Source organism: Carassius auratus, chromosome 28, assembly GCF_003368295.1.
Source record: "Carassius auratus strain Wakin chromosome 28, ASM336829v1, whole genome shotgun sequence".
NCBI classification, from domain to species: domain Eukaryota; kingdom Metazoa; phylum Chordata; class Actinopteri; order Cypriniformes; family Cyprinidae; genus Carassius; species Carassius auratus.
This window is the reverse complement of record NC_039270.1, coordinates 20,696,207-20,840,385: the sequence shown is the minus strand read 5'-3', so window position 1 is coordinate 20,840,385 and position 144,179 is coordinate 20,696,207. Positions and strand designations below refer to the sequence as shown.

Genomic DNA, 144,179 nt, shown 5'->3' with positions numbered 1-144,179 from the left:
TGTGTACATATATGTGTAAATATATGTGTGCATATATGTACATATATGTACAAATAATATAGGAAAACGGCCAATTTTATATATGTCACATTTATTAAAAACCTATATCAAAACCTATATTGAAACATATATGTTTATATAGGTTTTTTCCATGTGGGTATGTGTGTGTGAGAAAGAGAGAGAGAGTACCGTCAGTATGCACTCCCACAATGAGATAGTCCCCCATAGCCTTGGCTTGTCGAAGTTGGTTGGAATGACCATAATGGACCATGTCATAGCTAAAACAGAAGAAAGGTAGATAAAGACAGTTGATAAATTGAGAAAAATATCATAGCATTCAAAAGCAAATAAAAGCAAACAATCAAAGTTTTACCTACAAACAAATTAATTCAAGATATATGCTCAGGTTGCTATGTTATTTATTCAATATATCAATTTACCTTATTATTATTATCTTCACAATTAACATCTCACATACTGTGAGTTTAGCATATAAAAGCAATGTGGTTGACATCACGCATTGTAAATATAGCAGAATTATAAAACTAGCTCATTATATTACAACAGGCCCAGAACAATTGTGTTCCCTGAGAAAGCTACAGTTGATGCTGCACTGCTCAGCGCATTGGGAAACATCTTATTCGTGACCAGCTGTGAATAATGTGTGTAACACGACGATAGAATTGACCCGGAGGTAATATAGCCTCGGTTGATAATGTCATCAGAGCGTGCCCGCAACACAGGGCTATAAATAGATAAGCCACAGGTGCATCAACAGGTCTTTTGTCATCAGATCATTCTGTGCATGTGTGCGGCAGGAAAATTCTTTCATCAGCTAAAGATCTTCATAGGATGAGTCAACGAAACAGTAAGTGTTGTGTTCCTCCATGCTCTCATCATATGTATGAGCTGGATACACATGATTACTGTTTTGTTTGTTTGGGGGAAGAGCACACGGTTCTGGCTTTAGAGACAGACGAGTGCGAGCATTGTGCCCTCAGTGAAGATGCTTCGCTCTCGTCTGAACTATTTCCAGACCGCACCCACCTTTTCATTGAGGGGCTCTCATGGGAATCTGCGTGACGAGTGAGCAACGGGCTCGCAGGGGTTTTCGGAGATGCCTCAGGTTGAAGAGACGCTCACGAGCTATCTTTCGCCCGAATCTGCATCCTCGATTAAGAAACCTACTCTCCCCACTAAACCTTGTAGAATAGCATCATCGCTAGTGGGTAAAGCTTACCAAGCTGCAGGTCAGGCTGGCGCTGCACTGCACACTATGGCATTGTTACAGGCATACCAGGCTGACCTGTTGAAGGACTTTAGTGTGGGTAGTACAATCTACAAGGAAGCGTTCGCTTAGCTTCGTCAAGCCACAGATTTGTCTCTCCGTGGAACCAAGCAGACGGCTCGTGCCATCCGCCATTCTATGTCAACTTTAGTCAGCACGGAGAGGCACCTGTGGCTTAATTTGACGGGCATTAAGGAGAAAGAACGTTTGTTTCTTTTAGACATTCCTATCTCTCCATCTGGCCTGTTTGGCGATTCGATTAATATGTTTGTCAACAGGTTTAAGGAAGCAAAGAAACATGAAGCATTCGTTCAGTTACTTCCTCGCCGCACTCAAGGGGAGGGGCCATCAGCCACTCAGCCTCGCCCCAGTCCTTCAAAAACCAGGGAGTTTAAAAAGCAGAGCGTGGCTGACTGTGCTCCCCCTCGTAGGGATTGGGGACAGGTTCGCCGTGCTCAGCAACCTCCCAAGCCAGAGATCAGGAATATCATTAACAAGAAGAGAAAGTCCTGATGCTCTGACGCTCTGGTGCTCATGCTGGTGGGGGTAGTCCCTCACGGGGTGGGGCGTGCTTGAGAGCCTTTCGCCCCACCCCGTTACCCTCACAAAACCCCTCCATCCCCGCCACTTCTTGTGCTTCGGGGGGGCAGTCGTTTCCATCAAGATACTAGATGTTCCAGTGTTTCCTGCCATCATTCAAGACACGGAACATCTAACATCCCCTCAAAAGGAAGTGTTAAAATTGGTACCACTTTCAGAGAGTCTGGCAGCGTGGAAACTTCTGCCAGGCATTTCTGCGTGGGTATTAAGCACAGTACGGATAGGATACAGTTTATCCTATTATCCTTTAGATCCAATTTATTCGTTATCCTCCACGTTTCAACGGCGTGGTCTCTACTTCCGTGAAACTGGCACTGGCTCCATTACGACTCCAGGGCATTTGCATTTTGAATTACATCGACGATTGGCTGATACTAGCACAATCGCAAGAGATGGCACTACATAACAGAGAAATCGTGTTAGCTCATCTAGTTTCTCTGGGGTTGAGACTCAACACAGAGAAAATTGTTCTTCATCCGGCCCAGACAACGACTTATCTCGGGATCGTTTGGGATTCGATCACGATGCGGGCACAACTGTCTCCCACTCGAATCGACACCATTCGGCAGACCATGAGCAAGGTTAGGCTAGGCCAAGATCGCACTGTTCGTCAGTATTAAAAGATGTTAGGTTTCATGGCTTCAGCATCCACGGTTATTCCTTTGGGGCTGTTGCACATGAGACCGTTTCAGTTGTGGCTAAAAGCCAGAGAATTTCATCCAAGAGCCAATCCTCAAAAATGAATAAAAGTGGCTATGGCTCAGACTCATATCTCTATGGCTCAGAGTCCAGTTCCTTGCCTTGGGTCTGACTCTAGGGGCACCATGTCGTCGCAGACGGATGCCTCCCTGATGGGCTGGGGAGTGGTCTTGGATAGCCATCCAGCTCAAGAGGAATGGGAGGGTCATCAGCTAGATTGGCACATCAATTGTCTCGAGCTGATGGCCGTATTTCTGGCTCTGAAATATTTCCTCCATCAATTGAGGGGCTGTCATGTCCTAGTAGGGGTGGACAGCACGGCAACAGTTTCTTATATAAATCACCAGGGGGGTCTGCACTCACACAATCTGAACAAAATAGCGAGGCAGATTTTTCTTTGGGCCCAGGACAAGCTCCTGTCACTCGGGGCAGTTTACATTCCCGGGCGTTTGAATGTGGGAGCAGATTTACTGTCCAGACAGACACTACCAACAGGGGAATGGAAACTCCACCCAGAGGTAGTGAAATGGATTTGGAAAGAATTTTACGAAGTAGACCTCTTCACCTCCCATCAGACAGCGCAATGTTCCTCTACTTCTCTCTGAGTCACCCAGCCCCCCTGGGTCTGGATGCGAAGGCGCACAATTGGGCCAAAAGGCGCCTGTATGCGTTTCCTCTGTTTCTCTGCTCCCGGGAGTCCTAGCCAGAGTTCGCCAACAAAGGTCTTGCCTCTTGATGATAGCGCCATGTTTGCCGAACAGAGCCATTTATGCCTCAACGGCTCACCATGGGTGATTCTGGAGAGGAGGGAGCTTCTGTCTCAGGCAGGGGGCACGATATTCCATCCCACGCCCAACCTGTGGAATCTTCATGTTTGGCCCCTGATGGGTACCAACTGAGGAACATAGGGCTTTTGTTGGATGTTATTGATACCATTCTTAGCGCTAGGGCTTCCTCCACCAGACAGAGTTATGCCGGTAAATGGGGTCTTTGAGAGGGTGTGTGGTACACAATGTAGATCCAGTCAACTCCCATATTGCTTCAGTTCTGGACTTCATGCAAGAGAAATTATCAACAGGCACATGCCCCGCCACTCTTTAGGTTTATGTGGCTGCTCTTTCGGTTTGCCAATCTTATAGACTATGTCCAGTCTACTCTCTTCAAACTTACATCCACCGCACTATCCAGTGGAGTAAGTCGGAGCAACTGTTCGTCTGCTATGGTGGTGGTAACAGAGGAGCAGCTGCCACCAGGCAGACCATGTCTCATTGGGTCAGGGATGCTATTGCTTTAGTTTATGAGGCACGTGGTCAAGCTTCACCTATAGGTCTTAGAGCTCACTCCACAAGGGGGGATCGACTCCTCTAGTGCTTTAGCAAGGGGTGCCCCCTTACAACAGGTTTGTGATGCGGCAGGTTGGTCCTCTCCGCACACATTCATAAGATTTTATAGTTTGGATGTTCATGCTACTCCGGGCTCTCATGTCAACATCACAAGCTAATGTCTGAGGCCTTCTTGTGGTTTGGTAGCACACCTGCACAACCTTAGGTCCAGACTGTAGCTTTCGAAAGGGAATATTTCCGGTTACTTAACTGTAACATTGTTCCCTGAGAAAGTGGAACGAGATTCTGCACTGCATTGCCGTACTCAAGATGTCCCTGGACTGCTCTTCAGACAAAATATCCTGTTGATGCACCTGTGGCTTATCTATTTATAGCCCCGTGTTGCGGGTGCGCTCTGATGATGTCATCAACCGAGGCTATATTACCTCCGGGTCAATTCTATCGACGTGTTACACACATTATTCATAGCTGGTCACAAATAAGACGTTTCCCAATGCGCTGAGCAGCGCAGCATCTTGTTCCGCTTTCTCAGGGAACAAGGTTACAGTTAAGTAACCGGAAACGTTCTTTTTCACAGTAAGACCAGAATAGAGACCACTGTCCATTTGTCTATGTCAATTCCATAACTATACTTCTTCCATACAAACTTCTTTTGTGCTTGTTTTTATTTTTGAGTATTTTCAAATTTTGATCAAGGGTGATTTTCATTGCTGAAATACATAATTTAAAAAAACATTACAACACTTTAAATATGAGAAATTTTCCACTTATTCATCATAATCTGAATTCAAAGTGAGGTACAGTACGACCCGAACACGTTAGACAGGTTCCTTGAGATTAATATATGATGAATAAATCAATCCTTTTTTTTTTTTATAGTTACTGAAACATTGTTTCATACTCGCTGTTAATATAATTTTACATGTAATAGTAATATATTAATAAAATGAGATTACAATTCAGATTGTTATGCTCACCATTTATATTAATGTGCTTCCCTCTAAGAAACTTTCCATACCATGCAGAGTGACATTGAATGGACTTTTCATTTTTTTTTACTTATTTATACTCTGTCCTTCCCTTAAAATTTACTAATAGCTCTGGTTTGGCACTATTTTTAATCTTTGATGTAATTTAGGTATAGGTTGTCCCATAGTGAAAAAAGTATACACTAAAATATATTTTAAATACATTTATTTTGTGCTAAGTATACTACAAATATATGTAAATATTTATGTACTTAATAAAAATACCCTGCAACTGTGCTTTTGGTAGTTAACTGGTGTACTTAAGGTCTTAAACAACTCATTTTGTACTTTATGCATTTTAATTGTGCGGAAGTACAACTCAAGATATACTTAAGTATATTTGATTGTGCTAAAGTGGATTTATTCCAAGTATACTTCAGGTACACTTTAAATATTTTGCATTTAAAGATTATTCAAGGATAATACAATCCTCATTAATAGTAACATTAAAACACATTTTAGGCTTAATATTTAGAAATGTGCATTGTGTACAAGTAATACTACAAATAAAGTTGATCATTTTCATATTAGTAAGTCTCAAGCGATATGTAAGTAAATATATTAAATTTTTGAATTATATATGTTTTATATATTGATATGATGAAGCCGACAACTACCCAATGGCTTGACTCTGCTGTATCTTAAGTAGACAGGATTACAGCAACACTAGCCATGAGCATAAAATATTTATTACTGAAACCAGTTAGTACTTTGCAGGCACCCAAACAGCAACTGAGATGGGAGAATGATATCACATGCAGAAGACAATGGTGTTTGAAAGCCCTAGAAATTTGATAACCCTGTGCATATATGGGGTAAATGTGACAAAGCATGTTCTGTTATATTTCACACCAAAATCAAGGGAAATAATGTAATATAATCTAATATATATATTTTTGCTTTTCCTGTAATAGAAACAGTATTCCATCATTTATATATCATGACATTATTTGTTGTGCTGCCTGGAATGTACGGTGATGTAGATTAAAGTAATATATTTCTGAATTTTTTGTACAACATATCTTTATTGAGTTTTTACAACAACAACAACAACACCATTCCCCATAACATACCCCAGGCATTCAATAATTTCACACATCTAAAACTTCAGTATCTTCATTTTTATCAAAGTCTAAAAACTGAGAGCAACTGGTATGTCTCCAGTACAGGACAATAGAACGTCTTGCTTGTAATAGACACAAATCCATCAGCTTTCTTTCTTTAGTGGACAAAGAGCAGTTGTCTTCATACATACAGTACTCAATAAACACATTACAGGACATAGAGGAAATGGAGAGGAAGTAAATTGAGAAACATATCGAGTTACCCTAACCCAAAACTTCTGCACCTCCTCACATTCCCACAATATTTCAGTATTTTGCAGTATTATAGTAACGAGAATCACATGCTAATACACATGAAAGATTTAGTGACTGATTGACTCACTTTGACCCCAAAGAACTAGTTAATTATAGACCAATCTCAAATCTTCCTTTTCTGTCCAAGATACAAGAAAAGGTTGTATCCTCACAATTATATTCGTTTGTAGAGAAAAATTGTATATGTGAGGATTTCCAGTCAGGATTTAGACCATATCAAATTACTGAGACTGCTCTCCTTAGAGTTACAAATGACCTGCTCTTATCATCTGATCGTGGTTGTATCTCTCTATTAGTTTTATTGGATCTTAGTGCTGCGTTTGACACAACTGACCACAACATTCTTTTGCATAGACTTGAACACTTTGTTGGCATTAATGGAAGTGCATTAGCATGGTTTAAATTGTACTTATATGACCGCCATCAGTTCGTAGCAGTGAATGAAGATGTATCATATCGATCACAAGTATGCAGTATGGAGTACCTCAAGGTTCAGTACTAGGGCCGCTACTCTTCACACTTTATATGTTACCCTTGGGAGATTTCATCAGGAAACATGGTGTTAGTTTTCACTGTTATGCTGATGATACTCAGCTCTATATTTCTTCACGGCCTGGTGAAACACACCATTTTGAAAAAAATATGGAATGCATAGTCGATATAAAAAACTAGATGACCAGTAATTTCCTACTGCAAAATTCTGAAAAAACAGAGGTGTTAATTATAGGACCTAAAAACTCTGCATGTAATAACCTAGAACACTGTCTAAGACTTGATGGCTGCTATGTCAATTCTTCGTCATCAGTTAGGAGCCTAGGTGTGCTATTTGAACGCAATCTTTCCTTAGAAAGACACGTTTCTAGCATTTGTAAAACTGCATTGCCTATGCTCTCAATGTCAAATGCAGGAATGTGTCATACTGTCTAGTCTCTGTTTCCCTGGGTGTCCACTAGTGGGCTTCCCCTTAGGCACTTCACCGTAGGCACTAGTATTCCACTAGTCTTGCCTTTCATCACAGTAATTGCACTACTGCTAATTGCACCAGGTGCCTTCACTTAATTGTCATTAGCCTCCCTATATTTACCAGTCTTTTCATGTTGTCTAGATTGAGTCCTTACCCTTCGTGATCCCAGTCTTCTCGTCCTCCGAGATTCCTCATCTTCCTATTCCCTTCCTGTCCCTTTCCTGTTTATTTTATTTTGGATTGTTCTATGGTTTTGACCCTGGCTTGTTTGACTTCGTTTTTGGATTATCCCATTAAAATCATACCTGCAATTGGATCTCTCCCTCTCCTGTGTCTTACTGGGTCGCGAACTGGCCCCCCAACTGAGTCTGGTTTCTCCCAAGGTTTTTCCTCCATTCTGTCACCGATGGAGTTTCGGTTCCTTGCCGCTGTCGCCTCTGGGTTGCTTAGTTGGGGACACTTCATCTACAGCGATATCGTTGACTTGATTGCAAATAAATGCACGGACACTATTTATACTGAACAGAGATGACATCACTGAATTCAATGATGAACTGCCTTTAACTATCATTTTGCATTAAAAAATGCATTGCTGCAAGGGTCATTTATTATTCTAGGTCACTCAAACCGTGTTAAATCACTTGGTTCTCTGTATGGCTGCATTAACACAGCTGTCATGAGACACACAAAACTGCCCGTCATTTGACTTTAATCACAAAACATCCTTTTTTATTTTCTTCATAAAGGCTTTCACTGTCTGTCACGAAGTGTAATCCACACTCTTTATGCTGACTAAGTGCTTACCATTGCTCAACATGGACTTAATGCATTCTTGTTGTGCTGCAAACTTCACGTTCTCCTGCCCTATGCCCTGGTCAGAACATGTCAGGGAGGGATTACATGACATTTTATTGTGAATGAACTTTAGCATTCTGACAATTCAGATTTAGTGATGCACTTACACTTTCACCTAGAAACTTCACAACAATATTCACCTAGATTTTCAATTGAGGTAAAATGGTTATTATAAACATTTACATTCATTTGGCCAGTAGTGATCTGGTTACTGAAATATAAATAATACATTTTCAGAAGTAATTGGTAAATCTCTGTAACATTGATTAATTGTACAATTCGTTTTTTTAGAAGACAATGATGTAATACATTTTTTTGTATTACTCTAAAACAATAAAACAGTAAGGGCCAGGTTTCCTAACAGCTTGTGCAAACATAACCCCCCTTTTGCTTATAAATAACTACTGCCTAAATTTTCAAGCAGTGAAAATTTAGCAAAAGTTATTTTTTTGCAGCTTTGTATTCTAAATTTGCAGGAGTTTTATTTAGAGACACAAAATATATGGGAGAACCATTTTTAAATTGCAACACTATTTCCTAAGGTTTGCAGTAGACAATTTAGTGGTATTTGCAACATGATTTAACACCCAAAAAAGCATGACACAAGAGAGATGTGAAGTAAAAGAAAAATATATTTCTCCACTCATGTTTATTTATTTGGAGTGGTAATACAACATTAGTAGGCCATCAGACTGCCATCTTTGTGTTGACCTTTCTTCATCTCTGATTTCTCTTCTAACCTAGTTTCTAGTTTGGACAGTCTCATTATTAGCAACTCTGGTTTGCCACTGACTTTGGTCCAAATTTGCACTTCAGGGTTTTAACTGCATCACTCTTTCTGACCCAAGTTTTTGCATTCTTCTTCTGAATTGGCTCGGTTGCTGTCTGGACTGCTTCCCTGGACTAGGACCTTTGCCTGGCTTTTAAGTCCCCTTTGATTTTTCCTTGCTGTTGGACTTCTGCTCAGAACTCAGTCTTTTCAGTTAATATTTGTCAGTAAAGCCTTGGTTCAGCATGTATCTGCTCTTGGGTCCCCCCCCCCCCCACCCCTGAAATCCTGGCATTGGTATGCAGGTGGGTAAGTGGCTGCTTTCTGGACCAAGCCAATAAACCAAACTTCATTGTGGTCTTTGTGATATTGTGGTCTCTGAATATGATTTGTGTTCTTACTTTAATGTAACACTTTGTGTTTCTCCCTTTTTATTGTCAATCAAGAATATATTCTAAGTCCAATCACTTATAAAATTCTGTCAGAGTGCCAATATTGCCAACACCCAAGCTTAAAGAAAGCTTAAAACAACAAGCATGTTGCCAATAACATCCCAAAAAAGTTTAAAGAAGCATGTTACCGGTAGTAACCAAAAAAACCTAAACAATGAACATGTTGCTTATACCCATATAATTAGTATTGCTGGGTCTCATATTAGTAATATTAGTCTACATAGAAAATTCCCATAGTACCATAATATCCCAAGGGCACAATTATTACATACTATGATAGGTGTAGTATTCCTATAGGAAGACATGGATCAGCTGAGCCACAGCTGGTGCAAGCTTGAGCATGACCTGTCAGAACTAACTCTATGCTTGACATATAATTCTCCTCAGCATGATTCTGTAGATGCCTCCTGAAGATGCCAAAGACTCTAAAGCCCATCTGGGAATCATTTGCCAAAATGCACCACTGAAAAGCCTTGACCTAGAATGAGTACCGTCTAACAGGAAGACCTTCTTTTTCTCTGGGAGACTGTACACCATGTAACACAAAGAAGAAACAGAACAGGGACTATATATACACATGGATAACAAGGGATCTTGATGATGAACAAGTGAACATAAGTAACTAAAGAGACGAATAAGGACACATTAAGATTAAAATGAAAGAGTAAGCATGAATTAAGACACAAAAACAGAAATAAACAAGACATAATCCTGTCATTACACCTGTTCTCCCACAAGGTACATCTTCACACCATTAACAACAGTCCAACTGTGGTGGTGGGAGGGGGCTTTGGAGATAGACAGACATGAGACATCAGACGAAGACATAAGGTAGATGAAAGACCAGGAACAGGAGGAGCCAGGAAAGGGAACACTATGTCGATTTGTGCTACCCTGTCAGATATTGTTACCTCCAATTAAATCAGTAGATTTCGTAGAATTCGAAAAAAAAAAAAAACATGCTACCTGTCAAATTATAGTGTATTAACATCTACACCTCTACTCCAACCCTAAACCTACCCTTACAGTAATCCAAAAACAGTAATTATGTGTTATTCACGGTTTTTGCTGGAAGGGATACAGCTACAACAGGAAACCAACAATAAATACATTTTTGAATGAATGAATGAATGATGCATTTATATAGTGCTTTATTGTGTATAGCTGTACACTCAACGCGTTTTACAATCATGTGGAGGTCTCTCCTCAACCACCACCAGTGTGCCTGGATAATGCGATTGCATCCACAGTACAATGACACCAGTGTGTTCACCACACACTAGCTACAGGTTGCAGCTGGAGGGTGACAAAGGTCCAAGGTGTAGTCAGAGGGGTGAGGGAATGCAGTGGAGCCTGAGTGATAGAAAGACCATAGCAGAGTAGACAGAGTGCAGAGCCAAGTTGGAGCCGATAGGCCGAGGTGAAGGAACAACAGTGGGAGCTGGTTCCAGAAGAGCTCTCTCAGGGTCTAATCATCCAAGTGTGCCTCACTGTAAAGTTGTAGATAGCCCTCCACATATTCCTCCAGTAACCGGCCGTTCTGGAGAAAGCAATCTTCTTCATCAATTTTGGATAGTTATTCTGTCACATATATTGTGGATTCAAGGAGATGCTCGATGAAAAATGATAAGCAGGTGAAGGAATAAACTAAGGAGGATTGTACAGACACTAAGACTAAAATTAAATTTGCATTTACATTTATTCATTAAGCAGATGCTTTTATCCAAAGTGATTTAAAAATGAGGACAATAGAAGCAATAAAAACTAACAAAAGAACAACATGTAAATGCAAATGACAAGTCTTGGTTAGCTTAATGCAGTACATGTAGCAAGGTATTAGTGACTAAAAAAGTCAGTGAAAGTGATTTTGTGCCTCTTTGAGATGGACAGAACGCAAGCTTCTAGAGGGCACGTAACTGTGAAGTAATGAAAGGTAAAAGGTTACAGAGCCAGTGGTGGTTTTGTAGTAAACCATTAATACCTTGAATATTTTGTGAGCAGCTACTGGCAGCCAGTGCAAATAGATAAACAAAGGTGTGACATGCATTCTTTTCAGCTCTTTAATTAATAAAGATTAATCTTGCAGCAGCATTTTTGAATTGTAGAGGTTTGATAGAATTGTCTGGAAGACCTGCCAAGAGAGCATTGCAATAGTCTAGCCTTGATAGAACAAGAGCTTGAACAAGGAGTTGTGTCGCATGTTCTGAAAGAAAGAGCCTGATCTTCCTAATGTTGTATAAAGTGAAGCTGCAGGAAGTTTTAGCAATGTGGTCTGAGAAATTCATCTTATCATCAATCAAAACTCCAAGGTTTATAGCTCTTTTTGAAGGAGTTATGGTTGATGAGCCATACTGAATTGTACATTTTTTATAAAGGGATGTGTTTGTCACAAGCAGTTCTGTCTTAGCCAGGTTGAGTTAAAGATGATGAACTGTCACCCAACATGAAATGTCTGTTAGACATGCTGAGATGCGAGCAGCTACAATAGGATTACAAGGATGGAATGAGAGGTAGAGTTTAGTGTCATCAGCATTGCAATGATATAAAAGCCATGTTTCTGAATGACAGAACATATGTGATGCCATTTAGACTGAGAAGAGAAGTGGTCTAAGAACTGAGCCCTGAGGCATCCCAGTAGCTAGATGTTGTGACTTGAAAACCTCACCTTTCCAAGATACCTTGAAGGACCTACCTGGGAGGTAAGACTCAAGCGACTGTGCAGTTTTAGGGCTTCAACAACTGAGAGCAAGGCAGTCTCGGTAGAATGTCCACTTCTGAAACCAGATTGTTTGCTGTCCAGGAGGTTGTTCTGTGTGAGAAAGGCAGAGACTTGTTTGAACACACCTAGCTCAAGAGTTTTTGCAATGAAAGGAAGAAGGGAAACTGGAGGAAAAACACCAGTGTGAAGGGATGTGCTAACGATGTGAGTGATTGCAGGTACAATGGCAGGATAAATTACTTGAAGGAGATTAGATGGAATAGGATCAAGCTGGATATTGTCAGGAATCGTATATTCCGATCCAGAGCATGCCAAACATGCTCAATCGGTGACATATCTGGTAAGTATGCTGGCCATGCAAGAACTGGGATGTTTTCAGATTCCAGGAATTTTGTAGAGATCCTAGCAAGATTGGGTCATACATTATCATGCTGCAACAGGTGATGGTCGTGACAGAATGGCAAAGGGCCTCAGGATCTCGTCTCCGTGCACATGTGTTCATTTTCCATAATATAAGCCTGCCCATACTATAACCCCACAGCGACCAAGGGTCACTCGATCAACAATGTTGACATCAGAAAGCAGATGGGTTTCCCTGAGATGGTTTCTGACAGTTTGCGCAAAAATTCTGTGGTTATGCAAACCGATTAGTGCAGCAGCTGTCTGGGTTGCTGGTCTCAGACGATCTTGGAGGTGAAGATGCTGGATGTGGAGGTCCTGGGCTGGTGTGGTTAAATGTGGTATGCGGTTGTGAGGCCAGTTGGATGTACTGCCAAATTCTCAACAGCTCTAGTGGATATTCCTGCAGTCATCATGCCAATTGCGCACTCGCTCAAAACTTGCAACATCTGTGGCATTGTGCTGTGTAATAAAACTGCACATTTTAGAGTAGCCTTTTTTGTGGCCAGCCTAAGGCACACCTGTGCAATAATCATGCTGTCTAATCAGCGTCTTGATATGCCACAACTCTGAGGTGGATGGTTTATCTCGGCAAAGTGCTCACTGAAGGGCTCACTAACAAAGATTTAGACACATATGTGAACAATATTTGAGAGAAATATGTCTTTTGTGTACATAGAAAAAGTCTTAGATCTTTGAGTTCAGCTCATGAAAAATGGGGGCAAAAACGAAAGTTTTGCATTTATATTATATTTTGTTCAGTGTACAGCAGGATTTTGTGATTTGCTCTTTCTGCAGCTCTGAGCTTACAATGCTTATGGAGATCATTAGATAGCCAAGGGGCAGAAGAGGTGGAACAGGCTGACCTGGAAGACAATCGGCAGACAGTGTCTAAACAAAACAAGAGTGGAGCAGAAAGTATCAGTAGCACTGTTAGCATCAAGAGATGATAAATATTCAGAGGAAGGAAGCCAAGATGAAACCCTAACAGATAGCCAGGAGGGTGAAAGCGAGCATAGGTTACTATGTAAAGTGACATGTGGAAGGGTATATGCTGTTTCGGGAACGATGTAGAGGTTTAAGGGTGAAAATGAAAAGAGTTCAAATGAAAGAGTAATAATGAAAAGAAGACATACAAACAGAACTGCAACAAACCAAGACATAATCATGACAGCAATACTGATTCCATATTATTCCTGTATATTCAAAGATAGTGTATGTATCAAATGTTTTAAATGATAATTTCATGTTTTTACAATTTAACAATTCTTCAGTTTACAATTCAATGTTATATTGAACATATGTTAAGTATTGGAGGGAATGCATCTTGAAATCATCTATTGACCAAATTAAAATAAATGTGAAAAAAAAAAATCACACCCAGAGCAGTTTGTGTTCACGACACACATTCATAGCAAACCATATCAATATCTGAAAATGAACTATACTCAGACCACCTCCCAACCACTTTAAAGCAAACTTCGGCCACATACACACCAAAAATCTAGCGAACCATGCTCAGCCCCCTGAAAAGGACCAAGTGTGAAAAACACAAACAGGTCACAGTCCAGTCCAGACACGTGTGGTGCCTCAGCAACCACAGACCCCGGCGGCTAGGGACAGATGATCTTCCTTCTTTTTTTCTAAAAGAAGGTAAGTTTCAAGTGATGCACTTTCAATTTAAACTTACCATATTGTGTGCAGTTTAATGAGCCATTTAGTGCAGCTTGAGCATAACCAAGGCCCAAATACTCAATGCATTTACTATGAGTGTCATCAGCCAATGAATCAACTGCTGTGATTCTATACATGCATCAGACAATTGTCACACCTGGAGGGGGCTCCCACAGCATTAGTTACTGACCCAGCATCAAGTGAACCAATGAAAGAAACACAGTAGCGAAGCTAGTGTAGCATCTTGATCTGAGGCACTGGCTGACTGTGACATTCTTTTGTTACGCAATAGAGGGTTTTTTGTGAAGAACGGGAACGTTTGGGCTGGCGGGGTCGAGGGCAATCACTGAGCACACTGTTGACACTGCCTCTCTTTGGTAGTTCAATCCACTGTCTAATATTCTGGCATCCCAAACATTCTGCAACATTTGAAAAAAACAACATCACACAGGCGGACAGAAATGGCTGGAATTCTGAAAGAGAAAGGCTCTATAATCCTGTTCATCATGCACATGAATCACCAAACATTTTTTTTCAGTCAAATGAACTCACAAACTCTGATACTTAATCAGACAAAGCCTGCTTTTAGAGAGAAATGTCTATTGACTCATATCGCAACGCTGATAAATCATACTCATAAAGTAGATAAAATGACAAGCTTGTTAGCACTCCATACTTTTTTTTTAAAACATTAAGTCATCCCTGCTTAGTGAATCACATTCTAGAGTGAAATAACAGACAGGATTCTGAATGTGGACAGAGTTTTTTTTTTTTTTTTCAGTGTGCAGCTTTTAGTTACATTAGAATTTGTGAACTCTGTATGTGTTGTATTTTTAAAAAATGTAAGCACAGCAAATAATATAAGCATAATAATTATTATTGTTTTTGTGTTATTTACCACAAATATAAAATGTAGACATGCTATTTATATTCATATAATACAATATAGCCTAGTATGATTAAATATTCATAATTGTTATTTTTAGTAACAGTGGTAGTAATATTAATGGAAGCCATCAAAACTGCTTGAGCATTCGATGATATAAAGACTTTACATTAGATGTGGTGCATTGCTGTGGCTGTCAAGTCTATAGCCCGTCATATTATCTCATTTAAATGTAAGCAGAACTGTAGTCGTTGGATATTTTTATTTTTGTTTTATTTTTTATGCCAATGCAGTGAAAATGCTTTCCAGAGTGCACTCACCATCCATCGCACCAGACGCGGACAGTACGCCTCCTCTTTTCCGGACTGCAGTCTGCGGAGGCCGGAGCGCTGCTCACATGATGCCCGTTCTTCATCATTTTATACAGCCCTATTTACAAGCACTTTCAGCACAAACAGCAAAGTCAAATCTCTGATATTAACTGGTTTTCAGTAAGTGTTACAGGACTGGGAAACCTTTGTCCTTTTCCAGGATAGCCGGCTTCTGCATTAAATGAAGGTGACGTTTAGTGTGGGACAACGCCTCCTCTGCCGGCCAGCAAAATTACGAATCATACTACTGTGAAGGCTTACTCATGAATATTAGTGATGTAAGATTACGTTTGGTCCGTGGGATTAATTCATTTGCTGAACGGGTAACGGGTGTTAGGCAATGAACGAATCATACAAGTCATGGCGTGGCTCATGAATATTAGTTCGCGTGCTTTACGCTTCACGAAGGTTTTCAAACAACGTTAGCATAATGTTTTTGGGAAACGCAGCCCAGGTTAACCTCCATAGCCCGCCCCTTTGCAATAGTAAGATCTGTAAATTCGTTTCCCGGGAAGTGGCGTCACATGGTACGGAATCGTACGATGTGCGGTGACAGGCAGCAGACATTACTGTTACATAATCACAACTTTGTCATGTGACAAGTATGCATAAATGTTATATTAAGTGGTATATATAAATAAATGCTTGGAACCAGGCTAGCTTTGATGCACTGACGATATAGATTTATATAATTAGTTTACAAAGAAATCTGTAAAATATAGATTATTAAACTATGTTCAGTTCACTTTTATACCCCAATAATACTAAAAACAATTTCTGAAATTGCCAGTCAAGATCTATTATAGTCTATTGGTCTCCTTTTAAAATGGAGAGGCAACTTTAGTTATCTCTTTTGAAATTATATACATATTAAGTGCTGAGGCGTGAAAAATAAAACACATTTGGGCTTAACTGTGGGGATGTAACCATACAGACAGCACATTTTCTTACAACCCAACACCAAGTCAGAAATACCCACAACCCAAAAATATATAGAATTTTAAGAACTATTAAATTATTCAGTCTCAGTATTACTATTTAATTATTAAAAGTATTATAATTATTTTTGCAGGCTAATATAAAGTCAAAGTCACCTTTATTTATATAGCGCTTTAAACAAAATACATTGCGTCAAAGCAACTGAACAACATTCATTTGGAAAACAGTGTCTTGATAATGCAAAATGATAGTTAAAGGCAGTTCATCATTGAATTCAGTTATGTCATCTCTGTTCAGTTTAAATACTGTCTGTGCATTCATTTGCAATCAAGTCAATGATATCGCTGTAGATGAAGTGACCCCAACTAAGCAATCCAGAGGCGACAGCGGCAAGGAACCGAAACTCCATCGGTGACAGAATGGAGGAAAAACCTTGGGAGAAACCAGGCTCAGTTGGGGGGCCAGTTCTCCTCTGACCAGACGAAACCAGTAGTTCAATTCCAGGCTGCAGCAAAGTCAGATTGTGTAGAAGAATCATCTGTTTCCTGTGGTCTAGTCCTGGTGGTCCTCTGAGACAAGGTCTTTACAGGGGATCTGTATCTGGGGCTCATCTAGTTGTCCTGGTTTCTGCTGTCTTTCAGGGCAGTAGAGGTCCTTTCTAGGTGCTGATCCACCATCTGATGAAAAATATTAATTTTAAATGTATCACCTAGTTGTCCACGTGTGGACCCCAGTGATTATATATTTTTGTTGTTGTTGTTATTTCAGTTTGTTTTATTATTTATTTATTTTTTGCGTTTACTTAATACAAATAAGTTAATCAGTGAAAACACAACAACAAAAATTATGATGATGATGACTTTGATAATATTGATGGCTGCAGCACATAGCAAAAAAGTTGAGACAAGGCACATGTACGATTAAGTTACATCACCTTTCCTTGTAATTAGACCTTTTTAATAGTTTCTGAACTGAGACTAATTGCTGCAGTTTTACAAGTGGAATTTTTGCCCAGTTTTGCTTGAAATAAGCCTGCTCAACATTCCTTGATCATTGTTGTCTTATTGTCCTCTTCATGACTCGCCACACATTTTCAATAGGAATCCACTCTGTGTCTAGGAAATCATAATGGCATAGCACATGCAGAATGAGACCCGGCAGTTCTCATTCTAATAATCATGGACTTGATCGCAGTATGTCTCTGTACAATCCCACTATACCATGCCGTGGGCTCTGATGTACTTCATACCATGACAGATGAAGTGGGTTTGCACCTGCCACTGATAAAAGTTTGGATGGTCCCTTTTGTCTTTGGTATGAACAACTTGATGTTTATTTTTCCCAAAAACAAGCAAATAAACAGAATGACACTTTCACTATAATAATGACATAATTACAAAATTGTTTGGATGAACTACCCCTTTATTAGCTAAGTCAAACCATATAAGAAGATTTTAGCGCCCCTCTGGAGATTTATGATGTGGCAGCACATAGTTCTTATCCAGCAGATGGCGCTCCATTACTGTACCAGGAGAGCATATGTCCTCCTTTCCAAAAAAAAACTTCTGAAAAACTAACTACTTATTTGAGTTTCTGTAGTAAAGACCATAAGAACAGTCTTATGGTATAAATAAGTAAATTAAACAGTGAACATTTCACCCCTTATGGACAGCAAGAATAGAACAGGGAATATGGCATGCAGATAAATTATGGACATTTATGGCTGTTGTTCTATTATTATCACTATATCTGTAATAGGCTATTTAACGTGTGTATGCCAATTTCAGTATTTTAAGTTTTCTTCTAAGACCAACATTTCTCAAATTAATGCAGCTTATAGGCTAAAGCATTCAACATATAACCATTCAACTTTTCTGTAGTGTATGTTTCATTTCATCATAATTCATAAGCACATCATGTAAGCTGTATAAAGTGGCATGTAGTAACTTTTACTTTTGAGGCCATTAACCATAATGTGAGCTTTAGTGACTTAGGTACCTGCTACTTCATAACATAAGAGTAGTAACAACTGCACATCCTTTCCTTTAAAAACATAAACAATGGTCCTTTGACAACCATAAAAATTGCAACAAAAAGTATCTGTTTGTTACAAAACAGAAATATTAAAAAAAAATTTAAGCACAGACATTCATAAAGTTTTTTCTTATGGTTCACAATGATCTTCTTGGTATAAGTGGCTCATTTGTCTTGAATGACAAATTAATGACCATGTCTGATGAAATGGAAGAAGAAGCAGAAGAAGAAGAAGACTGAATGCTCAGATGCACTGGTCTTCAGGTTAAACTTGGTAGGCAACCCATGTAGTCATGAAATCTCTCAAATCCAAAACCCAAGCCCATATGTTCGATCAGAGCAAATCTGCACTCAGATTTTGTCCTTTCCTGGAGGTATAGGCTGTAAGTTACCATCCATTAGCATTTGCTTGGAGTAAAACTCAGCCTAACTTATTTTGACAAATCCAAGGAGATTTTGTTTTATGTTCTGGTTGAATCAAGGAAGGGTAATGACTGGTTCTGTTGGCAATGTTTACTTGAGCAGTTTCTATTCTTGCTCATGTTTTCTATTTGAACGCCAGATTCAACAGTTCCCTGAGGTTTGCGGTTTTTGTGGAGAAGTTTGAATGAATTTACAAATAAATGCAATGAAAGAATATAAAAAATAAAAAAATACCAGTGATCGCTTCATGTATTTGAATCTGGTAATGGTCTCATTTTTATTCTTGCATTTATCCATGAATACTTTAATATCGCCCGATTTATTTATTATTATTATTTTCTTTTTTTTTTTGACAGACCATTGATATTGAGTGTATCCAGTCTGCAGGTTTAGATTAGATTAGATTAATCTTGTCATTGTGCAGAGTACAGAAGTGCAAATGTTTAAATATATACCTGTATGAATATAAAAGTATATTTTTGTCATTCATAACCAGAGTGTGATAGCCACTCCTCCTTCACCATGTAGCTGTGACAGTTCAACATTTTATTTTTATTTATTTATTTATTGTTAATTAAGTGCATTATCTGGGTATTTAAAGTACACCTTTGGTTTTTCCTTTCTTTTGTGTGTGTGATTGAGCACACTACTTCCACTATTTATGATAAAAATGGCAAATAATAGTGCATAAGTACATGAACTAGGATGCACTATTTAACTTTTTTTATTTATTATTTTGACCACTCACTTCAAAAAGAAGACACTCCAGAAATTTTAATTTAATGGAGATAAGGGCAAATAAATAATTATAATCAGTGGACATGAAATGTACCCTAATTTACAGAATGACACAAAAAGTTAAAAGGTCTGTTGGCAACGAAATAGTCAAATATGGTCTGACTTTTAAAGGGCATTTTAAATTTTCAGACAAGGCTTTGTCAATCCAACAGCAAATACATGAGAGTAAATACAAATAATAAACATCTCCTTTATTATTTGGACAGACTGCTAAATTTTCACATAAAATTTATAACAAAATAATAATTTTCCCTCTAAGATGATAACTGGACTGAACATCATGTGACAATGTAGCACACTGTTATTTGCAACAGTTATTGTTGCATTAAATGATCACTTTTACAGTACATACTATTTGTAAAGACTCTCACGTAAATAGTGAGCTAATATTCTATTCCTAACACACCCATGCTATATTTCTCCCTCAGGATGCTATGTTGTTAGATAAAAAAGATGTGGAAGAGTGTATGTCTCGATGATGATGGTGCATGGGCCCCATTAATTGTGCCACTGGCTCCAGGCTGAGAGATCTAGGGCAAGCACCTGCTGCAGAAGTGGGTAAGAATGATGAATGCTGTCCTACAACACCCATCCACTCACCTCTCCCCTCCATGTGCCAAATCACTCTTGGCTTCCCTCTGGGAGCATGTCTCTGAGGAACTCTTGGTGTCCCATGGACTGGTCAACTACTAGATAATATATATTTTATAATAATTACAAATATATTGGCTAAAATAATTGCCAATGAAGAGGCCACTATTTTAGTGGTCTCTCAATGTTTAATGATTACTCTGTTGATAAATCACTAATTTGAATAATGGGAGTGACAAGATGCACCTTGATATCTATTACAGTAATGGCATGGTAATAATAAGGTAATACAGTTTTAGTTATTCTGAATTTAAAAATTATTTAAATTACAAATAATAATACATTTTAAGCATTGTTATGTAGCTGCTTTGACATGCATATGTAATCAAACTAAATTAATTTGGACAATTGTATGAGCCTATTTTATTGAAATTATGTTTTTAGGCCCACAGTTTAAAAGCTGAGAGAAATGTCTTGATAAAAGAAGCATTTAGGCCGGCAAACATGTCTGAACAGAGGAAAAAATTGCCTTGTATTCTACAAACCCAAATTTAGGACAGACACACCTCAACATCGCTCATGACTCCAGTGTTTTACTCACGTCAGGCCAAAAATATGTTCTCAGAGGTTGCTTAAACTAGGTCGACTGACATCTTTTTTTGGATCACAGAGGGAGAAATTGTGCCATCTAAATGATAGCAGTCTCCTAAAACCAAATTGGACAGCAATAAGCCTTCCCCACTGGTTTATTTTTACACAAATCGAACTGGGTCAATAACCATGCCATGGAACATAACCAATTATATAATCATCATATCTCTCAAACTTGGTAACAAATAATACTATGATTATACTGCATTTATAAAAAAGAAAAAAAAAAAAGAAAAAAAAAAAGTATTTGAGTCCCTCATGTTCTGGATCTTTCTCAAAACATTTTTATTAGTCAAATACAAAATAAAAGAAGCTGTACAACAGTAAATCAATAACTTAGCCACATCTCAAAAATGGTTAACTGCATGGTTCAAATCCACAGTCATTAAATATGAATACAGTGTTGTATCTAGATTGCAAAAAAGTACAACAATTTAATCAATAAATAGTTACAATTCACCCATTTTGTTACTGTGTTTTATACAAAGCACTGCAATATATCTTATTACAACCCATTGATAAAAATAACCATAACATATTCTATCAATGTTAACCAATCCTAAACTCATATTTCATATCTTTATTTTATTGACCCACGAATCTGATACAAAGAACTACTCTTAGTGCCAAATATAAAACCCTTTACAGTCACTTGCACACCAAAGAAAGAAAATTATGAATTAAGCCTAAAGCTTGATAACATTGCCATTAATGTGCTGACTGGAAAAAAAACAACTGCTTTTTGATAGGATTCATTAATGATTCAAAACCAATAAAAACATCGAAAGGCCTGTTGCATAGCCTACCATTAAATGAATATAGCCACAATACAGTTAATTTAGCAATGACAATAGCTCTGTCCCAAAACTTAGTGAGCTACATAGACATGTTAACTGAAATGGAACTGAAATGACATATTGTGAGACAGATAGTGTTTCTCACAGTAGTTGTAAAAGAGTTACCACTAATTCTGAAATAAGAATGTCGCCAAACATCCACGTTTTTCAATTAACGGAATTATTTTTATCTATTCTTTCATTTTATTTATAATTTCTATACTGAATGAAATAAATGTATGAAGGATGTTTTACATTTTGGAGGAATTCTTTGAAAGAAGATCATTTTGGAATTGGATTTACTGCATGCCACAAAGGCTTAGAATTGGGCCAAAACAGGTTTTCTTAGAAAGCATTGCAAGATTGCTGGAGCCTTCGAGTCAGGAATGTGCCTATGATGCACTCGGATGCTAACTTGGATTGGAACAGAGCTAATAAACACACATTTAGCTTTGCAGCAGTGACTGTATCTCACTAAAATATCTTCCTACTCAGCAGTCCTTTCACAATAGTCCTAAATACAAACTACCACAAACATCATTGGTCAAGAATATCAACAATTTATGTGCACATAAGGGTACAGTGTGGCACTTATCCAAGAACTACATTAAACACCACAGAGTGCACAAAGTGCTGTGTGAAACAAGTATGATGAAAAAAAAAATGCTCCAAAAAGCTGCTTTTCAAAAGTAGAAAATAAGATATTTGGATGTGTTGAGTGCATTATACGAGCAATAAGCGCTAAAAACATACCAGTCTTTGAAAGAATATAACCTACATATGAAAACATGGGATGCATATTTTACTGTTGCAAAACCTCTTTCTGATGGCGGGTTGAAAGGTTTTCAGAATCTGGTCTTGAATCTATAATGTGAGACAGAGTTGAGGTAAAAGGGCAGTGCATTCTTGTCACAGTGAATCAGTTTCAATGTGTTAATTTCTCCTTAAATTAATAGTTCATCCATAAATGAAAGCGGTCTTCATTATTTAGCCACGTATTACTGCTCATTGCTGTAAAATAAGCTCCACTATGTAATCAGGATTAGAACTTTTATCAACTGAAGGGGTTCATTTTGCTTCTGTACGTTATCCTCCTTATTACATATTTAATTTGATAATGATAGACATAATATGATGCATAATATTGGGTATAAGAGTGAAAATCTTTTATTAGAACTGATGTTTAAGGGGCTGATTTGCAGAGAATAAATCAAATTTTTTTGTTCAGCCATATACAACTTGGTATATAGAGCGAACAAGTCATATATATTATGTATATTCTGTTCACTTCACTGATTCAGCTGATTTTCAGTCAGGGCGAGAAGACAAAGTACTTCTGGTGCTTTTTATTTTTATATTACACTAAACATACTGTATGTCCTGAGATAACAACTGGGAATAGCATATCAAAATAAGCCCATTTCATTTGTGCATTTCACTTACCCTGATCATCTCTCACAGAGGAGTCTCATGAAGCTTATTTCAAATATCTTTGCACTGTATGTAGTTCTAAAGAGCAAGATGACAGGGTTGACAGTCAATTAACTTTTTAAATATTATAGCTCTGTTCCAAACCCTAGTCTGTAGACATACGGTAGGCAGCATCGTCAGCATAGTTAAATGTAATATCTTTATCCACCTTTCCTGTTTAGCGGACACTGATTTTCAATCCTTCAACTTGACATGACAATCAAATCAAGTCACATTCTATTGTATTCTTTACTTGTACATTTTGCTCATAAAGAATTGGCTGTTTATTATATAGTGGTTTGGAGAATAGATAGATGCATTTCTTTTTCAGTGAGTTTGTCACTCATTCATGCCATGCCTCCTTATTTAGTGTGTCTTACAACAGTCTATATGTTGGGAGAGCATATACTGTATGATGCCTTAAAATTGACAATTCACTAGGTTTTGGAACAGAACCTCAACTTTAAATTCAGGTCTTGCTATTTTTCTTGCCCTCAAACATTAAGGATAAATTGTGTTTTGCCCAACCACCTGTGCTGGAAGAGAACTGCAGACTGGCTATGCACCATTATGAAGCTACACATTGGGTTTATTATAGTTATAGCTGCAGTTAAGCTGGAAATTATATCGTTCAACAAAAGTCAGGTGTTCTGAGTGCAAGACATCTTCATTACAGAGATATGGAAAAAGCCAATATGAACAACTGGCTTCTGTACACCATCTATAGTTCTTTATAATATCCATTTAAAGAATACAGCTGGACACTTACACAGTGAACAACACTGCCACCTGACCACATACACAGCACGCCACGCGCTACCCCACTGCACGTGCCTACTTACTAGAAAAGCAATCAGACTTCAATAATAAGCCACTTTTGGTACAATTGCAAAATTGATATCAAACTATTTTTTGTTCATATAAATAACTTTTTTTTTCTGTTTTCTTATTCAGGAAAGAAAACAACAAAGTAGCTGGAATAAGACATCAGAGAGCATTTGCTAACAATTCAACAATAAAGCTTGTGCTGGGTTGATTTGAGACCAGCCCATCCACACAAATCACAGAACAACAAAACCACAGCTCTACGACTCTGAACAAAGCTCTAGAATGATCAGTTTTACCAACACAGTTTTCTAAAAACAAGTAAATGCCTCCTCTCTCTGCGATATCTTTTTTTTAGAAAAGGGTTTCTCATATCTGCAAAAGAAGAACGTCACCTGCCAGACAGCTCAACAGGTCCTCGGCTCTCCCATGCATAAATACAGTAGTTTATTGCCTCTCCTGGTCATATTCCTCTGAATATAACTTGTAAACATCATTCCACTAATGGAATTGAACTTAACAGGAAAGAAAACTGAAGATAGCTGAAAAATAATTTTTGCTCACTTTGTGAATTACAAGATCAGTATGTATTGAGGGAACACCGCCATTTCTGATAGAATAGTGAATATATTTACTGTATTTTCTGTATATCACTCAGTGGACAATATCAAGCACATGTAACTCAAGTTGGAGCTAAATGGAAGAGTTAACCCTGAACACAAAAAGGAGATTTAGCAGAATGTACATGCTCTTTTCCATACAGTGAATCCATACAGTGGCCATGTCTGTCCAGCCCCAAAAAGAACAAAATATTTCTATAAGTAACACACTCCAATTTATTCATTAACAATCTTTCCCTCTCTTCTATTAGCACAAATATTTTGTGTCATAAGATGCACTGCTTCAGGTTTGATGTCCATGACAACAGTGCTGTGGAAAATTACTTTAAATGTAATGCAATATAGTGTTACACCATATTTAAGGCAACTAATTGTGTTACTTTTTATGGGAATAAATGCATTACTTGCATTAATAAATGCATGTTACATTTTTTTTTCTAACAAAAAATAAAAAGTTATATTTTTGGCAACTGTAAAGGCCCTTTCACTCAACATTGGGATAGGAGAGGTAATAATGAATGAAGTAACTTGCGTTAATTTAGATATTTTTTTTGTAAATTTAAAAGAAATGTGTCACTTTACTAGTTAGTAAACCCCAACTGATGACAAATGGTATCAACTCTTTTGTCTTTAATCACAGGAGGTATAAATGTTACAATGTGAATTTTTTGTGACTGTTTTTATTATACTTTTATGGTGTATTTTAAAAACTTTTGTTGAGATTGCCAGTTAGTGCATACTTTCTACTGTGTTGGAAAGAGCAGCACATAAACAAATTTTGTGTTCCATGGACAGAATTTTTTTTAGGTAAGTGGTTGCATATCTTAGCTATATTTAAATAAAAAAATTAGTTGACAAATTTTCAACATAATCTTTTAAAAATATAGCCAAAATAAATGGTTAGCAACCACTTACCTTTAAAAAAAATGTGTATATTTTTTTCAGTGTACATGGCGTGTTTTTCTAATAATGAATTTGTGAACCTAAAGTGTGAAATATTCTGATTAATGATACTTTGATCAGAATTGTTGTTCATTAACAACAAGGGTTGTAAATGACAACAGAGAAACTTTAGTGTACTTTAGCTTAGATATTCTATGGTCACCAAGCAGATCATCTTGCTGAATTTTATCACATTATATAACATAAGTTACCCTGTGCCTGATGAAAACACTGACCAATATACTTACAGATGTTCCTAGTTTGTGCATTATGACCGTGCTTCTGTTTTGGACTTGACAATGGTGATGACACTGGTGGCAGCCACTTTGCCTGGTATGAGGGGCCCTATGACAGATGTGATAGGGCCCCTGGCAGTGGCAACAGGGCTGCGGGCCACAGTTCTGGCAAAACTCTGGAGAGCCTCATATTTGGAGCGCAGCACATCAAGCTCCACCCTCATGCTAGCATTTTCTGAGGCGAGTTTCTCCACCTCCCGCTGAAGCTCCGCCTTCTGTTTCTCCAGCTCCTCCTTTTGTGTGACACGTTTGACGCGGCAGCTGGCGGCATAGCCACGGTTTTTGAGTGTGCGCCGCCGCTGTTTCAACTGCAGGATCTCATCTTTCGACAGACCACGCAAGTGCTGATTCAGCTCCCGCACAGACATAGACACCAGCTCGTCATCCGTAAGACTTGTGCCATTTTCACCTGGCTCTCGCTTCACCTGCAGGGAAACACATTGGACAAGATCAAGAGAGAAGAGAGGGAAAGGAGTCCAGGGAAGACTTGAGAGCAACTGGAATTATCTTTAATATCAAACAAGCTGCAGTGATGAGTCTTATCCAGCACATGTTCAGCAAAGTGAGAAAAAGAAGGGTAAGAATAATAGTAATCTTAAGGTTAAAAAGCATATCAGTATGTTGGCTTTCTCAGTGCTGTAAAAATATATTGCTCATTTTAGTTCATGGTAGCTAATGAATTTGCGGTTACCATAAAATGTGCTTGTTTCCACCACTGAATAAAAATAAACTAAAAACGGACATTTATCTCACAATTCGGATGTTTTTCCTCACAATTGTGCGTTTACGTCTCACAACTCTTAACCACTTTATAACTTGCAACTGTGCATATATATCATGCAATTCCAAGAAAAAAAAGAATTGTGAGATAAAGTCGCGATTACCTTTTTACATTTTTTATTCAGTTGCAGAAACGGGCTACGAAAAGTATAATTGCAGTGTGATTTATTGTGTGGTTTAATACTCTACTTTTCCTGATTTGAATTAAGAAGTATTTTTGTGGAAATATCACCTGAACATACCTTCAGTGCTTTGTTGCCCTTGTTTGTAGTAGTCATACCACGAGAGCCACTCTCCACTGCCCCACTCGACAGGTCTGTGAATACAAAAGGGAATTCACAAAGATCAGAAATTAATTCCAAAATTAAATTAAATTCATGCAATACATTTCTAAGACAGAAAATATGTGTTAACCTCTCTTTGTTGAAACCATTATAGAATTTCCTGGTTGAAAATTTTCAATGCTACAGATTGCAAAATAGATTCATAGCAAAAACAAACAAGTGTTTTTTTACATTTGTTACTATGCAGTATAGGGTGAACTGGGTGGTTACTCAGAGATTCTCTTCTGCTATCTACATATGACTAAGGTCCCTCTCTCAATGCAAGTGGTCCTCAATGGGTTTTTTAAATCTATTTTATCATTCACCAAGTGATAAAAATTGATCTTAGAAAGCACATATACAACACATCATCTTTTTGGAATTATAAGGTTTTATTTGACATTTTTGTCAAAATTGAGTTACACTTATTCTGTGGCAACTTATTTACATTATAAGCTTTTTTTTAAGTGGTGTACATTTTGGGGCTTTTTATTAGAGATGTTCCGATACCCTTTTTCTCTTCCCGATACCGATTCCGATACCTGGGCTCAGGGTATCGGCCGATACCGAGTACTGATCCGATACCTGGGTGTGTATCTGTATATACAGCTGTATATACTACTAGCCCTGTGTAAATTGCTAGAATTCTTTTTATGGTGTGCTTCAGACAGATCCCTCAATAAAACATGAACAAATACATGGTGAACTACTGTATTTATTACAGTATTTTTATTATCTAACATGAATTTGACAGTATTATTTATTTTCATATGCAAAAAAGAACTTCAAATGCAGCCAAAAATCTAACACCGCAAACTAAAAAAGGTATTTAAGTTTTACAATATAACTGTATAAAAAAACTGCAACAAATAAGTCTAGGAATATAAAAAAAGATCTATTAATCAGATAATCTCTTTACAACAAAACAAGTAAAAAACAAGCAACCATCTAGGCATAATTATTATTATTATAGAGACGTATTATTATTACTGTAGGCTACAACAGTAGCTTTATATATTGTCAATTTACTCATGTAAACCAAACATTTATTTTAATGGGCTGCCATGAAGATCTTTGAGTGTCTGTGTTTATGATATGACAGTATTCTCAAATGAAACGGTAAATTCTCATGAAGTGACGGTTTATGCGTTCGTGTCCTCATGACACACAGCAGAGACTACAAAACAGCGAGCTCTCGCGCATCTGTGCCAGTCACCCACAGAGATGTAGATTTTGCGGGAGTAATATTTAAATAGTATTTTGCAGTTTAATATTCACAGACACTAGTATATATTCGGCTACTGTCTGGAGCCCTGCGCTTTGACTTACATGGAAGCGACTGAACGCAGCTGCCGGTACTGAATATACTTGAGAGTCTGTAACTACCGGTACTACAGAGACATACTGCTAACCACTGATCTATAATATAGAAGCGGCTTCACTGTCTTTTGGCAGTTTAGAATGTGATGAGTGATCCAGTCATATATAGATCAGGGCTGCTAACGCGTTTTCATTTCTTCTTCGCTGCTCTAAACAGGGGTTGCTTGTGGCAACACAGCACAACTTCCTGTGTTTTCAATGCATTTTGAGCAGCGAAGAAGAACCGTGCAGCGGTTAGGCAAAGCTTGCGGTCATAACTAGGTCTTTTTTAAGAAAATGGTATCGGATCGGTATATGGGTTCATGTACTCGCCGATGCCGATGCCAGAATTTGTTGTGGTATCGGAGATATTTCCGATACTAGTATCGGAATCGGAACAACTCTACTTTTTATCTATAAAACAAAAAGGTTTTATCTATAAAGTATATGGAATGCAAAAGCTTTGCCAAAGAATCCAAAGGAACAATCTGCATTTACAGAAAGGAAAAAGAAAGAAAGTTGTGACATTTGCCAAGTATGGTGACCCATACTTGGAATTGGTGCTCTGCATTTACTGTAACCCATCCAAGTGCACACACACAGCAGTGCGAAGTGAACACACACACACAGTGAACACACACCCGGAGCAGTAGGCAGCTATAGATCCAGCGCCCGAGAGCAACTGGGGGTTCAGTGCCTTACTCAAGGGCACTTCAGCCATGGGTACTGAGGGGGAAAAGAGGGCTGTTCATTCACTCCCTCCCACGTACAACTCCTGCCAGCACAGAGACTCGAACCAGCAACCTTCAGGTAAGCAAGTCTCTTTACACACAAACTTTGCTGTACTACACAGTCAAACTCTCTTTGCTAACATTTTGCACAGAAAACATCAATTACTTTTTTTTTAAGAACCACTTGGATGTGGACGCACCAATCAGTACACAGCAAAAAAAGGCACAGAGATAGAACAAAACATAAAACGACAGGGTTGTAACAACCAAGTTATAACTATGAAAAGTGATGCAAACAACTAACCAGGGTTATTCACAACATACTGTATGTCATTAGGGGAAGTCGTGGCCTAATGGTTAGAGGGTTGGACTCCCAATCGAAGGGTTGTGAGTTCTAGTCTCGGGCCGGATGGAATTGTGGGTGGGGGTAGTGCATGAACAGCTCTCTCTCCACCTTCAATACCACGACTTAGGTGCCCTTGAGCAAGGCATCGAACCCCCAACTGCTCTCCGGGCTGCATAAATGGCTGCCCACTGCTCCGGGTGTGTGCTCACAGTGTGTGTGTGTGCGTTCACTGCTCTGTGTGTGTGCATTTCGGATGGGTTAAATGCAGAGCACAAATTCTGAGTATGGGTCACCATACTTGGCTGAATGTCACTTCACTTTTCATTAAGCTCATGTAACAAAAAAGAGGCAGACGATTAGCAGTGCTGCATAAATATGGAAAAAAAAAAATCTTACCTGGCCAAAACCACTATTATCATGACAGAAAACAGAGATAATGCCCTTAAAAGAGCATGCAGGGATAGAATTGAAGCAGATGTGTCACAGTGGGGATGTTAACACATGGGCAGAGACAGCAGCAGCTATCAGACATGCTTCTCTCTTTCTCTCTCTCTCAAAACACACTCACACACACACACACAAACACACCTTTTGGGTCAGTGGCTTTCTGCCACCCCAGTGGCTGCCAAACACACAGGCTCCGCCATATATGCTGAAATAATCTGCTTGTGTGTGTGGACTTAACATGTATATATTTTAACATTAAATACTACAATAAGCATTTTCTATTGTATTTCCCATACCCATCCCCCCAAATTATGTATTTTACAACAGAATATAAATGCTAAATGCATACAAAGCCATGTTTCTAGCATTTGTGAAACTGCATTTTTCCACCTCAAAAATATATCTATATTATGTCATATGTAGAAATATTAATCCATGCTTTTATGACTTCAAGGTTAGATTATTGTAATGCTTTATTGGGTGGTTGTTCTGCCCACTTAATAAACAAATTCCAGCTAGTCCAAAATGCAACAGCTAAAGCTTTTACTAGAACCAAGAAGTATGAGCATATTAGCCCGGTCCTGTCAATACTGCACTGGCTTCCTATTAAACATCATATATAATTTAAAATATTGTTTATTACTTATAAAGTCAAATATTCAAATACTTTTTTAGCACCTCAGTTTTTGAACAAGCTCTTATTACATTATAGTCACATCCGCTGTTTTCTCAAAACTCTGGCAATTTGATAATACCTAGAATATCTAAATCAACTGCAGGCGGCAGATCTTTTTCCTTTTTAGTGCCTAAATTCAGGAAAACCTAACTAACATTGTTCCGGAGGCAGACACACTCTTGCAGTTTAAATTTAGTTTAAATACCCATCTCTTTAACCTGGATTACACATAACTCACTAATACGCTTTTAATATTCAAATACGTTAAAGTACTTAAAAGCTGTATTAATTAGGTCAACCGGAACCGTGAACACTTCCCATAACACCCGATGTACTTGGTACAACGTTAGAAGAATGGCATCTACGCTAATATTATTCTGTTCCTCTCTTATTCTGAGGTCACTGTAGCCACCAGATCCAGTCTGTATCCAGATCAGAGGGTCACTGCAGTCAGCGGACTAAAACTAGATGACCCCAGAAAAGACCTGTAAAGACCTTGTCTCAGAGGACCACCAGGACAAGACCACAGGAACCAGTTGAGTCCTCTGCACAGTGGTGCAAGTGGTGCCCACAGAATAACATAGGTTTCATAGATAATTGCATGAGCTTTTGGGGCAGACCTGACCTGTTGAAAAGAGATGGTCTTCATCACTCCTGGGGTGACGCCACTCTTCTCTCTAGAAATATGGCAAATAGTCTTAGAGTTTATACTTGACTAACTGGGGCCCAGGTCAGAAAGCAGACAGACTGGCTAAACCGACCGTCTGCTAGCTGCCTCACGTCACACAATATGATCACAACTGTTAATGATAAATCCCCTGTTATGTTTGAACTGGCTTGTTTGAAGTTAGTTCTGGCTGCAGAAAAAGTTTTAATAGTTGGTGATTTTAATATCAATGTTGATAATGAAAAAGATGCAATGGGATCAGCATTTATAGACATTTTGAACTCTATTGGGGTTAGACAACACGTTTCAGGACCTACTCATTGTCAAAATAATACTCTAGATTTAATACTGTCACATGGAATTGATGTTGATAGTGTTGAAATTATGCAGCCAAGAGATGATATCTCAGATCATTATTTAGTTTTGTGCAAACTTCATATAGCCAAAATTGTAAATTCTACTTCTTGTTACAAGTATCGAAGAACCATCACTACCACAAAAGACTGCTTTATAAGTTATCTTCCTGATGTATCCAAATTCCTTAGCATATCCACAACCTCAGAACAACTTGATGATGTAACAGAAACTATGGACTCACTCTTTTCTAGCACTTTAAATAAAGTTGCTCCTTTACGCTTAAGGAAGGTTAAGGAAAACAGTCTGACACCATGGTATAATGAGCATACTCGCACCCTAAAGAGAGCAGCCCGAAAAATGGAGCGCAGCTGGAGGAAAACAAAACTAGAGGTATTTTGTATTGCTTGGCGGGAAAGTAACCTAAGCTACAGAAAAGCATTCAAAACTGCTAGATCCGATTACTTTTCTTCTCTTTTAGAAGAAAACAAACATAACCCCAGGTATTTATTCAATACAGTGGCGAAATTAACGAAAAATAAAGCCTCAACAAGTGTTGACATTTCCCAACACCACAGCAGTAATATTAGAGATAAAATTGCAACCATTCAGCCGTCAGCTACAGTATTGCATCAGATGCACTATAGACCCCCTGAGGAATAGTTTGACTCATTCTCTACTATAGGAGAGGAAGAATTGTATAAACTTCATCTAAACCAACAACATGTATGTTAGACCTTATACCACCTAAGCTCCTAAAAGAGGTGCTTCCAGAAGTCATAGATCCTCTTCTGACTATTATTAATTCCTCATTGCCATTAGGATATGTCCCCAAAACCTTCAAACTGGCTGTTATTAAGCCTCTCATAAAAAAACCACAACTTGACCCCAAAGAACTAGTTAATTATAGACCAATCTTGAATCTCCCTTTTCTGTCCAAGATACTAGAAAAGGTGGTATCTTTACAATTACATTTACATTACATTACATTACATTTATTCATTTAGCAGACGCTTTTATCCAAAGCGCCTTACAGATGAAGACAGTGGAAGCAATCAAAAACAACAAAAAGAGCAATGATATATAAGTGTTATAACAAGTCTCAGTTAGGTTAACATAGTGCACGTAGCATGGGATTTTAAATAATATAATAAATAAAAAGAAAACAGATAGAATAAAGAAATAAAAAATAAAAGAATAGAGCAAGCTAGTTAGAGGTCTTTACACATACACACACACATACATATACAATTGCATAATAAATAAAAAGAAAATAGAACACAAAAAGATTAGAAAGGTAGTTAGATTTTTTAAAGAATAGAATTAGAATATTGAGTGTTAAAGTTAGAGGGTCAAATAAAGATGGAAGAGATGGGTTTTAAGCCAATTCTTGAAGATGGCTAAGGACTCAGCTGCTCGGATTGAGTTGGGGAGTTCATTCCACCAGAAGGGAACATTTAATTTAAAGGGGGGGTGAAATGCTATTTCATGCATACTGAGTTTTTTACACTGTTAAAGAGTTGGATTCCCATGATAAACATGGACAAAGTTTCAAAAATTAAGTTGTACGTTTGAAGGAGTATTTTTGTTCCAAAAAAAACTCTTCCGGTTTGTCACAAGTTTCGGAAAGTTTTTTCGAGTATGGCTCTGTGTGACGTTAGATGGAGCGGAATTTCCTTATATGGGTCCTAAGGCACTTCTGCCGGAAGAGCGCGCGCTCCCGTATAGCAGAGCACTGAGAGGCTGAGCACAGCCTGATCAGAGCGAGAGCGTCGCGAAAAGTCACAAAAGAAGTGTGTTTTTGGTTGCCAGGGCAAGACAACCCTGCACAGATTACCAAAAGAAAAACAGCATTAAGGGACCAGTGGATGGAGTTTATTTTTACAGAGCATCAACGGAGTTGTGCAAGTGTTTTTGTTTGTTCCCTGCATTTCGGATTGCACATCGTTTATTTCTTAAGGATAATGCAGTCCCAACGAAAAAGGGTCACGATCGTGTGTTGGAACCACATGCGGTGAGTAAAACTCCTTCAAATATCTCTGTGTTGTTAACTTAGCTATTAGCACGTAAGCACATCAAGTAAACAACATGCAATGTTGTCATCAAACTGCACTTTCCACATGTACAGCTTAAAAAAAAAAAAAAAGACGACATAAAGTGGAACTTAGTCATTTTCCAAAACCGCTAAGCAAATATATACAGTTTCAGTACATACCACATAGAGACGCCTTTGCTGATGCTGCTCTTGTTAAATTTCAGCCTCTGGATCTGTGTCACAGCTTCCAAACGCTCTCAACGCAAAAGCCTACTGGCGCTCGTGATTCTTTAGCTCCGCCCACACGTCACGCCTCTAGGCGCTCGTGTTTTTCCGGGGAAAATCGGTACAGACTATCTTTCTCTTATAAATATAATAAAAATAAAGACTTTTTGGAGTTATGAAGGATGCAGTACTACTCTATAGGTACTCAAGATTAACAGGATATTGAGTGAAAACGAGCATTTCACCCCCCCCTTTAAAAGTCCGTAAAAGTGACTTTGTGCTTCTTTGGGATGGCACAATCAAGTGACGTTCACTTGCAGGATGCAAGCTTCTAGAGGGCACATAAGTCTGAAGTAACAAATTTAGGTAAATGGATGCAGAGCCAGTGGTAGTTTTGTAGGCAAACATCAATGCCTTGAATTTTATGCGAGCAGCTATTGGAAGCTAGTGCAAATTGATAAACAAAGGTGTGACGTGTATTCTTTTTGGCTCATTAAAAATTAATCTTGCTGCCGTGTTCTGAATTAATTGTAAAGGTTTGATAGAATTGGCTGGAAGACCTGCCAAGAGGGCATTGCAATAGTCCAGCCTGGACAGAACAAGAGCTTGAACAAGGAGTTGTGCAGCATGTTCCGAAAGAAAGGGCTTGATCTTCTTGATGTTGAATAAAGCAAATCTGCAGGATTGGACAGTTTTAGCAATGTGGTCTGAGAAAGTCAGCTGATCATCAGTCATAACTCCAAGGCTTCTAGCTGTTTTTGAAGGAGTTATGGTTGATGTGCCTAACTTGATGGTGAAATTGTGATGGTACGATGGGTTTGCTGGAATCACAAGCAGTTCTGTCTTGGCAAGGTTGAGTTGAAGGTGATGGTCCATCATCCAGGAAGAAATGTCTGTTAGACAAGCTGAGATGCGATGAGATGAAAAGCCATGTTTCTGAATGACAGAACCTAATGATGCCATGTAGACAGAGAAGAGAAGTGGTCCAAGAACTGAGCCCTGAGGCACCCCAGTAGTTAGATGTGGAGACTTGGACACCTCACCTCTCCAAGATACTTTGAAGGACCTATCTGATAGGTAAGACTCAAACCATTGAAGTGTGGTTCCTGATATGCCATTTTGCCAGTAGGGTTGACAGGAGGATCTGGTGATTAACCGTGTCAAAAGCAGCGGATAGATCAAGCAGGATAAGTACTGAAGATTTGGATTCTGCTCTTGCCAGTTTTAGAGCTTCAACAAGTGAGTGCAAGGCCGTCTCAGTTGAATGTCCACTTCTGAAGCCAGATTGGTTGCTGTCAAGGAGATTGTTGTGTGTGAGAAATGTAGAGACTTGTTTGAACACAGCTTGTTCAAGTGTTTTTGCAATAAAAGGAAGAAGGGAAACTGGTCTGTAGTTCTCTAGAAGAGATGGGTTGAGGTCGGGTTTCTTAAGTAGTGGAGTTATACGTGCCTGTCTAAATGATGAGGGAAAAACACCAGTGTGGAGGGAAGTGTTGATGATGTGAGTGAGTGCAGGTACAACTTCAGGAGAAATGGCTATTATTATTATTATTGTAATTATATTCCTTCTTAGAGAAAAATGGTATATGTGAGGATTTCCAGTCAGGATTTGGACCGTATCATAGTACTGAGACTGCTCTCCTTAGAGTTACAAATTATCTGCTCTTATCATCTGATAGTGGGTGTATCTCTCTATTAGTTTTATTGGATCTTAGTGCTGCATCTGACACAATTGACCACAACATTCTTTTGCATAGACTTGAACCCTTTGTTGGCATTAATGGAAGTGCGTTAGCATGGTTTAAATCGTACTTATATGACCGCCATCAGTTCGTAGCAGTGAATGAAGAAGTATCATATCGATCACAAGTGCAGCATGGAGTACCTCAAGGCTCAGTACTAGGGCCGCTACTCTTCACGCTTTATATGTTACCCTTGGGAGATATCATAAGGAAACATGGTGTTAGCTTTCACTGTTATGCTGATGATACTCAGCTCTATATTTCTTCGCGGCCCGGTGAAACACACCAATTTGAAAAACTAATGGAATGCATAGTCGATATAAAAAACTGGATTGACGAGTAATTTCTTACTGCTAAGTTCTGAAAAAAACACAGGTGTTAATTATAGGACCTAAAAACTCTGCTTGTAATAACCTAGAACACGGTCTAAGACTTGATGTTTGCTCTGTCAATTCTTCGTCATCAGTTAGGAACCTAGGTGTGCTATTTGATCGCAATTTTTACTTAGAAAGCCACGTTTCTAGCATTTGTAAAATTGCATTTTTCTATCTCAAAAATATATCTAAATTACGGCCTATGCGCTCAATGTCAAATGCAGAAATGTTAATCCATGCATTTATGACCTCAAGGTTAGATTATAGTAATGCTTTATTGGGTGGTTGTTCTGCACGCTTAGTAAACAAACTACAGCTAGTCCAAAATGCAGCAGCAAGAGTTCTTACTAGAACCAGGAAGTATTACCATATTAGCCCGGTCCTGTCAACACTGCATTGGCTCCCTATCAAACATTGTATGGATTTTAAAATATTGCTTATTACTTATAAAGCCCTGAATGGATTAGCACCTCAGTATTTGAATGAGCTCCTTTTACATTATAATCCTCTACGTCCGCTATGTTCTCAAAACTCTGGCAATTTGATGATACCTAGAATATCAAAATCAACTGCGGGCAGCAGATCCTTTTCCTATTTGGCGTCTAAACTCTGGAATAACCTACCTAACATTGTTCGGGAGGCAGACACTCTTGCAGTTTATATCTACGTAGATTAAAGACCCATCTCTTTAACCTGGCTTACACATAACATACTAATATACTTTAAATATCCAAATCCGGGTTTTTAGGCTGCATTAATTAGGTAAAACGGAACCGGGAACACTTCCCATAACACCCAATGTACTTGCTACATCATTAGAAGAATGGCATATACGCTAATATTTGTCTGGTTCTCTCTTATTCCGAGGTCACCGTAGCCACCAGATAAAGTCTGTATCCAAGTCAGAGGGTCACTGCAGTCACCCGGATCCAGTACGTATCCAGACCAGATGGTGGATCAGCACCTAGAAAGGACCTCTACAGCCCTGAAAGACAGCAGAGACCAGGACAACTAGAGCCCCAGATACAGATCCCCTGTAAAGACCTTGTCTAAGAGGACCACCAGGACAAGACCACAGGAAACAGATGATTCTTCTGCACAATCAGACTTTGCTGCAGCCTGGAATTGAACTGCTGGTTTCGTCTGGTCAGAGGAGAACTGGCCCCCCAACTGAGCCTGGTTTCTCCCAAGGTTTTTTTTCTCTATTCAGTCACCGATGGAGTTTCGGTTCCTTGCCGCTGTTGCCTCTGGCTTGCTTAGTTGGGGTCACTTCATCTACAGCGATATCATTGACTTGATTGCAAATAAATGCACAGACACTATTTAATTGAACAGAGATGACATCACTGAATTCAATGATGAACTGCCTTTAACTATAATTTTGCATTATTGACACATTGTTTTCCTAATGAATGTTGTTCAGTTGCTTAGATGCAATGCATTTTGTTTAAAACGCTATATAAAATAAAGGTGACTTGATTGCAAATGATTGCAAAGATACTATTTAAACTGTACTGAGCTGGATGATGACACCATTGAATTCAATGAAGAACTGCCTTTAACTCTAAAATTAGTGTTTACTATTGTCATTTAGCATTACTGGACCACTATTTTTTCTAATTAATGTTGTTCAGTTGCTTTGACACAATCTGTTTTGTTAAAGGGGTGGGGTGAAATGCTATTTCATGCATACTGAGTTTTTTACACTGTAAAAGAGTTGGATTCCCATGCTAAACATGGACAAAGTTTCAAAAATTAAGTTGTACGTTTGAAGGAGTATTTTTGTTCCAAAAAAACCTCTTCCGGTTTGTCACAAGTTTCGGAAAGTTTTTTTTGAGTATGGCTCTGTGTGACGTTAGATGGAGCGGAATTTCCTTATATGGGTCCTAAGTGCGCGCTCTTCTGCCGGAAGAGCGCGCGCTCCATTATAGCAGAGCACTGAGAGGCTGAGCACAGCCTGACCAGAGCGAGAGCGTCGCGAAAAGTCACAAAAGAAGTGTGTTTTTGGTTGCCAGGGCAAGACAACCCTGCACAGATTACCAAAAGAGAAACAGCATTAAGGGACCAGTGGATGGAGTTTATTTTTACAGAGCATCAACGGAGTTGTGCAAGTGTTTTTGTTTGTTCCCTGCATTTCGGATTGCACATCGTTTATTTCTTAAGGATAATGCAGTCCCAACGGAAAAGGGTCACGATCGTGTGTTGGAACCGCATGCGGTGAGTAAAACTGCTTCAAATATCTCTGTGTTGTTAACTTAGCTATCAGCCCGTAAGCACATCAAGTAAACAACATGCGATGTTGTCATCAAACTGCACTTTCCACATGTACAGCTTAAAAAAAAAAAAAAAAAAAAAAAAGACGACATAAAGTGGAACTTAGTCATTTTCCAAAACCGCTAAGCAAATATATACAGTTTCAGTACATACCACATAGAGACGCCTTTGCTGATGCTGCTCTTGTTAAATTTCAGCCTCTGGATCTGTGTCACAGCTTCCAAACGCTCTCAACGCAAAAGCCTACTGGCGCTCGTGATTCTTTAGCTCCGCCCACACGTCACGCCTCTAGGCGCTCGTGTTTTTCCGGGAAAAATCGGTACAGACTATCTTTCTCTTATAAATATAATAAAAATAAAGACTTTTTGGAGTTATGAAGGATGCAGTACTACTCTATAGGTACTCAAGATTAACAGGATATTGAGTGAAAACGAGCATTTCACCCCCCCCTTTAGGCACTATGCAAATAATAGTGACTTGAGTTAAATAATCTGCTTCACCATTTTAATATTTTAAATGTACTGTATGTTTTAATAATAAATAAATAAATACTTTTGATGGTCAAAATTGATTAAAATGTACACCAGAAGATTAGAGATTGTTGCTACAGGTTTTGCAAGACTAGAAGAAGCTGGAATTGTTTCCAGCAGTAGATATTTATATGTACCACAAAACTACTTGCCAATACTGATTGTTTATTGTTATTATTGTTATATTGTTTATCATTAATAGTGAAGAACTGCAAACCGCTAGCAGTTTGATAAATTGTCCACAAATTAACAAGTTTGCCACAAAAAAAGAAAAAAAAGTGAGGAGGTATCTCTAGAGCTGTTTATGAGCACTATTTATTCATAGCGCATAAGCTAAGCTTTTAAAGCTCAAAGTATACACTACAGTCTCCAGGCTGGAATCACTGTCTGTTCATCTGAGATTTAGCTATGAGGATAAAGTTTAGGATGATTTTTCTGTAGTATTACTGTATATTAGAACTGTTTGTTGTTTACTTTAGGATAGTGACAGATGCAAACAAATGTACCAAAACCACTGAGAAAACCTCAGAGCAAAACAAATCAGAGCAGATTATGTGTGGAGAGTAGACATTTGATCCACAGGAAAACAGAAAACGCTGAGTGAAGCCACTTACAAGAAAGCAGGTGAATTAATAGAGAGAGACAGAGAGAGGGGGGATAAAGAACAAATAGAGCGAGGGAACATGGAGGGTGCTGGAGCCAGGAAACAGCCTTGTGAAAAATGTGTCATCAGCACATTTGGGCTAGCTTGCAAAACGAAGGGTAAAAACCCCTGATCTCAGCAAGGACCCCAACCAAGGCACCAATTAGAAGGCTGTGTAGCTGAACTCAAATGACCACAGCGATCATTTCCAACCTTCAAACCCTGCCAGCAATTTATAAATTTAGAGGGTGTTTAGGACCTGCAAGGTCTACAGATACATGCAAATGATACATAAATTTCAGTACATATACATATGATAAATGCTGAGCCAACAAAAGCGCTGTGGCCTTGTGTCCCAGTGTCATGTGTTAATGATTGCCTTCCTTTATTGAGGCCTCAGGGACTAGTACACAGATGGATGCCACTGGGCTGGGCTATGTTTAAGAAACACCAGCCTGCCCCATTTACCCGTCCTCTACAAGTACAATGTGACCCACCAATAAAAGAAAACAAACTAATTTCAATGCTCCATAAGTTTTAACACTGATCTCTGTAATATGTGATTGGTCAATGGCAATATTTTGTAGTTAAGTTTTTCTTATTTCCTTATTTTAAGTAGTTTTATAAAAATAAAAATAAAAATTAAACTGGCATGTAATAAGCAAGTAAGTTAGTAATTCTATTTACAACTTCATAGCTTTGACAGTTTGAATGATTAATTTCTTGTTTTTGAAAATTAAAACAAGATTTGAACATCCACGGCAAAAAATTAATAAATACATAAATACTAAAGGTAATACTTTAGTTTAGGGATCAATTCTCACTATTAACTAGTTGCTTTTTAGCATACACATTACTGGCATACTGGCTGCTTATTAATACTTATAAAGCACATATTAATGCCTTATTCTGCATGACCATATTTAGATCCCTTAAGCCGACCCACACCTAAACTAACTGTAACAACTACCTTACTAAGTATTAATAATCAGGAAATGAAGAGTAAAAGTGGTAGTTAATAGAGAAACTTAGTTCCAAACTAAAATGTGTCCAAATTAAAATGAAATTGCACAAAAACGGCCGAAAAATATCGTCCGACGATTAATGCACATCTCGTCAGCAGAGATGTATAAAGTACTAGAGACCCATACTTAAAAGTACAAGTGCTCTATCAAAAAAGTGACTTGAGTAGAAGTTGAAGTGCTCTTTAAGCACCACACTTAAGTAGAAGTACTAAAGTATTCAAAATTTTTTGTACTTAAGTATTGCAAGTAGTCTATTTTAAAATGTACTACTCAAGTACTGAAAGTAAAAGTAGAAGTATTGTGTTATGTAGCTATTAAATAAAGTAGTCAAAAGTTTGAACATATTGTTTTTACTATTTCAAATTATTAACCTAAATGACAATCACAATTCCTTTGACTGTAACTTCTTGTAAACAAAAAAGGGTTACTAGGGTTATTTAGCCCAATTTGCAAAATGATGTCATTAATAACTTACCCTCATGTTGTTTCAAACCCATAAGACATCAGATGGTCATTTAGAATTTTTTGAAGCAATGAAAATACATTTTGGTCCAAAAATAGCAAAAACTACGACTTTATTCAGCATTGTCTTCTCTTCCGTGTCTGTTGTAAGACAGTTAAAAACAAAGCAGTTTGTGATATCTAGTTCGCGAACGAATCATTCGATGTAACCGGATCTTTTTGAAACAGTCCATCAAATCGAACTGAATCGTTTTAAACAGTTCGCGTCTCCAATACGCATTAATCCACAGATGAATTAAGCTGTTAACTTGTTTAATGTGTCTGACACTCCCTCGGAGTTAAAACAAACCAATATCCCGGAGTAATTCATTGACTCAAACAGTACACTGACTGAACTGCTGTGAAGAGAGAACTGAGCCGAGCCGAGCCAGATAATGACTCGTTCACGAGTCAGGAACCGTTTCTGTCAGACACGTCCGATTCGTGAACGATTCGAATGCCATTGCATCGAGCGCAAAAGAATCGGTGAACTTTTTTCTTCAACTGGTTTATTGAATCGAACTGTCAGAAATAACTAACGTTACTGGTCATCCGAGAACCGATGCAACCGGTTCTTGACTCGTGAACGAGTCATTATCTGGCTCGGCTCGGTGTTCATCTCTCTCTTCACAGCAGTTCAGTCAGCATGCGCAGTCTTCTTAATCGCTTGTTTCGCTCAATGATGTGGCAGCTTCATCAAATCTGCCATCTACAGTTCTGGCAGTGGTTTGTAATGGAATGATTCGTAACATTATTATAATTGTAACGAGTAACGATGCAGCACATAAAAAAAATATCGGAGTAAAAGTATTAAACTCATCGAAAATATGTACCGAAGTAAAAGTGGAAGTAGGAGAAAAAAATAATACTCTAGTAAAGTACAGATACCGCCTTTTAGTACTTAAGTACAGTAGTGAAGTAGTTCTACTTCGTTACTATACATCTCTGCTCGTCAGTAAAGCCGGTAATGTAATCAGCTGTTACTACACAGAGCCGTTGTTAACTGATAAGCTCTGCAAATCCAAGCTGATAATGAACATGGATTTGCGCAGCTTGTCAGTTAACAACGGCTCTGTGTAGTAACAGCCACTCTATGTGAAATCATACACCTGAATATACCGCTGATTAGATAACCGGCTTATATCATGCACCCCTACCAAAAACACACTGTTTTCAGTTCTCCTTAACAAGATGATGCAGCCATAGTAGCACACAAAGCAATGTACCAACTTCTAGGGTCTAAATCACAGCTACACAGTTCCTGAATGCTAAATACCAAGGCATTGAAAAGCAAAGCATTGTTTTAAAACCTATTAGTTTCTGTGTTGTCTAAGCCAGAAAAGAAACAACCAGCCATTTAACACTTAGGGCATTAAAACTAAAGGCCCTAGTTCACCCAATATGAAAATCCTGTCATCTCACTCTCATCACTGTTCCAAAACCTTTGTGAATTGCATTTACATTTATATTACATTTAGTAATTTAGCTGACGCTTTTAACCTAAGTGACTATTACTTGACAAATGACATTCTTCAAGGGACACAAAAGAAGAAATTTTGAAGAATGTTTGGTGGTGACCATTGACTTACACTGTTAAGACACACACACACACACACACACATTCAAAAGCACAAGCATACAGAGACTTAGAAAGTAAGTCAGTTTTGGAATGATATATATTTTTATGTATCCCTATAAGCCCACCACTAGTACCCCTCATGACACAGAGCACAGCTAGTGAGAAGAACAATTAAATGATACATTGGAAAAAGTCTTGCATATTTTAATGAAAGCCATGAGGTTTCAGCACACTAATGTACATTCAAGATATTGTCCAACCTGCTGACCTCTCGGAAGCCATACTGCCCCTTAATTAAGACTGTCACTGGCTTAGAAACCCTATATTTAATTGCAAGCATGATCAGCACCTCTTTTTTTTATATGCCTCATCGAGCATAACCAAAAAAAAAAAAAAAAAAAAAAAAGAAGAGAAAACAAGTAGTGGTGTGCAGATCTAATCAGCTCTCCTTTCAAAAGTGTCAAGTCAATTATCAAACAAGCTGCATGTGTCGAGCACCATTTAACTGCAAATTAAAAATCAGACCCGGCTGATTGTTGAGGTTGTGTTTCTTCAAGACATGCATCAATTTATGTGCAGAGGGCAGGGAAGCCATAAACTAGAGGCTATTCAGAGCGTGAAGAGATGCAAATTATTCTGATGCTTTCAGCAGTGAAGAAGCGATGAGACACCATTAACAGTCAATAACCCAAGAGTAGCACTATTGATAGGGGAAAAACTGCAGCGATAGATGAGTGGCTGGCCAAGAAGATCTTGAGAAGTATTCTCTCAAATCAAAATCAGTCAGCTGTGATAACAATGGAGTCCAACTTCGGCAAAGAGATGAACTCAATGAAGGTAGATTCATGACTGACATTTGGAGTCACCCTTAAACATTGCAAAAATATTATAAAAAGTATTTTTTAATGCTGTATTGATTTTGGAGCTAAATACACACATGGGTAAGTCTTCAAATGCAAAACTAGAATGAGAAAATTAAGCTTTCATAAACTCATTTAATGCCAGACTTAAATGACAGGGGGACGTTTGGACAGAGTAAAGCTGCCAAAAATTAAGGGCTACCCCACAAACTGTATACTAGAACAGCGTTAGAATAAAGAGGAGAAAATGTACTTGAAGGAGAGATGTGTTGGGAGAATGGGAAAAAGACCTGCATGTAGAAAAATAGACAAGCTAAAGCAATCTATATAATATATATATATATATATATATATATATATATATATATATATATATATATATATATATATATAAATATATAGTGTCTGTGTGTATATACATATACATACACACACACACACACACACATAGGCATAAATTCCGGAGGAGACAGGACCCCCCGCAATCTGAGTGCTGTCCCCCCTAAAATTATGATTAAAGACCACAGTGTGTATTGTAAATAATAATGTTTAATACATAAAAAAAATGTGTAAGTAGTTAAAAAACACTTTAAGTTCAGAATTTTTTTATTCTCCCCTTCCCTTGCCTTCCGGTGCTTTGGTCCAAATGCCTGCTTTGCTCGTCTACATCACCTAAACACACACAGACTAGTCCAGTGAGAGAGACGTCAATAGTTGAGGAACTCCAGTAAGTAAGGCTGTCAATGGCTATTTCGTTCACTTAAAAATCAGATGTCCGCTATGTTAGTAATAATAACGTTTTCTGATTATATACATATATAAATGTTAGTTCTTGTTCTTGAACATCTGCATTTTTCTTTAGTGAAAGGGCAATGTACGTGGGAGAAAGAAAAATAAAACCAACATCAGAATGTGTCAAATTAAATAGTATTTCCATTCTTACTCCAGACTAGTCGAAATTAGAATGCACTATAATGTGGTATGAATAATAAAACTATTCTCTGATATCCATTGACAGTTGTTTGTTAATTTTTAAGCTCTCTGATGGCTTACTCATTGTTAATGCTACTCTACATTAACGTCTTTGAATAAAACTTAAAACATTCTTGTACAGTGTTACATCTCAAAGAAAGAAAGAAAGAAAGAAAGAAAACGCCTAGCAACAGCAGGCAAAAGACAACTGCAGTAAAAAAAAAAAAAAAAGACATCCTCACTTACACTGAATTTCATCATCGACAAACCCCTCCCAACACCCCCCAAAACCCTATTGATCGTTTCTGGAACCCTGTGCTGTTAGAGCTCTGCATCCAGATAACACTGTACTTAAGGACTCTTTCAGGGACTGTAATTTCTGCAGAGATGGCATACGAATTGGAAGATACGAGGAGCACCTCCTCCACTCATTACAGACTTTCTTTAGGTTGCATCAACTCCTGTCCTAGCACAGTTTCAGCCAATGAGTGGCTCATGAGCGAGCTCATGTTGAATAGAAACACCAGTCAAAGCCTATTTCACAGGCAAAAGGGAGGCTGGATTTACAGAAGGCATGCAACCATACATCTTTCAAAAGAAAGCCGCCATCTAAACCCCTGCTGCTCGAGGAAGGTGCTCATCTGTTCTTGTTACCTGCTCTGGCAGGTGCAATTACACATAAGTAGATGGGGTTTATGACACAAAAGGGCATCCTTATATATACACAAGGCAGATTTAGGTCTGCCCAAGCTATTGTTAATTAAGTAAAAATATATTTTACACAAACTCCAAATACATAAATGTGTACCATATAAAAAAGCAAAGGTCCTGTACAGCACTTCTTTGAAAATACTCTTAAACTGCGGAAAATGTCAATATTATAAAGGAAAACTAAACAAAAGGAAAACAAATGGACACAATAAAACACAATAAAAACAATAAATGGACACAATAAAACCATATCGCCAGCACATCAGGTCAGGGCAAGTTAAATTTAAAAAAGCTCTTGATGCTTGAAATTGTGATCAACAAAAACCTGATCCTGTTTTATGCGTATTGTAACATATAAACAAGCAAATTCAGAAAAGGAACCTTAGATCAATCTTAAGACAGTGATCAAAGTTTATCAGAAATTTACATTTGGCAGAATTAAAACTGACAAATACTCAAGCATTCTAACAGGTCAATGCACATTAACAAACAGCGTTTATTATAATTAATAGTTTATAATACACACGTTTATGAATAAACATATCGCAAATGAGATCACAGTAAACGTAATATGCTTCTGAATGTCATACTATAAAACAGACACTAATCACACAGACAAATACTCAGACCCGGGAACTGATTCCTCAGCTAGAGGCATACACGAACCGAGCAGCATTATGATGAATCAGCAGCATCCACGATCCGATTCAAACGAACAAAGCGATACACTTTTCCCATGCATACAGGAAAGACATCTGAATATCGTTCTAACAAATGAAACCCTTTTTCATTCCGATTTTACCTGTTATAGATCTGTGAAGGAAAGACTGGATAATAAAGGTCTCCATTCGCCCATTTAGATATGAATATATGAATACAGCGTCATTTGATACTGACACGCACACGCGCCCTACCTGGTGCTGAAGCGCACAGCGCCCTTGTGATGAAACAGCAGCTTTGTGCTGAAGTATATGTGTGTGTGTGTGTGTGTGTGTGTGTGTGTGCGAGCGCGCACACATTTCTGCACATCCCCCTAGCTGTCACTATAATGCTTCTAATTCACACAGGGAATCCCCATAGGTTGTACGTCTCTAACTCCGGTAACGCTTATTAAATCTGTTTATGATACACAGCAGCTTGTTTGCATTTTAATAATAAATGCACGTGCGTTTTTACAGCTGCTTCAGGTATATGTATCTGAAGAGAGTGAGTGGAGGCGTGCATGCACACTCAGCACAACAACAACAACACTGCCATACACAATTGGTGTAACAATTAATCGAGTCGACTCACCTGTTATAACAGAAGCCTTTCTGTGTGAGCGTGTATATGTGTGTAGAGGAAGTGTGCTTGAGCGAAATCCGATGTGTAGATGTGTTATTGTTGCTCGGATTCGCTTTCTCCTGTACTGAAATCATCAGACGTCATATGATGTTTGATCACGTGGCTTCATTCATGAAGGATCTACGACACCGCTTATTTAAAGGAGCCGCCTGGAATGCAATTTTTATTCATTATTTTTTTAAATGATATATTTTAGTTTTCTAGTTAATTCCTCTTTTATGCTATATGGATTGTTCTAAGTAACATATCAACGTGCCAAAACCCTTAATATAGGGAAACAAATAACTTTAATTAAGAATATACATATAACCTACATTATAATGTATCCCCTATAAAATGATGTTCCTCACCAGTACGTACGAGTACGTTAGAGGGTAACATTTAGCATTAAGTAGCAAATGTACACCCTTTTAAAAGATTTTTCCGTTTACAAACAGGTCTTTGTCCAACATCATATTTTGTTGTTAATTATTATTTTGTTATAATTTCTCCTTTATGCTAGTTACAGTATATAGATGATTTTAAGTAACATCTCGGCATAGCAAAACATTTATTTTATTTGATATAGGCAAAGCAATCTTTGTAAATTAAGAGTTTAATTATAAAATATGATGTATAAATAAATGTTGAACACCAATACGAATTACATATAAAATTTTACATTAGGTGGAAATGGGCCTTTTTAAATTTTATAAGTTTATTAATTATTTGTTTTTACTGAAAAAGGAGGTTGTTTCGCAAGAATCTATGTTCTGTGTCAAATTGTGTGTCTCCCCCCCCCCCCCCCCCCCCCCATTTCATAGAGGTTTTATTTATTTTAAAGTGCCACGCCACTTAAATGAAAAAAAAAAGAAAAGAAATACAATCAATGTTTATCAAAAATGACATGTTAAATTAGCTTGATCATTGTAAAAGACATTGTTTCAATTGGGAAGCAGAACAAATATTTTATCAAAGGTGTTGTTGGCATAGCTCCCTTTTGTGTTCTTAATGAATCTCAAACCCTGTGGACTGTTTGTATAATTACAGACGTACACACAATCTGTTGTCTTCACATCAAGTGGGACTCTTAAATTGAAATTAACATTTATCCTGGTAGTTTGCCAGTGGCTTCAGGACATCAACATCCTATCCAATCCACTCCTCTCTCTGAGAAAAAGGTGCCTCAAGCAATTGCTTGATGTTTGCTCATATATATATATATATATATATATATATATATATATATATATATATATATATATATATATATTATTTTTTTTAATTATTATTATTTTTTTATAAAGCATAGACTTGCATTACTATGTGCAAATGTTGTACCAATGTAAACACATTCATATTTTTTTTTTTTTTTATTTCCAGAACATGATGCATGATGGGACAGCTTCAAATACTGCTAGTAGTTTGGATTTTGTGTGCATTAAGGGCTTTTATGAATACTGAACTGAAGAAGGCTAAACTCGCTCATATATTACAGGCAGTCATCTAACTATAGGAGTAGCCATAGATTAAATTTCATATACACAAAAATTTTATTCATAAATTATAAAATTCAAAATACCTCATCTTAGAGACGGACAATTTCGAAATACTATTTCATGAAGCTTTGAAACCTTTACAAATCATTTGTTTCAAACCATAGACTGGAAAAAAAAGATGGATAATGCTTTTCCACTTCCTTCCACTATATAAAAATAAGGCCAAAACTATAGTTGTAGTCAAGACCCCCTAAACCAAGACCCAGCTGAGATCAAGAACAAAATGATGAGAGAGAGTCAAGACCAATACCACATTTACTGCATGAAAATGGCCTTATATTGAATCAATAAATACTTTAAAAATAATACCATTGTCCATATGACCATAAATTGACCAGTCTTGAAAAAACACCCAGAGTCCTCTAATTCTGAGAGTTAAGACCGAGAACAAATGTGGTTGAGACAAAATCAAAACCAAGTCCTTCAAAAAAATCGTCTTAAGACCGGTCTTGAGTACTACAACACCAGTCAAAACATATAAGTATTGCCTCTGTCATCTTGCACCACTGATGTCATTTGGAGCCTAATTCTGTAGTGGTCATAGGGCCGTAGCTGGGGTTTGTAGGGCCTCAGTGCAGGTTATACCAGTGGGCCCTGTTTGAAATTGTTTAATTTGCATATTCATTCTATTTATTTATTTTTGCTATTTACAAAATGTTTAAGCTTAAGTTTGTAGGTGTAAGTGTAAGTACAGAAACCAAATAATTAAATATAAGATAGCACTGCACAGTCCTCAGTGTAAAATAAAATATACATTAAGATATCTTCAACATTTGCTGTAGATTAGAACATCGTAATAAAATAGAATTAGAACGCAGAGTTAGACTGTCAGAACAAATTTATCTTGATAATCCCAGAAAACTTTGATAAAAAGGTGTGTAATGGATTCTTGGTAAAATGGAATGGAAAAACTTCAGACAACTGTTATTATGCCAATATTTACACAACTATCTATACTTTGTTGACCAATTACCAAGCAATGCTTAATTTTTTTCTCTCTGAGGTTAATTAACAATTAAGAAGAAACACTTAAGCAAAACACGGTCAGGGCAAAGTGTTTGAACAATTTTTGGTCCCAAATATAGTTTATCAATTTCACTTGTAGTCCAAAGTATGAATAATTTTTGGGTATAATATTTCACAGTTCACTTTATTTAGCTGTAGCCTACTTATTTACATAAATTAAATATAGTGTCCTGCACCCACTAATAAAAAATGTCAAAAGATTATATCTGGTGCCTGAATAATTTTCAGTCTGGCTGTGGATTAAATCTTGTTAAAACTACAAAGTAATTCAGTCAAGAGCAGTAAGTAATTTTCTGTCTTTCATATTCTTGGATTAACGTTCAAATTAAAATTAGGCACGGCCACTTTAAGAGACAATGCATGATTATAAGGATACAGATCTGATCTCTTTCTCCACTGTTTACTTTCACTTAAGACATAACTGACAGTTTTTTCGAACAAGCTTTCCAAGACAAGGTATTTTGACATAATTTTGTATGTATTTATCGTTACGAGCAAGAAGAGGCAAATTCAGTGTTCAATGGCTTTGAGATGGTGCTGAACTGGGCTCCTTCACATGATAGCTATCATGACGCAGCAGTGGCCCATCAACTGTCTTAAACATCTTTTAGTTGGTTGAGATCGTTGGGGGCCCCCCTTTAGCCGTGGGCCCCTATAATCGTCATCACCTTTCACCCCACTAGCGACGGCCCTGATTTGTCCTGAGGTGGAGCTGCAATATCAAGTCCCGCATAAAACCCACAGAACCCAGTCGCAAGCACACAATCATGACAGCCGTCAGCTACAAAATCGCATCAGACAGTGCACTACAGATCCCCTGAGGAACAGTTTCACTCATTCTCTACTAAAAGGAGAGGAAGAATTGAATAAACATGTTAAATCATCTAAACCAATGTAGCTTATCAGACCCGAACCAGACAAATTAAAGATTCGATCAGGAGAATGGTTGAAAACATGAGGAGCCGAATTCCTCAGAAAGGCAACAGGATGTTGTAAATCAATTCCTAATGCCACAATTCAGAAGCAAGTCCAATAACCAACCGACTCTTTCACAGAACAGCTTTCAACATTAACAGCATAAGAACAATTATTGACAATTCGTAAAAGAGATTGTCAAATTTGGGGCAGGTAATCAAGATTGATGGTCAAAGAGATGCACAGCCTGACCATCACATGTAAACCCATGTCCTAAGGGGACCTCTTAATCTCCACTAATGGTCTCCACAGAATGTCCTTATGTCAAGGAATGGCAGATAGAAATTTTTTAAAAACATTTTACAGATGTAGATGCACCAAAATGAACTCAAAAATGAACTCAAAACGACCATATTAGCCCGATCCTGTCAACACTGCACTGGCTCCCTATCAAACATTGTATAGATTTTAATATCTTCCTTATTACTTATAAAGCCCTGAATGTTTTAGTACCTGAATGAACTCTTGTTACATTATAATCCTCCACATCCGCTACGTTCTCAAAACTCAGGCAATTTGATAATACCTAGAATATCAAAATCAACTGCAGGTGGCAGATCCTTTTCCTATTTGACGCCTAAACTCTGGAATAACCTAACATTGTTTGGGAGGCAGACACACTCTTGCAGTTTAAATCTAGATTAAAGACCCATCTCTTTAACTTGGTTTACACATAACACACTAATATGCTTCTAATATCCAAATCCATTAAAGGATTTTTAGGCTGCATTAATTAGGTAAACCAGAACCGGGAACACTTCCCATAACACCCTACTTGCTACATTATTAAAACGTCATCTACTAATCTAATATTAGTCTGTTTCTCTCTTATTCCGAGGTCACCGTAGCCACCAGATCCAGTCTGTATCCAGATCAGAGGGTCACTGCAGTCACCCGGATCCAGTATTTATCAGCGCCTAGAAAGGACCTCTACAGCCCTGAAAGACAGCGGAGACCAGGACAACTAGATGAGCCCCAAATACAGATCCCCTGTAAAGACCTTGTCTCAGACGACCACCAGGACAAGACCACAGGAAACAGATGATTCTTCTGCACAATCTGACTTTGCTGCAGCCTGGAATTGAACTACTGGTTTCATCTGGTCAGAGGAGAACTGGCCCCCCAACTGAACCAGGTTTCTCCCAAGGTTTTATCTCCATTCTGTCACTAATGGAGTTTTGGTTCCTTGCCGCTGTCGCCTCTGGCTTGCTTAGTTGGGGTCACTTCACTTACAGCGATATTGTTGACTTGATTGCAAGTGATTGCACAGATACTATTTAAACTGAATTCATTAATGAACTGCCTTTAACTGTCATTTTGCATTATTGACACACTGTTTTCCTAATTAATGTTGTTCAGTTGCTTTCACGCAATCTTTTTTGTTTAAAGCACTATATAAATAAAGGTGACTTGACCACACCCAATTTTTATTGCATCAAATATCTATTGAAAACCAAACTTATTAGCACTTGAACTTAACATACATCAGCATGATAAGAACTATTTAAAATGCTGGAGTTTATGACCTATACTTCACAATGTTTTTGCCCTCCCTTTTCAGGACTTTTGAAGTACACTTGTTTTAAACCAGTGAGTAGAGTTTGTATGAAAGAAAGATAGGGACAAAAGTCTGTAAACTTGTGACCATGACAACTCACACTGTTTGTCCGTGTTATACGGCACTTTTGAGTGGCCTTTGAATCTTAAGAACATGTAAAGAAACAGTTTTACCATGCTAAGACAATGAATTTAAACTTGTCTCTCAACATTGTGCACTTTCTGGCCATGTTTAGATGTCATACTTTTTAAATATATAGTATAAATAAAGCAATTTCATTGGCTGCTGTGCATGTTGTCACATTAATGTGGACAAACAGTGCATGGTTGAATTTCACACATTCCATTTAAAGACTTTTGGCCCCATCTGCCTTCCATTAACTGACAAAGTCCAATCAGTAAACAAGGCTTGATCATGTCATAATTGAAACCCAAATTTCAATTGGTTGCCGCTAAGAGGCATTGACCTCTGTGAACCAGTGAACCCGTGTTCATGTTTTTTTACCTAAACAAAAATTATGCAGCACAACAAACAATTTAAAAGAAGTCATTTTTATATTAAATACATTTATTATTCTAAATAATGTATTGGTGGAAAAATTGTGCATAAACACCAGAATTCAGGACAATCATGCTTCTTAGCGAAATTTAGCTAATTTCAACAGTCAGTTTAATGATTTTAAAATCACATCTCAACAGAAGATTCAGAAAATTCATCATGAAGAACATGTTTTGGAAATGTTTACCACATGCTGTCATTTTCTTTCATGAATTTAATTAACCAATTAGCTTTGAATGTGTTATTTAAAGATTCAAAACTTAGCACACATAATTCACCTTTGGTTTTTTGACATAAAATGTCCTTTCTCAAATAATGTCTATTCCTCTTAAAAAAAAATTAAAAAAAATTAAAAAAAAAAAAAAAAAAAAAAATTTATTTCCAGTTGTGGCCTGTGTGTGTTCAACGTGCAAAGAAATATGGATAAGACCAAGGAAGGACTTTTAGACGGAAAGTTTCAGTATAAAACTCTGCCGGATTACTCTTCAGTCTGCCACAAGAAACATTACTCTTCATTTAGTCTGCCACAAGAAACAGCAACATTAAAATCATGAACTCAAATGTCATTGTTTAAAAAAAACAAAAAAAAAACAATGACTGTAACAAAATAACGAAATAATTGTGTAGCGGAGTATTTTTTGTACACAGTGCCGCGAACTGTCAATCACTCCTGTGCGCGTGCATCACTGTCCTCCTCAGCTGCAGCAACTTGCGCTCTCTCTCTTCATCAAGCTTTAAAACAAAAAGGGGACAAAAAGATCATATTGTCTTTGTGCATAGGCTATAGATTAATTAGATAAATTAATATCTAAATTTGTGCCTCCGCAGACAGTTTTTAATGTTTATCAGACAATGAATACTCAAGATTTTGCTTTAGTATAACTCACAACGAGTTTCACACACCTTCTCCGGCCACGTTGAGTTGTTGACACTTAACAGTGGGAAAAGCGACACATGCGCTATTCACTTGTATAACTTAAGGGTGAATGGGTAATGTAGTTTCTGCTCTGGGTGGGATGAATTAGGAAGCTTGCATTGTGAAGGGCGCTCTGAAAATCGGCAGTGCAGGTAAAAGATTAAAACCTCTATTAAAACAGATGTCCAAATGAGCGTACCGGTACGCTACAAGCACGTTCTGGGCGCACGGAGAAGTGGGGGTACGCTCAAGAGCTATATTTGGAAGTGGGGGTACTGAGTACCCGTGCATACTGGCCCACTTAAAGCACTGGCAATGACTATACTTTGGAATTTTTTTGCAGTCCACTTAGAATTCAACATTGAAATCATTTTTGTTTTTTATTGGCTTTGATTGTTTAGAAATTCAAATGGTACTTACATGCCTGTGTTTTTATTTCTGTAATAAATATGGCTTTCAAGCCAACAGTTAATTTGGAGGATATTGATGGTTTATTGCAGGTATGTTGTTTACATGAGAAAATCTGTGTTACAAGTTAAACAAAAATTCCAATAAACAATCATATTTTGAATTTAAATAGTTTCTTTGTCTTGAGTTGACATTAATTATTTACATTTTACATTTACATATCCAAAAAGTTTCAGTCTTTTAATTGCGATTAATCGCGATTAATTTTAAAAAAATTGTGCGATTAATTAGTTAATTTTTTTAATCAATTGACAGCACTAATATATATATATATATATATATATATATATATATATATATATATATATATGTACACATTACATGGCATATCTAAATCTAAAGACACATAAACAGATCTTGATGTCCCTTCTACTTTGGATGGTAATACCCCTTACCATTAAAGCCAAATATTACATTTGATTTTAATTTTGTTAATAATAGGCTTGAAATTGAGCACATTCCATTCATTCTCTTCTTCTGTAATGCCACGCCAGCAGAGGGAGCCCTCTCCCGAGTACTGACTGTGTTCCGATCCCTCTGCTTCACCTTACTTCCTGTTTGTGCTATATATAAGCATGGCCGCCACCACTGTCACGTTGCGAAGTATTGCCAGCCTGTCTGCCTTACCGAGCGTTTTTCCCATTGCCATAGTCTGCCTTATTGTGTATGATCTTTGCCTGGTTTCCCTGTCTCTGTCTTTGGATTTGCCCACTGTCTTGTTGTTTGGATTGGACTGCCTATCTGTGTATGATTCTCTGCCTCCTACGATTACGATTCTCTGCCTACTGTTTGGATTTGTCTGCTGTGGAAGTTATAAAACTGCACATGGATTCTAACGCCGCCTCCGCATCCTTACATAATACTTCGCCACCGAAGAATCCAGCAGAGGTAACAGATCTACAGGCTGCGTTGACTTATCAGAACAACATTATCATGGAGTACCGCGACCAACTGGCTAAAGCTCAAGTGGCAAACGACTATCTCACGCAGTATCTGCGATCGCTACCACCACCCAAGCCCGCAAAGGTACATTTTGCTCTGCCTGATGAAATTCAACGGTTCCGCGGAACAATGTAAAGGTTTCATTCGCCAAGTTGAGATCTTTTTTATGTATCAAGAGGAGAGCTTTGACTCTGATGAGAAGAAGTGTGCGTTCCTCATGTCCTTGCTAACGGGCAAAGTGATCGAGTGGGCCGCAGCAGTTTGGGAAACCGACCGTATGTTACAAACATCTTTCCCGTATTTCATTAAACAACTCCGAGATGTGTTTGAATACCCAGCAGGGGGCAAGGATGCTTCCACCCAACTAATGCAACTCACTCAAGGCCGCAAATCAGCCGCCGACCATGCCATCGAGTTTAGGACTATTGCTGCTCAGAGTGGATGGAACGACGTTGCACTTAAGGCCATGTTTCGTCGCAGTTTAAACCTGGAGTTACAGGCAGAGCTCGCTTGTAAAGGTGAGGACTGTTCCTTTTCTGATTATATTACGTTGGCTATCAGGATCGATAATCTCATCCGTAACCATCGCCCTCAAGCCAAGTTTACCAATGTCATGCCTGCCCCTAGAACTACACCGATGTCTGAAACATGCCATGTCAGTGATCATGCCAATTCTGAGCCTATGCAACTAGGAGTTACCAGACTGTCATCTGAAGAGAGATCAAGAAGGGTAACTCAGAGATTATGTTTCTACTGCGGCAGTCCGGCCCATCGCAATGCAATGTGTCCACTCAAGGCCCGAAGGGACTACAATGATAACAGCCGGATGAGTGTTTCCAAGCATAATGTAAAGAATCTCACTACCATGGTCAGGATATCTACTTTGAAAGATTTGTTTGAATTCACAGCGCTGATTGACTCTGGCTCGGCGTTAAACCTCATTCATCGAGATCTTGCGGATACATACCACATCCCCGTTCTACCATGTGATCCTCCTATTGAAGTAAAAGCTGTTAACAATAAACCCATTGGAAGCAGCATCACTCAACAAACCCAACCTGTAAAAATGCAGATAGGATTATTTCACCAGGAAACCATTACTTTCTATGTCATCGATTCCCCATGCCATGAAGTTATAATTGGATATCCCTGGTTATCTGTCCATGACCCAGCCATTTCCTGGCAGAGTGGTGAGATAAAATGTTGGTCACAATTCTGTTTCTCTACCTGTCTGAATAATGTCCTGCCTAAACCTTGTCTCACCACCAGCGTCGAGAGTCCAGAATGTAAGCCTGTCACCATTCCATCCTCCTATCTGGATCTTCAGGAGGTCTTCAGTAAGACCAAGGCCACTCAACTACCACCTCATCGTCATTGGGATTGTGCCATAGAGCTACTACCAAACTCCATGCCACCCAAGAGTAAGATCTATCCACTGTCACTTCCGGAGAGTCAGGCTATGGACGCTTATGTTGAGGAAGCTCTCAGTTCAGGATTCATCCATCCATCCACGTCCCCAGCTGCAGCAGGTTTTTTCTTCGTGGAGAAAAAGGATGGAGGTATACGCCCCTGCATCGACTATAGAGGTTTGAACAATATTACCGTCAAGTTCCGATATCCACTGCCACTTGTTCCTGCAGCACTTGAACAGCTTAGGGAGGCCAAAATCTACACCAAATTAGATTTGAGAAGTGCATATAATCTCATCAGGATCAGAGAGGGTGATGAATGGAAGACGGCATTCCTGACCACTAGGGGGCACTATGAGTACCAGGTTATGCCGTATGGACTAGCAAATGCACCAGCGGTATTCCAGTCGTTCATGAACGAGATTTTCAGGGACCTCTTGAACAAGTTTGTTATAGTCTACATCGATGACATCCTAATTAACTCTAAGTCTGAAGAAGAACACAAGAATCATGTCAGAACGGTACTTACCAGATTGTTAGAGAACCAGCTCTACGTCAAGGCAGAGAAATGTGAATTCCATGTGTCAAGAACCTCCTTTCTAGGCTATAACGTCAACCATCTGGGTGTAGAAGTGGATCAGTCTAAGATCAAGGCAGTCACTGAATGGCCACAACCCACCACCGTGAAGGAACTTCAACACTTTCTAGGATTAGCAAACTTCTACCGACGTTTCATAAGGAACTACAGTATCACAGCCGCACCTATGACATCATTATTGAAGGGGAAGCCATCCAAGTTAAAATGGACTGATCAAGCTACACAGGCATTCGCTAACCTCAAGAACAGCTTTTCCACTGCGCCTATCCTGAAACACCCTGACCCCGACTTACCATTCATACTGGAAGTTGATGCCTCTGATTGTGGGATCGGTGCAGTGCTCTCTCAACGCCACGGACAACCAGGCAAGCTCTTCCCCTGTGCTTACTTTTCCAGAAAACTCACAGATGCTGAACGAAACTATGATGTCGGAAACAAGGAGCTATTGGCTATGAAGGCATCGCCATCGTCCATCATCATCGCACCAGTCACGTGGGACATAATGGAGGAGATTCAAAGGGAACAGTGTAACGAACCTACCCCTCAGGGCTGTCCTGCCAGTCGACACTATGTGCCATCCAGGATTCGACCACGAGTCTTACAGTGGGTCCATTCTTCAATATGTTCCGGGCATCCAGGTATCTCTCGCACACTACACCTCACGCAGAATTCCTTTTGGTGGCCTGCTATGGTCAAGGATGTAGCAACTTTTGTCAAGTCATGTCCGGTGTGTGCACAGTCTAAAACCCCAAAGGAACTCCCATCAGGTTTGCTACAACCTTTACCAATACCACAGAGACCATGGTCACATCTATCTATTGACTTTGTCACCGATCTCCCCCCATCTGAAGGTTTCACCGCTATCCTTGTAATCATTGACCGCTTCTCTAAGGCATGCAGACTTGTACCGCTGAAAGGTCTTCCCACAGCTATGGATACAGCTCAAGCGATGTTCCACCATGTCGTCAGGATTTACGGTATCCCCGAGGATATTGTCTCAGACCGTGGAACACAATTCACGTCCCAGGTATGGGGAGCTTTCTGTAAACAACTCGATATCAACGTCAGTTTAACTTCAGGTTACCACCCTCAATCAAATGGACAAGTGGAGAGATTGAATCAAGAGATCGGCAGATACCTCAGATCCTACTGTGGACGTGAGCAGCATAGATGGTCAGAGTTCCTTCCATGGGCAGAGTACGCTCAAAACTCTTTAAGACATTCTTCCACAGGCCTTACTCCGTTCCAGTGTGTGCTAGGATACCAACCCCCCATGGTCCCGTGGTCTGGAGAACCGTCGCTTGTACCTGCAGTTGACGATTGGATTCGTCGGAGCGAGAGAGTATGGGACAGTGCTCATGTGCGTCTACAAAGGGCCATCAGGAATCAGGAAATTCAGGCCAATCGAAGACGTCGTCCATATCCTCCCTATCAACCGGGTCAAAGGGTCTGGCTTTCCACTCGGGACCTCAAGCTGCGTTTGCCCAGCAAGAAACTCAGCCCATGGTACGTAGGCCCATTCAAAATCTTGCGACAGATTAATGCGGTCACTTATGAACTGGAGCTGCCTGTTAACTACCGTAATCTCTCCCTCCTTCCATGTTTCCCTCCTGAAACCGTTCCACCCGAATACTGACCCCAACGTCGAGAACCGGGAGCCACCTCCACCGCTGGACATTGATGGAACTCCGGCTTACGCGGTAAAGGAGTTGTTGGACTCCAGACGAAGAGGGGGTCAGCTTCAATACTTTGTGGACTGTTTGTGCTATATATAAGCATGGCCGCCACCACTGTCACGTTGCGAAGTATTGCCAGCCTGTCTGCCTTACCGAGCGTTTTTCCCATTGCCATAGTCTGCCTTATTGTGTATGATCTTTGCCTGGTTTCCCTGTCTCTGTCTTTGGATTTGCCCACTGTCTTGTTGTTTGGATTGGACTGCCTATCTGTGTATGATTCTCTGCCTCCTACGATTACGATTCTCTGCCTACTGTTTGGATTTGTCTGCTGTGGAAGTTATTAAACTGCACATGGATTCTAACGCCGCCTCCGCATCCTTACATCTTCATATATAATAACTATTAAATATGTAACAATTTTATATATAGTTATATAGGAACACTGTGTAATTTAATTAAATTACATGTTTTAAGTGGAAACAGCAATTTACACTTGTATTATTTCTGAATCATTTAAAAAAAAAAATATTATCAATAGCCAAATGTCATTTAAATACTCTTGAATATTCTTAAATGCTGCTTTAATATATATATATATATATATATATATATATATATATATAATCAAATATATATAAAAGCAAACATCAAGCACTTGCTTGAGTTACCTTTTTCTCAGAGAAAGGAGTGCATCATTTTGAAAAAAATGTTTTAAACTTTACTCATCAGAAAAGTTTAAAGGTATATTATTTTAATATATAAAGGCTATTATTTGTTTAACTAATAGAAACAAAAAGGAAGATAAAGGACTTCCCTGCTTATACCTCGATTATTCTCAAATCTACCACTTGTACCTGTTGATAATTCAACCTAAGTGACGAATCTGGAAGTGCAGGGGAGTCAAAACAAAACAAGTCACCAATTAGAAGTATAAAATGAGGATCTGTACAGAAGAATGTCGGAGGACTTCAATATAAGCCAAGAGGAGACTGGTTTGCTAAAGTAAGAAAACTTTGCTTCCTTTGCTCCTGTTATCAAATGAGGGTTTTTACGAGACTCACTGGTGCATGTGCAGCGCTGACCTCATATGTCATCAGCCCAGAACTGCTTCCATGTACAACTGTTGGTGCAAGCTAGATTAAAGTGATTATTACGTTTTAAATATTCTTACAAAGCCCCCAGAACTGTGTGAGACACTTCTTTTTATTTTTATGGATGGGTGCTTTTTATTTAACTTCTTTTGGACTAATGCACTGCAACACCTGCTTGAAGATCATAATTTTTTTAATAACTCTGACTGGATTACTCTGAAAGAAGAACGTCACATACAACTAGGATGACTTGAGGGTGAGTAATTTATGGGCTAATTTTCATTTTTGGATGAACTAACCCTTTAACTGAACTATTGCATCCATTGCAAATAGTTTAAACAGCTATTTGGATATATTCTCAAATATTGTACGTTTTGTGAATGTGGTTACTGATATGATGTCACTGACAAGGGGCATGGCTTCTGGCAGTTTCAAACCCACCCACAATTTGGTGCCAAGTTAAAATCTTGTTTTTTTTTTTTTTTTTTTTGCATAGTGCACCTTTAACTTGTTATTCCTGGTCAATCAAGTCACTCAAAAGTTTCTGCAACTCTGCATAACCATTATGGAAAATGGCGATGACGTGTGCTATCTGCACAAACAATATGCACAAAGGTATACAAATACATAAGACAGGCAGGTAGGCCACACACGATCATTGCATTCAAACTGCAATGACTGGATGAACATTTTATTGCCCTGGGTCTTTCACAGAGAATGTTTAATTTTAATATTTTTAAATATATTTTTTTTAATTAAATTAAATGTGATGAGATATTTTTGAGGAAAAACCTACCAGTAAGGCATCCAAACAAGCATTTCCAGAATGTTCAAATATAAATGCCTTTATTTTTATACAAATCATTATAATTCATGCAATATACTATAAACTAAAATAACAAGACTGTTAAAATATAAAGCCATTGAAAATGTGGAAATGTATGTCTCCACAGAGATGAAAATATATACTGTAGTAAAATCAATAGCCATTCATCCTTATTAGGTTTTTAGTTTCCCCAGAATCAGTTTTTGGTCAAATACAGAAAAAAAAGAAAAAAAAAGTATTATACATATCTGACAGCTGACAGTAAATTACATACGAAATATATAAAAGTTACCAACCACGCTAAATGGAGTTTTTTCTCAGCCCTAAATGCCTCTTTTCTTGGATGAGAATTCATTTGCACATATTGACATATTGTCTACCTAATTTACCCTAAACGTACATTTGTCTATGTTTGTACTGTAATGTTGTATGCCACAGGTCCTTTCAGGGTGAAGCCCAGGTAAAAAGTGACATTCTCATTGTTGTGGGGTACTGACGATGTCTTCAGAACTGGGATATGAAATTTCATTCCTTTGGGACCCTCCAGAAATACCTTCTCATCCTCCGTCCAGCCTGTGACACATTTCAGCAATTTAGACATTTTTGGCATTTTCCATACTTGTCCACTAAACCATTTCAGACGTTTTTCTGAAACGGTGAACATTTTTGTGATTGTTTCAAACTTACTCTTGTGGACAAATTTTTCAAACCCAGTCCCATTGCTCAAGAATAAATGAGTGTAGATCCTCTTTTTCCTTGGAGGTATGTCTTTCAATTTCTTGTCATAGAGTCTCTGGAGGTGTTCAACTGCAGAGAGCACAGTCTTATACTTGCGTTCTTTATCCACTTCTGTGTCATGCTCTTCTGGCCAGAAAAGTAAGACGAGCAAGAAAAGAGCACTTGGTAAGCACCTCTGTTTCTCTTTAGGAAATTGTTCACTCAGACTCTGTAGATCCTTAAATGCAGCCAGCTTGGGTGACTGAGTTGAGAGGCAACTTAAAGCAAAGTGTGATGCTATGTAGTTGACAAGGTCTGCTTGTGGCATTTGCGCCCCCATTGGATTGCTTGGGTAAAGTGAAATAATTTGCTCCAGAACCATGATGGGACTTTCTGGTTTGTTAGGACCACAACAAACTTTCTGGTTTGTTACAAGGGAAAAAATGGTTGTGATGTTTCCCCCACCGTGATGATAAATCATCATGCGTTTCATGACAGGAGTTAACTTCCCTTGGATTTGATCTTTATTTTGAGAAAAACCACTAAAGTATTTACCATAAGTTGAAGACTTGTTCACCAGCCAGTGCATGGGGTGCTTTGTGGTCCTCTCAACAGTCTCAGATGTCTTCTCATCGTTGTTCAGGTCAGTCTGGAAGTAACTCAAATCTTCTGAAATCCATTCCAGTGCCTCCAGCATTATTTTTGGTAGGTTTTTCAGCTTCCCATGAAAATTTTCCCATGGTTTTTCTACCTCAGCAGGCACATTACCTGTGAGGAGGTATTTAATGCACTGGGAATGATTTCTTCTTGAGAACACATCAAGCGAGGAAATTAGCTTCAGCAATTCGCATCCTACTTCTACAACTCCAAAAAAGCCAGCATTGTTAATGGTGTCATTGTCTTCAACTGCTGCTTTCTCACATTCCTGAAAACATTCAATCGCCTTTAGTGCCGTTTCCAAAGCATCTACTATACTTTCAGGTGTTTTTTCAGTTTGCTTCATGGCTTTAAATTTAGCAATGAACCACTGTCTGTACACCTGGCCTTTGGTATCCAGAAAGTAGGAATTGTTCGGCCTTTTTGCTACTGCAGTTTTTGCCCACTGTTCTGCTTCTTCAAATCTGTCATGCTTGTAATTGAGTCGAGCCAGTTGTTGAGCAAAAAATGCATCTTCATGAAAACGCTTGTAAGCTGCCTTGAGAAGCTCAATTGCTTTATCTGGACACTCTTTCTCTCTTACATGCTCAATTAGGGGGGAGAAAAAGCTGTCCAATTCATCACCTTTGCTGATTCTGCGGCGTGTCATGAAGAGATCTCGCAAGAACTTCATGTACTGGTCTTTACCAAACCTGTGCTCAAATAGCACATCATTGTTGAGAAGATCCAAAGCGAGATAACTTTGTGGTTCCTTGTCATCCAACAGTTGGTGGAGGATTTCCTTGGCAACCAATGGATGAATGATTCTGATTAAGGTAATGTAGGTGTTTTCATCTCTCAAGTGTATTAAGACCAATCTAGCTTGCTCACTTAGAGAAGTCTCAAAAGCATGTTGTCTAAATCTTTCCAAATGACAGGAAAGAGCCAGGAGAGCTTCACAATGTGACTGAGAGATGAATGAGTTCTGCACGTAAGTGTTGAGCAATGCCACATACAGAACAAGCTTTGTAACAACAGAATTGTGATCAATGCCTTGCAGTAAATGCTTGACAAACTGCTTCACATATTCAGCAATTTTGTGGCTCTCAAATTCCTCACTCATCAGGACAAATGTTAGAATGAATTCTGGCTTGAACTGTTCTTCAAGGCTTTGTCGTTTTTTGGAAAACTGCTTTTTTTCTGTCTCTGACAGCTTATGAGTAATAGAAACATTCTGTTGAACAGATTCCTTGCACTTTTTTTCTGGATTGTGAGATCTCCTACAACTCAGCAGGATGAAGCAGAGAGTGCCACGGGCTATTTTCTTGGTATTGACAGCCACTTCCAATTCATGCTTGACATCTTCTAAATACTCTTGATCACAGTCTTCAAACAGCAGAAGTACAGGGAGGCATTTTTGGGGATCTTTTTCTTCATATTCTCGAAGCCAGATGGCATCTTCTGAAACAACTGTTGCTGAGTATGAAGGTTTTACAACTGCACACCTTAGATCTCTTCGGTTGTTCCACAGTATCTGCCTTGCCACTGTACTACCACCACTGCCCGGATGATGGTATATGTTGATGCAGCTGATGGGTGCACGATCCAAACTCCAATAAAGACAGTCCTTCAGCAGACTGTTGACTTCACTGTAAGCATCTCTTTGAATAACCTCCCCGACAATTTTTTTATCCGCAAGCCAGAGATTCATCCAAGTTACTTTTCCTCCATGGTAAAACTGCTGCTCAATTGTCTCCTTTTCAGATTCAATGAATTCAGGACTGGTTTCTTCACAGTGGTTTAGGCTCAGAATCTCTAAAGAACATCTCATTTCCTCATCTCGAGTATCAAGAAAACACTCTCCTTTGACATGAATTGGTAATCGTTTCATTGTCCGTGTAGTGATAGGCTGGACCTGTTGGAGGGTTGCATTAATTTGACTTATTGTCATTCCAATAACACTTGAACTATTTACTGTTTCCATGTCACAGGATCCTAGAGCAAAGCGCTGCCATTTCTTGAAATTCTCCTCTGATTCTGCAAGGCAGATAATGTCTTCATGTCCTTCCATGTCGGTGATGAACTCATAGAACGTGTTTAGGAAAGGTGTATCAACAGGCGAGGTAAGGAGGAAAATCACATGAAAGGTTCCTTTGGGTAAGATATCTTTGCAAATCAGTGACACACAATCTTTTAGGAGGGTCCTTTTTGTTTTAACCCAGGTCTTCTCATCACAGGGAGGTTCGTTGCCTTTGAAATCATTCCTGCCATTGCAAAATATCCAGCTGATTTGATCAAACAAACGTAGATGACTCTCAAATTCACGGATGCTCAAGCCACTAGGAATTTTGTAGTTCTGCATGAAATGCCGGTTCACTGCATGGTGCTTACTGAATTCATGGCATAGCCCTGACACGTTGGAATCTGGATCAAAGTCAAACATGCAGAAAATGTTCATGTTCAGCAAAAAATCTATGCTTTGCAGATCCTTCTCCAGAAATCGGTTGGTAACCAGTATGTGCCATTTTTCCTTGTCCATTATTTTCTTTCCACCTGTTATGAGCATGATAAGCTTTTTTCCCAGGTTCTGGCACAGTTCTGGTGCTGTGAAATTATGTTTTTTCTCTGCCTCTTCTCTCTGAGCATCCCTAAAACTGATGCGTTGGTAGAACTCACTGAGGTCTGCCACTGGTTCGGTTTTAGAACCCACTCTGCGATAAGCAGTTTTCTTCTCAAACTGAACTTTGTTTGCCTTCTCATTGAAATTTGGCAAGCTAACAGAGAAAACCTTATTTTTGACTATGCTCAATGTGGGCTTAATATCAACCTCCACAATGTAGAGTTCCTCTGTGCTGTTTGAACAGACTACTTGAACAAACTGAGGTTCACCAATACATAATCGTACAAGTTCACTATCACAGCTAGAGAAACTCCTCTCAATGTAATCTAATGCATCACAGTATACATCTTTTTCCTTAACAGGAATACCAATAATTTCGCCATGTACATAACCAGTGTCACCTCTACTGTCCATGACACCAAAATGTATTGTGCCATTTGTACGAACATTCATACATCCTGTGGCAAATTTCAGCACTTCCTTTGCGAACTTGGCCTGTAGTCGTTGGTGGTCAAGTGTTGAAGCAATGGCAAATGACTTATACTCATGACATGGACTAATAAAATCAACAACCCCCGATTCTGGTAAGAATACACCGTTTTTAACATATGTAAAATCAACACCTTTCATATCAAAAGGTCGTAGTTTTGAATCTTTCTTTGTTGTTATCTCAGAATCTTCTTTATGCTCTTCCCTCATATTGGCTCTTGTGTCAACACTTTTAATTGCACTTGCTTCATGGTAATTTTTTCCAGAGGCTTGTTTGTGTAAATGTTTGCCACTGGCTTTTTGTGAATTTACTAACTCATCTCTTTTTTTGATTATCAAAAGTGCAGGCCCAGATTTTAGTCCAATCTTTTTTTCCAGATATTCTTCTGAGATTTCACAAAGAATCCGGCCATCTACTTCCTCTTCATGAAGTTTTTTGATGTATGTTTCTTTAACTCCTATTGATGTTAACCAGTTGCTCACCATAGACTCAGTCCATGTCTCCAGTGGAGGATCCTCTGGCCTTTCTGCAAACCAAAAATAGTTTAAAGTGAGACAAGTTTATTTAAACAACTTTAAAACAAAGACTGTACTTAAAAAAAACACATTATACTTGCCCATTGTTTAATGTCTTCTATAGTGATAATTCACAGTTCAAAGACAGTCACCCATAGCATTGCAGACCTTGAAAAGGAGAAATTACATTGTTATGGCCTTCAACAATACAAAATCTGCATTTTGCCCCCCAAAATAGGATTCATTAAATTAAAGAAATGCACAGTAAAAGATGTAAATACAGAATTTTGTTTTTATTTATTTAACTGTTTAGTGTTAATGCATCACATCTGCAAAGCAACGCAATACTTTTTTTTTTTTTTTTTGTAGAAACAGAAAAATTAGAGGTTTGGTGCAAGTGAGTAGTAAACAAACAATGTGTATACTCCTTTCATTATGTCTTTTCAGATATGTTTAACTGCTCAGAAAAACTGGAAAAAAAAGACAATCGCTTATGTCAAAAATATTAAAGGGTTAGTTCACCCAAAAATGAAAAGCTGGCTCAATTCACATACATTGAAATAGCTTCACTGTAACCCACATCTTGCTTTTTCAAGAAGGTTTTTTTTTATTTTTTACAACTGGTAGGATAAACCAGAAAGTGTTGTAACATCGGGTCAGTTTGACAGGTCAGAAAAGAGCTGTGGTGATTTCATCAGTATCAACTTATATTTTTGAGCTTACAGGAGAAATGGAATGTGACTGTGAGCATCAACGTGGATTTTATGACCAAAAAGCTGATTTTCAGAAAAAAAGAAAGAAAAATATATTTTTTAATGGTGGTTCTCCCACGATTCTGAAAAAAAAAAAAAACATTAGACAACCAAACAAAATAATAGGCTTATTTACTTAATGTTTTGATTACATGTTTTAAATAATGTTATATATGAGTCTAAATGTCTAAAATGTTATAAATTAATTTATTTAAAAATATGTATTAGTTTAAATGAATTTATATTAAAAAAAAAAAATAGCTTGAAACAAATGAAGACCTGTTTTGTCCAGAGTTTTTGCACGAATCTCTTAAATGAATGAATCAGACATAAAATAAATTTTAATTGTCACTGACTGGGCCAATATCATAATGTAACATACAGTATTTATTTAATTCCAAAGGTCAATTCATTTTTCATTTTTTATAACTGGACTATAATCTTTTATCCCAAAAACTATGAATAAGATTGCATGCATTTGAATCTAGATTGCGATCTTTTAATGATAAATTGTGCATATTATGAGCCTATAGCCTATGCATTTTGTATGTCATACAAGATGCCAGACCTTAAAGGTAAGGGGCGGCCACTCCACTTCCATGATAGTTATCTCCAGCCTGTGTTAAAACTCACTCACCCCAGTTGTGAGTTAGGTTGTAACAACAGAACTTTTTGCATTTGACATTAACTTATATAATCTGTGATTGTTTAGTACATGGCCTGTAGACAGGGTTTGAAAATTAGTGAGGTCTGAGGTGCGGTTAAGAATTGTGCTATAATAACTACTACAAATATATTTTAGTATACACTAAAAAATGTTTTCTCTGTTTTGCTCAGAGGCAAAAACAAAATTGTTGTGTAACACAAAGTCATTGTTGTGTAAAGCATCAAACAGGCATTACAAAAAGTAGGTTCAGCAAGGAATATATATATTTTTTAATAAAATGTATTACTCTTTTGGACCATGTGAGTAAATGATGACAGAATTGTCAAATTTTGGTTTGGTGAACTACAACTTTAATAATATATTTTAAATATTATTACTTTAAAAATTTAAAATATATTTTACCACAGCTGTTTCCTCCAGCAAAAAAATAAAAAAATAATAAAAATTAAGCACATTTGAACGCATACCTTATAAAATGATCATGTTACCATTTTCATCTGAAAATTTAGCTTTCAATATAATACATATTCCAGTATATTTGGCTTATTCAGTACTCAAATGCTATTATTATTATTATCATACCCTCACTGTGGGCTGAGCCCCACTAAATTGAAAATCCTAGAATCACGCCTTCTGTCAGTGCCGGTGTCATGACATTTTATCCGGTGTTGTGCCGAATTCGATGCAGAGTTACCAGATATTGCTCTAAATACAAACAAACAAACAAACAAACAAATAATAAATAAACATTAAATATTTCAAATATTTTGCCAATAAGATTGGAAACATATATATTTTCGTTCAAACAAATCAGAACAAATATTTTTTTGTACATACAATTTACTGAGGTCCAAATAGGTAGAGGAGACCGGGTATGGTTGTAACACGGGTAGAGTTGTAACACTACCAATTCCATGAATCAGGGACAAGATAGGAGTCATGTGACAATTTTAATTTCATCAGGCTTCCTATACAATCCCACATGGAGGTTTTCCAGTCTGTGTTGCTATCTCTCCTGAAGCTACAGCAGAAAATCTACTTCTGAGGTAAGAAAGTAAAAAAAAAATAACAAGATAATATTTTGTTTAGTACTTCTGTTGTAGAACTTTCTGCCAATTTCAAAGCACCATGCTAATACAGCTTGCTAAACAATGGGTGACAGTGAAGGGCTAGGTTGTAACACGTGCTTTGAAAGTGTTACAACCATCCCCTTACATACAACCAATAACATTTTTGTGATTTTAACAGTACTACAGAATGCCTAGAACTTGGTTGGGAAAAACAGATATTGGAGTCGATGCTAGTCTTTTAAAAAGAGCAGCAGAGAAAGTTAGGAAAGGAAAGTCTGTTAGGGCAGTGGCAAAATCCCACGGAATCTGCCATGTAAACTTGGAACAGATATTGGCAGAAATATAAAGAACTGAAAGACCAGGGATTGAGGGACCTTCCTCATGTAGAAAACTACAGTCCTCACCAGGTCTTCACCAGGGAGCAGGAGGAGTCTTGTCATAAGCCAGAGAAGAAAATGAGAAGAAAATGGCAGGGCCTGATTGGTTTGGCTCGTTTATGAAGCGGAACCCCAGACTTTCAGTGATTTTTTTTTTTTTGTCACCATTGTGACTGGTAAAGAATGCATTTCATTTGTTCATTCTCTGGAGTGGGGATAAACATACGTCTGTTAATTTGCTCACTCACACACACACACACACACACACGCACACACTTTTTGTGAAAAGTGGGGACATCCCATAGGTGTAATGGTTTTTATACTGTACAAACTGTATATTCTATGGCCCTTCACCAACCCTACACCTAACCCTAACCCTCACAGGAAACTTGTGCATTTCTACTTTCTCAAAAAATATAAGCCTTTTTTAAAATGGGGACATGGGTTATGTCCTCATAAGTCACCCTCTCCTTGTAATACCTGTGTCATACCCATGTCATTATACAGAGTTGGGTCCTGATATGTCACAAAAACAAGAGCACACATATGAATGTGCACATACTGTACAGACATACACACACACAAAGGCACACATGCACAAAAACACACTATATGCTCATACACTCCCCATATCCACACATATTAATTGTTGCAGCCATTCATTTAAAATAAAACTGTTGTTGTGGCATATCACTTGGAGTACCCTTAGTTTTTGTATATTTTGTATACCTGTTACAACTTACCCCAGTATGTGTTACAACCTACCCCGGTAGTTGTAACAAAGGACCACCTTGTATTTGTCATCATCTCACAAAGTCTGTGATATAGTTGAATAAATTTAAATTGTTGCCATTTGTAGTATAAACATGTGGGTACTTTGCCTAAAAGTTTTAGACGTGTAGCCTAAAAAAAGGTAATTTTAGGCGCTGAAGAAAAAAAGTGTTACAACCATAACGTTACCCGGTCTCCCCTACGTTCAAGGTTTTACTTGTAGTAGACAAATGCGGTTACCGTTTATCAAAATTTTTGAGAGATCAAGCGCAATGATGCTCAAAAAAAAAAGTGTTACTTCATACCCGGATTGCTATCCAATCAATAAAACGAAGCGACAATACTCACGATGCTTCCTTCCCTAAGGACAAAACGTTCCCCGTTCTTCAGTGAAAAAAATATAAAGCTTGGTTATTCTAAGATATTCACGGATTACAAACACACAATTTACCGTGACACGTTGGTTTTTCCAGCAATGACCAGGTTCAGCCGCCCATCCATAAAAGAAGAATCTTCCAAAGGGACCAAACAGTAAAACAATGTGTAAAAACCAGTGTAAATATATCATGAACAATTGTTTGATTATAACCGTATCACAAGCCCGTTATACAGCGTCGCAGTGTGTCGTACCTCTATGCTCCTCTCTCGCTTCTCACTGCAGCAGATATCCGGCCTTAAGTTTCGATTTCCTGGAGATGAAAGTAATGCGGTGTATCTAAAAAACGAATGACAACGAACAAATTATAACTCATACCACATTATATTATTGTAGCTAGTCGGTAAAAAAATAGTTAATATGGACTTTTATTGCCATTTTTGCTTTTATTTGTGGTGACATGTTACAGCAAAGTTTGGAAAAAGAGAAGGGGAAACGTGGCTCTGAGACATGATCTCGGTTGGAGATACATCATACAATTATAAGATAGTTCATGAATAATAATGAATGCTGATATTAACAGATTATCTAATTTAATAAATTTATTAATGTGCATGAGCCTAGTTTAGATACAGTATGGAGAGACTGGTTCCTGGTTCCCATAGTTACCTGATCTTTTCTGTAAGGAAAACAAAGAGAAAGAGATTTGGCTATTTTTAGAGATTAAACAAAGGCAAAAATATTTTTTTTCGAAAAAAATAAAAAAAATAAAGTAAATTGATAATATTGTTTTCCTCATTCCAGGATATACACACTAAAAATAACTTGTAGGATTTACATTTACAATTACATTTTACAAAAAAAAGTTAATAATTATATAGAATTTCACATATAGATTTAATCTATATGTTACTTAATTACAAAGAAAATAAGTAATTTTAGCTTGGCCAATAAAAGTAATGTTTCCGTAGTTAAAGCTAACTTTGATTTTACTTAATATACCACCTAACTAAACCATGCTTTTACAGTGTATGTTATTTAAAAACATCTTAGCAATTAATGTGATAAATATAATGTATATACTATATCTACATGATTAATAATGTGGCCTTCCCCCTAACTTATTCATTTTTTTTATGCACCAGTGCATGATGGAAGCACCAGTTTCCGAAAAAGTATAGTACTTAATTTTATAACATTTATATTTATGCTTTAACTTATGGAAAAGTTTTAAGCTAAAAGTTTTATTAACTTAAATTAAGTATCAATATAAAAATTTTTTTTTTTTTGCCTAAACTTACTTTTTGATATAGAAATTCCATTAGTTTTTCTGTAGCATTTACTTTGCCATAGAATCATTTTATCTGTTTTAGACTAAATTTGTATTGGTCATCAAACACAATTTTTGCTGTTAAAACATCCAAAATATGAATTATGAATTAAAGCACACCAGAATAATAATGCTGTGGTCCACCTGCATCTGATCAGTTTAAAAACCTTTTAATCTTTTCAGGTTTCATGTTTGTGCTAATCATCATGCTAACAATAAAGCAAAACAAACGTACACCTTTTTGAGGTGCATGTTAAAGGAGCATATATATATATATATATATATATATATATATATATATATATATATATATATATAAAAGAAAAAAAAAATATATATATATAAGAAAAAAAAATACACACTCCATTAATATCTGCTTATTAGTTACCATTGTTACCTTTGTAACCAATGTTATGGCAAAACAAGTAGGCCTAACCTTTTTCTTTATCTAATCTTCATTCCACATGTTTCACATTCTATTTTACAGTAGTGAGATGAGATAGTGTATGCTTATGCATTTTCCCAGAGATTAGATGATAAAAAAAATAATAGGGTGGTAGTTAGTAGTTACTGTTTTCACTAAGTATTAAAAAGCGTTTATATTAAGTTCAAATAGTGATAGATGCTTTTCTCACAAAGACTAAATAGAAGTAACATATATAAATAATTTGAGCAATGGTGGGTGAAATTAATGAAAACAGCCTTGACTATTTGCACTCACATAATTGGCATTGCACAATAGCAGCTTTTATTAACACTACATGTAAAAAGGCATCACTGCATTTGAATTTTTCCCTCAAAATGTGCCATTTAAAAATATGGAACATTAAAAACATGTAACATTATAAAAGCTCCACCTAGAATATTTCAGGTCAAAATGCCATGCACATTACAATGCTGTATAAGCACTGAACATCTGACCAACATCAGACCTAGGAGAGACCTTTTTCCTGGTATATCCTAACAACAGCTCAAAGTTTCTGAACTAGGGATCCATAAAAAATAATAAAAAATAGCTGATTTCCCTACATAATAACAATTTAACAGAATCACCTGAAAGCTACGACTAAACCACAATATCCAAAATCCAAAGGAACGAATTCATACAGTTTAGCATGTTTTGCTTAAATATACCAAAATATAAAAGTGCATGACTGAAATTATGAGCACAATACATAATATTAAGTTTGTCATGAAAGTATATCCAGAACTTTTGAAAGCATAATACCGTTAATGTCATACAGCTGGTTCCATATTAGAGACTTTGAAGGAACAGTTCACCCAAAATTAAATTCTGTCATCATTTACGTCTAGTTTCAAAACAGCATGCATAGAAGTAGCCCATATGGCCTGTGTACTGATTAGCCTCCCGAAGCCATATAGTAGCTTTTCTCACACATGTGATTTGTGCCTTCCACATATGTGTGATAACCAATGCTCTTTGGCTTCATTAATGTTAAACATGGTTTGACGTCTTCAAAGGACATATTTGAATGAGAATTAAGAAATGCGGTGCAGAGGGAGATTATCAGTTAATAATAACATGAAGTTGCATGCGTTTCTTTAGATGATTCTGCACACAAGTTGACTACTTTTATGATGCTTTTTAGGGCTTCACAGCAGCTGGTCACTGTACAGAAGAGAACGGTGAACATTCTACTGATTCATGGGAAGCCGTACATGTGTGGATGACTAAATGATGCCTCTCTTCATTTTTGTTTGAACTAGTCCTTTAACAGCTTTCAGCAGCAAAGACAGAAGGCGAAACCACAAGCATCGGCTTCTTCTCAGGACCAAGTTACACTGCACAGTGTCATTTAAAAAGGCACAATGGCCATTTCTAGTGATTATCTATGATCAAAATATTTACAAAAATATATATTCGATAGCATGTTCTCTCTCACCAAGCACGACTCAACTTGCACAGTAGAATTTCTTGCGTTCACTTCAAGTGTTCAGCAAAAATCCCTCTCCTTCCAATCACATTATACTTGACAAATAGAAGGAATGACTGCAGAGTTTTGTGAGCACACCACTGACAACCCAAACCATCTTTTAAGCATCCTCCAAATAATCTACACCGGGAATCTGTAAATCACTCAGACAAGAGCTGTTGTCGAAAATGAGCACTGTAAGGCACTAAAGATGGGATGGCAGCCTCTGTGGTGACAGCCTGGACACTGCAGGCCCAGACTGCACCCACACAGAGAGACGGCTCATCCCTGGAATGTGTCCGAAAAGGGTCCATCCACCAGGGGCCCCATCTACTTGACATTATGGTGCTCCAGTCTCTTGTGTAGACACTGTGGGTGGCACCGGGGCTGTCTGTATGTGCTCTGTGGTGACCTCAGGTAAGACTGTCATTTCAGAGAGTTCATGTGGAGCTGCTGGTATCTGACTGGACGACGACAGGCCTGAGGGCACCGATGGACTGCATTGCTGTGTGGGGGGAGTCTGTGGCACACACTGTGGTACTGTGTGGTGTGTGAGCAGTTCAGAAGTGTGGTAATAAGGCAGGAAAGGTCGTTCCACAGCACAGAAACGCATGGCCAGATGTGTGTGCAGCAGAAGAAGAGGGAAACGGGAGGTAAAGTAGTAGACAAATTCATCTGGAATGGATCCCAGTGTTTCCTGGACTTCATCGGGTAACTCTCGGTAATGGTGTTTCTAAAGGAAACAATAATTAAATAAATATGAGACAACTTGTGATTAAAGGGTTAGTTTACATTTTTGTAATTAATCTTCATTTGTGTTCCGAAGATGAATGGAGGTCTTACTATTGGGACAACATGAGGGTGAGTAATTAATGACAGAGTTTTCATTTGTGTGTGCACTATCCTTTTAAGAGAAACAGAAGTTTAATCATGTGAAATGTTATATTTTCAAGATGGACTAAGTTTTAGTTGTGTATTTAAATATGCAAACCAATTATTACAAATGCTTGTTTAACAGTATTTTAGATTTTTCTTAATCATAAGAATTAGCTTGCTCTACATGTACAAGCTGACATCAAAAATGTAAAACATGACAAATAGGAATAACTAACAAAACAACTTCATTTAATTTGTTAAAAAAAGGAACTTAGTGTTCCCTCCAGTGATGGGAAGTTCAGATCATTTTACTGACTCTCTCGTTCAGTCTCGTTCATCAAAACATCTTCTTTAAAATCTTTAATGAACTCATTTAGTTTATTTAAGTGGCTTTAAATCGTATCATTTTAACAGCCAAATTCCTCGAACACATCCACCTATGCAATCTTGATCATATTCCGAATTATGAAATCAATATAATGCAGCCAAAGATAATTTACACGGATCATAAATAATTACTTTACCATCCTAAACTGTTGTTTTGCATTATTAACACACTGTTTTCCTAATTAATGTTGTTCAGTTGCTTTGGCGCAATCTTTTTTGTTTAAAGCGCTATATAAATAAAGTTGACTTGGATTCATTTGTCATGTGACAGATGCAATGAACAGATCGTTTATGACCCATCACTGTTTCCTTCAACTCTCTTATGCTACTTTTCCATTAATATGATGCCTATTATTTGCTGTAAATACTAGCTATTTGTGCTGAGTATTAATAAACTGATTTTCTTTAGCATACATACCTTGTTTCTCATAGCACGTAAAAGATCTCTGACCGATCCGCCTTTGTATGATCGAAATTTACGAAGATCTGAAGAACAACAATTTACATTTGAATGGTTTGAAAAGCAAATGTTTCACATTAAAGATTCAAATAAGAATAAAACTAGTTAATCATGACATAATAGTGTGTGGTTTAACAAATTACAAACTCTTAGAATAGAAAAAAGGCCAACAGTAAGCAAAATTGCACTAGTGTTTACCAGTCTGTAAAGGCACTGTGATATGTTCCCTCCAATCGCTTTTGACCACCACCCGTCCTCCTCTCTCCAGCTGTCTCACGATTGGTCCATCTAACGGCTCCTTCTCAATTCTATCACTCACATCCTGTCAGTGCAAAAAACAAAAAGAAAAAACAAAACAAAAATGTAATTCTGCCACATGCTTGGCATTCTAAAAGAACCTGATACTAGTTTTCTTTCAGCTTTAGCAGAGATTCTCAGAAAAACAGTGATAAATACTTGTAATGTTGGTATGATTTTAACATAAAACTTTCGTACTTTAGAATTAATTGGCCATTTTATGACATGTTTTTGACCCTCTGGTTTAAAAACGCTGTTTCAAGGGGTGTGCGTGTCTGTATGTAAATTAATCACAGTTTAAATATCAGTTGTTTTTTTATGCTAGTAAAATAAAAATAAAACAATTAAAGTCGACCATTCAATTGATGGCTTGATTTATTGATGCATAAAAATAAATACATTTTGCAACCGGACTACTACGTGAGTCAGAATCCTAACATTAATGTTAGAAACAATGTTCTTCCACAAGTAAGAACTCTACCACATCTGGAAAACTAAATGGATTCAAAATCTTTCTTCATTTCTAACCAGCTATTTTGTTTTTGTATCTAGATGAAGAAGCACTGATCTGTTAAAGTGCTGGCAGTCTACAACTGCTGTATTAATCATACGTAATGAAAATAATGATGAATAGAAAATAAGCCTGTTTTAGCCTGAAAATAAAACTGTTTTTGGATCGAGGATGTTTTGAGTTCTGAAATGTAAAATATGTTTCTATATTACAATGACCTCCAATATGTTAAAAGATCAACAAAGTTATGATTTACCAATTCATAACCCCTTTAACTATTGTCATGTAAACAATACTGTACTGACCTGTCTGTTCAAACATTACTCCAACAACAATTTACCAAAAAAACTGAAATGATCTTAGATGATTTGGTATGTTAATACATGGCATTAACATGCGTCCTGTATCCAGGTGTTGTCCACATACACATTGAAAAGACAAGTGTAAATGTAAAATAAAAAAATAAAAAAAAGTATGCATTGTGATTGGATCTCAGTGTAATGTAAATGCAATCCAGCCATTGTGTCTGCATTCACTGGACGACATCACACAAAACGCCGCCCCTCTCTTGCAAACTGTTAAAATAGAGACGGAGAACAAAAGGCTGTGGAGCGCTAGTTAGATTTGTAGACTTGTATCTGTGATTTGTAAAATGTCCTGCGACTGAAAATGCTTTACAAAAAAAACCCTTCAACCCCCAACCACTTCAGGTTGACTTCGCTGTATTCTCTGCAGAATTATTAAAATATTGCACAGTAAAGACAGTCTTATCCAGATAGAGAAGTCAGCTGATGATGCCAAGGGTAAATCGCTGTGTTAAGATTGACTGATGATCATATCTGATTAATTGGATCACGGTGATCACATGTTAATACCAAGTGTAAATGCAGCCTTTGTTGTTGTGCCTTTTGCCATCTTCTTGGGCAGGGTACTTGTTGCAAAAGATGCATTCAAACCTGATTAAATGAAGGATGTCTGACTAACTAACCTGGAAGAACTGCAGCTGTTTTTCCAGACTCCAGAAGAAGGGATGCTTTAGCACTCTGTCTGCTGAGGGTCTCTTCTCTGGTTCCATACTCAACATCTGCTCGATCAAGTTTCGGGCCACAATATCTTCTGCAACAGCACAAATAATCAAATACGTGATCAAAAATTTGACAAACTGACCCAAAATGAGCTCTGGTGTTTTTGAATGCATTCAGATGTCTTTCTGTCCTACCATGTCTGTTAGGGTCTAGGTATTCCAGCGAGTAGGCACCCAGCAGGATGTTTGCTTGCCGCTGCAAGGACTTTCCAAAGGGGTGGCGGCCTTCAGATACCACGTAGTAAAACACACAGCCTGCAGAGAAGATGTCTACCATGCAGGTCTGAAACATCAGAGGTGAAACTGTGATTGTCTAGCCATTGGCAAAACTCTTAGTGCTTCTGACATGGCTTTCTGGAATACTGATGACCAACGCAGGATTCTGTAGTAACTTATTTTTCTATAAATCACAGTTAAACTGCGTAACTGTTACATACACTTCAATTTTTTTTTTTGTAACACTTTACCATGATTCAATCAGTTAACGAATAATGAACAAATAGTGAACAATGTTATCAGAAATTAATAATGAGGAAGATTTACAACACAGTAATCTAAATTATTTTCTACAATTATAAAGTAATTATAAATAAACATTGTAAACAGATTAATATCAATAAAAATGTGCAAATATTTAATGACTATCAACATTTATAATCTGTATATATTATAATATTTAAAACACACTGTTTTCTGAGCTCTTACAGGGTTATGCTTTGCATCCTCACTGAGCACTTCTGGAGCAATCCAGCCCTCAGTGCCTGGGACCCCAGACTTCCTGCTGAAGCTGTGTCTGCCCACTGCCAGCTTCTTGCATAGGCCGAAATCTGATATCATGGCCTTCACACGCCCATGTGTGTTTGGCATTGATACCAGGATGTTGTGTGGCTTCAGGTCTCTGTGAACTATCAACCCATAATAGACTAAGTGTTACAAAAACTTGTATCAAACAAAATAAAAAATAAATAAACACTTCATGAATACAGATTAATTCTCCTAAAATGCAGACTATATTAATGATGTTGCGGATAATATTACCTATATTAAGTGAATGTAAATGAGCCAGTCCAGACATGGTTTGCTCTAGCAGTGTCACTGGCTCCAAACCGTGGCGGTTAAAATCCTTTCGTTCCACATACTAAAAGGAAACAATAAAATATAAACAACTAACCCTTTAAAAGATGTTTAAATACATTACATTTTTATATGTGGCCACATGCAGGAACTTTTATTTTGAGATCGGGATGTACAAAACATTACATATTTAGACATAGTGTAATGTATATTACAGAGATGACATGATTACTCAGAAAAGCCAATTATAAAGTAGCAAAGCTTTGTAAAGACCTATGTAAATTTGTTCTAGATTGACATCTTTGAGCATTGCGGATCGCAGATTTTTGCCATGATTCTCCATTCATCAGGGCTGCTAATGTGTAATTCGATACTATTATACTATTATACTATTATACTAGCACTACACTAGCATCTTGTGTTTATAAGAACAAAACATTCTGATCGGCTAGTAATGTTAGTTTGGTTAAGAGTGAAAGCTGCTCCTCTCATACCATTAGTACGCAAACTCATGGACTCGAAAGTAATAATCAACAAGTGCTTTATTTTTTTATGTAGTATTATTTTTTCTGCATCCAACAGCTGCACGTACGAAATCTGGCATGGATCCGAAGAACTTTAAACCCCGTAAATTATTAGGCTTACACTGATAAATTCCTTTTATGTGTTAAACATGAAAAATGGTCAGTGAAAGGAAAAGTTATTGTTCTTGTGGTTAGACATTTTAAATAAAACCTAAAATGCACATTTAAATAAATTATTGGAATATTAAATTTGGGTTTTTAAATTGAAACACCAATTACGTCATGTGGTGTTTGTTATACCTCTTGCAGTGTGGAGCTACACAGCTCTATGGCAATGTACTGAAACTGACGGTCTCTCTCAGTGCAGAAGTAACGAATCACGTTCGGATGCTCATCTGACTCACGCAGCAGCTGAACCTCACGGTCAGCAAAGCTGAAGCATTCTGGGAGAATCCTTTTCACAGCCACTGGACGGTTATCAAACTGACCCCTGAAATTACACAGAAATCAGAAAAAATTACTTGTATGACAGTGGACATTCTCTGGAAGATCAGGCCCTTTCTAACAGTAGTACAACTTCTCCAGAACCCTGAGATTGGTAAGTGAGCAACACCTTGTGGTACCATCACAGTTAGGAACAAAATCCAAAACTGCAAAACATTTTCATTTGAGAGAATGAGAAATCCCTGACAATATTCAGGAGAAATCAGGAAAAATTATTTTTATGGACAGGATTATGCAGCTTCTGCAGTGGTGCGGTCGATGTACCTGTCTGTCGTGGTGAAGAAGAAGTTGACCTACATGGCGAAATTCTTGATTTAAATTAAATTAAATAAAAAAAATTAAAATTTAATTGTGTTTAATTAAATTAAACTACAGGTGGCTGAAATGAGCTTTCTCCGCAGGGCGCTCCCTGAGAGATGAGGGTGAGGAGCTCTGCCACTCTGGAGGAGCTCAGAGTAGAGCCGCTGCTCCTCCACATCGAGAGGAGCCAGCTGAGGTGGCTCGGGCATCTGTTCAGGATGCCTCCTGGATGCCTTCCTGGCAAGGTGTTTCGGGCACGTCCCACCGGGAGGAGGCCCTGGGGAAGACCGAGGACACACTGGAGGGACTATGTCTCTCAGCTGGCCTGGGAATGCCTCGGTATCCCCCCGGAAGAGCTGGAGGAAGTGTTTAAGGAGAGGGAAGTCTGGGCATCTCTGCTTAGACTGCTGCCCCGGCGATCCGGCCCCGGATAAGCGGAAGAAGACGGATGGATGGATGGATATTCAGGAGACTGAAAACTCATTCCTTCTTAGAGCAAGAAGAAGAGCATCATACAGAAATATGCTTTGACTTTTTCTTAACTCCTCCCTATTCAATTTCTATTCTGAATGATACCTGAAACTTTGTATTGAAGCTACTTCTCATGTTCATTTATCTCTTTTTGATGAATCGCTTGTTGTATTCCACAGTTGTAAGTCACCTTGGACAAAAAAATTTACCAAATGAATAAATGTAAATATAACTTGCCTGTACACAATAGTTCCCTCAGCACCATGTCCAAGTACATCTCTGGGGTTGAAAGTGATGTTTCCAATTCTGACAATGTTGGATTCTTCCTCTGAAATGAAAAGATAAGAAATCAGAAGTCAACCAAATGGCAAATTCAAAAAGAGATCAAATGGTAAAGGCAATTATTGTAATTCTTCTTTTGCTGACAACCCTAACCTGCATCCTCGTGCTCATTAGCAGAATGTCCCATCTCAGACTGGGACATATTGGAATGGTTGGACGCTCGTGGGGTGACATTGGGACTGCTATGGGTGGAGCTCTCGGAGCGGGTCCGGGCTGCCTCTAGGAAGTCAGTGTCAGGAGGCAGATCAATGGGTGGCTGGAAAATGAGTTGCTGCCGCTGCAGGAGCTGCAGCTTTTCCTCCATCTGCTGCTGAAATTGCTGGTGTTGCAACTGCTGCTGCTTGTGGACACTCTGATAAATAAAAAAAACACAACACACCTTAATACTCTCAGAGCTGACAGAAGTTCAGAAGAACAGAACAGAAACTTTTAAACCACAGATTTATAAATTTAGCATTATTTTCAATAAATAACCTTACTTTTTGCCTATTTAGTAGAAAGAACAGTAAAGAAAGGCCTTTTTAGGCAAAGATGTAGAATGGGTGAGGATATTTTGTTAGCACATAACCTCCCTTAAAGCCAACCAATTATTGTGATTGTTATTTTGCTGACAGACCTATCCTGCATCCTCATGTATATTAGCTGAGGGTACCATCTCAGACTAGGACATGTTGGAATGAGGAGTTGTAAAGATCTTTTCTGTCTTGTCCTTCCTTCAAATTTGTTCCTTCTCCCCCACTTTTTTCACTTTACTCTATTCACTCACAATAGTCACACAATGTTGTGTGCATACAAGTTATTTTCATTTTGGTTAGCTTTGTTTTTATTCTGACTTTTACAAAGATAAATAACTCTAGGAGATTAAGTGCATGAACATGATCCATCTAAAAACTGTGTTTGTATGAAGTTTAAGATATGTCAGCAAGGATTCTAAGTCTCTGATAAACTTCTTGACTTTCATCATCTTACTGTATGTTTGTCTTAACTGTAGAGGGGGCTAGATTCCAGACATTCAGTTTGAAAAATCATTCGGACATAGAATGATGGTGAAAGTAAAACTCACCTAAATGAACACATTTAGAGTGTTTACCTTGGGGTAAGTGATGATGAAGGCCACCCATCCGGCCAGAAGGAAAGTGCAGAAGATGATGGTGGCCATGTCCTTCAGCATGGAGTCCACTGGAGTCTCCACACGTGGGACACGGCCGGGTTTCTCCTGCAGGGATGACACCGGTGGAGGCAGAGGACTGTTGTCTTCCATTCCACTCTCATTTACTTTCTGGAAAGAAGCAGAACATGCTTTGATCTTGCAATAAACACAAACACAAATAAATATTTTTTTTATTATCAAGCATTCAATAAAAATCAGCAAAAAAAAGTCAAATCTGTACAGCATGACACCAGTATTACAGCTGTACTTTAAAATTTTTTTTTTACTTTCTGGATCCATCTTTGTAACTTTTTTGTTTCACAGTCAATGAATAAACGAATGATGCATTGATTGAATGATGCAGATAGTGCTTCCATTTAAAACAAATCTGGTGGTTCTTCGTCTTGCAATAAAAATCTGAGGGTCAGTTGAATACTTTACCAATGCTGTCCTGAATGCATTACATCACACAGTGTGATTTAATGCAAAACATTGAAACAGAAGTTGCTGCCCTCTCATCATTCACTACGTTGTTGGATAATTTTAATCCTAACCCTAAAAAACCTTCAGGGGGGAGGCAAGTTGAGCAATGTTCCCCATTAAACATGTTGGTTGAATTTGACCAAGGATGTACTCATTTCTACCACCCTTAATTAAAAAAAAAACCAGCAATCTCAAAACATGCTCTAATCTCAATTAGAGCGGGAATGATGGCTAAATTCCCAATAAGGCCATGGTGCTAATTTCTTTGTTTGAGGACACTACAGTATATTAAATATTTCCACAGTTTCACAGCTCTGACCAAAAAAGACTAAAAAAAAGTTTAACTCACATGTGACTTGTGTCAACACATTTTGGTGCACTTTTGGAAACAAACCAAATAAAGATGAAAATGCAACAGTGTAACACTAAGTCCCTGTTTCACAACAAAGCAAACATTCTACAGGTCTGAAAACACAATAAGTCACTTAGAATAATTTACATTGATCTGACAAAACATTAAGACCACTGACAGTTGAATAACATTTATTATTTTATTACAATGGTACCTGTCTGATAACAGGCACCAAGTGAACAGCCAGTTCCTGACTTTCAGGAATCATGCTACCAGGTGCTCTTTTCAATAAAACCAGCACCATAATATTAATAATAATTCTCTAATTAGGTGGTCTAAAAGTTTCCTTCCTCTTCTAAAATGCACTGTGAAAGTCATTGATTTGGGTAATCAGACTTATTTACCATACTCTCCATGTTATATGCATTGCAAATTGTCAAAGCCATTACATACAATAAATAAACACACTCAGTAGCACTGGTGTTTGGATAATGTTTTTACCTCTTCATTGGGCTTCTCTGTGGCAGGGGGAATGACATTGATATTTTGGCGAGGGAGACTCTCTGGAAATTTCTCCAGAATTTTAGTATGAGCATCTGGCGGTGTCTCGTGGTGACCTGCAGAAGAGAAAGATTACTGTTCAGCAAAGAGTTCATACCTTAATAAACATGAGGCAACATAGCACAGCACATAATAAGTGGGTCAAGACTTACAACAATTATGCGCCAATTAAGAATATAAATGTAATAGTTTAAGCAAACGTGTAGTTTTTCTACATAAACGTCGGCGGGTTGAAGTGCCCGCAAAAATGTGATTTGAAGTCCTGAAAGGTGAAATTTACTGGGGCATCACCACCAAAAAGAAAAGTGTATTTTCCCCATTGCCAAACCATTGTCTTCAGGCTGGGAATGGAGTGGAGATATTTAACAAGTGCTATAAAATGTCTCCACTAGTGGGCAAAATTGGCTCATTTTTGAATGATTCCCACAGCGAGCAGGTCTTTTTGAGTGTGAAATAACCAGCACCTATCAACAGTAGCGAATTCCTCATGAAGTTGATGCGGTTTCTCTCTTTCAGAGCTGCACTGAACTTCACTGTGGTACTGGGAGTGATCACACACTCCTGCTCATCTTCCATGCTTGAATCCTGGTTACTGGGGCCCTCCAGCATGGGAAATGTCTTGCCACGAGGCTGAAACACACACACTAGGTCATGAGCATGCATGCACTACAACAGCATTCTATCCCCTCTGAAACTGTAATGGGACCTTTTGAGGCCTAAAATTCTCAAAATCTGTTTTCAAGAAAAGAAAGAAAAATAAAAAAACATTTGTACAAAGTCAGATGTGAGATACTCCTATTTTATTTCCAACTTCCAAGCATGAAGACACTGCGTAACAAACTGAAAATGGTATTAGTTAATGATGTAGAAGAGAGTCACATTTATGTCACTGTCAAAGAAAAATCAAATTTAAGGTAAAAAGCATTTTAATACTGTCAGTTATTCATTTAGAATTTATTTCTTCATTGTTTTTTAGCCTTTTCCCCCCTTCTTTTACTCAGAACTTTAAAGCCAAAAACATACATAAAACTGGAAGGATGCACTGTGCATCGATGTTTTGATTAATTATAGTGAGACTTGGAAAGGTTACATATGACATATTAATGCTCTTCTCACATGTTTGGTAGAGGGCTGTCTTATACAGTGAATCTGGCTAACTGTGAGTGTGACATAGCCACTGTAACTTACTCAAAGAAGGGTAACTGGAGAGGGCTACATGCATCTGTTTGCACAAAGGTTGAAGCAACTGATAACTTTCCACATCTGACTACACTTTCCACTAGACCACCACATTATCATCCAGCCTCAAGTTATCATCATTCAGTTCAAGTTTTGAGCAGGTTATGTCAGTCAATTTATAACCATGTAGTTCTATAAAAGTATGAGGAAACATATTGAAAGGTCTTGAACATAACTCACCACAACAGTTACTCCATCATGCACCAGGGAGGGAGAAGCATACAGCCCAGATGAGTGTTTCCCCACATACAGTGTGGACCTGTCATAAAACCAGCCAGAAACAGCTAATTATTCATATTTTGTTTTCAAAAGTCACACACAGTACTTTGACTTTAAACATCTTGTCAAGGAACTGCTTTTTTTATACAATGGCTTTTTTTTAAATCCAGGAAATAATGCTGCATACTGAGTAATTTGAGTCTTTTAGATAATGACAACAAGAATCTCAGAAAGAGATCTATAGTCAGTTGAGTTTGATTTTTACCTGTAACTGCAATATATAAAGTGAGCTGCTCTAAACTTCGTGCCAAAAAGCTAGGGATAAATAATCTGCCAATCCCATACCATTAAGTGTCTTGATCTTGTTCTTGATCAGTTTAGAATATAAAGTTGTATGAAAGGCTTAACAAACATACAAGCTTCACATTTCTTTCAAACCTTTGCAGAATGTCTTGCCACATACACTTAATTAAGTGTTTTACTTGATAGGCATTTTAAGTGCAGATAAAAAATTATCGAATCTATTCTGAAAATGCAGGCTATGCATCTTTGAATTTCTAGAATCAGTTCTTCCCCACACTTCACAAACACAAACAGGATGTGGCTTAGATATTGGAGATGCAACATGCAGGTAAAATGATTTATGCCTGGTCCAATATTACTGCTAAATGAGAGTTTTGCCAAATAAATATAAAAGAAAAACCAGAGGTGGCAAGAAACTTGATGCTGGAAGTGACATGATTAAAAACATTGTTAATAAGGTTATTAACAATTATTTTTGGGGAAATAAAGCCAAAACAGTTTCACAACCTGCAAAAAATGTACATGTGCAGTGATTCTTCTCAATTTACCCCCATTGGAAAAAAACACAAACAAACATTATAAGTACTATGTCTTATTAGAAGGGCTGCTTACATCAGTTTATCTTTGGTTTTCTTCTCTTGAGGAAATGGGTACTTCCACTGTGTAATGCGGCCCACCTCTCCTGACATGAAAGTGAGATAACGCAAAGTTTCCACAGCGACGTTGGTGTGCATGACTTTGCGCAGGCCCTCACGCTGCCAGATGTAGATCGCCACCACAGGAGAGTTGTAATTCTGAACCCACTGCACGTCTCCAGACTCACTGTCCACTGTCACCACTAGGCCATCACCATTGGACACAAAGTGGGCCATATCTGTCAAACACAGAAAACAATGTCGTGTTGTGCTACGAAAAGGATTGAAAGAGTTTTCAAACTGACAAAGCTGCCTTACTGTGTTTGGTGTCGTCGTCTGGAAGGGTGAAAGCGTAGTCAGAATAGGTAGCGTTCCAGCGCAGCTCTCTGCTCTTGGTGTCATACATAGTGATCGTGTATTCTGAGGAACAACGCAAACAACAGTTCAGCAATAAATTAATTTTAAGATACACTTTTCACCCCCGTCAGTCATAAGCCTTCTCAAGCATCTAATCGACAGTTTTGTAACCTAAGACCACCTCTGTAAAACAATGGAGATTATGTATTAAATTCTATAAAGCACATTACCTACTTTAAACTTACTTTAGGATGCTTGAAAAGGCTTACTACTATGGGGTAAAAAGTGTATCTTAGAATGAATGTGCAATTCAGAATTTAATACATAATGAATAATAATAATCCCCACTGTTTTACGAGGGGGTCTCAAGTTACAGGTTGTTGCCACAGAACATGTGAGACTAAGGAAACAAATGCACAAGTTTGTGCCAAGGTAAAATCTCTGCATTTTTATACAAAAATGTGTGTGTCAGTGTTTTAATAACTTTTGTTTTCATCTTTGTACCCATGCGATTGTGACATATATTATACACATATGAAAAAGAATGAGAGAATAAGCATGAACATGTCTTTGATTGTGTTATGCAAGACATAATTTCAGGGTGCAGCGATATTACAGTAACAAAACACTCAAATTAAGTTTTCTGGCATATTTTTTTAATTCAATATTGAGTCGTAGTTATTTATTTTTATTGCCATGTCAGCATCTAAGGCTGTCTTCACGGCAAAATGGAGTTAGAATAATACAAGAGTTACAAACACAAAATAAAACACAAAGATACAGCGAAAAAACTATACAAGACTTAAAATTAACTTAAAAACATAAATTCTTACTTAATAAAACCCGGAGTGAGCGTACAATTTTCAAACAGGCCAGTTGCTTTTGAATTAAAAAAAAATACAGTGTTGCCATAGACAGCATTTTAGATAAAAAAATATAAAAAAACCCATCCCACATAATTTAAAGATTGCTCTCCTATTGAAAAGGTCTTCATTTATATTTTAACCAATAAATGTTCAGTGATGTGAAATGCAATGCTTTAGATATTCAGCAGTCTATAAATCATAATATTTTTGTGGAATGATTTAAATGTTCATTTAGTACAACAATGAAATAAATCGTTCAGTGCTTTAAATACCATTATAATAAAGACAATCCTGTAATAAAGTTTATCAATTACTTTGATTTGTATAAAATGAATAGTCAAATGCCTACTCTCCAGTAACAGTATTACAGCATTCATAATTTTGATAAGAAGCACTACAGCTCTTAAAGTGATCTTTGGTTTTTCTGCTCATATAGACACAAACAGAGATGGTCTCACCTAATGACAGAACTAGGGACAAGTATTAGCCCTTACCAGTGCGGCCGAGGTAGAGCAGAGATGAAGATGGACATAACATCTCAGCGTAGGAAGAGGTCAGTGTTTGTTTCTTCTCACCAGTCAGCAGATCCACAACATACCACACATCTTGCTTCTTACCTACAACCAACAAACATAAAAAAAACCTTCATGTACTCAAGCACAGGCCAGCATACAATTGTGCAATTCGCATTCAATTAAAAGTTGAATTCAATATAATCTCTTTGTGCATCATCTGCGATTATAATACAGAAAATAATTCTACAAAAGTTTGCAAAAACAAAAACTGTGTGTACAGACCTGCACTTTAAATAGAAAGTGTATGTGACAAGATATTCTGTGCAGATAAAAAGAAATGTGAAGCTTGTATGTTTGTTAAAGCTTTCGTAGCACTTTACATAGTGTCCTTGTACCACAATAGTCTCATGTTAACATATTCAATACCTGAAATAGTGTTATGTAAATCTTTTATGGTAATCAATAGCATGTCAAAGAGGCTGTACATAAAAAATAAAGATGACATCAGCTAGTTCAAAAGTAAATTTTTCTATTTGGAAAACTTTGAACAATGAACTGTATACAATAATGTTAAGAAAAAAATATAACACTAATATACAAGATTAATTCCATTAGATTTAAAGAGCATTTACACATTCATTGCAGGGTTTTCCCATGTGCTTCTTGTTTTCTTAATTCAATTTCCCCCTTATCATTTAAAAGACCAAAAGTCCACACAAATGATGCAGCATGAGTAAATGTTCTCTCCAGGATGTGTAAAAACAGGCATCAACACTGCGGTTCAAACACACCACATGTTTACGTTTGGGAACAAGAATGGCTTCGAGTGAAACAAGGTTATTTCCTGTGGGTTACACTGTGACTCATCAACATATGAGTTTAAATGCAGAGAGGAACTTAAACGCTGATGTTTATACTTGATAAGTCTCATTTAAAAGATTAAGAAATGGGATTTTCATTGTTTAACATTCAGGCCTGTCTGCTGACTGATTTAATCAGTGTTTGGTCTTCTTCTTTGGGTGTCATTATAAATGTAGCTGTGCCTTGTGATTGGCACCTTTAAGAGTTTAGAAAGGGTGTAACAGACAGACATCTTCTTGAGGTGTTTGCGGTGAGATCATGAAACAATCCCACAGAGCCCACCCACTTGAACCACAGGGGGGTCGCTAAGAACTGGCCAGTTCCTCAAACATCAACCTCTGCTGCCTGACACTCACTCTAATCATTCTGAAAAAACGATGTTCATTTATGGTTATGGGTTTGTTTAAATCTCTACCTTATACATAAATCATAGTAATAGTCATAGCCTTCCACATCCGCTGCGTTCTCAAAACTCCTAGTATAGGAGTTACCTAGAATATCTAAATCAATTGTGGGCGGCAGATCCTTTTCCTATTTATCGCCCAGACTCTGGAATAACCTACCTAACATTGTTCAGGAGGCAGACATACTCTTGCAGTTTAAATCTCGATTAAAGACCCATCTCTTTAACCTGGCATACACATAATTAGCTAAACATTTCTAATTTTCAAATCCATTAAAGGATTTTTAGGCTGCATTAATTAGGTAAACTGGACCTGGGAACACTTCCCATAACACTCAATGTACTTGCTACATCATTAGAAGAATGGCATCTACGCTAATATTAGTCTGTTCCTCTTTTATTCTGAGGTCACTGTAGCCACCAGATCCAGTCTGTATCCAGATCAGAGGGTCACTGCAGTCAGCGGACTAAAACTAGATGACCCTAGATCCCCTGTAAAGACCGTGTCTCAGACGGCCACTGTGACAAGACCACAGGAACCAGTTGAGTCCTCTGCACAATCTGACTTTGCTGCAGCCTGGAATTGAACTGCTGGTTTCGTCTGGTCAGAGGAGAACTGGCCCCCCAACTGAGCCTGGTTTCTTCAAAGGTTTTTTTCTCTATTCTGTCACCGATGTAGTTTTGGTTCCTTGCCGCTGTCGCCTCTGGCTAGCTTAGTTGAGGACACTTCATTTACAACAGTACCGTTGACTTGATTCCACATATACTATTTAAAGGGGTCATATGATGCAATTTAAATTTTTCGTTTATCTTTGGAGTGTTACAAACTCTTGGTGCAAAAAGAAGATCTGTAAACAGCTGTAAAACAACTCACTCAAAAAAGCTCCCACATCTATCCCACTATGTGGAAATCTTTGTGTGATGCCACCAAAATATTCACGTAAAGAAAGAAGACGTCGTTTCAGTAAATGCGTGTTGAAGCAGCCATTTCAGGGAGATGCTGTGTGTATCTAGGTAAAAGCATTTTATTTTGCCTTCCGAACGTAGAAGCATTTAGGAATCTTTAAGATTACTTAAAGGGGGGGTGAAATGCTCATTTTCACTCAATATCCTGTTAATCTTGAGTACCTATAGATTAGTACTGCATCCTTCATAACTCCAAAAAGTCTCTAGTTTTATTATATTCATAAGAGAAAGATAGTCTGTACCGATTTTTCCCGGAAAAACACGCCCGACTGGAGGCGTGGCATGTGGGCGGAGCTAAAGAATCACAAGCGCGAGTAGGCTTTTGCGTTGAGAGCGTTTGGAAGCTGTGACAGGAAAAAAATTGTTCAATAAACACAAATCTCCACCATTGACCATGGATTTAACAGTAAACTACAGGAACAACCTGGGGCAGAAATGGTCTAAAGTTTTCGAGGAATTTTAAATGCTTCACACAACTACTGCCAGCACTTCAATGCTTTAATTATTACCGAATTTGAAAGTTATTTTTAATGTGACATTAATGTGATATTTGTTCATCCTTAATAGGTTTCCCTCATGTATAAAACTAAAAGTTTATAATGTAGGAAAGCAAACGCTTATTTAAAAATAAAAGATATTAAATGACCACTAGTAGATGGCTGCAGAGTACTTAAATTACTTATAGGTCTTTTCCACTCCCTAATATAGCCTATATATTTCTGTATTCATTAAATTATATATATACATTATGAATGACAGTAATAAAAGTACATTTAATCACATCATATATATTTATTAAATCAATGCTATACAGTTGCTTTGACATAATCTGTTTTATTAAAAGCACTAAATAAATAAAGGTGACTTGAGTTGACTTAATAGTGATGCTTAGTTGAATGGAACTTTAGATGAATAATTAGAAAAGAATGAATGAGAATAAGTCTCTCACCCGTGTATAAGATGCCATCAGAACTGCGACAGGGAGAGGCCTGGACCAGCTCAGGAATGGTGAACGGCAGTTTCTGAAACATCCCCAAATATCAGATTTAATATTTGTAACTCCATCCAAAATTACACTTGGAAACTTTTTTCTTCTTGTAAAAGCACCTCAAATGTTTCACTTCAAAATGACATTTCTCATTTCTAAAGATACAAAATGAGAATTATATCCCTTTCCTTAGATTCCAGAGAATGAGGAAGTCCTTCAGACAAGAAAATAAGTTAACTCTCACCGTCAAACCCTCATTATTTTTCCCTCCGAGAGTGTACAAACTGCCATCATTGGGGTCTGGGAGGAATGCAGGCCTGTAAAAATAATGAAATAATTTGTCACGTTATTGTAATTTGTAAATTGTCATGTTGCATTACTGATGTTGCTCCAAACCTGCATTCTGTATTTTTTCTCACAGAAGAAAGAAAAAAAAAAACAAAAAAAAAAAAACAGCCAATTCTTTTGTGACAATATACAAGCTAACAAAAACAGCAGCACACAGATCATTATTATTTTTTGTCCTTTAATATGTAGTCTTATGGTTATGTATTTTTATCTGTGGCTTCATTTAGATGATATCATTAGGAAGAATTGTGCTAGCTCAGCATCTTGCACAGTTCCTGTTGTTTCAATTTTCATGCACAGACGCTCAAGTATAAATGAAAGAAGGCTTACTCTGACACATGCGTCGGGACTTGCAAAACAGGATCTGCATTGGGAATGAGAAAGGTGTCAGTTAGGAGTTATAAACTTTATCACAGGCAAATGAAGGGATGAGCAAACATGAAGACAACACAAAGCAAACAAAGTACTTTGCATAAAACTAGGATGTAAAATTAATGGATATTAATTTATTCAGTTCTTATTGCTCTCAAGTATCACCTATTAGACCTTCATATAAAGAACAATTTAAAAGCAGTTTAAAAGTTACACAAATTAGATTTACCATCCATGACAATTGTGTGAAAGCCTTACAACAACGACAAAACACTTACAGGGATAGTTCACTCAAAAATACAAATTCTGTGATCATTTATTAATTAATGTCAATCAAACAGTTGGTGATTGCCACTGATTTCCATAGTATGTTTTTCCTACTATGGAAGTCAATGGCAACCACCAACTGTTTGATTACCAGCAATCTTCAAAATATCTTCGTTTATGTCCAACATAAGAAAACAACCCATACAGGTATGGAACAACATGTGGGCGAGTAAATGATGACAGAATTTTCATTTTTGGGTGAACTATCCCTTAAAAAAAACACAGAATATCAGGTCAGACAGCAAAGCACAGGCTGCTGTGGGTGTGTTGTACAACGGCCTCTAACGTCCATTGCAGTTCTGTAGCTACAGCGTGTATGTCTGGCTCAGCCTGTACATCTGGTTTTTGAGAGTCACAGGTGAATGAAATCAACTTGTTGTGGCCGTGTGGATATTGAAAAATAAGGCAAGTGTGGCCAGTTTGCCAACAATGAAAGATTCCATTCAATGCATGTTAATGCACCAGAAGTGGAGGATGCATTAAAATGCATTAAATGGAACCATCCCTCATTCATGTGTTGTTATGGGAGAATGCTCAAGAGAAAATGAGGTGAACAGAAGTGCTTGGCATTGATGACACACTCACTGTTTATGGGCAAATTGGTTACTTATTTTTTTTAATATGACCAACAACAGTTATGAAAAATGTTATCATAAGTCAACATGAAACTGTTTCATTTGGATAATTAACACAAATGTATATATATTTTTTCAGAACACAGAAAATATCTAGATTTTTTTTAATGTTCTTATAACATTTTTTTGTTCATTCTTTAAAAGATAACACAACTAAAATTTATTGCATCAAAAAAAGTACAAAAAGAGACTGATATGAGACATGATATCATTCCATAAGAACCAATCTATATAAGCAAAGTCTTCTGAAGGTAAGACTAGGCAATATACTTGACCAGAAATAGGCATTTTCTTATTTGTTTTGCCAGAGTTGTTTATTTGCCAACTTGAACCACTTTTGGCAACCTGACATGAAGTTTTCAAGCACTACCCTTTGGCCATTCACTTTGTTTTATGTAGGCCCACCTGCTTAAACATTTTTAGACTCAGCCCTGGTTCAAGGATCTAGTAAGCAAATGGATTCAAACAATCAGCCCAAAAATACACACTGCACTAACGTAGAGAAATCCAAGCTGATTACATCAGAGATGGCAGAGAAAATAGTGACTCATGTCCAGTTTCCAGTAAGTGTATTATTTCAGTGTGTTTAACTTTAGAGGAACACTCCGACTTTTTGGGACTTTAGCTTATTCACAGTATCCCCCAGAGATAGATAAGTCCATACATACCTTTTTCATTTCTGTGCGTTCTGTAAGTGTTATTTGACGCACCCACCGCTAGCCTAGCTTAGCAAAAAGACTGGATGTAAATGGATAATGGTAGCATAGTAATCCCAATAATAAGTGACAAAATAATGCAAACATTTTCCTATTTACATGTTGTGATCTGTATAGTCACAGCGTGTACAAATAACAAGGCTATATGAGACAGAGAACATTTTAATCGTATAAATACTGGGAACTATATTCTCACTAGGTGTAGGGGCACAGATAACGTTACTTGGGGGAAGTGGCTACTTGGCCGGAGTGATTAGCGCAGCACACGAACTCTGGGGGATACTGTGAATAAGCTAAAGTCCCAAAAACTGGAGTGTTCCTTTAAAACACAAATTTCTCATATTCTCTGATCGTTTGGAATGACATGTGGGCAAGTGATTTAATGACACAATTTTCTTTTGGGGGCGGATTATCCCTTTAAAGCAGAATATCTATATTTATTTTAATATGGCACTCAAATCCTGGCCTTAATTTATAAAAAAAAAAATTCTTCAAATAAAACAATCCTAGACACTTTTCAGTTTGAATTTGTCTCTATTTCTTGTTCCTGTACTACTATGGGTTTTGAGTACTATGAAGAATTGTTTGTTTTTATTGTAGAACAAACAGTTCTTGAAGCTTATAATATCACAAAGTGAATCACAGTTCATTCATTTGCTATATTGCCACACCAATTTCTGACAATCTAAAACATATGCAAACAAGTAGCTTTGCCATAATTACAGAAAAAATTACCAGAAGCAGTATCAGAGCCTGTATGAACTAAATAATTAAATAAGTTGAGAACCACTGTAACAATATTACACACCAGCAAACAATAGTGCTGGTATTCACTTTCAAAGGCTCACTGGGCGTCCACTGTTTTCATTGTAGTTTGCACTGAGCTACGAGTATTTGATACACAACTGGCTGGTATTCAAAGCAGCACATATACATACCTTCTTTTAAAGTCCATTTGATTGTTCCGGATCTCTTGCTGACGGCGTGAAGGTTCCCGTCCAGTGTGGATACAAAGAGCAGACTCTCTGGGACAGATACCGTACTGCTGCCACAAAAGCCCTGCAAACACACAGCTTTACTGGGGAGATGTTCTCTATCTGGCTCACACACTGATGCAAGATTTTGAGACAAAATAATTGTACAAATTATGAGATTTGTAAGGTTTTACAGATTGTTTGAGATTATTATTAATATCTTGCTAGAAAAATATTTGAAATGCAAATGTTTATATATTGCATTTATTTCTAGTAACAGATGTAACAATATACGGATCTCATGATACAATACTCTAACAATACTTTAAACCGATGGTGTTGTGTCTTTTTGCCAAATATCATTCTGGTAATTATATTATATTATAATTATATTATACTATATTATATTAAGCCCTGGCAAAATAATGGTAATATATATATATATATATATATATATATATATATATATATATATATATATATATATATATATATATATATATATATATATTGGTATTTATATACCAAAAATAAACACTGTGTGGTTGAAAACATAATTCTGCTGAATTCCTTTTAAAAGGAAGTACTAAAAACTGCTGTCTTTTTCATGAAATCTTTTAATATACCACTTTTAAAAAAAAGGATGAACATTGAACCTAAGAAACATTAGGAAGAATCCAGAGGAAGTACGGACTTGTACTTGTGTATTTGGTGTCGTTTAATAAACACCACAGCCAAAACAGACAAGAAATGTAACAAGCTGTTTGAAATATTGAAATGGGTCATATGATGCGATTTCAATTTTTCCTTTCTCTTAGGAGTTTTTCAAGCTCTTGGTGCAAAAAGAAGATCTGTAAAGTTGCAAATACTAAATCTCAAATTCAAAGATATATTCTTTATAAAAGTTAAGACTTGTCCATGGCCTCCTAAAATGGCTCATTATGTCACGCAGAACTGGTGTCAGAACGAAAAGTTGTGCTGCTTCTTGATTTCCCTAAGCTCCACCCACTTCCATAACAGAGTGATTTTGCATTTTCATTCTGCTCGTTCATCTCTTTACATACTGTTGGTCTAAATAGAAAAATGGAGAAAATCACCAGACCATGTCTGACATATAAACCTGAACTCTAGACAGACTGCTGTTCAGCCACATTAATTCACCGCACTTTTCTCAAAGACACCCAACCCTGCTCACCAAGAGAATCTAGTCTGACTCTAGTTTGGGTGAAGGTTCATTCAACAAAGAGACTTAAAAAAATAAATAAATAAAGACACAATATGTATTTTTCTTGATCACATGCTGAAGTGATAATACGTTTTGTTTTTGCAGGTTTAGCTGTTTTAATCTGACAGTTAACGTCATTGAGTCAGTGCAAACATTACACACCTGTGAGATCTCACACGGCCTCACATGGACCAAATCACCATCAAAATGTAGCTGCACGCTCTTGGTTTCATGAGAGAACAGAAAACATCCAGAACATCTGCTGGGACCACAGCCGCGGCACTGTCACCACGCTCATATCAACACACTGCAAATGCTCAAGGGGCCTAAAAGATTGATTTAGGTATATGTTGTGCTCCAACTGAACACACACCCCCATGAGGTGAACAGGGTACAATTTGCTTTATTCTGCAGGGTCATTCATATTTGTGTGATGCTGTTACGAACATATGGGTTAATGGTTTGCAAAACTTTTTGTCCTACTTATAAAATAAACAAATAAATACAAATGCATGTCAAACATACATGGAATTGATTACACTTTTTCCAAGAATAAATATTTAAGTTACTTTAAAAAAAAAAAAACATGGCGATACAACTCATGACCAAATCCTCTTTAAAAGAACACTGACATTGTCATTTTATTATTATTCCTTAGATAAGTTTTATAAAAAAAAAAAAAAAAACTGCATCACTGATTTTTTGTAAACATTTTTCTGACAAAATCTTATACATCTAACAAAGTATGTGGCGCAATTGTATACAAGTATTCAAGGTTAAAGAAAATACTGCTTATGTTCATTTTTACACCCAATTGTAAATAATTGAAATCTTTAGCTGATAATTGTTTGTGTTATTCAAATCATAATATCATGTGAGGTATTTTAGTTTTTGAACTAAACTTGAACTAAATTTTCCGTTACCATGGACATTCTTAAATTCCACTGACCCTTAAAAATATTGTCACAGTTAGTACCAAAATGTTACATGACGATTCTGTCAAGAGCTTTTTTCCCTTTCCAAAACATGAACACTATTTTAAGAATAGAGACTGTAATGAGACTGTTTTATACTTGGTTTATTTTTTGATCCATTGAAGAGGACTTAACTGTGAAGGCACTGAAACTCTAACTAAGCCTAATTTAAAATGATGGCATAACAAAAGTTAACTACAGGCACTCATTTATTTATTGAATAGTAAACTGATAAAAAAATATAAAACTTAAAAACGAGGTAGATATTGCATCAGCCTGTTGCACAATACACACTCTAGCTAGCTAGTATAGTACAAAACATTTCCGGCAAAGATTAGGAATCTTATTACGTTCAGCTCCCCTCATGCCATTTTTTTCCACAGATGTATAAACTAGTGCCCGATGCTGTAAGCTTTATAAAACATGTGATTAGTGGGTCCACCCTATCTTAGACTTCCACATCCTCATTCTCCTACTGAATACCAGAAAAGGGAAATATGAGAAACTATTTTAATAGACAACTGCAATGTGCAACCATTACAGACTAATGCCATACTGCTAGACATAGCTTGAATGCTCTGCAATTAAAACTTTAATTTAAGGAAGGCTAGGTCGAGGTCACAGTCTCACACACAAAATCAATGTTTATTCACTGAGCCATAGATATTCATGAGATGTAACCTGATCATACGGTACAAAACTCTATAGCATAAAAGCTTATTCACACCTTTTGGTAACATAGGCCTACAAAAAAAAAAAAAATTATGGACATTATGGTTAGGACACTTTAGTTGCAACAACTAAATAACTGACGACGTGTCATGACTGATTATTCTGTAACATTTGCCATCATAAGTGACAATAAAAACTATGATATGATTATTATGTTTTATCTAAAATATTAAAAGATTGCTGGGATATATAATGTTGTCTCTGTCCCTTGAGGACTGTTAGCACTTTTTAATTGTTTTTTTGTTTCCCTTAAATTAAAATAAAAAATTAAATTAAATGTATGCATTTAGCAGACGCTTTTATCCAAAGCAACTTACAGTGAATTCAGGCTATCAATTTTTACCTATCATGTGTTCGCGGGGAATCGAACCAACAAGCTACCACTTGAACTACAGGAACACAATTAAATTAATTGTATCTATTAAAATTATTCACATTCGCAAGTCACTATAGATGAATGCGTCTATGCAATTATTATTATTTTTATTTATGTTGGCACATTTTTGAAGAACATAATTGGTAAAAAAAACAAACAGTTTAATAACTTGCTTTCAGTTTAATGCTATAAATACGTTTATTTCTGGACAGTCTTTCACTTCAGACAGCAGAGAATCACAACAAACAAACAAAAAAACATACACATATGGCACTTGATATTTTTTTTTCTGTTCAGCGACATTATGTCAGTAACACAGAGCTGGGTGCCCTCCGCTATGGCCTATCATGGCTCTTTCCACACAAGTTGCTTACGTACACCTGTGATAAGAGATGAACATAGCCCTCTTCACACACTGCACTGAGTCTGGCAGCGGCCAGCGGCCATCGGCCATGTGCTCTCTACCAGAGGTCTTCTGCAATCATGAGTCACTCACTTCCTGTGTGTTACAAGTCCAGACAGATATAAGAGCAATATGGAGAATTAATAAGTCAACAGACTTTATTCAAGGTACATGCGTTTTTGTCAGCTGAACAACTGCCATGTTGTTAAACAACAGTACAGTCCATTAAAGTGAATCTATGCCGCACAGCCTCATTTTCACTTACTGTCAAAAATGTAATATTGCACTACCCTGACTAAAATCTATAAAGAGGAAAACGTGTTAAGAAATTCTTTATGGTTTCTCACTTATGGGATATGTGAGTAGAAATGACATTTAACTGATAAATGTAGGCCATATAGAAGATGACATGCATTTATATTCTGTACTCCTGGAGTATCTTGATCAAAGGTGCAACAGTAAAACTTCATAAATCAACTCTGCTAGGGATTGAAACTTCTACTTTCATTTACCAAATCTGAATCAACTACTCTACAGCATCTTGCATCGGATGTCTATGGATCTTAGTAAAAGTTATCAGATTGAGGTGAAGCATCACTACACCAGGTCTGTGACTAGGTTACACTGCTGTAAATCTAGGCTGATATATATTTATTTATTTATACTTATATATAATAAGTATGTTTTGCAAAGGGTTTGTCTTGAAAGGTTTATACTGGCTGAGATGTAACATTAATCCTGTTCTTGACACTGTAGACAGGGATGCTCTAGTTAATTGAAAAAAAAAGACACTACACTACAGAAGAGCACAGAAAAGTTCTGCAAATTATCTATCACATCTAACAGGGCAATGGAGACATAACTTTAAGACAACTCTGACACTATTGATCATATACTGATCAGAGCGTAAGGATCACATATGTTGTATTTTGTTATTTTTGCATCTCTGAAAAGTCTTTGTCCATACACTCAGATCAGATGGCAGGTCAAGACAGATCAGCCCCATATCTACAATTTAATGCCACCCAAACTAGACTGATAGCAAAAAGATGATACAGGGCCACGCGTCAAAATGACTAGAGATCAAGGGGACGATAATCGATCAGCAGTCATCACAAGGCTCCTTTGACTCCAGGATAAATGTGGTAACCTGCAGTGCGTTGTAATGATCAGAGATCAGAAGCAGTATAATCGATCAGTAACTCACCATCAAGCTGCTGTGACTCCAGCACATGATCGCAGTTATAATCCACACCAGAGCCCTGCTGCACACTCCCCACGCCATCATACAAACATATAAACACGCGGACCTGTGAATACACGGCAGGTACGTTCTCCCAACGGTGGTTTACAGTCTCATTGTACTGTGTACTGCTAAAGAGACAGGCTCAATGCGTTTATCAGCTCTCTTCCGCTATTGCTCCTGCGCATGCGCACAACACGCTGGAGGCGGGGCTGTCAAAGACGTCACTTCATCTAGGAAAGGAAACTTGAATTTATTTATTAACCTTCAAATAACACACTGACATTGTCATCTTTCCTTTTTTAAACCCATTAACAATAAATCCATGCAGCATATAATAAATTCAATGATAATAAAATATAATAAAATAAAGTTAAAATAATACCTAAAGCAAAATACAAAATAAAATAAATTTTATATAATCTATGTATGCTGCCAGAAGTTTAGGGATTTTTAAGGCATTCTTCGTTTTAAAAGTGCTCCTATTGTGGGTACTGAAAGATTTATATTTTGGTTTTGGGAGTCCCGAAAAACAGGTTGACAAGTATGCAAGGTCAAAAAACACTTTCATTCTCTATTAATATCCATTTTTTTTTTTTTTTTTACCTTACTTGTTTTTACGTTCCAAAAGCGGCATCTAGTGGCAAAGAACTAATGAGCATTTTCATTCAGACAAACGTTAAAAGACTAACAAGTGGATGGGCAATATGCTGATGTTTCACGGTGAAGTTCAAAAATCCATAATTAAAAAAAAAAAAAAAAAAAAAAAAAAACGCCTTAAAACAAGAAGAAACTTTAACAAATCTATATTTGTCTATATAAAACTTGGCTACAATAAATAGCCCAGAAAATCAGTCTCTTTGACAATGTAATAGCCAAATGTAGCCATGACATTTTCTTTTTCAGCCACTCATACATTCTGTCCCTCCCAAAAAATTAACAGTAGAAACAGTAATTAATCTGTTTATTTATTTTATACAATTTGTGTCAGAATGTACAAGTAGCCTAATATTAGTAATAATAAATAAGAACAGTTCTAAATTACATATGAAGGTGTCAATATAGCCTTTTGCTATTGCATTCTTTTTGTTCTTGACTACACTTTTTGGCATGTTGTTCAAGATAAATAAACTCTGCTTTAAATTGTTTTGATTGATTTTTAAAATAAAAGTTTTAAAATGCTTGTGTATTTTATTGATAAATACAGATTTTAAAAAAATCCCCAGCTGCATATTTGTTAAAGTAAGTATCTCAGTATCAGTCTTACTTTTATTGCAAAAGCAGGTACGCCAGTGGTACTTGCAGATATTTTGCTGTATGAAAAATGATGCTGCTTTAAGTTTCAAACTGGTAGTTATTTGTTATCATATTATTTTACTTTATTATCATAATCATAATCATAAACATGCTGGTTTTTAGCACAAATAGGTTTACCATTTTTGGTAAATTCAAACACTCTTGTTATTCTTCTAGTTGTTTATCTATGGATGGCGTTGAATTAGGTATCAAAGAAAATAGCTTAACTTCCATATCGAAGGTAGATACTGATGCATTAACAATTAGTCATTTAATATAATAATAATAATAATAATAATAATAATAATAATAATAATAATAATAATAATAATAATAATAATAATAATATTTATTTAGTCATTTGACGTTTCTAAATAAAGACAATGCATCAAGAAATCATTTATGGGGTAGGATGAGGACAATCAGACAATCTTGTGAATGTCACCAATTAGTTCCTCTTTGATAAAGCAGCACATCCTTCTGTACACAGCCTACTATTGCACATCGTGTCAACTGTTACACACACGTGTTGTGCCTACCCCATGGCACAACAACATGTTTGTAGGTATATGTATTTGTATTGTATAAAAAAATTTTGGAACCACATTTTCCTCCATTGACCGCACTGTGTTGCGTGACTGATTGTCTTTTTAGCCAATGCAGCTCTGACACAAATTCAATGACGTCAGGGCTATGCTGTGATTGGTTACCAAGGCACACGTGAGCCAAGCGGAGCGTGGAGGTTGGGGTCTCCTCATATAAAGAACATCTCTGATCGAGTTGAGTTCAGTCCAGTGGATTTCGTACGAAGGGGGGGAATGATGCTAATATTCAGAGAAGTGATTTAAGTCAAAGTATTTGTTTGTCTCACTTTAGAATGATAACCCCTGAGAGTAATAAGATTGAGGGAAAGCTTTGTTCGTTAAATCTGACGGAAAGTGAACTCTCCTTGTCTACTTATTCAGGTAAATGTAACCTATCAGCGAAAAAAGTGTACGTTATATTAAATTAAATTAAATTAATTTGTTTAAATTAACTAGAATGGTATTGCGAGTTTACATTTTTGTGTATTTCGTATGCAAGTAGACTTAAGAAACGTGAACACGTGGTTGTGCTCCTGAGCACGTTAAGACATGGCTTGCCTCATTCAGCACGAGATTACATTTTAATAGTGTTTCATAAATCTCATGTTTACTAAATTATAATACAACTGAGACTTATTTGTTTTTGTCCCTCTTTTAGGTTTATTTGCTGTTGTAGTGGACTTTTTGGCCAGGTAAGACCAGGCCTGACTTCACTGCTTCATACACTTTCTATTTGTGCGGTCTTGAATGATGTGTTTACTGCGTTAGACTGCTGAATATCAGTGATGTCAATTCAAAATAACTGACAAGACTGGCGAATTTCAACTTAAAATCTAACTTTGAAGCTGGAATGTTTAAGATGGTGTTTTCTTTTTGCAACAGGGGGAGAAGGTGACATGGAAGAGGCGGAGGTTTGTGTGTTCCTCACCATGTTCTTTGTAATGGCTGTGTGTATTGCAGATATTCTTGAACTTCATACTGTACTGTAATATTTTGTGGATGTAACAAAATTGAACAATCATGTTTGAGTGTCTGTAAACAATAAACAAGTTAACGTATTTGCATATGGGTGTCATTTGTTGATGCGTTTTGTGAAAATATGTAAGCACTGTATTTGAACCTTTGGAGCCCCTTCATGGCTCAGTGGGTCAAGCAACAGTGCAACAGTAAAAGATTGTTATAACTGGAGCCTCTTTGACTTCCCCCCCAAGTTGCTCTTTTAAAAGCAGTCGACAACATTTTGTATGTATATGCAATATTTTCCACATGTGTTCTACTATATAAAGATGCACTGAAATAGAGGGTAATAGTGGATTTGAGAAAGGGGCCCACAACAGTATATTTTATTTGTTGCAATGTTGTTAAGCACTGTTTTTGAAACTGTGGAGCCCCATCATGGCTCAAATGGGTCAAGCAAGGTCTTGTTATAACTGGAGCCTCTTGATATTTGCTCTTTTAAAACCATTCAACAGAAGCTTTGAGAAAAAACGCCTCTGGAATTATTTTTGCAAAAGCAGTTTATCAATTTCTACACACAATCATGTTGTCAATATGGCAGAACACAATATTCAAATTAAATATTGCGCAAAGGAAACAGCAATTGGCAGAGAGCACACTAAAGATCAATTGGGAATGGCAATATTGAAGCATAAACAGTGATACAAAAACACATTGAAATCAAATTACACGTAGTATCGATACTTAGACTTGAATGCAAAATGGAGATGGAAAAAGCCATAATTTACGTTCTCTGAAATCTCAGCGGCAGCAAAGATACAGAATGTGTGGTGTTGGATATAAAACACTTTTTCAGACCTGTCAATACCTGTTAAGTATCTGATAATGGATGAATGTCAAAACTCATACATAATGTTTTAGATGACAAAGTTCACTCGTCACTGTTATTCAACAGAAACTACCAACATGATTTAATACACCAATGGCCTGCAAGCACAGTAAATAATAAACAAGTCTACCTGAAAGCACATAAACAGCAACACTTGACAAACTTGTGTCAAACTAGGTAGACAAAATTATGAACTCTTGTACATTCAACAAGCTTCTTCACATGTACACAAGACTCGAGTTAATCCGCGTTGGAAATAGAATAGCACTTATTTTGAGCCTTGATCTGAAATGCAATGTGAGGTGTAGCCCAGTGGTTCTCAACTGGTTTTGCTTCAGGACCCAGATTCAAGATGTACATCCCAACACAATTCAAAAAGTAAACAAAAATATAATCCAAATCAAACACTGAAATATATTAATATTACCATGAACTACACAAAAAATACAGTTATTTAAAAGATAGGCTGAATAAGAAACATTGTATTCGGCACAAATATATAGATCATATGTAGTCGGGTTGTGTTTTATACGCCTTGTGCAGTTTTGTTAATGGTTTTTAAAGGCGAGGGCAGGCGACACATTCAGTCCATTAGCATCAGTCTGTTCAATATTCAGTTCAAAATCTCAGAAGATAATTTTTTTTGGTTCTGCATAAATTTATGAAAAACACAATGGCTTAAAATTCACATTTGTGTGTAATTTATGTAAAAATGTGAAAGCCTATTAAGTACTATTAATCAAAGATCTTATTTTACCTTTATGGTCATAAAACACCTTTCTAAAAACCAGTAAAAATTACATCCCTCAGCAAATTTGCCCTTCCTGGTTGCTCTTCAAACAAGACAAATCGGTTGAGTTCTGTGACATGGATTTGTACAAAACATGGCAGGGCTGATTAGATGACAAACTCAAACTATACAAAGATATGAAAAGTCTTTCCTCTCTTAAAAGATTGGCCTATTTATCTTGCTGTCCTAACTTTGCACCATAATCCCTGCTTTTCTCTGAGAATAGACCTTCGACTCACCATATGAGAACCACTGATCTACGGCCATTGCAGGGGCGATGATTGGAGAGATCTCACATAGAAAGCTCTTGTACCCTCTAGAATAGTCTGCTTGAAAAGGGATGGCTTAGGAATGAGAGGTTATTGGCTGGTGTCCCTCTTGAGCACAGTGAAATTGATCTAATTGCATAATCGGATGCCACAAAGAGGGCTCAGGCAGCGGTGAATGGAAGAGGATAATGGTGGTGAATGAATTATTTTCTGCTAGAAGCATATGACAATCATGAGTAAAATCATAAATGGGGCAAATCTCAGAAATGCCCCCTTTTGGCTTAGAGTTTCTGTTAAAATGACAAGATTTATCCATTACTGGTTTGTAGCATGTTCTATACATCCCAAGGATGCACGGCCCCAAATATCGAACCCTCCAGGTGGTTTGCAGGCACCCTGTCATACCAAAAGTCCAGTGAAAGCCCTCGGGTTGTAATTCATATCTGCTGACCAGACGTTAGGCTTTTGAAGGAAAGAGTTTAGGGTTTTTCATGCGACACTAGGACGTTTGGTAAGTCAGTGTGCATCAAACAGAGGTAGTGTATACACTTTACCTAGTCTTCTATATCCTATACTGTTTCTTCACGAGTTGTTCAACATCACCTGTATGCATTTTAGTATGTCACCAAAACCTCTTTATTCTGTTTAAGGGCCAGCAGCATGTGCATTCGTACTGTCCCAAACAAATCAAAAGCAAGCAAGCAAGCAAGCAATATCATCCTTTCTTTTAGTTACTAATGTGTTCAGTTTTTTCACAGCTCTGTTCAATGGGCAATATGGAGCCTGTCATTTTTAACTCAGGTATAGTCCTGTCCTCATGGGACTGAATTGTTTATCTTTTGATATATTAAATTATCTTCACATGTCCTCAAGGGACTCCTCAGGGTCCAAGGTTTCTTCATTCTTCAAGGCATTGGCATTGGAACGCGTGTCCATGGCAGAGTGCATGATAGGCAGCCAGACGTCATCCATATTTGGCATCACAAATATTTTCTGCGTAAGGTAATGGAAGCATTAGAGGATCAAGAAGAGGAAGGATGAATGTTATTCAAATTATACATTCAGAGATCTCATGTGTGAGCTCCTTATGTATGTATACACAAAATATTTGGCTCCATACTGGAATGAGTTTGCAGTTTTTAACTACTGAAAAAAAAACCCACTAGGGAAGCAGGGAAACTCCGTTTTGGTCTTTTTTTTTTTAACCAGAGTTTAGCTCTAACTTTGAATAAAATTTCAAGGACGTTGATTTTTTTTAGGAGTGTTTGATTAGGTGGAGATAAACTCAGTGGGAAAGTCAACCTCCAGGGCCAAATTTGAGAACCCCCTGGACCAATGAATGGCAATCGCACCTTTGAAAATGATTATTAATGTAGTCTGACATTAAAATTATGAACTTTAATCATTTGTAATATAGTCAAAACCAAATTCCTTAAAATCCTGAAATTGCAAGAACTACAGAAATATCTATGATAATAAACGTGCATTAAAATAATGAAATCAATTATGCATTAATGATCTTATAGTGCAATTATTTTTGCATTCATAATGAAATCCATGGAAAACCATTTTAGTGTTCACGTTAAGTTCACATATGCTTACCTGAAACTCCTGATTGAGTTTATTTTCTATCCAGTCGGTCACGTGAGCAAAAGTAACCTTTCTCTCACCCAGTTTAGGCCGAGCTTTCAGTTCCAGATGAGGAGGACTTCTGAAACCATACCTGAAATAAACAAACATCCACATATGTCGACATGCAAGTCTTTACTCTGAAGACATTATTTCAGGAAAATGTTTTCCTTTTGAGGTCTAAAAATCTATATACTCAGTTGTACAGACAGTGGCATGAAATATCTTGACGTAAACTGAATAATGACCAGCAGATGGCATACTAACAGCTTGTAGAATGTCCAGAGATATTATCAGACTTCTGTGCAGTGGAAATGTGAAGAGAATATTGAAGGAAGTGCTATACCATATCCTGTCTGTTGGAGGTGGTGGAATGTTGACAGCAAGTGTTCCTCGACACTCCTGAACCTCCACCGTCAGGAGCAGCGGCGTATTGGACACCTCCTCGATCTTCTTCTTAATGAACTCCGTTTCCGTGGCTTTCTGGAAATACTTAGACTTCGCAATCTTGTCCACAAAGCGCATGATTTTGCTGGGTCGGTGTCCCCCAACATATCTATGAAGAAAAGAAGCCACAAGCCAGTTATTATACAACATGTTCTGCCAGAATACATGTTATCTTCAGGTTTGCGGCCATTTTTAACTACAGACAAATTAACAAGGTAACAATGTCCCAAATTAAACACAGAAGGAAATGGTAAGCTCCTCAATCTCACCCTTCCACTCCTGGAATTTCAGGCACTTCCACAGTATCTTCCTCATCAGAAGATCCTGCACTCGATGACTCTTCATCACTGTCGGCCAGGAAGTAAGTGCGTGGTCTGGTTCTGGTCCATGCACAAAGACAAACAAAGGCTTTTAGGCAGCATATTTCTATGATAACTGGCTTTCTGAAAGCAAGGGAATTTGCAAAGCTGCAACACAGCTATACTAGTTGACAAACTCCACAGCTGATACACAGTCGAAAAAAAGTATTTCTTCGAAACAAAGATGAAAGGTCTGTTCTGAATACCAGTGAGCTATAACACTTTTAGATATTGTAGGTATGTTTCACACACAAAGACAAAACCACAGGTATAAGTTGTGGTCACAACCAGAATGCAATGTGATGCTCATTCAAGGGCTTGGAACAGAACTTTTGCAAGCACATGCGGGGAATTGATGGTGTTTCAGTTTAATGAACTGAAACGCAAGGAGCAAAAAAAGCAGATGTAGTGCACAATACATTGAGAGATTTCAGAAAAGCCCTGATTCAACTCACCATTAAGAGTTCACATCCAAAAAGAAATCAGTCCAGAGGAAAGAGTAAAAAAAAAAAAAAGAGTAAATGATAATTACATCCAACAGAAAAAAATCTCCCATCAAATAAACACAAAAAAAGGCAGCAGCCCAAATATTTAGAACAAGAGATGAGGAACTTCTGAAATATCACTCTTACCCTTCTTTTCCCTGTTCTCCAAGTCCTTCCCCCTCCTTTCCCAATCTGGTCAGGTTCATCTTGGTTTCAAGAGTCATAAGAAAGGAACCGTTGTATGAGATCTCCAAATCAAACCAAAGGCCTAAAGTACAAACGGATATTCAAACAGTAGTTATACAGCGGTCCCAACATTTATTTGGTCACATTTCCAAATTAATGCCTCAATGTCATTGCATTTACATAACACAAATGTGTTATTTGCGGTGTCCCACTAATAAAACAGAAGACTCTTACTGGAGAATAATCATTTCATGGACCGCTCATTGTGATTCTATAACTTTAACATTTTGAAACAAATACATCTAAATTATATTACTGATACTTTTTCATAATTTCAAACCTGCAAAGCACCACTTTCCTTCATATTTCTCCGATTCTCTGTTTCATCAAATCAAGCGGTCTGGATTTCTGCACCCAGCATGTGTTTACACTGATTAAATTCATTCATGAGTCGCCAGTGAACCCCTGGCAATCTTAAAAGCCATGCTGTCATGATGCACACTTCCTCCTGAGTGAGTGAAAGGTCAGTACTTGAGTTTGCTCCACTCTGATTGGCTCAGAGTCACACTGATCCTCTGAGCTCAGTGGGCTACTTCCTCGATGACGAACGAGAAGTTTAATTGTGATTTACCAAATCACACAGATTCACTGTAGGGGTGCTGCTCCAGCAATACAGTGCAGATATAGCTAGACTGTGGTTGAGGCACATCTAATGGTTTTGCAGCAGAGTCCACAGTAAATGATTTTAGTATGTACAAAAAAATATATTTTTTTTTAATCAGCAGTAAGATAAAGAGATGAACAAGATCTCATGACACTGCTGAAAGAACCAGACTTAAAGGGTTTGTTCACCCAAAAATGAAATTAGGCTATGTTTTACTCACCCCAGAGGCATCCTAGATGTATGTGACTTTCTTCTTTCAGACGAATCCAGTCAGTGTTATATTAAAAAAAGGTCTTTGATCTTTCAAGCTCTATCATTGCAGTCAACGGGTGTTGCATTGCTTCAGTCTAAAAGACATTAATTAAAAAGCGCCCTTCCGTTAAAAAAAAAGAATTGTCTCAGACGGCTCTGGGGAAGATCATTTTTTAATACAACTCAGACTGGATTCGTCTGAAACAAAAAAGTCACATAAAAAAAGTCACGAGTAAAATGCAGCCTAATTTTCAATTTTAGGTTAACTAACCATTTAAAGTAAAATTTTGCTAGGCACAATGTGTGTAACTCCATGTTAGGCATCCTGTGTGAATGTAACCTGATGATTCTTGCTATGGGCCACTGTAGGGTGCCAAAGTCTTCTATGAGTGATTTCTAGCATTATACGCAATTAAATGTGTACCCTGAATGCAATTCAAGGAGCTTTGGATAAAAGTGTCTGCCAAATGCATAAACCGTAATGTTGCTATCCATGTGTTGGATTTTAGAGTGTACCATATGTATATGTATTAAGGGTTAGGGCCACAGCCCTGCAGAGTTCAGCTCCAACCCTAATTAAAACTCACCTGTCTGTAGCTTTCTAGTAACCTTCAGACCTTGATAAGCTTGTTCATGTGTGTTTGATTAGGGTTGAAGCAAAACTCTGAGGGCTGCAGCTCTCCAGGACTGACATATTTTATAATTATATATGTGTATGTGTATATATATATATATATATATATATATATATATATATATATATATATATATATATATATATATATATATATAGACATTATAATGATATTTTATCATACATACATTTACCAGGTACAAAAGATCAAGTCATGGGCAAATCAAATCTTTATAGAAAAAGATTAGGAACTGATGTATTCAGTCCTGTTCAACTGAATAAAAACATCATTTGCATCTTTTTCTTGAAACTTGAAGGATACCACCACAACACCATATGACTGAATTATGTAGCAACCACATTAGTCTGCATTAATAACTGAATTATTAATGGTTCAAGCCTCCACAACTAGCAACGGAGGCTTGAAATAAGATCAAAGTAATTAGTCCTGAGCACAAGAACATTTTAAGGACAAAAAATGATAAAGGGTTAGAAATACATAATCTGAACAATGTCCTAATGTGCAGTATTGTGCTTTATCTTTCAATAATTTAAAGGCTCATCGTCAATTATTCCTTACATAATCCACAATATCCCACACCCAACAAGCAAACTAGGTGCCAGAGTGTCTGTGGAACTACCTAAACTGAAATTAGCAGCAAAGACACACCAGCAAGATAAGACCGTTTAAGACCCAAAATAATTTAAGACAAGACTGATACACCCTTTTAATCCTATAATTTATTGTCTGCAATTTGAATGTTTGCAATTATAATTATTCCCTTTTATAATTGGTTTTAGTCTAAACTCTATAACCTGTTCTTTGGTGTATTGTAGGTTAAGTATTTAGAGGTTTTAGGGTTTAGGTAAAGTCTTGCTTGTATGCAAACATTGTTGTTTGTAGTTTATATTCATAAATTTGAGCCCCTAACAATGTTGATTAATTCTGCATACCTGATGTCTGAGACCAAGCACTTCTTATCTTTATTTAATCATAAGTATTCATAAATATTTCCCCTTTTGAGCTAATCATTTTTCCTTTAATAGCAATAATAAACATAAATCAGGATCACAGAGCTGGCCTTACCTCTGTGATCCACAGATGGTTTGGATGAGCTAAGGATCTTGGGAATAGATATTCCCATGTCCAGCTCGGTGAGGGTCAGTTCATTCATGAAGTATGGCAACTGTAATAATAAAGACACTGAATTACTGTTTTAAACAAACATGCAGTCAGACAATCTGGTGTAAGATGTAAATCTGTACTCACCCTGATTTTACTCAGCTTTTTCTGGATCTTTTTGGAAACCACATCTGCCCAGTATTTCTCTCCAAGAAAGTCCCAGAAAATGCGACCTAAAAGTGCATTGACCCAGGCTTCAGACTCAGACTCCTGCTCTTGACTGGCTGGAAACTATGTGACAAACACAACGATAAATAGATCTTCATTAAAAAGACACTAAGTTAAGGTAAGGTCACAGACTACAGAGAGCAGATAGCACTATACTATTTCTTTTTTGACTGGCAATGATGAGCAATTTCAATTTCTAAAAGATCCCCCAAATATCACCCAAAATATGCCAAAAAAGGCCAGGAGTTATGGGTTACAGTTATTGGTAAATGCCACATACAATTTAATATGTTACATACAATTTTGAAATATTAAATTTATTTTACAATCTCAGATATTGGTTATAGGTTTATAATTAAGATTTACAAATGCACTGGCTAGTAAATTTTATCCAGTCACATCATCTGTTGAGGAAAAGTCATACAAGTCTTGTGTTACACCAAAATTGTTCAGTAAATGTTTACATTATTGTTTATGCATGTTGTCTTATTGGATTTTGTTTTTAAATGAAAGATTGCTTTTAGGAAAATGTACACTGTGAAATATATTATGTACCTTTTTCACGATTCCCGGGCTGCTTCCAGCACTCTGAACAGGGCTTGTGGTTGGGCTACCTGCAGACTGGCTGACATATTTGGCCATGTAGACGTTGTATTCCAGAACTTTCTGTTTGACACTGGCATCAAGGTCTTTTTGTCTGGGATGAGACTGGAGCATTTCATCCAGACTGCCACGACTGCTGCTGCGGCTATGGGACAGACAGCCTGCTGAGAGAGATAATACTACTTCATTAATAAATAATAATAAAAAAAAAAATAAAAAAAATAAACGAGAATAAATGTATGAATAAAAGTGTAGCCCATTCAATGGTCCTTATATAAGAAATTATATCTATGGAACTTTTTTTCAAAGAAAACTACATTTACTTATTTTTTTCATGAAAAGATTGCAATTGGAGCAAATGGGAATGCAAACCATTCTGTGTTGCAGTTTCCATTTACAACAAGTTTACCCAAACATGATGACTTCCACTTCTGAAAAGTATCTATTGTGCCATCATTGCAAATATACTTTTACTTAATAAAGGAATTAAAGATTTGAATAAATGACCATTTATAAATGTTTTACTTGTAGGCAGCCCAGAGGGCTTCTTGGCTTCGGATTTTGGCTTGGACACAAGTAGCATCCTTCTGAACCATTCCTCTTTGTCTCTTCCTGTTCTCCCAAACAGGTACAGCACAGGTTCTGTGTGCACTCTCTTAGGTTCCTCACTAGTGCCTACAGCCTCTGGCCGGTCTCCTGCTGCAGGGGCCTTCTCCTCCGCAACGTCAGACTTATCTCCCTGCACTTTGGCCAGGAAGTCATCCTGCTTGGCCAGCTCAATGCAGATGGGATACTTCTTATTCCACACCCTTTTCCTGGCCAGGCTATGAGGCACCAGGTATATCTGTAATCCAAGAACTCAAATCTTCATATAGTATGCATGTAAAGGGTTTAATAAGTTTCATTTTTGAAAAGCTTTGCAAAACATAAAGTTAAGATTTGCAAACAATTTGATGTAGCATCTCAAACGAATGTACAATTATTCATTGAAATATTACTAAGGTGCCCTGTCAGCAACATTTGAAATACTAAAATTCTATGTCATATTCTATGAATCTATTAAAGCCAAAGAGACATTTTCAAACCTTAATTTACATTAACAAAATACTAAATTCTCTAAAAAACAAAGTTTGAATAGGGCCTGTACATGAATTGCTCTGGGGTAAATTAATTGCTGTAATTCAATGCAACAAAACAGATTGTGCACTGATTGATCGTGTCTACCACTCACCTTACTGTTGGTGAGATCATAGATCTTCTGGCTAACATAGGTGACATCAGGTTTGAGCTCACTGAAGGTTGCCCGGCGGGGAATATTGCGGTTAGGTTTGGACAGTCGCAGGACAGATCCCTCCAGACGCACATACACAGAGTGAGTGAATGTGGCGTGATACGTCTCAGGGTCATAGCTGTGGATCTCATTCATCCAACCCTGAAAACATAAGCATAGAAATTTTACAACGCAACAAATGGCCCACAAAAAAAAAAGAAAAATGAATTAGTAGTATTAGTAGTATATAAGGGACCAATCTCAAACTACACTGTTGGGTTACAAGCCAAACCATTATGTCATGTCATAATACAGCTTGTACCTTCTATGAAACATTACATGTTGAGAATGCAGTTTTTCAACAAATGTGTTCAAAGTTATATATGATTCTGAATAATAATAATAAAATAAAAAAATGATTCAACATATTTTTTTTCTTCAATATAAAAGTCAATAATACGTGATTATTTTGTTCTCAAACTAAAGTACCACTGTGTTCAGTGACACAGTTATTGTCTGGTGTATCATCTGAGATATACCTCCATCAATACAGTATGTTTGTGTAGGAATGTATAGGTGACCAAATGACTGTTCTGTTGATTAGATGTGATTGTATGTTGTTTCAAAGAATAAAAAAAAAAAAGTGTGACAAAATAAAAGCATTGCCTGACCAGGACATGCAATTAAAAACATAACAAGGAACTGGTAATGACAGCCTCGCGGGCAGCGGGCTGACATATTTAGCTCCGTTGTGCTTCAGTCAACCGTTCCTGATCCTGCCCCCTCTCTTTCTGGCACTTCACTTTCGGTCAATTAACTGTCCTATCAAAGTAAAGGCAAAAATGCTAAAAATAAATAAAAAATACATGATACACTACAAGGCCAAAATGAACAAACTAATTACAGCACTGTTAAGTAAACAAGTATGAGGAAGGGCTGTACTGACTTTGTTGGCTGAAGGATGGGCAGTCAGATGAACAAAGGTAGGCCTGTTAATATTATACAGCTCAGGGCAGGCAAAATAAAGACATACCACACATTACTCTCTTCCACTCAATCGGTCAGGTTAAACTGATATTGATAAGACTAATAGCACCACTAGTGCAAATTAAAATAATTTAATTTTCACCAATTTGTTTGTGCTAGTAAGATGATTTAAGTCCATTCACCGCAAGAACAAAAATTATAATATAGAAATATTTTAACTTAAGTAACATTTTTACTATTATAACTATTTCAGCATCCACCATAGATGACAACTTTGTTTATTCTAAGCATGTGCTGTAGACTGCAGTTATGTGCTGCGTTAATATCACTGCAGCATGTGCTTGTTTAAAATTTGATGTATTTTAACCATTATCGCTGTTCAGCTTGGGGAAAAAAAATTCACCAGTATAATGAATGTGTGGTACTTTTATTAAAAACATCCCTGAATGTTCTAAACCTCTTCATTTGTAAGATTTTTCTTCAATCAAGGACTTAGCTAACGATAACGATAACAGCTTTACCAAAAAACATGATCTGGTGCCTCTTGGCTTCAGATGAGTTTAGATAAATGCTATGTAAGCAGAGACCAACAGACTAAGTGATGACGATGAAGATAATGAGCCTGATTATGAGCATTCCTGGCTGCTACCAAGTAGTTCATTCTGACATAACATCACTGTGCTTTTATTTTCAAACTGAAATCTCAGTTGGCCAGACAACAATTCATCTTCACTAAATCATGAATATATTTATGTCTGGGAGAATGTGAGCATGAAGATGGCAATTTACACAGTGTGTTTATGAAAGCTTAGCTTAAAGGTGTGCTACAATGTGCTCATAAATGGATGACGAGGCAATATTGTTGCTTGAAATAAAGTGGAGGCTTAGACCCAGAAATAGTATTATCAGAAGGTCTCAACCATCTCTGGAGACACCTTATTTTATATTGTTACTTTTCCAAAAACACTCTCCATGTCCTGCATGAAACATGACATCAACAACATCTACCATGACCTAGTATGACTATCAAAGTGTGACTATCATGTGATCATCTTCCATTTCAAAACAAGCAATGCAGAGTTGACCAGATCATTTTATAATCAGGAGAAGCCAAAAAAGGCCACACTAGATAAGATGGGAATCAGTTCCCAGTATTGGAACAACCTCTTTTCAAGGCTCTGGTTAGCTCTTCACCTTAGTATGATTTTAATCAACTGTCAACTCAGGAAGCAGTCTACCCACACCATAAATAGCTAGGTATGAAGTAAGTGTTATAGCAAAATGAAGTAAGTGTCAACAACAACAACAGACTTTTGCAGTGTGAGGCAGAGAAGCTACTTCAGGGTCAATGCTTATTGGATTAAAAAGGAGACACTAGACTAGAGATCTGCGGCCGTATTCACAAAACATCTTAAAGGTCCCCTGAAGTGGCTTGAAACACACAGCCTTATTCTATGTGGTGTCATAATTTCAACTGAAACAGGAAGAGAGGGTGAGACATATCAAGAAAGCCTTGCCCCCTTTATAAAATAGGCAAAGCGGTTTGTTTTCATCTGCTTGTGCCAAAGCCTTTGAGCTTGGTAAAGCCGCATTTGACAGCCACAGTCTAATAGATTACCCCCCTAGATTCAATTTGAAACTCTTAATAAAACAAAATAGTGTTCAAAATTATGCTAAAGCTGTGTACCGTATTTTCTGGACTATAAGTCGCACTTTTTTTCATAGTTTGGCTGGTCCTGCGACTTATAGTCAGGTGCGACTTATTTATCAAAATTAATTTGACATGAACTGAGAGAAATGAACCAAGAGAAAACATTACCATCTACAGCTGCGAGAGGGCGCTCTATGCTGCCAGAGATGCTGCACAGTGTTCCTGTAGTCTACACTGAGCAACATATAGCGCCCTTTCGCGGCTGGAGACGGTAATGTTTTCTCTTGGTTCTTGGTTATAAATAAATGCGACTTATAGTCCAGTGCGACTTATATATGTTTTTTTCCTCGTCGTGACGTATTGTTGAACTGATGCGACTCATACTCAGGTGCGACTTATAGTCCAAAAAATACGGTAGTTGTAAAACTTTTTAATATATGCACTCGTGCATATGATCCGCTCTGTGTGATCACGTCTCTGCACTGGAGCCAAAGTCTGGATCAGACTGTGCGCGCTACCATGGTTCGTGTGAAACCACACCTCATTTGCACCAATCGAAATCTTATTTAAACTGCCTGAATCGTTCCCCATTACCTACATTGGGCACTACGAGGCATTCACTGTACATTAAATACTACACTGTGAACAAGTGACCAATATCAGCCTGTGCATAAGTGTTTATTTATAGTGCAGGGGGCGGGCACTTCGGATTATAGAGAACATTTGATTGGTCAGAAGATTTGATGAGAAGATGAAGTACGTTGTGACGTCAAAAAATAAATGTTGAGCCGTTTTGGGGAAGTGACAAACTGCAATCTTTGAATGCTTATATCATCTAAATGCAAATTGTGTCACTGGTTTGGAGCAAACTGCCTTATAGATAACCTTAAGGCTAGGGGTGCATGATAAATATCGTCCGATACACATGCATCTACACAGAGCCGTTGTTTACTGACTAGCTGCGCAAATAAACGCTGATAATGAACGTGGATTTGCGCATTTAGTCAGTTAACAACGGCTCCGTGAAATAACAGCTGCTCTATGTGAAATCACACACCTGATGGAATTTACCTCTGATTAGAGAACTGACTTTACTGACGAGATGCGCATTAATTATCGGACGATATTTATCATGCACCCCTACTCAAGACTATCATATTGATACTAACAACCAAAAAAAATTATTTCTCATTTCATGGGGACTTTAAGGCTAAAAGAAACTCATAGCTTTCCAATTTAGTAGAAAATCTTTAAAATAATGTGTCAGTCCTAAATTTAGGACTCTTAAATTTTTGCTCTAAAAGTATTTCACAAAGCACTTTAGCAGTAAAACTAGCTAGTAGTGAAGAGTATGTCTAAGTCACTAAGACCAAGCCACAAACTTTTATAAAATGATGGTTGCCGGCAACTGCCTCGGAACAAAGATTTCAGAAAAACTTGATAATGAGCTTTTAAAAAGGTATCACCTTTGGTCTTGAAGGTTATTCCAACTCCAGATTTAACTTTAGTTGTATGCTTGTTTTTATGAACCAATTGGGTAAGAAGTAACAGCTGTTCTTCTATTCAGTTTGCTTGTTTTTTTGTTTGCATGTCTTGCTATCAGCTAGGGCTGCACTATATATTGGAATTATCTAAATATCGCAAATTTAGGCATGCGATATCTGAATAATTTTTTTAATAGACTAGTTAAATCAAAACATTGCAAAAAGTTTTAGGTAGATGCATATAGCAGATAATAGCTTGACGTTAAAAAGAGTTAAGTGCAATAAGTTGCAGAAAACAACCTTTTGTCATCTCATCTTGTATAATGACATTATACTGGATTTGTGCAGTCAGTCTTAAAGTGACAGCAGCCTATAAATACCTGCTGCTGAACATGCTTTAAATAATAATATCAAATTTAATTTATACAGTGAACACTATGCAGTGTTATTTAATTCTATGAATGAATCCTTAGCAGAGACTCCTTCCCTATCAGCCAATCACTGTGTGTTTATTAAAGGGTTAGTTCACCCAAAAAATTAAATGGCATTAATATGACTCACCCTCATGCCGTTCCAAACCCGTAAAACCTCCGTTCATCTTCAGAACACAGTTTAAGATATTTAAGATTTAGTCCGAGCTCTCGGTCCCTCCATTGAAACTGTGTGTATGTAATACAGTCCATTAGGGGTGCTCCGATCACGATCGGCCGATCGTTATGCGCATCTCGTCAGTAAAGCCGGTTTTCTAATCAGCGGTTAATTCCATCAGGTGCCTTATTTCACATAGAGCAGCTGTTACTAAACAGAGCCGTTGTTAATAGAGAAGATGCGCAAATACACTTCATTTTCAGCGTTTTTTGGTTCATCTTCTCAGTTAACAATGGCTCTGTGTAGTAACAGCTGCATCAAAAATACACTTCCACTGCAGCGTATGATATCCGGTTTGCGAACGAATCATTCGATGTAACCAGATCTTCTTGAACCAGTTCACCAAATCGAACTGAATTGTTTGAAACTGTTCGTGTCTCCAATATGCATTAATCCACAAATGACTTAAGCCGATAACTTTTTAAATGTGGCTGACATTCCCTCGGAGTTAAAACAAACCAATATTCCGGAGTAATTCATGTACTCAAACAGTACACTGACTGAAGTGCTGTGAAGAGAGAACTGAAGATGAACACCGAGCCGAGCCAGATAACGAATAAAAAATTGACTCGTTCATGAGTCAAGAACCGTTTCTGTCAGACAATAGAAACCAGAAACCTTTCTGGACATGGACAGTATACCGTTCACACAGCTTCAATGGAGGGACTGAGAGCTCTTCGATATATCTAAAATATCTTAAACTGTGTTCTGAAGATGAACAGAGGTCTCATGGGTTTGGAACGACATGAGGGTGAGTTATTAAAGCTGCGGTAGGTAACTTTTGACGCTCTAGCGGTTAATAAACAGAACTGCTTGCGTCTTGCGGAAGAACATCGTAGCCGAAACTACTTCTCTCTGTTTATGTCTATGAAGAATCACAAAGGTACTGGGTTACTCCGCCACGGTACCCCCGAAGCAATCTAAAATAGTCTGAATATAAACACTTATAAACAATATATAAACAATTATAGGTGCACCCTAGTGATTCAGGACACGCTAAAAACACTGTTTGGAAAATGGATTCATGGTGTACTCGCTTATTATATACATTTTTCTACATTTTGAACACAAACAAATCTACGGACTGCAGCTCTGATTGGTTGTTTCTTACCGGGAACTGATGACTTTCTGCAAATGGCAATAGGACCACTGGGAGGAGCCAGAGGAGCTTGATTTTTTTCACAGATTATCGGTCTCATATTCTACTGTCAGGACATAATGACAGGTTTAACAAATATGTAAAAAATATATTTTTACAAAAGTTACCTACTGCAGCTTTAATGACATAATTTTGATTATTGGGTGAACTAACCCTTTAAGGAAGCATGCTGACATCATCCAGAGCAACAAGGTCAACCCCACTCTTGCTTTTATGCTTAAGACTTCTCTGTATTCCTTAGTAAAAGTCTGTTTCAGCAGCTTTGTGAATAAGTTTTAAAAGAAAACTTTTACTGCTGTTTTGGAGAACTCTTCGCTATATGATACAATGTTTTGTGAATATGGGCCCAGCCCCAGATGATAAATACATGTTGGCTGCCACAGTAATGGCAATATGCAAAAGGATCTTTAAAGTACGTGTTGTGCGTACCAGAAAATCTGTCATGTCCTGCGCTGTATGATGTATGGATTGCAGTGCTTATGTTAAAATACTAAGTGTCAAATAATACAATAATATTTTAAAACGTGCTCTTATCATTCTGTAAACAAAATCCTATGAACTTCGCCCAGATCGGGAGCTGTATAAGCATGTGTGCTCATCTGTTTTCAATGTAGCCAAAGTCCCTTTAAGACAAGCCATCTTTGAAATGGCAATGGTCCCTAAGCTTGCGATTAAACTTCAAATTTAAATCACCAAAAAAATGACATCAACTGTGTCATAAATATGGTTTATATTGCTCAAATTGTATTATAAAAATCATATTATTCAAGCAAGATCAGGCAGTGTGCATTCGAGCAGGTCTCAAAATGCTGACTGTTTCTATAGCAACTGCGACTTTTAATGGCAGCTGCAGTGACGCACTGATACGCATATGATCAGAACTACGCACAGCTCCCGCATTGCTCTCCATTTGAAATGAATTACTTAGTCTGTTGCTTGTCTGAGATATTGGAAAGGAGGCTTTACACTTGAAAAATGATGTATTCCATGGTGGAAATAAAACACTTTGTGATGTTAATTCATGTTCATTTCGTGCTTTAAGTAAATATGAAAAGACAATCGGCTCACATATTTGAAGTGATGCAATACAGTGATCTGTCATGACACATTAAAGAGTCACAAAATGGTATTTAATGTTTGAATTTCTTTACAAATTCCTGCAAGATTCCTGCAACATTGTTTCATACCAGAAGTAATGTGCTCTGTCTTCTCTGTTGAAGCGTTGTTAGTTTTCTCTTTGGTCTGCAATATATTTTTCACTGCGTGAGAACATGAGTGTAGTGTTTGTTGGGAATAGCAACAGTAACTAAGGACGACTTCTCTTACATTCTGTGTCAAATTAAAAAGCAAGAACATGGACTTTGAGAAAAAGACAATCTGCAATTTTGGGCAGTTTGTGATTACAAAAGGGCATTATATAAACATTGACTTTATACTCTTTTACTTTTCATTGCTATCATTCAGCATTTGTTGTTGTTTTGGGTAATTTAGCATTTTCAGAACAGAGCCAATGAGGACATATTTTCCAAGCAAAGCCTCCATATAACTGGTATGATCAATTATCTCCAAAAAATCATGGTGAAATGCACAGTGAATAAAAATATATATTGAAAAATATATATAATAAAAATATATTGTATAACTTCTAGTTCTTTAAAACTACACCCTTAACAACTGCACAAGAATCACCTTTGACAGCAGTGTTGGAACCCACCTTGTAAATTGTTGGTTCTTTGATATCCAGAGGATCCCTGTTCCATTTCTCTCTTCTGCTCCAGCTGCTGTGACGGCCACATGAAGATCTGCCTTTTGCTGACAGCCACACCACCAAAATTGCTAGCATGAAACCGGCCACCACTCCAATCAACACCCAACACACATATGTAGGTAGTGGCAACACAAAGCAACCGTAAACTATAGATATAAGAAGAATCAGTGCGTTGTGGGGTACTCCTGGAGGCTCATCCTCTTCCTCCTCCTCTTCCCCTCCTTCAGTAGGTTCCTCACTGCATCCCCCTGTGCTCCCCCGTCGGACCTGGGATGAATGAGGCTCTCCTCCATCTAACTCTGTGTCAGTACAGAGTTCAAAGTCTTCGGGGTATAGCTCGCAAAACTCTTCATCTTCTTGACGAGCAAGCGTTGACATAAAACACCTGTCCAATCCGAGAGAAGGTGACTTGTGCAAAGGCAGCTCAACAGTTGGCCCCTCAAGAGGACTTTCGCCCTCCAGGTCTTCCTCTTCCTTGATGCAGTAGTTATTGTTGCTTTCTGAGTGGCCATTGAGGGCTGACAGGTTGGAAAGTTCAGAGGCGCTAGAGGAAAGGTTTCTGGATCGGTAAGAGACACCTGCAGTTGTGGACATTGAAGTGTTTGCGCTGATGCCAACAGGTTCCTCGCCGATGATTTTGCTGAGCAGCTGAAGCGGCTCATACATGACCTCTGACAGACGGCGCTTTGTGTCTTCAATACGTGCCTCCATCTCCTGAACTTTGAAGAAGGAGCGGCTATCGGGTGAGGTGAGGGGGGATGAGGGAGCAGTTTTGGAGTCTCCACTGGTGGCAGGAGCGCGAGACTGGGTGAAAGGTTTGAAGAGGTGCAGATTGAGCCGGGATTCTAGAGGCCGATGAGTCGATGAAGCCTCTTGTTCGGATCGAGCCGTGTCTGTAGACAAAGACTTAACCAGTGTCTTCATCAATTGCCGGTGCCTTATTGGCTGGGGAGCAACCTCACGAGATTCCACCTCAGTGGAAAGGGACTTGCCTAGACTGAGGAAGGGCTTTGAGGGAAGGCCAGAGGTCCTGGCTGGGGATGAGCAGGAGGAAGCTGATTGGGTGGAAGGTACCAGGGCAGTCGATTTCTGTTCAGAGGGCCATGAGAAGCTAGCTAGACTAGAAGTGGACGTGCAACCCAAGCTAATGGAGGGGTGCTGTATAGCCAAGGCAGAACTGTGGGTCTGGGATGACAGTCCTGTGACCATGTCTGCTTCCAGTCCTTCAGAGATTAGCTCCTCACTGGCCTCCTGAGCTGTGACTACAGTCTGATCTTCAGGTTCAAGGCCAAAAGGAGAAAGAGCTAGCCTGTAGAGGTCCTCTTCCTCCTCTTCTTCCTCATTTCCCTTGGCAGAAAAGTGTATGGTGATGGTATCTCGGGAGATTGAGCGCTGCACCTGCACCTTACGGGCTGCTGAGGATCGAGAGGAGGAGGAAGAGGGGCTTGGTGTGTCTGCATGGCCACCACCCTGACTGGTCATGGCACCACTCAAAAGAGCTCAGAGCCTGTGGGTGCAGAGAAGAGAAAGGTTACAAATAATACACAATCGTCACATCAGTTCATCCCCATACTGAAAACTTAACAAAAAAAAAAAAAAACAACAAGCTAGTTCAGGTCAGTGTTTCCCATTAGTTTCCTAAACTGTGGTGGCCCACCTTCACAATGAACTGAAAACAATTCTCATAATAATATTATAAAAGTTCTCTAACAATGTGTTTCGTGCCATTGCTTCGGCAATCATGTCAATGGAATTAAAACTGTGATATGGCTAAGTGCAATTATCAAAACACAAAAGGCTGCGATTTAAGTTTAAAAAGTAAACAGTTTGTTGATCTAAAACATGTTTCTGAGTGAAGCCAAGCAATGACTTTATTTACACACCCGCAGCTGATGCTCTTAGTGTCTCAGTTAGTACAGGAAAATGTAATCTCTACATGTACTGTGAGTTCAGCCTGCATCTGGAAGCGGCATGTACCATTCACTTTACTTTCATATTTGCATAGGTCATAGCATTTTACAATGACAAAAGACTGTTGACCTGTTGCCACAGAAACTTACAGGTCTACAGTCCTTAACGCTTAACAAGGGTGACTTTTTTTCTGTTACTTAGTCTTTTGGCTTATTCTGGCACATTCATATCAATGTTAATAACCACATAAATTGAACATTTCAATATTTATTTTCTTCTTTATGTGGACTAAGACTATCAGCTAAAAGAAGTCTGAGTCCACTTTAAAAGCCAGGTACAAATAAGCTCAAAGTTTTTTGTAAACCCTGTTCAAAATGGTTACTGAAAAGGGGATGGAGCGCTTGATTTTTTAAAGTAACCCAAGTTGATGAATTTTAAGTGTAGAAATTTTCCCTCATGAAGGGTCTGAGGACTGACAAATTACTGTGAGAAACACTGCTACTGGTAACAAACAAATGGATAGTTTACCCAGAAATTACAATTCTTGTTTTTCTTCAAAATACATTCATTGACTGGCATTGAAAACTGTGTGTGCTTTTTGGAGCATCAATATTTGGAAACATTAATTTCGAATATATATATTTATTTATTTTCCGCTCTAAAAATCTTTGTGCTCCTCTGAAGAAAGTCAGTCATACACATCTGGGATGTAAGAATATTATTACAATGCATTTTTAGGGGAACTACTCATTTAAAAGACCACTTAAAACTATTACTGGTAACTAATACAAGGAAAATGTTCAAGTTTTTTTTCCGGCTTTTGCTGATCACCCATCATTCAAGCTAGTTTACCTGCAACCAGTGTAACCAGTTTGTGCACAATCCACTTTGTGGTGAGTCAAAGTTGAGAATTAAAGTGCTTTATTTTATTTATTTATTTTTATTATATAAAAAACAGTACACCAAATTCTAGACACAAACTAAATTTGACTTTAACTTGACAAATCCAAAAACAAGACACTCACCAAAGGAGAAGGTTACATAAAAGCCCAATCTTGACATCAGAGAAAAGGAAACATGTAGGCTATTCACACACACAATAGAACTAATGACACAAACAAGGAACACCTGAGCACAATCAAGAAAGGAAAGGGAAACTTGAGGGACAGGAAACAATGAAGAAGACTGGTATGTGAACATGAATAAACTTCAAACTAAAAGACATGACATAATAAAAGACATGAATCAAAACAAGAACAAAACTTAACCAAATCAAACGTGACAGCACATATCTGAAACCACTACAAGTGGTCATATATTGAGAAATATTTTTTTCCCTTGCTCTTGACGCATGAGTCATTGTGCAATAATACTGTAAGTTTCAGAACTCCAAACTTCCCTGTTAAAACAAAAACAGTTCTAAGTTGTGTAATTTGGACACTACCATAATGCCACAACATGTATGTAAGTAATCAAAATTAACCCCTTTTAATATTGTGCACATCCCGCTTTTTATTTTCTCATTCATTTCATATGATTCATGCATCAGCAGACAAACTCTGGTTTTCTACTCTCTACACAAGGGAAGAAGATTATTGTTAAGTCAACAGTGGCAGGCAAATTGCTGTTAACAGTTCTCCCAAAGGACAGCTGGTCTTTGTTCAACAGGGAGGAGAGCTTAATGATTATTAAAGGAAATAAATACAACTTCTAAACCAAAACTTGTCCTGCTGTCACGGCTGGCCACACTCTGGAAATGCATCAGAGTCATATAGTTTATCTCCCAACATCTAAGAACCTCAGTAATTACCCATATTTCCACTGATTACATTTGGCAATTTGACCTGTTTTTCTACATATAGCAATGATCTCTATGAGCTGACTAAAACTGCCTTAAGAATATATAATAAAGGCAGTCTTTGAAGGGAGTCACTGCTGGGACGAGAGCTGTTTGAAGCTTCTCACAACAAGGAAAAGAATGGGAGCAAAAGAGAATGCTGAATTTAAAGCTGATCAAAGCAGTCAAGGGTAAAGCACTAAAACAACGACACCAAAGAGATGAGACATCACATCAAATATACTTCCTCAACTGAGAGACAGAGTGCTCAACTAGGGCACAAAGCCAGTTATACTTTTTATGATTTCAAATGAACTAAAATGTACTCTATGTAGGCTCTTTACATGACCTTCCAACAATACATATTATCTATCTGTCTGTCTATCTATCTATCTATCTATCTATCTATCTATCTATCTATCTATCTATCTATCTATCTATCTATCTATCTATCTATCTAATCTATATATATCTATATATATATATATATATATATATATATATATATATATATATATATATATGGGTGTAACATGACACAAACATGACTGTTTGGTGCATACCTCGGTTTTGACATCACAGTTTGGTGTGGTTTCAGTACAGCGGGGGAAAAAATCTAAACATAAAATTGCTTTTTTAAATTAAATTAATTGATTGTTTACTGAACAATTTGCTCTTTCTTTAAAGGTCCCATTCTTCATGATCCCATGTTTTAAACTTTAGTTAGTGTGTAATGTTGTTGATAGAGTATAAATAATATCTGTAAAATTATTAAGCTCAAAGTTCAATGCCAAGCGAGATATTTTATTTAACACAAGTCGCCTACATCGAACGACCAGTTTGGACTACATCCCTCTAGTTCCTGAAGTAATGATGTCACTAGAACCATTTTTTGACTAACCTCCGCCCACAGGAATACACAAAAAAGGGGACGTAGTCTTGTTGCGCTCCGACTGAGAAGAGGAAGAATTGCGTTTATAGAGTATGTTTGTCGCCATGTCATCGAAACACTGTTATTTTCATCTCGGAGTCCAATCACCTTTGTTTGGGCTTCCCAGGGACGCTGTACTTGGAGATTAATGGTTACAATTTACAGTTTAACTCAGTTCCCGAAAATTATAATCCACATGCAAAACTATGTGCAGCACATTTTGCTGAGGACAGTTTGCTCAATGTCAATCAGTTTAATGCCGGATTCGCACTAAGATTATTCTTGAAAGATGAAGCAGTTCCCTCTTTGTCTGGAGAAGGCATAAGTTTATGGACCACAACCGGTAAGTGTATTTTATTATTTAAGTTGGTGCGTTTAACAGTTTCTGTAACTTATTACACAAAGGGCAACGCTGTTTAGCTTTGTTAACTAGATGGTAGGGATGTGCAAAAAAATTGAATGCGATTTTCATGCGCATCTCGTCAGTAAAGGCGTTCTGTGATTAGAAGTACATCTCCAGCACATGCTTTCAGATCAGGGTTGCCAGGTTTTCAAAACAAATCCTGCCCATTTGCTTCCCAAAACTAGTCCAAAACTAGCCCAATCTTGTTCCAGGAGGGCAGCGTGCGCTAAGCTGCTGTCGAATCACAACACAGGAATCGCTGGCCCAATCAGAACTTGTTGTGTATCTCTGAAGGAGGGACTTTATAGAACAAGGAAGTCATCAACCCGTTTTTATGACAGTGAAAATAGCGGTATACAGATAGATGAATTGTGTGAAAAATACTTTTTTTTTTTACACACGAAACATGAACACGTTATATTGCACACTGTAAACACAATAAAAGCTAAAAAAAAAAAGTGACTTTAAATACATTTTAAAATATGCCTCAGCTTCTGCTACAAACTATAGAGAGCCCTTTTACATTACTATAAGGTTACAATTAACAAGAGAGTCCAAACTTAAATTTAATTACTATTTATTTTTAAATATAGTAATCTAAAAAACACTAAAAACACTAAAAAGTGTTTTTTTTTTAAATGACCTTTTAAATTATATTTTATTTGTTGTAGAAATATATACATTTACAAATGTGGCTGTCATAACTTGTTTCATGACAGATTTATTTAAACATACATAACTAAGACATCACTAACAGGTAAAGTAAAATATAATTCCTCCAAAATGGAATTTATTGTTTGAATTTCCTGACAAATTTACATAATTTAAAAGATGAGACTGTTTCTTATCAAAAGAAACAATATATAAAACTGGAATTTTCCAATGAAGTTCCACTCGTGCAGTGTTTAAAACTATGCTGTGTCGAAAGACCCATACTGATTACACCCCTATTAGTATACTATACAAAAAACATTGCTTTTAACATCTGACAACAAATTACGAAGTAAACATTTTGAACCAAAATTGCATCCCATTAGGATCACTGAGGTGATGGATTAGGCAATAACAGGTTGATCATTTAGTGGGTGAAAATATCCCTAATGGTTCATGAATAATATCTTACTAACATACTGTATCTGATTATTTTAACATAGATGTAGGGTGGGCAATAAAAGAACAGAATGTCAGGTGAAATCACAAACTGATTACTACAGAATACAATCTACTAAATATTGTAGTAGTAAAATTAATTGAACTGAAAAAAAAAAAACAAGTTTGTCAAAGCTGTTGTGTAGTTAATGTGTAGCTGTGGGTAAATGAGAAAATGACACTAGTGTAATTAATGAAACTTACTTAAAATTGAGTATTTAAGGCCTGGCTATACTTCATTTCTTACTCCGCTCCGTCTAGCGCACAGTTGAGTGTGCAAGCCATTCAAATTACTGCATACTCCATTGACTGTGAGCTTCAATGGATGTGTTCGTTGTGCACACTAACTACTAGACCTTCTGAGCACTCAAAAGACTCAAAGTCCATGTGGTCAGCTGACTGTGCTTATGACGAAAAGTATGTCACATGCACTGTTCACAAGACGGAGCAAACAAGGACAAATTTGTACTTTGGCCTTTAAGCCCAAGTCGTGTATGTAACAGTACAAAGAGTCTGTATTCATTTTAACCATGTTGTAATGTAATATTATGAATAACATAATTTATACTGTGCACTGAAATGTATATGGCTTTAGGTATGTGCTATATAAACACAAAGCAAAAAATGAATAAAAAATTATTCAGTAAAAAAAACAAACAATTAAATTAAATAAAATAAAAAAAAAACATGCCACTTATGGTACATGATGCTAGATTTTATTTTAATCGGCATTAATGACAGATAATGCTCTTATCTTCTCAGTAAACTATATGCTGTTCATTTTAAGAAGTTTTGAGCTGTTTTATGTAACCTAGTTTTAAAAATAATAAAAAAAAATATTTAAATTGTTTTACAGCATTTGCCTTACATAAAATTTCTTATACAGTCAGTAGGTTAGTTTCTTGCCAAGCAACACATGGACGGCGCTACCATAATACTGATGTAATGAGGTGCAAGGTGTGTGTTTGTTTTTGCAATGGCTTATCACTTCGCTCAGTCAATCAAAATCAAAGCAGGATCCATTTGAGTATTACATTTTTAAAAAGTCTTCCATATTTAAAGTACAATTTACTGACAGATGGCAAAGCACATTTTAAAAGAACAAAGAGAGAGAGAGAGAGAAGACTCTTTTACAGCATTACAGTGCTGATTTGCATTACTGGCATTGATTCAGCACTCACATTCAATTAATGTGAACGTCCAGTGCCAATCTCAGGAAACATCAGAACAGTGCCAGACACAAGAAAGACTCACCATTATAAACACTGACATGATGGAGCAGGACATTACTGGATGCAGCAGAAAACTGACACTGGATGATTTGACTATTTCATCACTTTCTGAGAATAAAAAGAAAATGTTACTTTTATGTTGGTACATAGATTCATGAATTTAAAAAGTAGTTTGATCACTACTTCTTTGTTGTTTAAAAGATTAAGGCAATTCTAAGTTTGATAAAATGTATCATTTTTGGATGCTAAATCTTTGAATAGGAGCAATGTTAATACCTTGCTGTACAACCACAGCTGCACGGATGTGTTAATGTCATGTGACGTTATCTCTAAAACATTTATGAAAAATACCACTATACTTGAAGGATATAACTAGGATAGAATGGTGAGATTTGCATGTTGAATATGTGTTTCCACTAAAAATAGCTAAAATATGTTCATCTTATCAGCAAAACTGCATACATTTAATTTGATTTGAATTGTTTAAAACAATTGAAATACTATTTGGCCAGTGTAAAAGAATGAGATCAACTAAAATATATCTGAGAACTACTTTAAACCATTTTGTTTTTATTTACATTTTCATACATTTATTATGAAACAAAACAAGGATACAGGCACAAATGGTATTATAGTCCGTATCTCATATTTCCTTGATGTCTCTGTGTTAAACATGGTGTCACGTGCATGGGAATTTGCATGAAAATGATAAGCAGATGAGGTTATGCATAGTAAAACTAGGCATTGTAAGCTCCATATATGGTGATTTTGGGGAGAGATATAAGGAGATTTTTATTTTAGATTTTTGCTGGTTCTGGCAAACATTTTTATAAAAACTAGAAAACTTTTGTGCATACGCAAAATCTAGCTTTTGTGCCTACATACACTTTTAGGATGAAATCTACGGAGTAGATTTATAAAGTTTTATAAATGAGACCCCAGAACTTAAAAACCCCAGAACTCCACCCAAGATATCTGAGATTCATGCACTTAAAGTCAACATGATACCAAGCATTCAACTCAATCCAATTAACATCTGTGACGCACTTCTATGTGAAACAAGATATTCAGCAATGAAATAATGTAGGGCTGAACTTGATTTATCAGGATCTGACTGGATGGTGGTAAGTGCATAGTAAAATGGAGTCGGTACTGAATGTGAGTTTGCAGAGCATACTGCCAACCACTTGTGAGGTGGATTTCTGACCGGAAATTAGAGGCTAAACGTCAAGTTCATCCTCCAGCACTTCTCCATGTATCACACTGGTGACATTTAACTTTTTAACTATACTTTTTTGTTGTTATTTTTTAAATCTTTATTAACATATTGCCATTAAATTTAAGATATTGTCCATAACAGCCTAAACATACATTTGCCTTTTATTAATTATGAACCTGCACAGGAAAGTATTGCAAACAGCAAACAATTTTACAAAATTACACCAGGAAAGTGTACTAAAAACAGTAAATTGTTGATAAAGCGGACTTTAATTCATTGGCTAGAGAAGCTTCAGTCACATTATACCATTTGAACACTACCAGTAAAGATTTTGCTTGTGAAATTCCTATCAGTCTGGTCAGGACACAATGCCATAATAAATTAAATTACTGGCGCATACAATGCACGATGGGTCTCCTCATGGGAGCCCACCAGGCTGGTACAACTTCTCACTGTTACTCACTGTGTGTGTGAGGGGGTTTCTGAGACTGTCTAATGGAGCAGTCAGGAAGCACTAATGTAGTCTGTACACTGCGGAGTGAAGAACAGGATGCAGGACAGTGGGAGATGGCCATATTCAGCCCACAGGCCACAGGAGGTGCTTGTGAACGAGCTGAAAAGAATATCTGAGATCTGCAGGGAGCGTTTAATCTCCAAACAGAGCAGATCAAAAATAGATTAATCTTAATACAGAACATACACTGTTCATACAATATGTGAACAGATAATACAAATCAGCAAGATGCAACAAAACAGAAGAAACAGAGTTCTAGAGATAAGAAAGATACATAATGAATAAGAAAGAAAAAAATATTTTGGCTTTAATTTGTCATGAGTAATCTATGTGTGCTTGTTAACCACAACATCAATGGCTGACTGTTATTTGTTGCAAAAATCTATTTTTAGCTACTTATGTTTTTATTCAACTAGTGCATGGATGCCTTAAAAAATAGTTCACGCAAAAATGAAAATTTTTGGGCTGTTTATCTTCTTAACCTTTATTTCTTCAGTAGAGCACAATAAAGATTTTTAACTCAAACCGTTGCAGTCTGTCAGTCATATAATGGAAGTGAATGGAAATATATAACACACACAGGGATGCGTTTTTTTCCAGGCGCGTCCACACCGCATCGAGTTAAAAACATCTAAACTTTTCAGAGAGCCGCAAGCGCACCGCAGGTCATGTGACAAGAACTAACCAATTAGCTTCATCCTTTCCAGTATTAACGTTGAAAGCTCAGCCAAGATGAAGGAACAGCTGATCATAGCTGCATATGGATTGCCATTTTGAAATAAATTAAGTAGCAGAGCTACTGAAAGCGATTTTTTGTGCTGCAAATCCATTTATCCTTCGCTGAAATTTTGCGTCTTCATGGAGAGAGCGCGTCATTGTTGCTTACCAATGGCAGATGCCTTAGGAGCACTTCTGCCCAAGCGCTTTGGAAAGGAGAAAGCGGCATGCCTAGCGTTTTCCACACGTTTTAGGCGCGATATGTGAACGGCCCCTTAGGCTACCTATTTGCAATTCGGCCTATTACTACTTATAATGATGAATGAAATTGGCTAATTAATTGAACAATTGTGCCAATACACACACATATATATTAACTGACTCATCGAGCTGAGCTTTGGTGGATTCCTGCTTGTCCCGTAGATGATCTGCTCGCGTTCTTTAGCTTCGTGCATGAGCAGATCGGTTTCTTCGCTTGAGATGCGTTCAGCATTTCCGCCAACAAATTTTGCCATTTAAATACCAATCTGCCCTGGCACAAGCACATCTCGCTCTTAAAGGGAATGGGAGATGACACTCTGATTGGTGAATTGTGTTACGCCCATCACTCATTAAGAGAATAGGGACAACCCATTCCAAAAATGCGCCCCGGAGCACGGACGGTTCTTCCATTGTTAAAAGAGCAAAAGTGGATTTGGCTGAGTGTACCTGTGCCATGCGCTTTACACTTTGCGTTTAGGTTAAAATAGGGCCCTGAAATTGTAGATAGAGTGTCAATGGTCTATTTGAGAGATAGGTGGTGGTAATGCACTTATAAGTCTGCGGTTCTCCATACAGCAAGAAGAAGATGTGAGGGCAAACATAATCAGGACAGTTCAGACATTGTGGTGAATCCGAGGTAAAAAACTATATAAATACTGTTCAGATCCTTGTACAGACTGATCGTTTTGTGTCTTTACACATCAATGTATTGTCACAAGCTGCAGGGTTTAATTTGATTTTCTTCTGTATGTTTTTTTACTCTCAAAGCCGTGTTTCCCATTCACTTACATTATTTGACTAACAGACTGCAACTGTTTGAGTTCAATCTTTATTTCTATTCTACTGAAGAAACAAAGTCATCTACATCTTGGATGCCCTGGGGAATAAGCAGATAAACATCACATTTTAATTTTTGGGTGAACAATACCTTTAAAGGGATCATGAACTGCCTTTATTTTTTTATTTTGTACTGTTCACTGAAGTCCATTTATAATATTGTCAAAATTTGTACATCAAAAAACTGTAGCATTGCGGATTGTTGACTGAAGTAAACAGCCACTAGAGGTGTGCTATTACTTGTTTTGGTACTGATGGAAGTGATCATCCCTATCACCATGGAGTGGGGACTTTTTAAGTAAGCTGGGCAAGTGCGTACCATTATGTAGTCGTTAGGAATACACTTTGCAAAAGGAGTGACTAATTTGCTCATTATTTTCAGCTGGCATGTTCCTGTGACAACACATAATGAGGAAATCAGTCATTTCTTTTGCCAAGTGCATTCCTAACTGCTAAATAATAAATAATGGCACGCATGTGCCCTGCTCACTCCAAAGACCCCACTACAAGGGTATAGGGATGGTCACTTCTGTTTGGAATTTGCCCCATGAACCGTTTGGTACCGATACTAGTACTGGCACACCCATACACCCACTTCTGATTGACTAAATAGTGCTGTGATTTAGGTGAAAAACATAATAAATAACTTAATATGTATCAAACAATCTGTAATAGCAGATATAAATGTTGGATCCAATTTAGTTGGCACAGCATCATCTTTTACTTTCAATCTTTCTGAAAATCCTGCCTGTGCCAAATTGTGCTTTGTTTGTCTTTTTGTTTTGACATGAAGCCGATTGGATGAATGGTTCTCGACATAATAAAAATGCAAAAAGACAGACACATAGAGATTGCAGCATTTATCACACTGTGTCCACACCGGACGGGACAGTTGTTGTGTACAGTTGTTGAAATTTGAGTCAGTATGTCATAAAGAGAAAGCTGGAGCAGTTTACATTCGGGAATTTTTCACGGCACGCTGCGCTGCAGCCAGTGTAGACAACATAATAGGTTCTATTGTATTTTGTTGTGGATCCGGAGTAGACACAGTTAGAGAGGAGAATATGTTCAGCTACTTCCCTCCAAACTTTCGAATATTCTGTGTTGATTACTACCGAAGCGTCAAAGCTCAAAAAATGGTATTCGGACCAGCCCTATCCAAAAACTGTCGTTTTTGCAGGAAAGAAAGAAACAAGAACAAGAACGTTTGAGTTGTGAAACTTACAGGATGTTTTTATAGTACATTGACCCCTGTGAAATGATCTGAGAAAATTTTGGTTTTCTCAGTTCATGACCCCTTTAATCCAAGAATAATGACAAAATGATCTTCAGACATCATTTGAGGAGAAGCACACAAGCAGAAAAATCATATTGTTATAAAAAATAGAATAAATTTGTAAATAAAATGACAATGAATAATAATAAGCAAATAAGCTCATTCGGCTGCCATGTCGCTCAGTCGCTAAGGTGTTTGGGAATCCAATATTACGGTTACTGATTTCAATATTTTCTGCTTATCACTTGTTCATTTCCTGTGAGCCCACACAAAGCCACCTGTTCAGGAAATGAAAACAGCATGTCCTCCATCAGACAAGCAGTGAGACGAAACAATCGCACTATTATCGCAGGTAATAAAGAGTGCATCATATTTCCTGAACATTTACATTTAATCATTTAGCAGACGCTTTTATCCAAAGCAACTTACAAATGAGAACAATAGAACCAATCAGATCATTGAGAGAACAACAACAGTATGTATACAAGTGCCATGACAAGTCACAGTTAGTCTAGCACAGTCTTTATATATATATATATATATATATATATATATATATATAATAAAATAGAATAGAATACAATAGAATAGAAAAAGGTAAGTGTTGGTATAAGTTGGAACAAAAGGTTTCAGCTCCTGACACACATCTGCCATCCATGAGGTGGATCGTTGTCATGCCAACATATGCCAACACGGACAGGAAGAAACCCAGGTATGAAATGGAATGAAACCATGTGTGGAAAACCGAGAGGGAATACGGGTTATCCAAACATTATGGGAACAAATTGGTTTTAGCAGGTGAAATATTGCCTTTTTGGAAATGTGGAACAGGACACGTGTACCAAGACTGACTTAACACACACACGTGAGAAAAAGGACACAATTTAGTTTGGGGACCAATTTTTACTGTTAATTAACAATTAACTGTGACTTTTGCCTCAATAAATTCTTATTTGAATCTTATTAATAGTTAGTAAGGTAGTTGTTAAGTGTAGGTATGTGCTAGGATTAAGGAAACTAAAATATGGTCATGCAGAATATGTGCTTTATAAGTGCTAATAAAAAGGCAATATGTTAATAACAACTTGAGAATTTGTCTCTAAACTAAAGTGTTACCGAGAAATATGACCTAACCAACTCTGGCCCAAGATGCAGGTATATACTCTAGCATCCTGATGGGACCTCAGGACAATGGATGGATGGATGAACCTAATCTGGTTTTCTGCTACATCCAGTTAGAACTTAATGAGTTAGTCAAGACCAGATCCTCAAAGACTCAAACCAAGTACCGGTAGCTGTAGATGTTCAGACCCTATGTAATGGCACTGTTGACATGTGACTGAGGTTATTATCATGTTATCACTACCATTATTATTATATCATTGTTATCCTAGAAATAGACTGGGGTCTTATTAAGTTTCTAAGCCCTAAAGAGGGAACAAACTGATTTTAATCACAAGCTCACAGACCTTGTTTTCTCTTGGTGTTTCCCAGGATGTGAAGTGTAAGGGATTTTGAAAGCAGTCTTCATAGTTGAAACTTGAGCTTAATCGATCCGTAAATCACACGTCAGATTCACAGAACATAGGAATAAAATTCCTCCTACTACTATTTTCTTCTTATTTGCTAACTTAAAAATGAAGAGAAGAAACATTTCTCTTCCCCAAAACATTTCTTTAGAATGTTCTTACATTTTTTCTTATGATTGGTCTTCAGAAGCAGAAATGAGAGCGAGAACTAGAGTAACCCGATATAAATAATATTGTAAATATAGAAAAACTGACAGGTGGCTAACTAAACCTCCTTCAACATCTAAAAGACATGAACATATTTCTAAAAAAAAGAATCCATTTGTTTTTTTTTATTAGCAAATAATAATAAAAAATAAAGTAAACAACAAATGGTGCTAATAGTGTGTGTTAGTATTCCTCAAAAAATATTTGATCCTAAACGTTTTCTAATCTAGATAATTATAGAGATAAAGATTTCAGTCTGACTTTAAATTGACTAGATTCTTGGACCTGGAAACAGTATTTGATATGTCATGAATGAGCAAGTACACTGACTTATTTGTGCTGCTCAGACTGACTACAGGACGAAGTCAAGTAAAGACAAAATCCTGACAAAGTAGAGATGAAGTAATCACTGAAACATATGCAAATAAGATTACTCAACAATGTACATTTTTACGCTTCCTGCTTTTTCACGGCTTGTTTTAAACCTCTCAGGCTGAAGACTTTTAGTTTTTGGAACCAGACAAAATATAGTTTTGCTAACTGGTTTTAGGGAACAGACAAAAATCTGCTGTATATTTTGGATACCAGACAAAAAAATGTATCTTCAGATGTGCTTTTGTTAAGGAAACTGGATCCAATATTCCCTCAACAGAGACTGGATTTCAGTTTTTGGTCAGCAAGATATCAGCATGATCGAGTAGCACAATTATTGTAAAATTACCTAACAGTGGTACGTGTTACTGTGAGAGCTGGTTACATCAAAACCAATTTCAAAGGAACAACTAGGACTACTTTTAACCATTTTAGCGAACTTGTTCAAGAACATGAGAAAAAGCACTAAGGAACCTTTTCTATATTTTTATAACATGTTACTAATAAGCAAATCAAGTAAAAAAAAAAAGTACTTAGAATTACAATTCACGTGGATAAATTTTTTTAACCAAAGGTGTGGCTTCACATATAAAGTAAAAAGCAAGCTATTTTGATGTTTGTCTTTTTAAATTCAAATGAGCCAACTTTCCAAAAAAAGGCGCGGTGCCTTTACAGCTTATACTTTGGATTTTCCTGCAACAACAAAACAGGAGAACAATCATCTTATTGTATTGTGCATAATAAAGCTACACAGTTATGAATTATACAGAGACTGAGTGTTTTAGGTTCAGGCCGGGTCACATGGTTTCAGGATGACGACATTACTCTGGGCTGTGTGAATACAACAACATTAACTTTAGCCTCATTAGCTGTGCAATGGCCTAACAAGCCCATTCAGAAAGGCCATTTCCAAACATTCTTATGCCCATTGTTTCTGCCAACGAGACTGTTTACCACATAACTCAGACATTCTTGTGTTTCCAAGCAGCAAATCTCACAAATCGGTTAAATCCAACAAACCTAATGTGATTTGAGAATTACAGCAGATGGAAACAGTAATCACTTTGGGTCTGTTCCACACACAAAACCATGGTTTGTCTTCAGAAGATTTGGAATATTTGTCAGTGCTTGGGTTGGGTTGGGTTAGGTTCTCAGAAATAAAATCTAAAATAAGGGCTTGCATCAGCAAAGTTTGGCTAGAGGTTAACTGCTCTGCTATCAGCATTATCACAAAGACACATCACTGCTATGAAATCACACTAAATATGACACAGTCAAACACAAAATACACAGATCTAAATGCCTGTAAATGGATTTGAAGTGTGAACATAATAAGATTACTATTCTGAGCAGAACAGAAACAGAAACAAAGAGAGAGTGGCAAACCAGGTGCAGCAGCGCTTTCTGTCCACTTTAGCTCCAATATAACTTTGTATTATAAAACACACCTGCTCTGCTTCACAGTAACAGAAATGCATACATACAATATGCACAAAAACACATATACATAAGCACCGAAAAACAGTATGCTACAGACAAAACCACCTACATTTGCATTTTTGAGAACACAGCATAGTATATACTCAAATTTTCAGCCTCAAATCTGCAAACCGAAACGGTCCTCTGGTCTAAAATGCAAATGAGTTTAGTCTATATAGCCAAACCCCCACCACTTCCCTTAGTTTTCAGTCAAGACTGGGAACGTTATAAACAGTCGTTTTTTTTGTGGTCTAGAAATTATATGAATTATATATCTGACAAATGTTAATGAAGTGGGGTTTTTTTTGGTCCTATTAGGTTGGTTTTGGTATTTATTTATAATAATAATAATTATTATTTTTCTTTTGCATTATTACGTTAGTTTCATATGAAATTAGCACTCTCACGGTCCCTATTATAATGTGAAAAAATTATTGAATATAAACTTTAAGTGTTATGCATCATTGTAGTATTTCTTGTACTGCCTGTAATTTACTCTCATTGAAATTATATATATATATAAAACTGTATTAAAGTAACTGAAATCACTACTGAGAATAATGAACATTACAAAATGACTCAAAAGTAAATCCTCCAGGCATCATGGACAACTTCTTCCCTCAGGCTCTCAGACTGGTGATACAGCATAATAGAGACAATGCAGACAAGTTAAACTAATATACAGTATACCTAACAACTGTACACAAGCCACTTTGCACACTCATGTATACTGGGCATATCTATGACACTGCTCTTTCTGGCAATCTCTTTGTATAATGTGTATTGTGATATATGTGATATATAAAATGTAACAATTAAACAAAATATAAATTAAACGTTTATTGTTTTGATGCTTGAAAACTCCTTTTCATCTGTGACCCATATATATATCGTATACTCTCTGATTCTGCTGTCAGTTTAGTTAGTTTTTATTGTATAAATACTGTACCTCTATATACAGCTATGATGACTGGACCACACTCCCAAGATTTTCACAAATAATTTACTTGTAAATGCTGTAATGACAATAAAAGGGAGTTTAGTAATAGCAATGGAAATCTTTAGGAAAAAAATTGTTGTCATGAAATTAATGTTACAAGAGAAAAATGCTCCTAAAAACAGTGTGTACATATTGTGGGAAAAGGTCATGAGACGTTGACTGGAAAGTACGTTTGACCTCAAAAAAAAGTCAGCATGCCTGATTAAGCAACAGCTCAAAGTGTGCTAACACTGTGTCTACATTTCCAGAACAGAACAGTTGTTTAAAGGCAGAGAATATTGCACAATATAAGACCTGGGATATTTATTTATACAGAAAAGAATATAAATTTTGATTTTATATTGACTACTCTATATTGTTTTTATATTTGTTACAAAAATAATCCATAATTAGTTAAATTTTTTCTGTATTTTGACTTTATTTCATAAAGATGCATGATAATACTGTTCAGCTTCATTCATGTCTTTACTAAAACAAGAAGTGGGGACTGTGCAAATATATTGCAAAACTAAAAATTCTGACCTGAATGACAACGAATATTTGTTAATTATGAATTGAGGATGGGAAAAAGCAGCAGTAACTATGGATACAGAGATGAGTTAGTTCAGTGTCCCACAGGCTCTGCTCTATATAATGAGCTCATTAAGTGTACATGTCTAGAGACCTGATGAACCTCATGAGGCCATGGGTTAAGAGGAATTAACTACAGACTGATCCCATGCTAACCTGCTATAAATTTTGTTTAAACACTCCTCAACGGTTAGTTATAAGAAGCCTGATTCATGTAAGGCCACATGACACGTTTATGAAAAAAACAGTGTTAAAAGCATAACCCTAAATCTTAAACATAACACCTGTTTACATGATATTTATGTAATAAAATCACAAACAAACCCTGTTATCTACAGTTATATCCAATATTTCAACACATGTAATGACCAGCTGGTTAGTTTTGCTCACTCATGCTCTGTTAATGTAAGTGTTTCCAGAAAGAAACATGACGTGACTACAGTATCCGTGAATCACTGTTTACACAGAACAAACAGCCTCCACCTAGAGCACTAGTTCTACCACTATAGCCTTTATTTTTAGACAGCTCAAAATACACACATAAAGAAAACTTAAAATAAGCAAAAATAAAAGCATTTTTTCACATTTTTTCTTACATATCTTACAGAATGTATTTCCCCTCCGACTTGAATGAAATGCCATATAGTGAGAATTACTTTAACACTACATGTGATCTGGGATTTTTCTTTAACTGTACAACCCATTAACACACACGCCTTAGAGTTACAAATGACCTGCTCTTGTCTTCTGATTGTGGTTGTATCTCCCTGTAAGTGCTATTGGATCTTAGCACTGTGTTCGACACTACATTCTTTTGCATAGACTAGAAAACTTTGTTGGCATTAATGGAAGTGCATTAGCATGGTTTAAATCATACTTATATGACCGTCATCAATCCGTAGCAGTGAATGAAGAGGTATCATATCAAAGTGCAGTATGGAGTACATCAAGGCTCAGTACTAGGGTTGTTATTCTTTATGCTTTACATGTTTCCCTTGGGAGATATCATCAGGGAACATGGTGTTAGGTTTCACTGCTATGCTGATGATACTAAGCTCTATATTTCTTTGCAGCCCTGCAAAACAATTTGAAAAACTAACAGAATGCATAGTCGATTTAAAAAAACTGGATGATGAGTAGTTTCCTATTGCTAAATTCTGGAAAAAAAAAAAACCCAGAGGTGTTATTTATAGGACCTAAAAACTCTGCATGTAATAACCTAGAACGCTGTCTAAGACTTGATGGCTGCTCTGTCAATTCTTCGTCATCTGTTAGGAACCTAGGTGTGCTATTTGATCGCAATCTTTCCTTAGAAAGCCATGTTTCTAGCATTTGTAAAACTGCATTTTCCATCTCAAAGATATCTTAATTACTACCTATACTCTCATTGTCAAATGCAGAAATGTTAATCCATGTGTTTATGATCTCAAGGTTAGATTATTGTAATGCTTTATTGGGTGGTTGTTCTGCACGCTTAGTAACCAAACTCCAGCTAGTCCAAAATTCAGCAGAAGGAGTTCTTACTAGAGCGAAGGAGTATGACCCCGGTCCTGTCAAAACTGCACTGGCTCTCTATCAAACATAATGGGCCCTATTTTAACGATCTGAAACGCAAGTGTCAAAGCGCAAAGCGCAAGTAAGTTTGTGGGCGGGTCTCGGCGCTGTTGCTATTTTCCTGGCGGGATAAATGGCTCTTGCGCCCAGCGCAAATCTAAAATGGGTTGGTCTGAAGTAGCTTCATTATTCATAGGTGTGGTTTGGGCGTAACGTGAAATAAACCAATCAGAGCGTCATCCAACATTCCCTTTAAAAGCAGGTGCGCAAGTTCCATTATGGATTGCTATTATTATGGCGTATTTACCAGGCGCACGCCAGGAGCGGTTCACAGCCGAGGAGACTGATGTTCTTGTAAGAGCAGTGAAAGACAGAGAAGTTGTGTTGTATGGGGATGGGAGAATAATTAGCCTGAATAATTTGTAAGCTAGATTTATGCCTATTTTTTTCACATCTTCGTGTCACACCACAATGATTTCCGTCATCTCATGTGTTAATATTTTTTTAGTGTAACAATTTATGATTTGCAAAAATAACTGTTGCATCTGTGTAGATTACATGAGCAAAGTGTATGCGCGTTGTGCACGCTATACATTATGGTCAAACATGCGCCCTTAAAATAGCATAATGAACAACGCGCAACGCGCCACTGACTTTAGACCAGGTTTTTTCTGGTCAGTGGCGCAATTGTTTAATGGAACAGCAAAATAGCACCAGGGATTGTTTGCGCCGGAACACGCCTCCTTTTTTGCGCTGAACCGCCCAGGGAGCGCAAGTTCATTCACTAGTTTAGCGACGTGCTTCTGTGGAGGGAAAAGCGCGCTTTGCGCGGGTGCAAAATAGGAATGACACATGCGTCGGTGTACAAAGTCAATTGCGCTGGGTGCAAGATAGGGCCCTATGTATCAAATTCGTTAAAGGATTTTTAGGCTGCATTAATTAGGTAAACTGGAACCGGGAACACTTCCCATTAACACCCAATGTACTTGTTATATCGTTAGAAGAATGGCATATACGCTAATATTTGTCTGTTTCTTTCTTATTCCGAGGTCACCGTAGCCACCAGATCCAGTCTGTATCCAGATCAGAGGGTCACTGCAGTCACCTGGATCCAGTACGTATCCAGACCAGATGGTGGATCAGGACAACTAGAGCCCCAGATACAGATCCCCTGTAAAGACCTTGTCTAAGAGGACCACCAGGACAAGACCACAGGAAACAGATGATTCTTCTGCACAATCTGACTTTGCTGCATCCTGGAATTGAACTACTGGTTTCGTCTTATCAGAGGAGAACTGCCTCCCCGACTGAGCCTGGTTTCTCCCAAGGTTTTTTCTCCATTATGTCAACAATGGAGTTTTGGTTCCTTGCCGATGTTGCCTCTGGATTGCTTAGTTGGGATCACTTCATCTACAGCGATATCGTTGACTTGATTTGCAAATTATTGCACAGACACTATTTAAACTGAACAGAGATTACATCACTGAATTCAATGATGAACTGCCTTTAACTCTCATTCTCCATTATTGACACACTGTTTTCCTAATTAATGTTGTTCAGTTACTTTGACACAATCTGTTTTGTTTAAAGCACTATATAAATAAAGGTAAATTGATTTGACTTGACACATAAAGAGCATTAAAATATTTTTATGCTTTATATCACAGTTGAATAAAGAGCTCTCTGTCCTGTGTCAGATCATTTCCTCATTAGTTTCTCCATTACAGCTATTTTGTCATAAATCCCTCTGTCACTGTAATGAGACAAAGGCAAACTAAAATGAACAGGAACAGGAACACAACTTAGGCAATTCATGAGGTTCTGTTTTCAACACACAAACCTCAAAACGTTTTTGGAAGTTGTTTGGCTTGATGAGAATAATATGTGCTCTGAATTTATTTTTAAGCACCTTAAAACTAGTTTTAGTTGAAAAATGTGTGCCCCTTTGTAATTTGAAACTGTAGTCCCAATGTAGTCAGATATACATTTGTTCGACTGGTACAGTTTTTGTGCTTAATAAATGTTTTTTTTTTACAAAATGTTTTGAAAATATTTCCTCTAACACAATATCTGGGATCAGTTTGGCCACATTCACACAGCAGCAGAATACGCTTATCAGTCCTGTTTCTGAGTCCTAATACGGTTTCGTTCACACACAGTTCGGTTATATGACAACCGCATTCCGCATAACCGAACTCACGTAAATTGCGATATCTTTGCAATATATTTTGTAATACTGTTTTTATTTTAATCTAGCCCAGTGGAGACCGAAACTGCTGTCACCACTGAACTTTTCTTATTCACTGTACTTCTCATAAAAATTATGTTGTTTCTGTGATCGCCAGGTTTAGAGACCATGTATGAAAGCAAGTGATTTTGAGCTGGTTCCAGCTGATGATTTATAGCATTCCTAGAAACATTTCCAAGGTTTTGTGCATTTATTTTTAACCTCAAATCATACTTTATGAAAAGAATGAACTATTCCATTAACCCTGCTGCTTATACTGCATTGAATGACGAGTGAAACACAGAGCTGAGCATCATGACTGTGAAGACAACAGCAGGTTAGTGGATCAATTCCCTACAGATGACTGGAATCAATACAAATCCAGAAACACAATTTTAGCACTTACGTTGAGACCACGGCAACATTAAGTCTCTTATTGTGTGAATTCCAAAAGGCTTTTTTGCGCCCTTGAAGGGAACTTCAGGAAGGGGATGTCATTTGTAGGGATGTTCCAAGCAAAAGAGAACAACTGAATCCTTTCAGGAAGGGCCCTGGCAGAAGTCTGTTAGTGAAGGGAACATGCAATGGTCACTTTACGAAAGTGATTTCCGTTTGTGATCATGTGATCTTCTGCGATGCATTTCAAAAGCAAAGTTGTGGTTGATTTTGACAGAATAGGCTAAATAAATTAGTCTTTATTTTAATGAAATACTAAATATTTTTCATCAGAAATATTATTTAAGATGGTAGTGTAAGCAAGTTTAGTTTGAAAAAGCTTAATAGTAAATACGACACAATTAGACAATATCTGAATAAAATAATAATAATAATAATAATAATGAGAATAAATATTTGCAACAACTGGTGGACTGCTAAATGCTGCACGCATGCACAGTGCTGTCAAGGTAACATTTTGTCAGCCTTTCCCTTTGAAAAGGAAATTCTAAACTCTTATACAAGACAGTAATGCCCTACACCCTTCAAAAAACACACTTTAAGGGCTCTGCCCTTCGAAGGGAGTAGGGCATTGGGGTGATCACTTCAGTTTGGAATTTGCCCAATATATAATTTAGTGTCTTAGTATAAATCACACTTCAGAAGCCTGGCACAGACACACAACACTACATTACAGTTTCATATCATCGTAACTGAAGATCACAGATAATTTCATGTATCACCAAACAAACACACTTCATGCTACATATAATATAGTTTAAAATGCTTCTTGATACTCCATCAGTAATGGCAAAAACAACAACAGTAGCTGAATATGACAAAGAAAACTCAATGCATATACTGTAAATAATCTAAAACTTAACTAAGCATATCTTGCCATTCAATGCTTTGCATTGTTTTAAACATAGAAAGCAGGTTTTTAGTATATCACAAATCACCCTGGGCTTGTATCTGTGTTTGCAATGCAAACAAGATCTTTACTATTTTTAGAGCACTGACAGTGACAATTACAATCCTAAAAAATGTATCTAACACAACTGACACAAACGTATTCTCTAAGGTCTATGCACACAAAACAGACACAATGTATCGGATCTCTTAGGCTTTATGTTAGGGGCTGCTTATTGCTTCTGAGATTATGTAAAAAATTCAAAAAATATTTCTGCTATTATTTTTCAGTGCTGTTTTTAATGATAACAGGTGGCTGAGAGAAAGTTACCACAATTTTACTGTAACAATCACTGTGGATTATACAGTAATTTGAAAAGTAGCCTTTAGTTAGTTACCATATGGGTCAGTCCAAAATCTGATTATCTAAAACCCCAAATATGTTTCTAGATGAAAATTTAATTATTAAAAATATAGTGGATCTAAACGAAATCACAAAAAGAGTACTAAAAGTGGCTTTGGACATGGGGCCATGATGATCAAACATTCTAGACATGTAACAGGCTAATTATACTAGGGTTTAAGCGCAAATAACAGCAGGGTACCTACAGTTCTTCCTAGTGTTAAAGTGGTATGCAACATATGAATATGGTAATTATCCAAAACCATGATATTACCTACTGATGCCATCACCTCTTCGTAACTCATTTAACAGCTGTCAGTCAACTATCAACAGCATCTCAATCTCATGACACAGCATCAGGAATTAAGAGACATTATAAAGCATCCACGGATGATGAAAGCCACCGGACATCACTGACACAGAAGATTTGCGGTTGCTATGATACTCGTCTGTCTTAAAGCAACGACACACATAGATGATGATGATTATTATTATGATGATGGGCGTGAGCGCGATCTTACCATTACACATCTTCATTATCTCGCCGAAACTACACGCCGAATCTCATCCAGCACGTTATATATTCACGTGTGCGTCCACAATCGATCCCGTCCGTGGATGTGATCATGTCTGTGTTTATAATCCAGTGACAGCAACACATCGGGGAAGCAGAGCGAAAATAACCCAAACAGACGCGTCAGACTGCAGCAATCAAACCCCGATCCCAAAGAGATGATGATACACGTCTACGTTCACTCTCTCTGGGATGGATTTAAATGTCTGATCCAAGGGCGTGTGTTTGTTTTGGTGAGCTGGACGAACCTGCAGAACAGAAGCGACCCCTTCTGGATTAATTGTATATTATATTATATTATATTATATTATATTATATTATATTATATTATATTATATTATATTATATTATATTATATTATATTATATTATATTATATTATATTATATTATATTTGTATTGTATTGTATTGTATTGTATTGTATTGCATTATATTATATTATATTATATTATATTATATTATATTATATTATATTATATTATATTATATTATATTGTATTGTATTATTGGGAAGTTAACCTATTACAAGATTACCTACAAGTTAATCTATTTATAATGTAAAAAGTAAATAACTATTTCAATTGAAATCAAAACTTTGCATAGCTATGACAGGAAACACTGTTATGATTTTATGTTATGAAACACTGTTAACAGCAAATCTTGAAAAAAATAAAGCATACACATAAACCCAAATAAAAAATAAAACAGCATTCGAATAAGCATGCAAATATTCTGTGTCCTAAAAGTCAAAAACATTGGTCCCTCATAATTTAATCTGTGGGTATGTGTGAAAATATTCAGTTGTAACTGTAAAATTTCAAAGGTAACTGTAATTTAATTACCCCCCACCCCCCAGTAACTGTAAGTGATTTCTATTACACTCATTTTGTAATTAAATTAAGTAGTACCCTGTATATTATATTATATTATATTATATTGTATTATTTTATATTATACCAAATTCTTCTTTAAACACTTATTGTTGTCTTTAAAAAATCTCACAAGTTTATTTATTGATGCAAGAAAATTTTTATGTTTGGATGCTTAGATTTTGCCTTCTGACAAACTGATATTCATTTAATTGCCTTTAACAAATGTCTGCATCACAGGGAATGAATACTTGTGCCAACGACACATTTCATGAATGCAGTATTTAGAGAATTGGGATTCTTAAGATTATATTTTATTAAAACATGCTGAACACATCTTACAGGCATATATGTATTATTTCAAGATGGGATGAGGAGTTCATGTATCCATTTGCTTCTATGAAAGAGGGAACTCTCTTTTTATCAAATGCTCTCATGACTGAGGTTGGAAATAAAGTAGCTCCATCTAGTGGCCACTGATAATAGGATACAGTGAAATGTTTTTGATACTGATAGAATATTCTTGAAAGGAACACAGAAAAGATCAAAATGATGAACTTAACCCCACAATAAAAAGAGTTCATGCTAATGTAAATCATAAACATGTAGTCAATCTTCAGTCAAAGGATGTGGAACAGATAAGTTAAAGTTACAGAGAACTTACTCCATATAGCCCAATTCAGATTTTTATTTCAAACTATATATATATATATATATATATATATATATATATATATATATATATATATATACTTTTTTCACATTAAAAGGTTCAATTTTCTTGAAATTCATTAGCTTCATTTGTTAAAATACACATTATATGAAGGGAAAGATACCTTCATTTATTTCAGATAATTGATTTACTTTTTACTCTAAATAGAATTTCAGGCTTCAGCTACATGTTTAGACTTAACATTTCCCTACATCTCTTCCAGTCCTGTGACATGTATACTCTACTATAGATGGTATAGGAGTTTTCATTAAGGATCAGAGGAGAGAAAGAAAAAAAAAACAGAGAGCAAACAAACCTGCTGTCATTTGCTCGCATGGAAGGAGAGAAATAGATTTAATAATTGATGTGGTTCTGTTCCCAGCAGCTCTCTGTCTCACAGAAGACATTTAGCCGTGATGGAGATCAAAGCTGCAAAGACTCCTTGCTGCTGTGCCGAAAGGAGGAACTACTGATCGCCTTCCTCTCGCCCTAAAAGCAGCCCTTTTATGAAGTTAATAAACTGCACACCTCACTCACGCTACACAGCACAAACGGCTTTGTGAATTAATAACTAAAAAGTAGAATGCCACCTTTGTTTACCTGCTTTCTCAACCAACTTTTTTATGTGTATAGAGGACACAAAATGTGATATGTGTATGTATGTAAACATGGTGGAGCAGTGTGATGGCATGAGAATGCATGGCTCCCAGTGGCACAGGGTTACTAGTGTTTAGTGACGTGACAGAAGACAGAATTAGCCGGAAGAATTTCGCAGGGATGTACTATCTGTCCAGATTCAGTCAAATGCAGCAAAGTTGATTGGACAGCGCTTAATAATACAAATGTCCCTAAACATACAGCCAGACAACCCAGGAGTTTCTGAAGTTAAAAAAGTAGAATATTCTGCAATGGCCAAGTCATTCTCCTGATTTCAACCAGATTGAATTGAACTAAAGGCAGAAAGACCCACAAACAAACAACAACGACCTGACAGAGGATCACAAAGGAGGACACTCAGTCTTTGGCAATGTCCATGAGTTTCAGACTTAAGGCAATCATTGCCTGCAAAGAATCCTCAACAAAATATTAAAAATGAACATTTTGTTGATAATTATATTTATTTGTCCAATTATATTTGAGCGCCAAAAAATGGGGGGACTGTATAAAAATGGTTGTAATTTCTAAGCTTTGTATGTTATATTTTTGTTAAGCCCCTTGAGTTAAAACTTAAAAGTCTGCACTTCAATTTAATCTTGGCTGTTTAATTTTTATTCTATTCTGATGGCATACAGAGAAGAAATTAGGAAAATTTTTGTCAGTGTATATCACATAAATATGGACCTATCTGTATTTTAAATGTATACCACAAAATGTATAGTATAAATATGTCATGTAAATAAATTCCCCGGAAAACAATTATAGTGGTCTTAATAAGATCAAATATTTCTTATT

At 37.2% G+C, this 144,179-nt stretch overlaps 5 protein-coding genes, 1 long non-coding RNA gene and 1 other non-coding gene across 20 annotated transcripts in view; 2 read left to right on the top strand and 5 right to left on the bottom strand.

Moving 5' to 3' along the window:
* Positions 1–15,676, bottom strand: part of LOC113047107 (ethanolamine-phosphate cytidylyltransferase) — a 29,933-nt gene extending 14,257 nt beyond the window's left edge. Inside the window, exons 1-2 of one of the 2 annotated variants that reach the window (XM_026208382.1) lie at positions 15,376–15,676; positions 190–278 (exon numbers count right to left, since the gene is read on the bottom strand). In XM_026208382.1, coding sequence (XP_026064167.1) covers positions 190–278; positions 15,376–15,473 — 187 coding nt within the window. In that variant the 5' untranslated portion in view covers positions 15,474–15,676. The remainder of the gene's footprint in view (positions 1–189; positions 279–15,375) is intronic. The other variant, XM_026208381.1, reaches the window with a different exon arrangement.
* Positions 15,677–21,126: 5,450 nt separating this feature from the next.
* On the bottom strand, positions 21,127–46,466 carry mafga (v-maf avian musculoaponeurotic fibrosarcoma oncogene homolog Ga). Of its 4 annotated transcripts, XM_026208378.1 has the most exons (4): positions 45,920–46,272; positions 26,874–26,947; positions 25,804–26,276; positions 21,127–22,562 (listed from the first exon to the last, which is right to left on the bottom strand). In XM_026208378.1, the coding sequence occupies exons 1-3, from the start codon at positions 46,032–46,034 to the stop codon at positions 25,824–25,826; spliced, it is 642 nt and encodes a 213-aa protein (XP_026064163.1). In that variant the 5' UTR covers positions 46,035–46,272; the 3' UTR covers positions 21,127–22,562; positions 25,804–25,823. The 4 variants fall into 4 exon arrangements, with proteins under 4 accessions (XP_026064163.1, XP_026064165.1, XP_026064161.1 ...); XM_026208380.1 differs by lacking the exon at positions 45,920–46,272 and adding an exon at positions 46,299–46,466 and having other exon boundaries at positions 21,127–26,276; XM_026208376.1 differs by having other exon boundaries at positions 21,127–26,276; positions 45,920–46,269.
* A 13,467-nt stretch (positions 46,467–59,933) lies between these two features.
* Positions 59,934–69,550, bottom strand: samd9l (sterile alpha motif domain containing 9 like). 3 transcript variants are annotated; one of them, XM_026208373.1, is made up of 5 exons: positions 69,176–69,550; positions 68,997–69,057; positions 66,910–67,032; positions 65,010–65,076; positions 59,934–64,919 (listed from the first exon to the last, which is right to left on the bottom strand). In XM_026208373.1, the coding sequence occupies exons 4-5, from the start codon at positions 65,011–65,013 to the stop codon at positions 60,337–60,339; spliced, it is 4,587 nt and encodes a 1,528-aa protein (XP_026064158.1). In that variant the 5' UTR covers positions 65,014–65,076; positions 66,910–67,032; positions 68,997–69,057; positions 69,176–69,550; the 3' UTR covers positions 59,934–60,336. The 3 variants fall into 3 exon arrangements, with proteins under 3 accessions (XP_026064158.1, XP_026064160.1, XP_026064159.1); XM_026208375.1 differs by lacking the exon at positions 66,910–67,032; XM_026208374.1 differs by lacking the exons at positions 66,910–67,032; positions 69,176–69,550 and having other exon boundaries at positions 68,997–69,169.
* Positions 69,551–70,967: 1,417 nt separating this feature from the next.
* On the bottom strand, positions 70,968–97,429 carry ern1 (endoplasmic reticulum to nucleus signaling 1). The gene is made up of 22 exons (XM_026208372.1): positions 97,203–97,429; positions 92,250–92,370; positions 89,592–89,625; positions 89,158–89,230; positions 88,875–88,947; positions 85,675–85,797; positions 84,276–84,377; positions 83,935–84,196; positions 82,981–83,059; positions 82,026–82,191; positions 81,502–81,617; positions 80,106–80,294; positions 79,109–79,367; positions 78,911–79,001; positions 77,699–77,888; positions 76,839–76,938; positions 76,506–76,705; positions 75,936–76,083; positions 75,705–75,832; positions 74,107–74,230; positions 73,867–73,934; positions 70,968–72,918 (listed from the first exon to the last, which is right to left on the bottom strand). Exons 1-22 carry the CDS (start codon positions 97,281–97,283, stop codon positions 72,526–72,528), a joined length of 3,120 nt encoding a protein of 1,039 aa, XP_026064157.1. The 5' UTR covers positions 97,284–97,429; the 3' UTR covers positions 70,968–72,525.
* A 1,841-nt stretch (positions 97,430–99,270) lies between these two features.
* On the top strand, positions 99,271–100,182 carry LOC113047103 (uncharacterized). The gene is made up of 3 exons (XR_003276209.1): positions 99,271–99,499; positions 99,777–99,810; positions 100,001–100,182. It is a non-coding gene; the product is annotated as an uncharacterized LOC113047103 (long non-coding RNA).
* A 39-nt stretch (positions 100,183–100,221) lies between these two features.
* On the top strand, positions 100,222–100,356 carry LOC113047687 (small nucleolar RNA SNORA50). The gene has a single exon (XR_003276345.1). It is a non-coding gene; the product is annotated as a small nucleolar RNA SNORA50 (small nucleolar RNA).
* A 261-nt stretch (positions 100,357–100,617) lies between these two features.
* Positions 100,618–141,297, bottom strand: tex2 (testis expressed 2). 8 transcript variants are annotated; one of them, XM_026208366.1, is made up of 13 exons: positions 141,094–141,297; positions 139,232–139,387; positions 117,547–119,107; positions 109,865–110,065; positions 109,159–109,477; positions 108,586–108,797; positions 107,950–108,093; positions 107,767–107,866; positions 105,091–105,211; positions 104,369–104,479; positions 103,999–104,208; positions 103,626–103,746; positions 100,618–103,016 (listed from the first exon to the last, which is right to left on the bottom strand). In XM_026208366.1, exons 3-13 carry the CDS (start codon positions 119,080–119,082, stop codon positions 102,882–102,884), a joined length of 3,210 nt encoding a protein of 1,069 aa, XP_026064151.1. In that variant the 5' UTR covers positions 119,083–119,107; positions 139,232–139,387; positions 141,094–141,297; the 3' UTR covers positions 100,618–102,881. The 8 variants fall into 8 exon arrangements, with proteins under 8 accessions (XP_026064151.1, XP_026064148.1, XP_026064154.1 ...); XM_026208363.1 differs by lacking the exon at positions 139,232–139,387; XM_026208369.1 differs by lacking the exon at positions 139,232–139,387 and having other exon boundaries at positions 104,369–104,473.
* Between the last annotated feature and the right edge of the window lie 2,882 nt (positions 141,298–144,179).

Bases quoted from the DNA above. Each gene is read 5' to 3' on its own strand.
- mafga (XM_026208378.1), bottom strand. From the start codon at position 46,034: ATGTGCAGAAATGTGTGCGCGCTCGCACACACACACACACACACACAC. The intron at 26,948-45,919 runs GTAGGGCGCGTG...TTGTATTCACAG, and splicing joins GCTGTGCGCTTCAGCACCAG to ACCTGTCGAGTGGGGCAGTG. The intron at 26,277-26,873 runs GTATGTTCAGGT...GTTTCCCTGCAG, and splicing joins AGGGCAACAAAGCACTGAAG to GTGAAGCGAGAGCCAGGTGA.
- tex2 (XM_026208366.1), bottom strand. From the start codon at position 119,082: ATGACCAGTCAGGGTGGTGGCCATGCAGACACACCAAGCCCCTCTTCC. The intron at 110,066-117,546 runs GTGGGTTCCAAC...TTATGTTTTCAG, and splicing joins AAGAACCAACAATTTACAAG to GGTTGGATGAATGAGATCCA. The intron at 103,747-103,998 runs GTATAGCACTTC...TGTTTATTTCAG, and splicing joins CCTCCAACAGACAGGATATG to GTATGGTTTCAGAAGTCCTC.
- ern1 (XM_026208372.1), bottom strand. From the start codon at position 97,283: ATGATGGCGTGGGGAGTGTGCAGCAGGGCTCTGGTGTGGATTATAACT. The intron at 89,626-92,249 runs GTATGTATATGT...TTCCCAATGCAG, and splicing joins CAAATGGACTTTAAAAGAAG to ATCCTGTTTTGCAAGTCCCG. The intron at 88,948-89,157 runs GTGAGAGTTAAC...GGGATGTTTCAG, and splicing joins AAAATAATGAGGGTTTGACG to AAACTGCCGTTCACCATTCC.